We start from the raw sequence: 144,179 nt of genomic DNA on the forward strand, positions 1-144,179 counted from the left end.
ATCTAAATACCACAGCTTCAAAAATTCAAAGAAGTATATACATTTTAACATCTAACTTTTCTTCTACCTTGATGCTGCCCCCCAGACAGTTGTGGACCTTCTAGGAATATGCTCCCAAAAAGACTCAGGAGTATTAAACCTTGTGGTTGTAATGAGAACCTTTGAATGCAGGGATGAGAAAAGGAAAGGAACACTTAAAAATTATTTTCTGATGTTCTTTTTGTAATGATTTTTTGATTGACTAAGTTTTAATCCTTCCCAAGCTGAATTATTCTGTGCATTTCTCCATCAGCTTCATTCTTCAAAGCATAATTAGCATATGAATATTTAGTAATTTCTTTCCTTTTAGGAAGTAGTTCAGAGCAATGAATTAATGCTTGTGAGCACCTTTTCCAAACCAATAAAACACAGAATGAACATATGGTGCCTGGCAACAGGTCTGTCCCTAACTTGCTGCTTTTGCAGCCTGTGGAAGTTTTCTCTGTATGCTTAGTGATCCAGCATATGTGCACACAACAGTGTTTCTGTTAATGGTACCCTGACAAATACAGCAGTTTTGAATGTCCTGATGCATGTGTACAAAAATAACTTCTACTGAGCCACCTAATGCTGCTATAGGAGTGCAGAGAAAGGTGAGGCAGTAAGGTTCTAATGCTGGCACAATTTGGCACCATGAGGACACTTTTTGTTCCAAGTGCTCTGTTGGGATGGTTGTCCGTTTTGTTTAACATGTTATATATATTATCTCTATAAAACCATTGTCACATTAGAAAAGTTTCAGTGATGCTCTTAGTGAGGTGCAACATTTCAGCAGTCCTTTTTGTACAGCAGGGTGTCTTGGTACATGCTTTGCATGTGTGTGTTCTCACAGATAAGTTGGCCATGTAACACTGGACAGTCATTTCTTCTGAGCAGAAGAAAAAGGTCTGACCTTGCTTACCAGGGCAGGGGACCAGTGTAGGGATCAATGACTTTGAGAGAGAGAGAAGGTGGCGGGAGGTTGGTAAGCTTGAGTGCTGGACAAAATCAGAACACCAAGATGTATGCGGGGGTATGTGCTAGAGGTGGGTCAAGGTAAGGGAGCAGAGCTCTGGGTAGGTCCCCAGGGGATTGGTGTGAGAATAAGACCCCTGTGCAGTTAAGGATGAGGAATGCAGACAGATCTGGTGGGAAAGGGAGCCCAGGACCTTGCAGTGGGTGTTGGCCATGCCTCAGTACTGAATTAGTGATGTAGCTTTGGATCCGCAGATGGATTCTAACCAATGTGCTTTCAACTGTGTTAAAAACTGAAGGTTCAGGATTTTTCAGCTACAGTTTATAGTTTGGAGTTTGTTCTTGAGTGTTTCTCACTGAGGAGCTGTGGTTTATTACTTGATTTTGTGGGGCTAGTTATTTACGAGTCAGGGTTTGCAGTTTCCTCATTTACTGATCAGGGCACGGGATTTCAAATCTAACCTTATCCATAAACTTCAAATCCCCAATGACCATTTGGGTTCCAAGGTTTACAGTTTACCACTTTGGGGCTCAGGGTTGATGACTTACTGTTAAATGGAAAGGTCCAAATCCTTAGGTAATAAACTCTAAGCCCTAAACAGTACACTGGGAACCCTTCTTTGGGATTTGAAACCATAGTTCACTGGACATAATTTTGTGATCCCTGTAAGAAAGGCCCTCAGACTATGTAATGTATTGATTAGAATTCCATTTATTGAAGCTAACACCAGAAGGAAGAAGAGGATGGTATAGATAATCTTATGTCCTTCAGATGCTGGGGACCCTGAGTGGTATGTCCAGAGGGACCTCTGATCATGCCACAGCATGTGGTGCAGTTCCCACCTGTGGAGAGGTTCCACTGACAACTTGGATCTTTTGAGCTCTTCTAGTATCAATTTTGGAAACAGGCTGTGCAGTCAATGAGAATGATGAGATGTTAGATCTCTGCAACACCACAGATCCCCAGTGCTGTTGTGCCTGTGAACAGGCTGCACGGGGAAGGTGAAGACCAGCAAGAGTTTTCAGGCCTGGCACCTTCCTTGTGGAAGAACTACCTGGATGTTTTCAATTAGGAAATAGGCTATACAGAGAATGACAGAGAGTGACAAGATGTTTAGATGTGAGGAAAGAAAGGAGGCCCAAATGGAGAATGTCCAGGGAGTTTGAAGTAAATACCTCTAAGTCAAGGTTAGTGAATTCAAGGTTGTAAACATGCTGTTGAATAACCAATCGCTCAAATACTGGCTCCCCCATCATGTCACGTGTACTTCCATGTCACTGTTCTATCATTCCTATCAAATTGGGAGGGTTGCTGTAGGTTCAATGCCCCCCACAACCACTCCCAAAGAGAATAAATCACATTTCTATTTGCCTGTGCCCCTTTTAAGCATTGAGTCACCATTGGATATTGGGAAATTGCTCCAAGATGCATCAGTGGTACCTTGTCCCTTCCTTGGTCTCACCCTTGCAGTAGCCATTCTCCTAATTTTTCCCCAGGCTTAGTATGGGATCACCGAATGGTTTGTGTTGGAAGGAACCCTCAAAGATCCAAACCTCCTTCCTCTCCTTCCCCTCCATGGGAAGGGACATCTTTCACTAGATCAGGTTGCTCAAAGCCCAGTCCAACCTGACCTTGAACACTTTCAATTATGGGGCATCCACAAGTTCTCTGGGAAACCTGTCCCAGTGTCTCATCACCCTCATCATAAAGTTTTTTCCTTATGTCTAATCTAAATTTACCCTCTTTCAATTCATAATCATTGCCCCTTGTCCTGTCACAATGGGCCACGGTAAAAAGTCTTTCTCAGTTTTTCTTATAAGCCCTCTTTATATATTGAAAGGCCACAAGGTGTCCCAGAGCCTTCTCTTCTCTGGATGGACCAATGCCACCTCTTCTTCATGGGAGAGGTGTTCCAGCCCTCTGATTGTTTTCATGGCCCTCCTCTGGACCCATTCTAAAAGGTCCATGTCTTCCTTGTTCTGGGGACCCCAGAGCTGGTTGCAGTAGTCCAGGTGGGGTCTCATGAGAGTGGAATAGAGGGAGAGAATCACCTCCCTTGACCTGCTGGCCACACTTCTTTTTATGCAGCCCAGGACATGACTGGCTTTCTGGGCTGCAAGCGCACATTGCCAGCTCATGTCCAACTTGTCACCTACCAGTATCCCCAGGTCCTTCTCTGCAGGGCTGCTCTCAATCCATTCATCCCCCAGCCTGTATTGCTACTGGGCATTGCCCTGACCTAGTGTTCTGATTTTGGCTGGGATAGAGTTAATTTTCTTTCTAGTAGCTGGTATAGTGTTATGTTTTGGATTTAGTATGAGAATAATGTTGATATAACACACTGATGTGTTCAGTTGTTGCTAAGTAGTGTTTATATTAAGTCAAGGACATTTCAGCTTCTCATGCCCAGCCAGCAAGAAGGCTGGAGGGACACAAGTAGTTGGGAGATGACACAGCCAGGACAGCTAACCCCAACTGGCCAAAGGAATATTCCATACCATGTGATGTCATGCCCACCCAGTACATAAACTGGGAGGAGTTGGCTAGGGGAGCGGATCGCTGCTCTGGAACTAACTGGCATTGGTCAGCAAGTGGTGAGCACTTGCACTATGCATCACCTGGTTTGTATATTCCAACTCTTTTATTATTATTATTATATTTTATTATTATCATTATTATTATTTTCTTTTCTGTCCTATTAAACTGTCTTTATCTCATCCCACAAGTTTTATTTTTTGCTGATTCACTCCCCCATCCCACTGGGTGGGGGGGGAGTGAGCGAGTGGCTGCATGGTGCTTAGCTGCTGGCTGGGGTTAAACCATGACTCCTAGGTGCGGGACCTTGCACTTGGTCTTGTTGAACTTCATGAACTGTGGGTGGGGCCACTTCTCATGCCTGTCAAAATGCCTCTGGATGGCATCCCATCCTGCTAATATATCAGCTGCACCGCTCAGCTTAGTGTCATTGCAAATTTGCTGAGGGTGCACTCAATCCTACCATATGTCATTGATGAAGATATTAAACAGTGTGGTCCCAGTACAGACTCTTGAGGGACACCCCTCTTTACCGGTTTCCACTTGGACATTGAGGCATTGACTGGATGCAGCCAAACAGTCAATTCCTTATCCATCTAACAGTCCATCCATCAAACCCATCTCCCTGCAATTTAGAGGAAAGAATTTTGTCAGGGGTCTGTATCAAAGGTCTTACACAAGTCCAAGTAGTTCTTTCTGTGTTAACTGATTCAATCACTCCATCATCAAAGGCCACTATGTTAGTCAGACGTGATTTGCCCCTGGTGAAACCATATTGTCTCTCTCTAATCACCTCCCTGTCTTCCATATGTTTCGACATGTCTTCCAAGAGGATCTGTTCCATGAGCTTACTGGGCATGGAGATGAGGCTGACCGTTTAGTAGTTCCCAGGGTCCTTCTTATTACTCTTTCTAAAAATGGGTGTGATGTTTCCCTTTTTCCAGTCACTGGGGCCTTCACCTGACTGCCATGGCTTTTCAACTATGTTTGAGAGTGGCTTGGCAATTACATCAGCCAATTCCCTCAGAACCTTGGGATACATCTCTGTGGGTCCCACAGACTTATGCATGTTCAAGTTCCTCAGGTGGTCTCAAATCTCATCTTCTGCTATAATGGGAGAGACTTCATTTCCCCCAGTCCCTGCCTTGAGGCACAGGGCCTTGAGAGCGATGGGAAGAGAGGTTACCATTGAAAACTGAAGCAAAAAAAATTGTTGAGTACCTCAGCCTTCTCCATGTCAGTTCTGACCAGTTCTCCTGTCCTCTTTGTCTTATTTATTTACTTTGATCTTCCTTCTCTGGCCAACATACCTGTAGAAGCCTTGTTATTCTTCACACCCCTTGCCAAATGCTACTTCAACTGTGCCTTGGCTTTCCTGATCCCATGCCTACACTCCCAGGCAGCCTCCCAGGATACACATCCCTGGTTCTACTGCTTGTGCCTTTCCCTTTTAAATTTTAGTTTTGCACTTGTGACCAGGAGGTCCTTCTTGAGCCACGCCAGTCTCCTGCCTTCCTTGCCTGATTTCTTACATGTCAGAATTGAGAGCTCTTGCACTCCAAGAAACATGTCCTTAAAGAGCTGCCAGCTCTGTTCAGCACTTTTATCCCTGAGGGCAGTTCCCCAGGCAGACCACTAATTCCTTAAAAAACTGAAAGTTTGCTCTCCTGCAATTCAGGGTCCTGACTTTACTCTTCACCTGGCCCATATCCCTCAAGATTGTGAATTCCACCATGGCATGATCACTGCAGCCCAGGCTGCCACCAGTCTTAACATCTCTAACTAGTTCATCTATGTGGAGAAGAAACAGGTCTAGCAGCACTTCTCCTCTGGTTGGGTTGTCTATCACCTGGATGAGGAATTATTCTCAACGCACTCCAATAGCCTTCTGGACTGCTTACAGTTTGCTGTGCTGCTTTTCCAGCAGATGTCAGGGTGACTGAAGTCCCTTAGCAGGATCAGAGCCTGAGAGCGTGATGCTTCTGGTACTTCATATAAGAATGCTTCATCAACAGGCTCCCCCCTGTTGCGGAGGATCCACAGGGGAAATCACGCACAGACCAATGTGATCAAGTGAAGTCCATTTACTACAACTTTTAGCACAGTTATATACCTTATGTGCTTGTGCACGCGCCTTATACAATACTCTAATTGGTACAATACCCCGGTTTACGCGACACTATCTTATCCTCTATTGGCTGTGCAAGCTTCTTCATGAGGTGTCCAGCAGTTACTTATCTCATTCTTCGGCATCCAGGAGTTGCTTGTCAGGCTATTCTTATCTTCCTTTTTCCCAGCGTACAAGGGCACAGTGTCCTTGTCTGCTCCAACACTTTGTAAACTTATGCTTCGTTCCCACCTAACGGCTGGATTGCTCACATGCCCTCGCCCAGCCAAGAAATCCTCAACACCCCCTGATCAGGCAGCCTGTAGTAAATACCAGCCATGAGGTTTCCTGTGTTGGCTTGGCCCCTCATTTTTACCCATAGCCTCCCAATCTATTCATCTCTGGTTTTCAAGGACAGCTCTGTGCAGTCAATCCATTCTTTTACACAGAGGGCAACTGCCCCCCACCCCTCCTTCCTTGCCTGTAATTTCTAAACATTTTATAGCATCGATTGCAGCCCTCCAGTCATGTGATTCATCCCACCACATTTCAGTGATAGTGATAAGATCACAGCTTTCTAGCTGCACAGTGGCTTCCAGCTCCTCCTGTTTCTTATTCATACTGTGTGCATTGGTATACAGGCACTTCAGCTGGGCTATCGACCTTGTCACCTTTTTAGAGGAACGTGTCCTAATTCCTCTGAGGCATTTCAAAGGTGTTTCCCTGTTGGTTCCTGATAAATCCGCAGCCCCTGTCTCTTCTCTGTTCCTCAAAACTCCATCCCCTTTCCCCACTAAATCTATTTTAAAGCTCTCCATGTAAGTCTGGCCAGCTTGTTGGCAAAGACCCTCTTGCCCCACTTGGTTAGGTGAATCCCATCAGCTCCCAAAAGACCTGTCTTCTTAAAGGTAGATCCATGATCACAGAAGCCAAAACCTTGAGCGTGCCACCAGCCATGCAGCCAAGCATTCACCTCCTGTCTTCTCCTTCCTAAACCCCTTCCTCTCACTGGAAGGCTAAAGGAGAACACTATCTGTGCTCCGGATCCTTTTAACATTGCTTCAAGGGACATATAGTGTCTTTTGATGGTTCTAAGTTGCCTTGTCACAGTATCATTACACTCTATGTGGAACAGTGGGAGTGGATGATGATCTATAGGGGTCACTACACCTGGTGGCCTCTCAGTGATGTCACAAATGCAAGCTCCTGGTAGGCAGAAAACTTCTCTGTAGAAATTGTCTGGATGGCAAATGGGTGCTTTGGTGCCTTCAGTAAGGAATCTCCAGTTACTAATATTTTACATGCTTTTCTGATGGCACTAGTTCTAATGTGGGTGGGTGGTTTGATCAACTTTGCATGGTAGACTTCTCCTGGATCCTGTCCGTTACTCACGTGTTCTTCATTCTCTAACCCCAGAGTGTCATATCTGTTATGTAGGTGCACTTTAGGGGAAGTGGGAAAAGTCTTTCTTCTGCCCTGAGCAGAGACAAGGGTCCTGTCTCCTTCATCTCATCAGTTACTTGTGCCAGTCAGCTCGAGGCTGAATTCAGGCTTACCTTCCCCTTGCTCAGCCTTAAGGCAGGGCTGTTGCTCAGACTGGGACAGTTCCTAAGATCACATTCCTGGATACTGTGCTGCCTGTTGAGTTCCTCTTTTGAAGAGTTCTTCTAGCTGGGCACAGTGGCAGTTATGACCTCCACTGCTGCCTTCAGATGCTAGGGAGACTACCAGGTGCCAGAGCTTCATGCAACCTAAGGTCTGGACAGCTATTTCAGTCCTTAGGAGGCCTGTTTGGCTGGAGACATCAGCATACATAGGCTGTAGTGCTTCTGTTTGTTTGGGTTTCAGCCTCACCTTTGCAGTTGTGGCAGGCTGGCACCATTTTCTTTCAGCAGGTCAGTCTCCTTGTAGTCCTCACAAAAAATGGCCCACTTACTTATAAAATGGTAGTTCTTTGGAAAGATGTCGCACTTCTAATTCTAATTCCTTGGAGACCTCAAGCTTCTGGGTAGGCTTGCACAGCCACCAGCTTGCCAGAGCAACCATCAGGGTTGCAGCCTAAGCTTGCAGGTCAGCAGAGCAGGCAGCAGCTGGACAACTGGGAGAGCACGACACCCTTCTCACACGCCCTTCCACACAAACTACCAATGCCGTGCCCTCCTCACAGTGTTCCTAGCTGCTAGCACTTCCTAGGGGCCAGTTATATGCAGCTTCCCATGGTTTGAACTGGCCATGGGGACCACTGGCACTGCCCAACTCTCACCTGTCCCTCTCGTGGGACCTGTTGCCTGCTGGCTGGTGCCTCCACACACACAGCCCAATGGTGCTTAGGGCCCAGAAACCTCCTCAGACACCCCCAGGGACCTCCTGAGCCTTGCACTCCTCTCAGCATATGGCAATGACTGCTGCTGCTGCTGCTGCCAGTGCCAGCTTCCTGTGGTTTGAACTGCAGATACAAGTCTGCCACATTCTACACTGATATTATGTGCAGCAGCACACCAGGAGATGATTTTGCTTTGTTAACAACCAAAGGGCATGCAGGGATCACTCTACCATTTTTGTCCCCAGACCCTTCAGTCCATTGCTTGGTAGAGGAATCCCAGCTGACTCCATCCTAATATTCACTGGGCTAAGTAAGTACATGACTCCTATGACTCCATTGCCCAGTACAGACACTATGCCTTAACTCCCTAACTGTGCATACTTGGATCTCCAGCATGTCCCCCTGTACTTGGGCTTCCAGTTTACCCCAGCTCAAGTGGTTCTTTGAACTTTCCAGTTTTGCTTGCAATTGTCTTGTTCTCTTTTGGTCATTTTCTAGGGCATCCAGTTGTGCTCACAATTCCCTTGTTTTCTTTAGCTCACTTTCTAAGGTCTCCCCCTGTATCTGGGCTTCCAATTTATCCAAGTGTAATTGGGTCTTCAAATGTTCCAGTGGTGCTTATAATTCTCCTGTTTTCTTTCATCCACTTTCTGTGGTCTCCCCCTGTTGCTGGAGGCAAGTTAAAAATAACCAAATACTACTTCAATCTCATTGCCGTCTACATCATCCTACTCCTTGCTTCTCTAAACATTGCTTAATATCCTCAGGGGTGAGGCACTGGGGTAATTCCTTCTCAGATTCCCAAAACACTGCAGGGAGGTGTGTGGGGAGGTGTCACCTTGTATAAACACTGTGTGACTGTCTCCCACAACTGTGTGCGGGGCCACCCTGCAACTCATCTCACCTTCTCCTGCTCTCTGCTATCCCTTGTCCAAAATGGCATTTCCTATTGGAGGCCTATGGGTTGTACAGTCAGGCAGTAGGAGGCCCTGGGATGCATAAGTACATAAGTACTTGGAGCCCCCAGGTGTAGAACAGAAAGGCACTCAGAGGCCAGTGTTGCACCCAGAAACACACTTGGAAGTCCCTGGGCTGCACAGAAAGGCACTCTGAACAAAAAAGCTCTCAGAGGCCCCTGTTGCACATAAAGTCACTCAGAGGCCCCCAGACAGCATGAAGGCCCTGAGAACAGACTGAAAAGGTCTACACACAAAAGCAATCAGAGCCAAGGATCTGTACAGAAAAGCACTTGTAGGCCCCTAGGCAGCACAGAAAGACACACAGAAGCATGTTGGCTAAACAGAAAGGCATCCAAAGACTCCTTGGGTTCAACCAAAAGGCACTCGGAGGCCTCTGGGGCACACAGAAAGGCAATGGAAGGACCCCTTGGGACAAAGAAAAACATTAGAAGGTTGCATAGAAAAGCATTTAGAGGCCCCTTGGTCAAACAGAAAGGCACTGAGAGACCCATGTCTCTAACAGAATGGAATAAAGAGGCACCTGGGAGACAGAAAATCACATGGAGGCCTCTGGATTGGACAGAAAGACACATGGAGGTCTCTGGGCCATACAGAAGGGAACTCAGAGGACCCTGCATCTAATAGAAAAACACACAGAGGTTGCTGGGCAGCACAGAAAAGCTCACAGAGGCCCTTGGTTCAAATAGGAAGGCACTCAGATGCCCCAGAGCCACACAAAAAGGCAATCTGAGGCCCCTGGGTTGAACAGAAAGTTCAGGCCAGTGTCCTCCCAGTCTCTTTCTCTGTTGTCCAGGGAGTTCTGAATGCCCTGTTTGAGCCTGGGTCTTCTGAGTGTCTTTGTGTTTGACCAAATGGTCTCTGGGTGCCTTTCTCTGCACTCCAGAGGCTTCCAAGTGCCTTTGTGTAAGGCCCAGGGGACTCCATGTGCTTTTGTGCTTGACCAAGGGGCCTCTTGAGTGCCTTTCTGTGCAGACCTGGTACCTCCAAGTGCCTTTCCATGCAGCCTAATGGCCCAAGAGGCCTCCAGGTGCCTTTCTGTGCCATCTCTCAGGTCTCTGAGTACGTTTCCCTTCCTACATAAGGGCCTATGAGTGCCTTTTCATGCACCCCAGAGACCTCTGAGTGGCTTTCTTGGCTTCCCAGTGGCCTTTGAGTGCCTTTTTCTGTGGCCTGGGCCTTTGTGTTCATCTTTCACCCCTCAGTGTCCCTTTCTCTGTGGCAGCCAAGTGCCATCCTGTACACCTGAGGTCCTCTGAGTGCCCTTCTTCACACCCCAGGGACTTCCATGTACACTTCTGTTCACTTTTCACCCCTCGGTATCACTTTCTGTGCAGCCCCAGAGCCTCCAAATGCCTCTTGGTGAGATCCATGGGCATCCTTGGGTCTTTCTATGCACGCCAGGGTCTCCATGTGCTTTTCTGGGTGGCCTTGGGAATTTCTTGTGCATTTGTGTGCATCTGTAAGGCCTCCAATTGCCTTTCTGTGTGACACAGGGCTCTCCCAGAGCATTTCTCTGTGTCCCTGGACTTTCTAAATGCCTTTGTGTGTTGTCCTGGAGCGTCTGACTGCCCTTCTGTGCAACCCTGGACCTCTAAACGCCCTTTTGTTCACACCAGGGATCTCCGAGTGCCTTTTTGCTCATGTCAGGGATCTCTGAGTGCCCTTCTGTGTGCCTGTCCTGGGTTCAGCTGGGATAGAGTTAATTTTTACAGGAACCTGGGAGGTGGGGGCATAGCTGGGGCAGCTGACCTGAACTAGGCAAGGAGCTATTCCATACCATGTGACATCATGCTCAGTACATAAATGGGGAGTGGGCCGGGGGGTGGTCTCTGTTTTCGGTGGGAGAAGTGGCAGAGTGTCGGGTCCCGGGTGGTGAGCAGTTGCACTGTGCATCACTCTTTTTGTATACTTTTTCATTAGTGCCGTTGTTGTTGTTGTAATTTCTTTGTGTTTGTCCCAGTAAACTGCCTTTATCTCAACCCTCAAGGTTCCAGTTTCTTTTTCTTTTCTTTCCTCCGTCTCCTCCCCATCCCACCGGAGGGGGGCGGAGGAGTGAGCGAGTGGCTACGTGGTCCTTTGTTACCGGCTGGGCTAAAACCACGACAGTGCCCCAGTGGTCTCTGAGTTCCTTTCTGTGTGTCCAGAGGGACACAGCCTGCTTTTCTCTGCAGGCCAGGTGCCTCCAAGTAGCTTTCCATGCAACCTAATAGCCACCAGGTGCCTTCTTGTGTGGCCCCAGGTTCTTTAGTTGCCTTTCAGCGTGGACCAAGGGCATCCATGTGACTTTCTTTGCTCCCCAGTGGCAATGGTATATTTTTCTGTGCACCCCAAAGGCCTTCAAATGCCTCTCTTTGTCTCTGGGGTGTGGAATGATTTCTGGAGGTGACTTATTGATATGACACCCCCCCTCCTCAAAGGAGGGTGAACCTCCAGGGTGGAATACAGTGGACATGTAAAGAATTGGTTCCATGGTAGTTCCCTAAGCAACTTAACCTGCAACTTCAGATGTTAGCAACACCAGGGGAGCTTGGTGTGCTGACTTTGAAAAGTAACACGGAGGGTGGAGTGGAATGGAGACGCCGCAGCCAGGCTGTGTGTTTGCAGGGATAGGGAACTGGAATGAACAAAAACAGTTGGTCCCTGCATTGATTCCACTGGAAGCAAGGAGGTAAAATAGTGGGGGTTCTGTTGATCTAATGCCGTACTTCTGATTTATATCACATTTGCCCAGTTCTGGGGTACTGACATGTAACACCATGTCCTTTGGGTGAACTTTGCTCATTATAATATCATTATAATCCAAATCACACCTCCATCCCAAATGTTACCCACCTCCAATGTGCAACCACCCCCCATGAAGCATGCTCTCTGAATTTTTTTCTAGCATATATCTTTAAAAGCAAAGCAAGATAACTTTGTACCAATCAAAGTAAAGATATGTATGACTAGAGTCACTCAAGCTCTACCTAAAAGGAAGAATAGTATAAAAAGACCCCAAAAGAGGAAGTCTATTAGGGAAGATAGAATCATAGACAAGTTGGGAGGACATTGCTGACTTCTGGGATTAGTCAACGGGCTGACCCTCTCTTCCCCCCCATAGGGATGCCTATTGGGTGAGATTCGAACACTCAGCTGTACTGAGTGCTTCGCCAGGAAACTTAGAATTCTTTAGAGCTCTTTTGTTTCATAATTTTATGAGCTTGTAGTCGACTGTATTACCATTTGCACGTGCTTTGCAGACAGTGTATTTATCACCGGCAATCCAAAAGAACCTGTACTGTTGCTTTAATAAACTGCCCTGCTCATTAATCTAGCTGTGATAGCTCGTTAACGCAAGCAAACTCCCTGAATCTCATAATTCTTGTGCATTGAACATGGCCAAGCCAAGAGTGCAGCATGCTATAAGTGCATCCATCATTGTGCGACCGGACTTATAGCACTGAATTGGACGTTACTCAGAAACTAAACTTAGCGGCCCCCAGCCCTTCTGACATCTGAGGAGAAGCTGGAATGCAAGAGGGTTTATTTTCTGCCAAATTTCTTTACCCTTTAATGCAACATGGAGGCCTCCAGAGCTTTCTGTGTGGCCTAGAGCCCTTCAAGAGCCTTTCTGGTCACCTCTGCCCCTCAGTGGCACCTTCTGTGCAGCCCTAGGGGCCTCCTGATGTCCAGGGACCACATTATGCTTTTCTGTGCATCCCAGGGACCTCGAAGTATGTTTTGGTACATCCCCGAGGCCTCCAAGTGCCTTTCTTTGTCATTCAGGGGTCTCCAAATGCCTTTCAGTTAGACATGTGAGCCTCCTTGGGCCTTTCTGTGTGCTCCAGGGGCCACTGTGTGCATCTCAGTGAGACCTTTAGGCCTCTAAGTGCCTTCTGGTGCATGTCAGGAACATCCCAGGGCCATTCTTTGCTTCCCAGCAGCCTCTAAGTGCCATTCTGTGCAGCCTTGGGGCCTCTCTGAGTGCCCTTTTTGCACCCCCGTAGACCCCTGAATGCCTTTCTGTGCTCCTCCACATGACTGTTGGTGCACCCCAGGGCCTCTAAGCAAGTGCTTTTCTGTGCACCACAGGGTCTCTGAGTTCCTTTCTGTGTGACCCAGGATCCTCACTCAGCATTTCCTACGACAACATTGTTGAATAGAAAGCACCAAGAGTTTGGGATGCTTGTGAAGATGTGCCAGGCATGCAGCAAATAAATTACAATGGCTTGAGACTGCCACAAGAGCTGGCTGTACTGGATTGCTTCACATGCCAGTCTTGCTCTTCCCTTTTTTAAAGCTTGCCAGGTTTTGTCTTTAACCTGTGGGATCTTTCTGTGTTATAGTCAACTTTGTTCACCTAAAGTGAACTAAATATTTCTGGGAACACTTAAGTACTTCCAGGAAGTAGATAACTAACCAACCCCTATAGTCCATAAGCACACCTTAGCTTAATAAGTCATCAGTTACAAGAGATTCTTGCACAATTTTGTGCCTTTGGTGCTGAGTCTGCATGTCACACAGCAACTTGTTCTGTATCTCAGACTGTGTTACTTCTTATCCCTGTACCTTAAAAATACATATTTTTGTGAAAATGATTTCTGAATCTTAACTGGTGGTGGCATCTAGCAGAGAAGAGTATTTCAAATACCAGACATGCACCAAAAATACACATTCTTTGACTCTTTCTGTCTCACTTGTCACTCCCATTAGTGGGGTTGGTGGTCTTGGAAGTTGAACCCCAGGTCCCATTCTCTCTGACTGTGGAACAATCTAGACTGAAAAACCTAAAAGCAGATTTTAGTAAAAAAATCACTGCTGAAAGTAGTTGTTGGAGCACTGATAAAGTTCAGCACTGTCATTTAGATGGAAAGCCTGAAAATCTTAAAAGTGGGAAGTTCAAATATGGTATTTTGTATTAATGCTGCTCTTGGTGTTACACATTACACAGTATGTTAAGGACTTGGTGTCCTCTCCAGCAGCTATCAAAATGGAGGTCCATCTTTAAGCACATGAACACTGTCACAGAATGCACATGTAAATAGTTTAAGTGCTTTGCTGGATTGGAGCCAGTTACTCAACACCTCCCTCTCTTGGGAAGAGGGAGGATCTGCAACTGACTTTGGTTCTGTTCTTGGTAGGAAGCCATCCTTACAAATGGTAAGGGCCTGCCCCAAAAGTCAGACAGGACTGCGTTTATTTAAATGTAACCAGGATGCAGGTGCGGTAAGTACGACTAGTAATTTTACTGAAATGCTGCAGATTCTTTAGGCTGTATCTGCACTGTAAGCTATAGCCTAGAAGAGCATGGATGGGCTTGAATGAGCTACTTGGAATAGTCAAGGCAATCAGGTGTTAGAGGCAGGATCTCAGCAAGCTAAATTAGCAGTCTTGCAGTGTGGGTGTAAATCTGTAGCTTCTTCAGCCAGCAAGCCAATGCCTTTCACAGAGCACATCACGTGAAAAGTTCACCCTAGGCTCCCAGGCATTGCCACACTGTGCCTATAGCCAAGAGAAATAAGTGAACTGGGTTGGATTTCAAAGGAGGCTCCATCAAAGTGCATATATTTCTTGGGAAGCCCTGTCATTTTAATGAAGCCAAAATGAGTCACTGCAACTTTCTTGCTTCATTAAGGTAAAATATTTTGTTTTGAAGTTAATGTTTTGTATCACTTCCTTTTCAAATTAAATGTTCCATTGTTCCAGTTGCTATATAGATACAACACAGATTATAGTCAGAGGATCATATTTGTAGCTCTAGCTCCCACAGCCTAACACTTCACTCACATTGGAAGAAATGGGGCTAACTGTACAATACTGTGGTCATCAGTGGGAGCAGGCAGGCAGGATTTGGCCATAAATAGACATCACTGGACCAACTTATTTGTGGAGGAATCCGTCTCAATCTTAGGTGTCTAAGAGTTAATTATGTAAGTGTAAGATAGTGTTGCAGGCTCCTTTCTTAGCCTTGGAGAGTGATGGCAATGCCTGTGGGCTGTGCTCCAGCTGCCTGGGAGAGGATGTGTTGCCACTGCTCACAGAGGGACCTGGGATCAGACTTAGTGAACTAAGTATCAGAGAGCCACCATGAGGTAAGACAAACTCTGTCTTGATGCAGATTTAGTTGGGTCAACTGCCTGGATGATGGAAAATATTCATTAAGCTGGGTTGCTGGGCCTAAAAAACACCTTGGGTTTATGTGCCCTTCTTTTTATTATAAGGCTTCCCATTTTAGCCTCCTGAATAAACTGTGTTTTCTACTTCCATGGCAGAAATCATAAACTCCCCATGTACATGAAATCATCAGTGCCCTGCCTAACCAGTGAAGACTAGGGTCTGAGGCCATGCAAAACCCTCTGCCACCCTGGAGAGCCCCTGAGAGCTGGAGGACCACCAATGATGCTTTCTCTAGTAATTTTACCAACCAAGCATGTTGCTTGGTTTTCTTTTTCTTTTGACTTGTGTGAACAACTTGAGCAATTGTTAAACCACTTCCACCATGTCTGGTTGGTATTTGGTGGGATTCTGCTGAAAAAGATGTAATTGAGCCACACTGTTTCACCTTGCTGTCAGCAGGCTGGACCATAAACACCAGAGTAGGTGATAGTGTCCTAGTGCCAGTATTTACAGAAAGAGAAATAAATAAGTTGCTAAACCTCAAACCATATATCTTGTCCAGTTCAAGAGTCCATTTTGGACGAAGGTGCCAAGTGTTTTTGTGCCTGTGGCCTTCTTTTGAAAGGACAGGCTGTTTGAGAAAGACTCCCTCCCTCTGTTTGTCCCCATCATTTGTTTTTAAAGGCAGACTCAAAGGTCTCCACTGTCTCTTGACTGCAGCAAGAATGTCTGGGAGGCAGGGGCAGGAATGGAGAACACACCTAAGTATTCCCAGTAAAGTCAGGTCATATACCTGATATTTACCCTACACACACATTGTACCATATACATACCACATGTGCACCTGCACATGCCATATGCATTACTTAACATGCCTGGTTCAGGTAAGGAGTGCAGACAATTGATGGCAACCTACACAGAAAACTCCAGACAAGGACATCTTTGGTGAGTAATGGCCCTCCATGCAATGCTGGCATCTCATTACATTTAGAGGGTGACATTTCCATTTGAAGGCTGCAGGTACAATGTGCGAAGGTCAGTCATGAGCTCACACTAATGTTACCAGTTTAATCACAAGGTATTAGAGGAGGACTATGAAGGTATGCACCCCATGAAAAAAAAGCAGAGATAGTGCAAGTTCATCTGTGTTGCGTTATTATTGTAGCTGATGAAAAGTAATGATGGATACAGCCAGGAGCACCTTTACAAAAGCTAGTGATGAAAAGGGGTGAATCACATTAGCTAACCTCCAAACAGTCCAATCATATTTGCATCAATATTCATGCATTTTGCACATTTTCACAGGCAGCCCAGCAAAACTACACACTTTTCTCTTTGGAAGTCATGTCCAGCTCAAATACTATGAGAGAGGTGAGAACTGTAGGTATCTGTGAGGAGCCTGCAATGTGTGGGACTTTCTATGAAGATAAAAATGAAAAAACAAGAAAAAGCCTTAAACTTTCAAAGGGGTTTAATAGAAGTATATTCTGAAAAAGTATGAGATCAGAGTAACTCTGCAATTAGCTAATTTCTCAAATGCAGTAATCAAAAGGTATTTAAACACATTTCATGCTGGGTTTTTAAGAATAACATTGACCTCCATGCAAGTAATCCTATGCTCCTGAGAAAATTTTGAAATAGCAAAAGATCAGTCATGAAAATTATAGAATGAAAAAATGAATCCATCACTTCATTCCTGTCTCCAAACAGAAGAGCTAAAACACCTCCTCAGATTTAGAAGAGCCCAGAAATAGTTGGACAATGTAAGATTGGGTCATCTCATCAACTGCTGGGGTATGACAAGTCACATCTGCTTCAAAGGCAAGAAGAGAAACTTTCAGAATGAGAAAAATGCGCAATCCATGCTTTGTGAGTGTCTGTTCCTAGTAGTTGTGTTGGATTAAATCCCGAAGCATAAATTTTCCAGAGCCTCTTTTTTATTTTAGCAATAGCCACACGAGGGCAGTAAACCCTATTTTCTGCTGAAGGAAGTAATTTTTTTCCCTCATGTTTAGAACATGTTGCACAAAGTGCTTGTTCAATAACACATGCAGCTGATATTTGCACACTAAGGACCTAATGTGAAACAGGGCAGTACCTCACCAAGTTTTTACAGTGAAGATCACTTCAAATCCTGAATCAAATTCAGGATTCATGAAAAGAAGGACATTTATTAAGGACCTATTATTATGGCTGTTTTAAAATGGCATTATTGTAAAGCCTGTAATGTTCCCACGTGTATTCGTTCTACAAAGTAATTTTCATTTATTTGTTTCTAAACCCAAAATCTGCTTGCATCAAGTTCATGATTCAAATCATACTAGCTTCCTAGAAAAGCCATGTAAAATCATCACTGGCAAAGTCATTAACACTGCTACAAATATTAGGCCTGCGTTAAGGTACACTAAGAAACACTGTTCTACTGTTTTCATGGGCTTTGGTAGAAAGCAGTCTTCCCTTGCATTCTGTGATGTTTCACAATATTGCTTTTCTCCACTATTTTTCTTGTTAAATCATTCAGAAAAGTCTTTGAAGGAGAGGTGCAATTTCTCTTCTCTGACGTTCTGACCCTTCTCTGACGAATTCAATTTCTTATATATTGTCATATAGAATAACACTGAGACTTCTTGGCCCTATATGCTTTTAATAATTCTACATACTGATGCCTTTCTTATCTTAGCCATTTTTCCCTTGATCCTTCTGTTCCTTCATTAAACTGCAGGAACATATTTATGTGGTGGTATTCTAGACATCCAGCAGGTCATTTTCGTAATTCTTAAATTTATTAGCTTCCCAGTCACAAATGCAAACTAGACTTATTCCCATGGATGATGAGAGTGTAAAGCTCGAGCGGGCAGAACATGAGGCTTTGTAATAGTCATTCCCTGGCCAACAGTATTTTGAAAAGCAGCTTGGCAGATATGGCTTATCTAGGAAGCTGACTTGCCTACAGGTTAGTAAATAGCACACGGAGTCATGTATATTATATTTCTTCAGGTCCTGGAAAACTTGTTTGTGAAATATGTTGATGATCTGTGCTTCCAGTCACCTTTTCTTATCTGTTCTCAGCTCTTTATGTCGTTCGACCTGTGTTTTAGATACATATGGGTAGAATTTGTGGTTGGTGTACAACCACAAAACTGAGCAGAACTACTCTGAATTGAACTATTCAGTCACAAATATGGACAAAGTCCTCTGGATGCTTATGTCACTTCAAAGAGTCAGCCAAACAACGCAAAAGTACTGCTTCGTTTACTTTCTGCTGCCCATCTTGATAGGAGTTGAAGTTAATGTTGGTAAATAGGTTAGTCAAACATTTTGCTTTCTGTAACAATTTTTATTACTCATTAGGATGGTTTGATAAACACGAGGTCGTTAAACATGACTAAATACTTCAGTTTGACCAGAAACTGAAAAATAGTATGGTGCTTTTCTTAGCTGCTTACCCACAGAGCCAATCTTACAGCTGCTTACATTTAGGTGAAGAGTACCACAAACTTCACTGCCTCCTGCACCAAGTGCAAACCACTTTTTCCAGACTCACTTTGCTTTTGTATATATAGATACATCAATGTGCTCAGGAAACATTAAATTATAGCAATATAAAGCCAACACATTTTGCCAATTGAGAAAGAAAGACCAACATGACAAATTGTTTGCTCTGGAAGGGGCTTGCTCACACATGGAGGAGAATGAATACAAACAGCAGAACAGAAGACTACAGAATAAAACAAACCCCAAACTAGCTTTTGAACCTGGCAAATTTCCAGCCTTTAAACAATTTTCCTCTAGCAAGGCCTCAGTGGTAAAAACTAGCCATTGACTTTGTTCGTGGTGTTGTCAGTTGCTGATGGGGGAAAAAAGGAAAAAAAATCTTTCTTGATGTCAGACATTTCATGGCAGAGTAATGAAGATTTGGGCTTCTAATTTAAACATTTATGAACGTTAACCAAGATCCTAGTTTCTCAGCTTCAGCTTTGAGCATTATAGTTGGGATCCATCTGTAACACTGTATTTAAAGCACATTATTGGTCAGTCTGCTAACTAGTTCATCACACTACACTGCTTCCCTCTTGGAGAACTAGGGCTGGTATCAGAATGTTTCCACTGCTTCATAGCTCTCTTAGGCAGTTATGAAATCTCAGCATAACTGTGGGTACTGCCTATTTTGGGTACTATTTGTGAGTATCTGGCACTGCTTTGACAGCTGTGCTGCCCTTCACCCCCATAATGTTCCTAGACACAACTTGAGAATTTATGGCAATGTTTGCTTGCCTTTTAAATGCATGTTTCCTCTTTTCACAGTAAGGATGCAATAAGATTCAAAGTGTCATCAGGGCCAGCAAATGCAACTGGGCACAACAGGAGCTGAAAGGGAGAAAAATGAGTGCTAGAATCCTGCAACAGAATTCATACAGGCAGTGAGGAACTAAAATACCTTTTTATGCAAGGGTTAGCACCATGAGTCCACAAAAAAGCTGTGATATTTTCTGCCACAACAAGCATACGAGCATACCAGAGTGTGTGATGAGGAAGATGATCGGGTGCTGAGGGCCAACAGTCATGGCAAGGAAAACACACAGAGCCATGCTGGATGCCATGCTGGACCTACCCCCAACAGCAGCCTACACACCACTGCTGCAGGTGAGGAGCTGCATCAGTAACCTGGATGTGCAGTATAACTATGCAGGGAGATTTTTAAACTGCTTTTCTTCCAGTGCCCATTGTCCATGCCCAAGCTGCCTTGCACTTGCTTTCTCATGTCCTCCTCCAATTTCTGGAGGATTTTTCCCTCTACTTACCCACTCAGCACTCTGCTTTGCTTGTGTTGGTTGTACTCTAGAAGTTAAGGGAAACAAATTGCAAATAAATTACGCTTTATTATGGCTGCAGATATAGAAAGCTAAGGAAATTCAACAGAAAAGGTAGAAAGGTAGATTTTAATTGTATATGTGCACTCAGCTTTTACTGAAGAAGATACTTGCATATGCTGCAAATCTACAGGGCCTTAAAATCTCTTGCTTATGCATTATACATCTGAAACAAAGTCTATGGAATTGAGCTCATTTTGCAATCTGTTTATGGAAATCTACTGGTGCAATAAGGCAGCAACTACAACACAGATAGTTTTTACTTTGGCATGAACATCATAATGAAAATGAACCCTTTTTCAGGACTTTGCATAGTTAGAATATGATTTTCTTTCCTGAAACAGTGGTTGGGGAACAGTCTTTGTACAGAGTAGCACTGTGGATCTTAGCTTGATTGCTGTGATTGTGGTGAGTAGTACCCAATCAGTACTGGATACTTTATCTGGCTTAGTTTGGAAATAGCTCTGGCACTATTAGATGCCAAGAGAAACTTGATGGGGGTAGTGTTGATCTGATCCAAATTTGCTGTATTTTCTGGGAGGTATTCTGAAATGTAGAACAAGAAAACCACAAAGCACCAGGCAGAATGGAAGAATATGTCCTCACACAGCTGTGCTTATTACAAAAAAAGGCATACTTGAGTGAGCATGACAATTAATAAGGAAAATGCCATAATGAAGTATGGATGTGATTCGGTCACCTATGGATTAACTTCTGGCATTTGAAGGGAAAAAGACTACACTGACACAGCAACACTACATAACTGACAGCAGTCCTAGTGAGTGTTGTCATGCTTTGGGGGTTTATTTTATTTGTTCAAAAGCTTTCAAAAAAGTGGAAGGAGAATCTTTTAATCTAATCATCTTGAAGCATGTAATCTTATGCTGTGTATTTTTCATTCTATCTAAAATGGCAAAATCATGTGAAATAAAGGGGAGTTTCTCCTCCTTACTCCCCACCTGCACAGATGAGGTTTTGCATGGCCTTCCCACGTGCTCTGCTTATCTTGAACTATGAGCGCCATTGAGGAACTCAGTTGATATGTTTTGTCCCTAAAGTAGAGCAGCAAGGAGTTGAACTCACTTCCTTCATTTTAGGCTTGGTCTCTAAACAGCAGTTCCATCTCCTTCAATTTCTGGATACAGTCTGAAAATTACTGTAAGGCACATAATTGGTATACTAAAAATCAAGCCAATAGTCACAAATAGTTAATACCATTGTGCTTGCGGACCTATGTGGGTACCAAACAGTTCTGCTTCCATCCAGTAGAATGCAGTAGGAAATAGTACATACAGTATCTGTTGCCCAATGAGCAAAAAAGTCTGCAGTATGAACCCCTTTAGTTATGCCTCACATTTGAAACTGTTAAGGAAAACTATGCTATCAATTTGTGAGTGACTGTCAGTCTGAGTGACAGATGTTCTATTGACAGTGGATTATTTTCAATATTTTACAAGTGGACATAACAGTGTCTTCCCAAAAGTATCTGCCAGATCCTTCAGTCTGAACAAACAAACCTTTAAATAACCTTCCAAATAATCTCTAAATAAACCTCTACTCTTTGCTAGAAATGATGGTGTGTATTTTCAGGTCAGAGAGTTTTCTTTCTCAAAGTTTTGCAGAGTTTAGGGAGTGTTACAAACACAACTACTGTTAGGTTGCAACATTAACTGTGGCTTTTTCTAAGATACAGTGACCTTTAGTATTGTGGGTTTGACTTTTTCCCTTACCTTAGAAAACTTCCAAGTACATACTTTCCTTTCAAAGCTTGGCCAGGCTCCATTTTGCTACTGTTAACATAACCTTAGGCACATGCTGTGGGGCTTATAAGTAATAATGTCCTTCACACCTGGGATATCATCCATCTTCTCACATCCAGGATGGTATCAGGAGATCCATATTCCTCACCCAATGTGACTGTGAAGGACAAAACCAGGAGTCATAAATATGCAAAGTAAGAGAAAAGAAATGAAACATCAAAAGGGGAGAAATGAAAACCAGGAGATCTAAAAATCGGGGGGAGGGAGGGGTGCAGATCTGTCCCTTGCTGTGGGAGTTCCTACCAAATAGCCTCTTGATCTATTTTTCTGAGTGAAGGATTCCCTATAAGCTTGCCCAGAAGAGCTATCTCATCTGTATGCCATGGCAGTACTATTCATTTTGCTCTTACTTGTCAATATGTATTAAAAATAACTTGATAGTTAATTGCTTGGAACATGGTGGTTTAAGTATGCAGATGTCACTTAATTTCATTTGGACTCTTCTGCCAAAGATGCTCAGGCACTTTTAGAAAATCTCAATGGGATCTACCCATTGTTACTTGATTATGAATTTAACCTTTCCTGAAAAACTTAGGTACCTGCTAAGTTTACGGAAGTTTTGGTCAGCAGCGTATTAGACCTATACCTATCCACTTCTCAATGGATACTGATTAGTGCTCATGTTCACCTGGTCCCCTGGTTATCTTTTTGGAGGTAATGTTACAATAGGTAAGACTATCTCAGGTGTGCAAAATAGTAATACCAGACACTGGGAGCATAACCCTAGCCATGGAGAATTCTTGGATCAGATCTGGGGAAGTTAGGTGAGTTTTCATGACCTGAAAAGTTGTTATTGTGTCATTTCTAAAGCAATAACAGATTACTTACTGGTTAAATGGCATCTACAAGTGTTCACTTTCCAAGGAGACTGTAAAGTCTAGCTAGTTTGACAGAGTGCTGGAAATGTATGCTTGTTTTGGTTCATAAAATCTAAGCAAAACCTGTGACATGTTCTGAGTGATCATTTTGCAATTCCTTAATCAATTAATTAAAAAAAAAAATGCTTGTCCCACTCAAGAAAAATTAATACACTAAAAGTGAATAATCAGTTCTAAAAATGATATTGTTTAGGAGAAGAGGGGCATATTTATTTTCCAAAAACATCTTTCTGCTGTTGCAATCACAGATGCACACCATATGTTCTCTGCTAGGTCTGACTGCCACAGGATAGGCTGATAACCTGAATTGACAACTCAGTCAAGTGAGATTAGCAGTGTCCATTTTATCTGGTTAAAAAAAGCAGGGCAAAACATGGCAACTCACTCTGTTCTATTTAAATATCTGTTGAATTGCTACCATATCTTCATGAGAAAGTATTTAAGAATGGACAAAGATCAAACCAGATCAAAGTCTGAGACATTACTGTGCTGGCAAAGCTTGGTGTTACTCAGTATAACAACAGTGGCTGAGATGGTTGACTCATAGCAATAAGGGCTTGGGAGACAGGAGTGGTCTGGAACATGTAAGAAAAGGAGGATGTGGCAAGGCATGGGCTTATTCGCAGTATGTGAAATTACTTGGTGATTTTCACTGATCAGTAACGTACACTACACAGTTTTGCAACATTTTGTTCTTGTCAAAAAATCCTATACCCTTTTGGACACTGCATTTGGTAAGGACCTTCACTGTTCCTGCATCTTCTCACGGAATGGTAAATGTGGCCATTACATGAGTCTGCGCACATGTATATGTGTACACTGTCAGGGCCCTGAGGATATCCTCCCTCTACACCTCCTGGGCTTTTGGTTGCCAGAACTCTGAGCCTGCTTAGACACAGAGTGCAGGTGTCCAGCCTTGAAATGGGCTGTTGCAGGAAGCTGTGTTGTAAGGCCCCAGTGGGGCTCCCTGCTTTGCTTGGGAGTAGCTTTTAAGCTGAGGCTGTCATCCTCAGTGCCCTCCTGCAGCTGCCTTGCTCCTGGCCATGCTCCCTGTTGATCTGGACCCTAATCCTGACTCAGTTTTCCAGCTTGACAACCTTGGACTTGACTCATCACTGAAGACCTGTCTAACGATCTGGCCGACCCTGTTCGCTGTCACAGGACCTGTCCTGCTCACCTTGCGCAGGTGCCATGGGAAGGTGCCCTCATCAGGGAGGGCACTGCCCTGCCTGCTTTGCTGTCGCCCTCGGTTCCCTGGCATAGAAACATGCATACAATTACCTATCTACAAAAAGTTACATTTTGGAGCTGTTCTTCAGTTCACATACTACCAATTTGTTTTGCCACTCAGGCCATCAGTGGTAAGTTGCTGTAGGACACTGACTTACCTGTGCCTACATCCTAACTATGAGGTGGAAACCTTAATTTTCAGGTATCATGGAGATAACATGAAGGAAGAGAACAAATGGACTTGGTCCTGTTTAAAATGAAACTGCAGTGGTGTTTTGACTAGCAAGCAAACTGGGAAAACATCTGCTCAAGCAACTGAGACTGCACCCAATGAATTTGTGCTCTGAAGGTCTTGAATAATTCAATTCCAATAAGAAGAATAATTCTGTTTCAAGACAACAAAGAGAATCACTTGTCTGTATTAAAACTATTTGAATTAAGCAACTTGAGAACCTGAATGAATTCAAATAAATATGCCAAAACAGAACAACACAAAATTACACTGGAGACAGCCAGGTGTCCAGACCAGATCCAGGTTTAAGGTATATTGCTTTGCCATCATTAAAATCTGTTAAAAAATAGATGAAAGTAAAAATAATGAAACATAGGTGTACGCAATAAGAAAAGCTGCTACAAAAGCCATGTTGCATGTACAGAAGCCAGGAAGTCTTGAAGGGTTAGGGTAAGGATAACAAAATGTATTTAATTCAAGAGCTACATATCCATCGTGGTAAGCTGAAATTATTTCAGTCTGCTGAGGCACAGATAAATGTGATGTGTCATTGATTATTTTGATTTCTTTGGATTACAAGGATCAGAATCAATTACAAGGGAGGTCTTACAGCACATGTGGTCTGTGCTGATGATACTCATAATTTTTTAGAAATTAAAAATATTTCAATTACACGGAAAAAAATGACTTACCTTTGCTGAGCAGTGAAACGTTGCTACAGAAGTACAGGCTACACTGTAGGCCTGCAGATGACTACAGCTGCAGCCATGAGAGGCAGAATCACCTTATGCCCTTAGCTGAAGAAACACGGTTAGCAGAGGGGATAGAGCACTTCAGCAGTGCATGTTACCACAATAAAAGACGCACAGTGTTCTGATTAGGACCATCTTACAGAAGTATCTAACTTGCTCCTTGTGAGTTAATGGGTTAATAGAGCCTGACCTAGGAGTCAGTGTCAGGACCACAGGGAACTACTCACAGGATTATCTGTAAGGTTTACATTTACCAGCTAAACAGAGCCGAGTCAGGTTTGGCTAAGTTGCAATCATTGCAGCCTTGTGTAATGCAATACATTTCATGTCTTTACTAAGGTTAGCTGCAGGGGGCTTAGAGTCACATTGAAGTAAGCACTGTATCTTGGTGCTCCCTAATTCATGACAGCTTGCACAATTATTTGGAGAATAAAATAATTAACACCAACATCTGTTCCCAGCTGACTGCTCCCTCCTGATTTCATGCGTAGATGAAAATGTTGCCTGGGGACTAAGATGTGTACAAAACTCTTGCTACAATGAGCTAAAGCAGACTTGGTTTATTATTTTTTTTAATATTTCAAAGGTCAAAGGCACCTGGAAGATAAAAAAAAAGACCTAACAAGACACTTTAGGTTGCTTTTGTGCATAATGAAAAACATACAGATGATTTTTTTCTTTTTAAGCTATTAATTACCTTCTTGTAACTGTCCAAATTACATTCCTATCTTCTGTGGCTAAAGATATATAGATATGAATGCTGGTGAATCTGGGGATGTAGCTGGGTTTGCAGTGTTCCATTCTTCTGTTTTCTTTCTCCCTCTGGTAATAGTAATAGATCTAAAGCCCTCTTCTTTTTCTCCTCCTCCCCTTGATTTCTTCTAGGCTTTATGTCTTCTTCTGAAAGAATAACATCTTAAAATTTCATCATTAGGCACAGAACACTAGAAGCAAAAATTCTGACCAGAAGTGGTTTTTATTTTCATTGACATTGCATTATCTTAAGGGTAAGGGAGAGGCTTAGTCTGTAGTGTCCATGCTTCTGGATTTGGTTGTATGTTTGTGTGCTCTGGAGCCTTCAGCCACAACCTTGAAATTGCAGCTGGCAGGAGTGTGTGGCTGGGTGGGTCTGCCCACCAGGGAAAAATGTATGAATCCCAACTTGTACTAGTTCAAAGCAGACTCCATACTGATACCACTGCAGTCTGATAGGCCATGACCTCCTTTTGGGACCGAGCAGTCTTCCTGCTGTTATCATACTGAAATCAAACAGAGCATCAGATATTCAAGCTCTAAGCTCTTGAAAGTGACCAGCCCATTACAAATTTAAAAAGAACTTATTTCAAATTGAGTGCCATTCTGCCCTGAGACTGACACATAGGCTTTTGTTTGGATTAGGTTCATGATTCTGCATTTTTTAAAGAATTAATTTTCTTCTGCTGAGATGTCTTGAGTGTACTTATTTCCTTCAAATCCCAGTATTTGCTGGAGCAGAGTGGGCTGGCTGGTCCTTGCCAGGGAGGCCATCTTGGGTCCATGGCTGCACCCCAAACCTCCAGCTTAGGGCTCCCACAAGGAAGGTGCCAGGACAGAGTGCTGTTTCTGGCCCTCACCTTCCCTTTGCAGCCTATTCAGAGGCACAACAGCACTGGGGATCTATGCTTTCACAGAGACCTAATATCTCAAGACGCTTGTCCTCGGCAGAGCCTGATTCTGAAAATGCAAACGTCCGGCTCCTTCTCCCACAAGGAATATGCCAGCCCCGAAAGCTGTTGCTGCTCTTCACGTTCCCTGTGCAACCTATTCACAGGCACAGCAGTACTGGGGATGTGTGCTTTCCCAGAGACCTAACATCACTCTCATTTTCTGCACTGCCTGTTTTTGAAATGGCAAACATCCAGCTAGTTCTCCCAAAAGGAACGTGCTGTTGCTCCCTGAAACCTGTTGCTGCTCTTCACCTTCCCTTGGAAACCCCTTCACAGCCCCACCAATGGTGCTGTCCTGCACTTGCTCTAACACCTAACCGTCAAGCTTGCCAGAGTCCAGGAACCTAAAGGACAGCCATTGCCTAGGGCTCCCACACAGAAAGGGCCAGGACAGAAAGCTCTTTGTAGATCTCAATTTTCCTTGGCAGTCCCTTCACAGCACCACCAAACAGGTCGTCCACGCGCCTTGCTTCCCCAGGGTACACCTTTTCCCCCACACTTTTACACCCCTGGGGCCTCTCCTTGCAGCCCCTGGAGCTTCCTTCCCCGCGACGGCTGCGAGACCATACCACCGTGTTTCGCTGTGCCTCCGTCAGTCAGCCTGCCGCAACCCCAGGCTCCCGCCCACTTTCCCATCACGTCCCGTAGGGCCTCCCTTTGGCCCGGCCCCGGCCGACCCGCTAATCACACAGCCCAGCCCGCCCCACCCCGCCCCCGCCTACCAGTGCCCACCTCCCTTCCCGCCTCCGCTCCGTCTACACGGAGGTGCCGCGCCCTGCACCTCCCCCCCTGCCCCGTCCCGGTCCCGCCCCCCCTGCCGCCGGCAGCCAATGGGGGAGCGGGCGGTGAGCCCGGCTCTCGCAGGGTGTGTGCTTGAGTGGTTGTCCTTTCGCTCGCGCCGCCGCTCGCTCTAGCCCAGCCCAGCGCGGCCTGACCCGCTGGAGCGCCGGTAACCGCCATTCTCTCAGTAGGTGAGGGGAGGGGGGGCTGTCGCCGGCAGCGGGCCCTGGGCAGAGATGGGGTACAGGTCCTCGATCGCCGGCTTTCCTGGCGCGGCTCGGCTTAGCTCTGCTGCCTGCGGGCGGTGAGCTCCGGCGGTCCCAGGGGAAGGGGGTACGGGGCAGCGACGGGCCGTGTTCCCCTGTGCCCGGCGGATTCACTGCGGGCTGCCGCTCCACCCCTCCCTCCCTCCCCCCTCCTCCCCAGCCGGGGCGCGCCCGCAGTGCGCCGCCGTCCGCGTCGGGGCTGAGGGAGGACGAGACCGGGGTCAGGCGGGCGGGCTCGGTTGGTTTGGTTTTAGCCTAATTATTATTTTCATTAGGGCGAGCACGAAGTTCTGTGGTAAATGTGCGAGTGCGCCGCGTGCTGTTTCTTGAGCGGGGCTTATCTGTGCTGGAGGAAGGGGTGAAAACGCGGGGAGGGTTGTGGGAGCGGGGCTGCTCCTCGGCGGGCGCGGGAGTGCACTGGAAAGGCAAGGTGTCCTTGACATCCTGCTCGGGTGTCCCCTTGGCGTGGGGCTTAGTGCGTTACTGCCGCAGATGAGGGAGCGGCGGGGGGAGCGGTGTTACGGAGTTACATGGGGAGATTCACGAAATCTGCGCCGCGTGAACGCAGACGACGTTGGTGACCCGCAGCCTTCCGCGTTAGAGGAGCTGCTTTGACCCGTTAGCAGGACAAGTTTCAGCTCTGTAGAAGTGTGCACGCAGCTTGGTATCAGTGGTGGGGTTTCAAGTGTGCGTAAACTAAATACCGAAGAAGTGTGTGTGAGAGACTCGTCCATATGCTCGTGTGATTGCAGGGTGTGAAACCTATAAACCGCAGCCACTGCAAACTGCTTTTGAGATACAGACAGAAAATGTTGTATTTTGTTCATGGCATGGCAGGTTTACTGGATGAGAATGCCAATTAAACTTGTTGCCAAAAGTAGATTTAAGATTTTTGCAGCATCTTGGAACTCCATTTTCTCACTTCATTTTCACACAACTTTAATGTTTTGCACTATCTTTTCTGGTTTAAACTGAAAAATCAACCTAAAATATGACTCCTGTTACAACCCAGTTCTAACAGATCTATACTAGTATTGATGGAACTGTAACAGGAAGCACCTTTTTCTTTGAAAGAGAAGAGTGCAAAGTAGGATCAAGACAAATATCTCATTCTTCCTTTTATCTGGCAATTTGTCAGCACTTAGATGACAATCGTATTTAAACTCTGCAGTCTAGAGGAGACTACTGTACAGAAAACTACCCTCTTCCTTATCACGTTTGTAAGAGTGTAGCACTGAGAAGATCTAATAATGCCTTCATTCTCCTCTCCTTAAATAATCGTGTTTTCCCAAGTGTCTGACCTCTTCAATTTCAAGATCTACAAGCTCTTTTATGTGTTTTCTGATCATTGTGAATGGATGTTATATAAAAAAAAGTATTGTAGTCTTTAGTGGTAATGAGCAGGTTCTTTTCCTGTTATAAGCATAGCAATATACTGATATAAGCTAATAATTACCAGTTTATAATAGCACAGGTGATATTGTAGGTAAGTATGATGTGGAAGTCCATTTGTTCAGGAAATGTAACTTTACATGATTACATAGGTATTGGGCTCTGTCATAGCTGTGACTTTGAAAGATTAGTTGATCCGAGGGCTCTTTAAAATTTTGGGGCGTTACAGCCTTGATTCAAGAGCTTCTTCCAGGAAGAAAACACTATTCTTGCTTAAAGAAAACTGTAACATCAAGCAACTGAAGCTTTTTAGCACTGAGGACCAGAAGGGAAGCTTTGAAGTTGCACAAGGGAAGCACACCCTTTTTTTTCTCCAGGCTTTGAGATATACTTGTCTTTCTCCATCGCTTGCCGTCCTTCTCATGGGAAGCTGTTGTCTGCCGTTGGCAGTGCCTTCATGGCCCGCCTGGAAAAGCGGTTGGGGGTGCCGGTGGCCCGACTGTCGTGTCCCCGCCCCCGTTGGCCTGCGCGGCGCTGCGGCGGCGCGACCTTTCACCCACTTCTCGGGAGTGGTCACGTGAGCAGGCGCGGGGCGGGGCGCCTGGGGCGGGGCCGCGCCCCGCAGAGGCCGCCCGCCCCCCCGTCGAGCGAGAGCTGGCCCGCCAACTCCCCGCGTCCCGTGGTGGAAATCGGGGCGAGAGGATCCGGAGCAAATAAAACCAAACACAAGTTCTGGAGCGATCGTGCGGTTGCTCGGCTGGGCGGATGTTTCTGTTCGCAGGGGTAGTTGGAATGTTGAATCCTGAACATGACTGGTTTTGGAAAATCTTGGGTAAAAGGTGGCTTAAGTGAATGCTTTTATTTAAAAACAAAAAAAACCAAACTGCAAAACAAACACCCGGCCAACCCCAAAACTGTGTATTTTTTTTTGATATTCCAAAACCACTGTCTTTGTCCTGCAGCATGCTGTATCATAGTCCTGAACTCCACATGTTCAGAAAAAGAAGATCTAAATGACTGAAAAGCACCCCTCTTTTTTCAATTTTGGATTAACTTTAATAGAATGGTCAATTTAAATATTTGTAAAATGTTTGGAGCTGGTTCTTCATTCAGTCTTTGAGCCTTATACAGGCTGAAAGACCTAACTCGGGTCTTTCAACCTTGTACAGTAAATGATCATGGAACTACTGTGAAAGCAATCCATTCAATTTGCCTTTGGTCACCAATCATTGCTGTCCATCTTCCAGGATCTCTGAAGTCCTAAAATGTGACTTCTTACATATCTTGTAAAAGTCCCGCCATTCCAGAAATATTTGTTGTTATAGAGAAGATAATAATTCTTCTTTACTGCATGAGCATAGAAGCTCATTAGTGCAAAGGGAGAGAGAAGGGATAAAACTCATATAATCTAAATGCCAAGGTGTGTCCTTTATAGCAGTATTAAAAAGAAATATCCAGATCTAGAGCCTAGGTTTTGGGGTGGGGTGGGGGAGGTTTCTGCATGATATAACTGTGCAGTGTTTTAGTTTTGTATGCATATCTCTCACTCCGCAAGTTTATTCTGGATTTCTAGAATGTCAGGGGAGGTAGCTTGCTGGATGTGTACAATATAACATGTATTGCAATAGAGACTAGAATAATCTAAAAGGTCTAGGAACAGTATAGTATATCCTACTCTGTATAGGGGAAAAAATGTAAATAATATGACAATTGTAAAAGTTTCTGTTTTGATTACAGTTGTGGAGCATGTCTGTTTTGGTTTTGGGTTGGGGTTGGGTTTGTGGGGTTTTTTGTTTGTTTTGGTTGAACTGTACAGTTTGGAACCATCTTTTACAGGATCATGCTATTTGGGAAGAAGAGAGAGGCCATATGATCCAGAAACTGTAGGGATTAATATTCCTTAGTGTTAGCCTTGTAATTAGCACATTGTCTGCTATAGCACATTGTCTGCTATTGTATTCTACTTCTTTGCCTGACTGTCTCCAGTTTGATCAGGTGAGAATACAATTTACTATCTGTGGCTTTTCTCCTGGAAGTGCCAGTGAAAACGATCTGTTCTGTGAGCATCTCTCCAAGAAGTCTTGATGGTATCTGTGTTGACTGTAACGGGAGTTTAAAGCCTACGGGCAAATGCTTGAAAAGCTGAAACTAACATTGGAGTCTAGCCCCTGAGATCACCTTGCTTATGGCATTAGCTAGTGATCACTAATTTGAGCCCTCAGAAATGACTGGCTGCGTAGCAGATGAACTTTATTTCACTCCACAATTCCTCACCATCTCAGACCTGTTAAATGAAGACAGATCGATCAGATAATACATTCATCCAGTGTAATGGAGAACAGTGTTTCAGAACTCGTGCTTGTGACTCTTCTCTCCGTTTCCATCACTTTTTCTAAAATGGTTCTAGTCTGATTCAGTCCTTCTGAGGGGTTGAAAGCTGTGTGTGAATCAAAGCTCAAACTGTTTTTCTTGACTTCCTATTTCAGAGCTACAACTGACTGTTTGCCATTGCTGTAGCCTAATGTCTATTAGGAGACAGCAGCATTGGAATGAATCTGCCTCTCAGTGTGTCCTAACCTATTCAAGATCTCAGCTGCAGTGAGCTTGCAGGACAGAAGATTTCTGTGTGACAAATAGATCTCAAGTCCACTTTTAAGGAAGACAGCTGTTCAGGTATGCTTACGTTTCATTCATTGGTCTGTTATTATCTCTTCCCTTCCATATATGCCCATTGCTCCAGTTTACCACTTGGGAAGGGAATAAAGAAATTGGCCCAAGATTCCAAAGGAGATGCCTGCAGAAGCTAGCTAATATTCACCCACAGGTGATCTTGGAAAACTGCTGAGGGTGGGACACAACCTGATAGGTTTGTCAGTGGGACAGCAAGTTACTGCAAACTCCTTAGCTGTTCTGATTTCAAACTGTCTGCTGTGGGTAAGGTTTGCAGCATTGCCGTACCTTGGCAAATACATGTATTCAGTTCTCCATCTTAGCTTGAACCACAGCATTTGTTCATTTTTTAGATGTGAGAAATCCTTTAAGATATTTGCAATTCCAAGGGGCCACAGCTGTCAGCTGTAGGTGAGGTGGAAAGGATTGGAGGCAATCATTAGCAATAACCAAAGATGAGAACTTGAAATTTACATGTCAGATGATGGTGGTTGGAGAAGTCTCTTTCTAAGTCACTTTAGCCACTTCAGTCATGGCACAGTAATTTTAATTTGGAGACCCTATGAGAGAGAACTGCTGCATAAACAGCAGATTCAGCTTTAAGGAGGCTTAAACTGGTTTTAGCATGTATCAGTCAGAACTAAAGTGGCATGAGAGAACCTGTCAGTTTAACTTTGTTTTTGTCAGATCAAATGATAATTGATTGAATGCTATGTTAATTCAAGTTTTAAAGCAGAATGATTCTTTGATTTCGGTTTCATTTCTATGCCATAGTCATTAGGTTCACCTGAGAAGCCCTGTTGAGTGAATTTAATCCACATGACTATTGCACAGAAATTATTTGGCTTCACTCCTCAGATTTCTTTTAATGATATTGTGTCTATAGAATATGATTGATCATTGTAAGGTGGGTGAGTTATTGGTAAGACTTGAGAGCAGCAAGTACCAGTGTCTTTTTATATGCTGAAGCATGGTTAGGTATTATTGAAGGCTAGTATGTAAGGAAGCTATTTAGAAATAGATATTCTCAAGTGAGTAACAGTATCTGATTAATCTTTATAGTAAGTTCAGAAGTCAGCGCCAATCACACAAACTATGAATAAGCTCTCTACTCTTTCTTAGGCTTTGGTATCTTGTTACCTTTTTGCAGAAGCATAGTATACACTGCAAGAAAGTGGTGTTAGCTGATAGAATATCCAATAAACAGATACAAAAGAGACCAGACCATCTTTTTTGTCATATGTTTAAATGTTTGATCTGTATATTTTATATTGTTTACTGAAGATTTTATAGGTCAAAACCTGAATTTCCTTTGAAAGGCATAAAGCCCTAGACAACTTTCATCTTTGGATTTCTGTTAAACTGCTTTTTGTTTAGCTTTAGTTTTAACTTTGTTCAGCTGTGCATCAAAGGAGCACCAGATGCACGTGAGTAAAAGCATTTTTGGCATCCTTCTGGCATTCTCTGGTTTGCTGCCTTACTTAATCGACCCTCTGGCATTAGGGCAGAATTTTCATATTTATGTCAGATAGTGGCAGGGAGGCAGTTACTCACATAGGAGCAGATGGGACCTTGAGTTACTGAGTCAGTGCTGGATGCTGCTATACAGGATATACTTTAGTGTCTGAAACTACTGCATTTACAGCAAACTTCGTGAAAACACTTTACTGAAGTCACATGGTTTTTAGTATTGATAATACAGGCTTTTTTTACCTGATAGGAACAGTCAATGTTTCCTGTAGGTAGGTATTTACATGTAACATTAAATTCCAAGGGTTTATTTTTCATTAGAACTTTGTACTGTTTCCCACTGTATCACTGCAGTATACATGACACTTAAGGTCAGCTGCAGAAATCTACCTGCTGTCTTAAGACTAGCAGACTCTTACTGGACAATATAGTGGTGTTTAAAATCCCAACATACATTTAAAAACCTTTTATAATGACACACTGGTGCTTTTCAGTGAGGGCAAAGTTACTGGAATTATGTTGAAAAATTCAGATGAATCATTGTCTTAAAAGTTCATGCAAAATCTCTGTAAAAATTCTACTGCAAAATCCAGCCTCTTTTATCCTCCAAACTAATAGTACATTTTTGTCAGTTGCAGAAAACTCTCTGTTTTTGAATGTTTGACTGTTACTACCAATTTGACTTCCAAGGTTTGCTGTTCCTTTAAAGCAATTGAAGCACAGGATTTCCTGTTCAGGCCTTAAGTGTTCTAAAGTAAGTTTATTTTTTGAAGCAGATTTATTATGAACTCCTGCATTAAATTTCATAAAGCATCTCTGCTAGCTATACAGTTTACACTGTATGAAAAAAATAGGATTGATGCTTCAAGCCCTTAATCCTCTTAGTGGCTTTCACTGGACTCCCTCCAGTAGTTTCATTTCTCCCTTTCCCTGGGGAGCCCAGAACTGGACACGGTATTCAAGATGGGGCCTCACCAATGCTGAGTAGAAGGGAAGAGCCACTTCCCTCAAACTGGTGGCAACACTCCTCCTAATGCACCCCAGGATTCTGTTAGCTGCCTTTGCTGCAAAGGCACCTTGCTGGCTTCTGTGCAACTTGCTGCAAAGTTACTTTCCAGCCAGTTGGTCTCCAGCGTGTACTAGTGTATGGAGTTACTCCTCCCTAGGTGCAGGACTTTGCACCTCTCTGTTGAATGTGTTAAGGTTTCAGCCTGCCCACTTCTCCAGCCTGTTGAGGTCCATCTGGATGGCAGTGAAATCCCCTGGTCTATCAGCTGCTACTCCCAGTTTCAGTCCCTGTACTTGTAAATCTACATACAGTTTGGTTCCTTTTTTCCTTTGTGTTTTGCTGTCTTCAATCATTTAAATAGGGTTTGACAGCTACTACTTTTGCATGAAACATCTGGAAGGGTGTCAAACTGATAGACTTCAGAACCTCTGCAGAATTCAGACAGGTGAAGACATACTTGATGAATGTTACAAAGACAACTACACTTACAGAAAATTTTGGGGAAGACTCTAGCCCTTTACATTTGTCTAAAAGAGATCCTGCTGCTTGATATAAGTATTTGATACACTTTTTGGTGTTTGCATGAGGCTTTTCCAACAAAACCAAAAAGCTTAAGCAGCCCTGATTATCTGTAGATTGCATCCATTTCTGAGATGGCTGTATAGATCAATGTTGCCATTAAGCCGTAGTTGGTGGCAAAGTGTGGAAGTAAACTAACATGGTAGCAAGTTATTTTAGGATGTTGGCACTGGCTTTGTTGTGCTTCACTACATATCATTTCATTGCAAGCACGCTATATAGGCAAAGTCAGCTGCCATAGGGCAGTCTGAATTATGTTGTGTAGGTGGTACTAAAGGCTTTGGACTGACACGAGCATCAGTAACAGAAATCGGAAAAGAAATTTGGAATAATGCATGAGGAGACTTGGATGGGCATCTTGGTGTTTGGAATTCTCTTGCTTTTAGTTTAGTATCTGGTATGAAATCAACAGATTTGAGCATAAACAATTATTCATTGATTTGTGTAAAACAAAATGCATTCATAGTTTTGGCTTTCTAGGAGAGCAGAAAATGCAAATTTCTATAGTAATAGCTTAAACAGGTGAGAGAAAATACTTGATCACTGTCTCAGCACAAACACAGCGCAGGTGTTCTGTGTTTTAATACTGGCTCTGATTTCCTCAAGTCTGTCCTCAGTGATCTATCCTAAAGTGTCAAAATACGTTAACAAATGAACATAGAAATGAAACTTCTTGGATGTCTGTTTTCTTCCAAGAGCTGTAGCAAGCTCATTTCCTGAAGGGAGATCTGATGTGTGGACAATAAAATACTGAATAAAACTTCTTCAATGTTTTCAATATTTAAACAAGTTTCAGAGTTGAAGTCTTTTAAGAGAACTTGTGAGAGCTCCAGAATTTTTTTCCTGTTTTGTATGGCTGCTTGTAACATTCAAACAGTAACTTATTCCTTTGCATGTTGATAGAAATGGAATTCCTTCCTCCTGCCTTTTCTTTTTGAAATAAACTGTTTGGGGGACAAAGACATGGGGGCATTTGCTTGGTTTCCCAAGACCTTCTGAGTTCAAGGTGTCTAGTTTCAAATGGAAATCTTAATATAGTTCTGTTTCCTAATTAAAATTGGGTATAGTGTACTTTCAATTAATACCTCTCTCCACTTCCCATCTTGAAAACTTCCTTAAATGATGTAATTGTAAATGATGTAGTATCACTCTTTTCTCCTCACCAGTCTCTATTATTCCTATTTGAAACTTGAGTGCTAAGCTAAATTTTGAAGCTGTAAGTTTATTTTAAGAAAGGAGTGAAAAATTCTTCAAGGTCAGGTTTCTGGGTTTGAGGTGGTTGGTTTTTTGGTTTTTTGGGTTTTTTGTTTTTTTTTTACTTTTAAGCTTGCTAGTAGGAACTTGGCAGGAGTCAGAAGACACTACCTGTGTGATAAGATGCGTCTCGTTGTTTTATTGGTAGTACCTTGCATCTGTGTGAAATTATGAGGGCTTCTAGGTGCTTCTGAATTCAGAACTGCCATCATACTTCAAGACGCAGCATATTTTAGCTCTTAGCACAGGGACAATGTAAATCTGCCCACCATCTTTGAACAGCCTGTGGTTTGGGTGCCAAAGATGTCTATGTGATAACAGTATGAAACCTGTGGGAGGTGGTATGTAGCAGTGTTCTTGGAGAAATTGTATGCAGCAGTCACTGCTTTTCTAAGAAAACTGTCAACCTTCGATCATCAAAGTAGAATAATTGGAGATAATTGTTTTATGAGCTTAGTTTGGTTACTACACAGGTGTGTGCCCTGTAACTAAAAGCTAATCTTTAAATAAGTGTCAAAAATCTGTGAGGAGAGCCTCACGCTAAATTGTTGAGGTAGCTTGCAAGTAAGAGTCATAGAATTAAGTCTCTCAGCAAGGTTTTAGCTATTCTGGGTCATGTGAATAAGGCTTCTCTCCAGTTTTCCTCTGCATTTGTTAACTTGCTTCCCTTGCAGGAAAAGGGGCTATAGATGTGAAAACTACATTTAAATATTATGTCTCTTTCCAGTGGATGTTTGGACTGCTGCCAGGGAGAAATGGCAGGGTTTTCTCTATTCCAAGAGGAATAGGAAATGGGGAAAAAAATGGATTGCATGAGCCAAGCAATGTCTGGGAAGCAAGTAGCTAAGATGAGCTCTGAGATAAGAGGTGACGTGGATATCCCTTAAAGCAGGGGAGTTGCTTTTTTTGAGGTAGAGGTGGTGACTTTATTTTTTTTAGCACTGTCATTTTATCCATATAAAGCTTCTGAAATCTACAGAAGCATTTCCAAATGTAACTGCTTCAGGAATTAATACCTTGTTTTGTGCAATGTAGTGTAATACATTTAACTTTAGTATTGTGGCTTGGTGCTTTTTAAGAGGCACATGGTAATTCTTTCACTGTCTTTTAGACACTGTGTTCTGTGTTATGTGCTTCATATAGACATTACCAACCGCAAGTGACTTCTTGCGTGCATGACTAAATGGAAGCATCCTGCACATGGGATCTCTTTTAGCTTCAGATTTTCCAGAGCTGAGGCTGTCATCTCCTTCTGTGGCTGTAGGAAGGTGTAAGCTGTCATACAGAGTTGACTGTTCAGCATCTGCAACCTGAAGTCATAAGGTCTGTGTGCTGAACCTCCATCTTTGTAGTGTAAATATCCTGAAAATGCAAAAAGAGCGGTCTGAGGAGGCTTTGTGCATAGTAGGCATAGCAGCATAGACCTGATGGTCTGAAAAACTATCAGAGCTTAGGTTTTCTGGTGTGTTTTCTTCATTTGAAAGTGACATCCAACCTAGCAGTACTTGTTTATAACAATGGGGAAAAAAACCTGTGGTTAAGTTTTGATTGGCTTAAGCAGAGATCTGAAAAGGGAAGAGGAGAAACATCTGCAGCTGCTGCAGCATGTTTGAATTGAAGTAAAACCAGAAAAGAGCAAGGAACATGCAGCTTTCTCCTTTAAAGGGGAAAAAAAAAAAAAAGGAAACCAAGCTTTAAGGGGCAAGTGTGGTTTTTAAGATACATTAATATTATGAAAGAACATTGAAAGGAATGAAAAAAGCCATTTCAGATTACTTTTAGAAATTATTATGCTCTTTTTTTTTTCCCCCTTTAACTAAGACCTGGCCAAACCACTAAGAAAGTGGTTTTGTTTATGAGCTTTTGTTTATGGCTCTCTTTTGGGAAAGAGTTTAATTAGTATATGCTGTACAGAAATATTTTGCTGACCAAAATGCCTGAAGTTAGAAGAAGTTACTGTTTCAGTGTTAGTTAGGCGATTGATGTGGGTGCTGCCTTGCTCACGTTGGCAAGTCAAGTTTATAAGTCTAACTCGTGCTCCTCTGGTCTGTGCCCTTTTACCTACTTTGCTAGCAGGCACGTGACAGCAGAGGAATGCAAAGGAGGGGAAGTGTACAGCAGCTTATGATTAGATTTGGCTTTAAGGAGGAAAATAAGTGTTCAAAGAAAGGAACTTCAGGAAGTCTTTGGTGTTCAGCTATCATAATTCAGAACAGTCTTAAAGGCTTACATTTTTCTTAACTAAAGGAAAAGGATATGAAAAGAAACAAGCCATTTGATTGTTTTACATCTTAGGGTCAAGTAATACAGTCCAAGAACTAGACTTGTCTTTGTTTTCAGGGCTTGTTTACTTGATTCAGGGTTAATTCTTGCTGAAATAATATTTCTTTGGCAATAAGGAATATTTTCCTTATTGAAGCTTATTTAATTTTATGATCATGCTAAGTTTTAATTCATTAAAATATCAGTTTGACTGTTTATGATTAATGCTATTTATAATCTTTTTCTGCCTTGGACAGTAGAAATGCATATGCCTAAAAAGGGAAGGGTTCCTGAAATTCTTCCTCTTCAAGAACAGAGAGGAAGATAGTTATAAATTCCCAGGCTGAGAAGTCACAAGGGAGTTGAGGGGTAATAGAAACTAGTTGATCTGGTACTTAAGGCACTGGCATTCCAGAATACAAAGTTCCATGAGTGAACTGGAGAACCTGTTGGCCCTTCTTGAGACAAATCCAGGTGCCTGATTCTCTGTATGGGGGTATGGTTGGTTTTGTTGTGGGATTTTTTTCCATCCTAGTCTTAGTAGTACTGCTAAACATATGATGAATTCTTAACTTTGAGTACTTTCCCCTTTTGCAAACCATGTTGAGTCCAGGGTATACCATGTATTACTGCTGCCTGTCTTCTTTTATTGCTGTCTTGCAGTTTTGGTCTCAATGTTGAACTGGTGATGCACAATTTAAATGAATGAATGGACAGATGACTTTGGCTTCCTGATACTTGCCTGCAGCAAGTCCCCTTTGAATAAGCAGTTGTTAGTGATATAGTCATTAAGTACTACAAATTGCAGTTGTTACTAGGGAATACGGGGCTTGTCTTAAAGGTTTTGAAACTGGTGTTCAAAGCTGATTTGGTTTCTTTGTTGTCCTAATCAGACACGGTACATGCATAGATCAAATTGCATGCTATCTGTGATATTGTGAGCTTTAGCTACCCTTTTGGAAGCCCAGAAGCCTGGTTCACCCAGGACTCAGCCTCTAGAACTTGAGCGGTGGCTGATGGATTTTGAAGATCTGTGAATTACCATCAGCCACTGTAGCAGTAGTTGTATTGCAGAGGTTGATCATTGCAGGCTGGTCTGGGGATAGGCCCTTTAAATATTTCAAACAGCCACTACCTACTGGTCAGCAACCTTACTAAATGCTGCGCAATGGCACTTATCTTGTTCATCTCTGCCTAGTGCTCCTTCTCCTTCTATACTGTGTATTTATTTCCTAAGCCTACTATTACTGCAGCATTCCCAATACTTACATTCCCTGGTTGTCTGCTCATATACCTTTGCACTCCTTCTCTGTGCTCCAGATGACTTTGACATAGTAGAATATTTACAGACTAGAGGAGGAGCACTAGAGTCATAATAAAATGCTTTTGAAGTGCTCAGCTAAACTGCAGTGGTTAGTTAACCCTCAAATGCTGTTCAACAAGGGATAAATGTCTACCAGAATTTAAGTTTAATTATAAAGTCTAAGCTTCAGGTTTGCAAAAGAAATGTAAATTTCAGCCTTTAGGGTTCAAAAGGCATGAAGTAGTTGTACTTTCTCTTGGTTTTGCTTAAATAGAAATGCCAGTGCCACCTTAAAACACTTGGTATTGATAATATTGTGTTTTGTACCAGTAAAAATGTGAAATTAAAACTTGCCCTTGAATCCTGACCTACAGGTGGGGCTATGGATTCTTCTGCCTTTTTGCCATTCTTCTAAGAGGAAGTTGTTTTTAGGATTATGCACAGAAGTTTTGGTAAGCTAATAAAAGAACGTGGACAAAACACTTGGAATCACGATGGTCTCCTCAGGAATATGTAGTTTGCCCCACTTCAGTGTTATACCTAGAGCCTGTCTGCAAAAATCTATGTTCTTATTCTAAGTGCTTGAACAACATTAGTCTGAATTAATGATAAGTAGGGGTAATTTCCAGGATATAAATATACTTGTTACAGAAGGAAAGAAGCTATGAAGATGAGCTGATAAATAAGAGCATACAGTTCAATTTGAATTGGCTGTATCCTCAGAGAGAGTTGAGACATAAATAGGTAGACAGAATCACAGTTGTATTTCTGTTTTAACTTCCAGTGGTTTTTATTTGAGCCTGTCATGCCTGCCCATTATTATGGTCTTTTGTCAATATTAGCACTGTTGTTGATATTTGTTTGTGTAGTTAAACTGAGCTGCAGTTCAATTAAATTTCCTCTTAATTTCAGATTTGTTTATGTGAAGGTAATTTTTCTGACAGTTGTGATTTGGTTTCCTCAACTCTGCATAGTTTTGATTTTGCCATTATTTGCCAGCCAGAACTCAGAGCTGCAGGGGCTGTAGTGTCTTATTGCTGTGACTAATCAGCTTGAAATTAAGATATGAAAAAAATTTCAGAGGAAGATACAGCCAGAAGCAGCTTTGTTTTGCTAGTTGAGGTGAAGGCTTTAAATACCTTTTGTTTTAAAATGATGAAAAAAAAACATTTTCTGAATCTCCTTTATCATTATAGCGTTAGATGCTATGTACCCACAATGCGCTTTTTATAAATATTATGGCTGTAATATTCTGCTCTGCTCTGAATTTTTGTATATTGCATGTATTCACAATATTCACCTTGCTGCAATCCTGCCAAAAGGCCTAAGTTACATGAGAGTGTTTTGCTTCCATTTTCAGCTGTTGTGGCTAGAAGAGGTACCTTAATTAACATACTGGACGCTCAGACTGAAGTGCAAGGATAGCCTGTAAGGAAGAGGCAACTACTGTATGTAAGTTTGGCATACTTTGAAATATATCCCAAAATTACTGTGTAGAAGATATCTTGCTCGAAATGGACTAGCTCCTAGTTCCTTTGAACAAAAAGGAAATAATTTTTTAACTTTGCTTTTTGACAGAACTCTTTCTGAAAATGGCAGAAGCTCATCAAGCAGTAGCTTTTCAATTTACAGTAACTCCAGATGGGATTGACCTGCGAATGAGCCATGAGGCACTCAAACAAATTTACCTATCTGGTGTTCATTCATGGAAGAAAAAGTTCATCAGATTCAAGGTATTTTAAATTTGTCATGTCCACCAAGCTTGAGGGTTATTTAACGTTTTATAGATTTATTGAAGTTTTGTTTAGGCAAAACTTAATTTTTTTGCCTTTGTGCAAATAAAGCTCCTTATTGTGAAAGGCTTGTATGGATTTTAGTTAAGACAAGGGATACTGAGGAAGGTAGCACTGGGTGATGCTGCGAAGACTGGAAGGTACTACTTCTTGATTTATTCTATGGAAGCAAGATGAAACAGATGTAGAAATTAACAATAGCTTTAATTTACTTCATTCTCTTCATAATACATCATGTAATTATGTAATTTTTTAGCACATCAGGAATATAACTAGTTGTACCTCTAAGTGATATGACACTAAAAATTACAAGACTACGCTCTTGATTTTACGTATTCTTTGCCAGAATTAAGTTTTCAAATTAAGGACAATGTTTGCTGTTTTCAAAAAGTTACCTGAATACCTATCTTGTACAAGTTATGCTAAGTAGTAATGTTTCTGATGAGGTATTTGTTATAGATTGTTGTGAATTTATTGTTTTGTTCATTGGATCATAAATGGTATCTATTTTATTAGTACCAAACTAGATAAGCTACAGGCTATCTTCAACATCTCTTTTAAAACATTTTTTTAACAGTAGTCTTAAAATCTTCTCATAAAGCTATGAGAAGGACATTTTAAATGATATTAAAAGAAACTTGATTCTGGTTTCCAGTGTCTTGTTCAGTGAAATATTTTTGCCATGTATTCTTTTAGAGAGGCCTAACTCAGTGTAAGTGGAAATTCTTGAAGAGTCATTTTTTCCAAAGTTGTTTTCTCCTTTCAGTATTTTTGTAAGACTTGCAGCAGCAGCAGTGTTGTCTACAAAAGAACTTTAAAAGTTCCTTTAATTCTTGATATCATTGTGACAATTCTCTGTAGCAGTCAAACTTAAACTAAATCCATTCCCTACTCCTGAGTTAAGCATACATAAGAAAATGTTGCATAACTACTTTTTTAAAACTAAATGACTTAAAAGTGTTCTTTTTCGTTGCTTTTCATGGTATGAAGTCAACCACTTTAGTATGAAAAAATTATGTGAAGGCTTTTCTTTCCAGAATGGAATTATCACTGGCGTTTATCCTGCTAGCCCATCTAGCTGGCTTATTGTTGTTGTGGGTGTGATGTCAACAATGTATGCCAAAATTGATCCTTCTTTAGGAATAATAGCTAAAATCAACCGAACACTTGATACAACGTAAGTAGACTGAAAAGTTACTGTTCCTCTAAAGGAAATCAGTTTTATTTGTAGCTACTCTTAAAGCTAATCCTGTTAAAGTGTATTAGTTTTTGAACAGTATTTTTGTGACAGAGTAAGCCCCATAAGCAGATGTATGAGGGTATGAAATAGGTAAGTTGCTATACCGGTATTACTACATTGTTGTCTGAGTATTTGGGAAGCACATTTGGCAACTTCTGTGGCCTTTGATCTTGCTGCATGAAAGGGTGTTTGGAAAGGAGTTTATGAAAAAGGGCTAAAGAGGCATGAAGCTTGTGTAATGCTTGCCTGTAATACCATTAGACTTAGGTTTGCAATATTAGGTTCTGTTTAGAACTTAAACTGACGTTAACTTACACATGCTGGCTTTTGTTTTAAATAGTGGCTATATGTCAAACCAAACACAGAACATCGTTAGTGGAATACTTTTTGGCACAGGGCTTTGGGTTGCCCTTATCGTCACAATGCGCTACTCTCTAAAAATGCTGCTTTCCTATCACGGTTGGATGTTCGCTGAACATGGCAAACTTTCTGCAGGCACCAAGTTTTGGATGGTAAGGATATATTGTCTTCCTGTTTCATCTTGTCTTCTATCTGATCTGTATTCAAAGCCCTAAAAGAGAAAATTTTGCAGGTTTTTCCTTGCTTGTCTTTTCTGTGTCATGGGACAGGAGGCTGTTAGGTAGATATTTCTACTAATTACTGTCATCCTTCTGATGCTATAATTAAACTATTCAGGATGGCCTTGTAGAAGGAAGAGTAAATGCTTCAAGAATAAGTTCTAAATTTGCCAATGCCTTGGTACTGTGTAACTCGAATACCTACTTTTTCTTGATGTGCAAGTACAGCTTAAAGAACTTGGGCTGCAACACCAAAGAATCTTGTACTCCCCAGAAAGTGCTACTCTAATTCTTTTGGTGAAATGTTAAGACTTCTGGTCATCCATTCTAAAATTAATCTTAAGCTTGAAGAAAATAATATTGAATGTCCTTTCCATTTGATTTATTGGTATGCCTCCAAAATGAGTTGGAGAAAAAGCATAAGGTAGGTTGCCTGTTATGCAGTTTTTACATAAGGGTAAGATGAGAGCGATCTGGCACCTGTTGATCATTGTGGTGCTTTGGAAAAGGATCCTTAAAGGATGTGGTAGGTATAAAGTGAGTAAATCTACGTATAGGTGCTCTAAGAGATGAAGTGGGGTTTTGTTACTTGGACTGGTTTGTTTCAACTCACTTTTGCCAGTATTGTATAAATAACTTAAGTGCCCTACTATGATAAAATTAGTCTCTGCAGCCTCAAAATTAACTGATGTGTGTTAGACTAACAACGTGTCATGATTTATTATGAAATATGTTCAAGAACAGGTATTCAGAATGGTACACTAAAATAGAATTTAATGTTCATCTGTTACAAATGAAATTTCTAATTGATAGTTTCTACTGGAAGCGGTGTCAGGAGCCTCATGACTCGAATTTGTACAGTACAGGCTCTGAATGGTAAGGTTTTCTGTCAATTGCTTGAAGCTGTAGCTGTCTGGGTTTTCAGCATGTCCTACCAAATAGATATTTTAAGACTGTTAATATTGCCTCATCAACCATAAACAGTATGAACTGTAATGCTACTTACCATGCTTTGTTGTGTATTGTATTTATAAAATTTTGTCTGTTATATATGTTGCATATGTATTTTGTTGTGTATTATATTTTGTTGTGTATTATATGTTTTAAAATACATTCTGACTATAGAGGTGTATGCCCAACAGTATCATCTATACTTAATATGAAGCTCTATTTTAATACCTTATTCCTTCTTTAGGTAGTCCCAACAAAAGAGAAGACTGGTTTCCCTAGTGAAACAGTACTGACTACCTTAGCTTTCTAGATTTTTTAAAATCTTTTAATATTGTATTATTTTCTGGAGGGGTTTTCCTGTTGGGGTTGTTTTGGTGGTTTTTTTCCCCTTAGCTGTTTTTCATGCTGATTAGCAGCATGAAAAATGCTATTGTGAATATACTATCTTCTGTTCAAATAGTCGTGCCTATGAAAAACCTGAGCTCTGATTTCAGTCACAGTACAGTGATTTTCAGGCTGGTTGGAAGGTGGCACTTTTAATGAACATACTTCATCTTCTAAAGTCAAATTTCCTGTACCAAGATTAGGGGAAAAATCCAAGTAGTAGTTGCAGGTTTAAAAAATAAGTTAAAAAATAATAATAATCTGTGAACAGATGCAACACATGCTAGAATGAAATTATTTGCTGTGTCTACATATGAAATCAGATATAATTAAGTATGCATGTCTATCAGATCACTTTAATGGTCTTAAAATGTTAAATTCTCTACTACAAGTTTACTTAAGAGATAAACACTGTCAAATGTGTTTGCTGTTTTTGTCAGTTGAGCAGGTACTCTCTGAAGATAATTTCAACCTTTCCTGGCTAAAGAGTTCTGGAATAAAATTGTTTCCAAGTATGGAATCAGATTTTCTTATGAAAAGCTGAGCTTTTTTTTCTCATCAGGCTTCAAATTTTTCTTGTCATGAAGCACAACTATATTTCATTGGGCTGATCACTGTGGTGCATCCATGCACATCTGACAGCTCTTTGATACAGATCCATTTGCAGGGAGGTCTTTGTTGCTGGTAATTCTCTGCAATTCTTAATAGTTTTGTGCTGCCTAAAACAACCTCCTCTAGATGTGCTGACCAAGGAAATTGAGAGGGTGGAAAAACTCTACATTTTAACAAATAGTTTTGTCAGTTGGGGGAGGGGTAGGAGGGAGAAGTTCTGGGAATTTAGTAGGGAAATGACATCTGTTTTCTTCTGTCTTTAGTCTATTGGCCTATATACAATATATGGTACAGTACATTGGACCAAGATTAAACTTTGACAATAAAGGTTCCACTGGATTGTCGGTGTAATACTTGACCTTACTTTCATGCTGAAATAGGGTGATAATGTCAAAATTCTTTCATGTGTAGCCTAGAAGTTGCATGGTCTAGACTTTCAGCCTAGTGCATGTCACAGCTGAGAAGCAGTCGTAGACAGAAATCCTGCTTCTGTCTTCAGTCTCCCACAGAAAACGGGATATCTGAAGCTAAGATCGGAATTGTCATCTCTGGCTCTTTTGTTTTGTTGTTGGTTTTTTGTAACACAAGCACTGAGTATAACACTGGCATGCTTGCACAATTTGATGTGTTCAAATCGCGCAGTAGACTAAGACAGACTCATGCTTGAAGAAACTCCCTGTAACATTAATACTATTATTGATGTTGAGCTATAACTTTGGAACATATTAAACCATGATTCCAGAGCATAATTATTATTTTTAAAGGTGGCTATAGTTATCTGGGATCCTTAGCAGAGTGATGGGCTTGATAGTGATTGCTGTTTTGAAGCACAATATAAATATTTTTGTAGTATCTACTATATAGTAAGAGATCAACTGGTAGACTTGCTTTTTTAATCTTTACAGAGGTAAACTTTTGAAGAAAAGAAATGCTAAGTAACTTTGTCTTTATTTTCTGTTGAGATCAAGGAAGTACCTTTCATAAACTACAATATTGCCTAATGACTGGAAGATTGTCTGGGAAGTCAGGAATGACTATGAACATCTTTCTCTTCCACTGACATGTTTAACCTTTAGGAAATTAGTTATGTCAGTGCCTTTTCGATTTGTGGAACAGTGGTAAATAGGATATTTTGCTAAATTTAGTACAGTATAATTTACCAGTAAAAAGAACTATGAGTTACGTTACACTTTATTATTCTGCCATTTTTCTTTTGTTGAACCTAATAATTTGAGGTGTGTATTTTGTTTTTGGTTTTTTTCAGGCACTTGTAAAACTCTTCTCAGGACGTAAACCCATGTTATACAGTTTCCAGACGTCTTTACCACGTTTGCCAGTTCCAGCCGTTAAAGACACAGTCAATAGGGTGTGTACATTCATTAATTCATTTTCTTCAGTAACACTAAATCCATATTTAGGTGCCCTTGTGGGTTTTTTGCCATGTCCTATAAAAGTATTGCATGGTGGTATTAATATGGCGTAATGGATTAAAACCTCTGCATAGAAATTAAAATAAAGGTAATGGCAAACCACTGAAACTGGTGATAATTTGAAGCTGGCATAATTCATATTGGATGATATGATGTCTATTGATATAAGACTATGCAACGAAGTGTGATTTCCAGGGCTTTTGAAACATACCGGGTTTTTTATCTTTCACAGCTTGAACATATAAATGTGTGTTTTATGACACAAAGCCTTATAGCAAAGTGTGTAAGTAGGACAGTATGTCACAGAAACTGAAAGCTTGGTTTTTAGAGATGAAAAAATCTCTCTGCCTGATACTGAAGAAACAGTATGTCTTCCCCTTTTGAGTGGAAAATGTGTCTTTAGAAAAGTAACCTCTTCCACTTGTGATTTGCTGACAAATGTCTGGAAAAAGATCTCATTTTTGTAGTTTGCAGGCAGATGTTTAGAAGAGGATATACTCTTATTTTAACAACATAGTATTTGCAGCCTTATGAATTGAGTTTGGATAATCTTTGTCTACTGTTCAAATGCTTTGTGTAGGAATGGCAAGAAGCTACGTATTAGTTACAATACTGATGCTGATTCTTTTCCTTTATTCTAGTATCTGGAATCAGTCCGGCCACTTATGGATGATGAAGAGTTCAGAAGAATGGAGGGTCTTGCCAAAGATTTTGCATTTAATTTGGGACCAAGGCTTCAATGGTATTTGAAACTAAAATCCTGGTGGGCCACAAACTATGTGAGTAGATAAATAGGAGGCTCAATTATGCAAATGACATAATTTAATTTGTTCCCTGTTGCCTTTTTTTGGCTTAACTTTCATTATTTCTTAAATGTAAAAGGCAGCAATTGCAACTGCCTAATATTTTTGTAAAGTGCATTGGAGACCACCTGATTTGCACAGAAATAATTTGTGTGATTTGGTAAACAGTGTGGTGAATGGAACTTGAAAGAATGAATCCTCATTTTGTGTTTGTTATTCTGGAGCAGGTGATTTAGCTTTTGCTGTTGTGATTGCTTTTGAGGTCTGTTTATCTACTTCTTAAACTTGATAACTGAACAATGGGCCTGGCTACCCAGGTAGTTTAGAAGAGTGATTTAGGGCAATTTTTTTATAGAGAGCAGCTAAAGCATATAGAAGAGAAATAAAGAATTGTAACAATAGGTTTGGGGTTTTTTATCAAAAGGAAAACCCAAACCCCAACGTCATAGTGAGAACTGTAATATAATCCCTTCCTGATACATTATCTAACATCTAGCTGTAGCCGGTAGCCTAAGCTGTCCTGGCAAAGGCTGCAAAATGTTTAGGAGATCTGATACATCTTAAATATTATCTGAAGATCATGACTTCTTCAGAAGCTTATCAGAGAGCTACATTTGAATTTATATTCATTCTCTTGCCCCTTTTTTGCTGTTTTCCCTAAAGCTTAATGCAAATTAGGTATTTTGTGTTTGTCTTTTTTAAGTAGGGAGGCAAGCTAGCAGTTTCCTTCCTGCTTCTCTATGGAATGTTGTGTTGTGGAATCCTTAACATAGAAGACAAACTGTGGACATTATGAGATTTTACTGCTTTTGTTTTTCTTCCTGCTATAGGTTAGTGATTGGTGGGAAGAATATATCTACCTTAGAGGACGTGGACCAATTATGGTTAATAGTAACTATTTTGCAATGGTAGGTAAATACTATAAACACATGTGTCAAAGCAGCACTGTAAAATTTCTGCCAGGTATCTTAGTCATGATAACTTTCTGTTTAGAAATCCATTGCCACTGATATGTGACCTTTACTTTTCTTTCTTCTAGTATAACCTGTAGCCAATGTCTTCAAGTTCAGTGCTATCTTAATAATAAACTTAGGACATCTGCCACTTGGGCAAACTTATGTAGTAATGTTTTATACAGTTTTGTGCTTACTGCAGCAAGTCATCTTTCAAAAGCTCCATGTAAAACTTCATGGGTAACACAGTTCAACAAGGCGTGTGCTCATATTCTCAAATGTCTGTATGCGAAGTAAAATTGTAAAAGACCCTAAAATTAAAAGCAAGAAGAGGTAATATGGTAATACAAGTTTTAAGTAGCACTGTCTTTTCTACTAGGATGATTAACAGCTAACATGTATGTTTTAGGACTGATGATGTTTAAGGAGATTGTGACTTAAAGAAATTTAAGTTTCAAGTCATCAACTTACTGCACTGGTGCACTTGCTATGTTTTAAAGCCTTTTCTATATTGACCAGAAGAAGCTTTAAGAATGTGGATGAGAAGTACTATCAGTATTTTTTTTTTTTTAAATGTAGGCTGGTAATCATTAACTTATGATTCTTATGTACTTTACAGGACTTCCTTTATTTATCTCCCACAACCCTGCAGGCAGCTAGAGCTGGTAATGTTATCCATGCCATCCTGCTCTATCGGAAAAAACTGGACAGACAAGAAATCAAGCCAGTATGTATATCGGTTTAAATGGCTTTTGATCTTTTTTCAGCACAGTTGGTAAGAAGTTAATCAGTTTTCAGAATGGGAGAGGAGAAGAATGTCTTATTGTCAGAACTACATGTAAGATGTAACTAAACTTTTGGTCCCAAACATCTTGGCTATCACCTGAATTGCACATGGGCAGAAATTACCAACTATGAAAAATACAGGATTCTGTCATGCCAACTAATAGCCGTATTTGAAATTAACATATGTGTTTGTCCAAAAGACAAACAGAGGTTTGTACTTGCATATGTTAAGTATTCCATATAACAGATGTTATTCATATGTGCTAGGCATGTAATGGTACTTTTGAGTCACTGAAGCCTGAAAAGTCTGTGGTATCATGTAGTGTGAGCACAAAGGGTGTTTGGGACAAAGGACTGAACCTTGAGGTCAAGAGCGGGCCAGTGGCAGCCTAAGTATAGATGATAATAAAATCCTGTGTTACATTAATTTCTGGGTAGCAAAGATAGGCAAGGTAAATCCCATTCTGAATTTCTGTTCTGTCCAGTGGCTGTGTGTTGCAGCGAACAAATCTTGTGGAAACAATTAACCAGTTTTGCCGAAGGTCATGGCAGGGATGTGATTAGTTGTATGTAACCACAAATCTGAGAAATGTGAAGTTTTGTTCCTACACAGCCAGAAGTAGCTTTAAAAGAAGAAATTAAGGGGTAATGCATGCTGCATGCATAAGTTCTGCATCCGGACCAGCCATTGAGAGAGCTTTTTGGACTTCAGATGCTAGCTAGCTTCAGTCATCCCTCCTGAAGGGTGAGCTTTTGGTAGGAGTGAAAAAAATACAGCTACTGGAATGTCAGTGGAGTCTTCCACATGTAGTTCAAGGAAAGACAATGAATGGGGTGGGGGTGTCACTGAGTTGATGTATTATAAATCTTAGTGTTTTGCCTGTCTTTAACCAGATCCTGTTTTTTCTTTCCTTTTTAATTTGCTAATTGTGTATGGAAAAATACATTTTAATGTACATTCGTGGCACAGATTCTTCTGATGGGATCTACTGTTCCACTCTGCTCAGCTCAGTGGGAACGAATGTTTAATACCTCACGTATCCCAGGAGAGGAATCAGGTAAGCAGGGCCGGCCAAGGAGAATAAAGATCTAAATGGAATTCAGGTTTTGGGGTATTTTCTGCTAAAATCCTGTTTTTGCAGGTAAGGATTTGACAAGACACAAGGACACATCAATACTGTGTTCCAATACTCAGGAAGTAACGAATTGCTATAGAGTGCATATATGTTTCTCCTTTAAGGGTGATTTTGAAACTTCTGCAGTGTTTTTTGTCTCTTCCTTTACTTAAATTTAAAACTAACTTCAAGAAACTGTTGTCTGCCCTGTGTTTTTAATTTATAAATAACCTTTACTTTTCTGCTCTTTCAGTATCCTTTGATGTCCATGTTTTTATCTTTGTAGAAGTTGTGTTCTCTTATCTGAACCATTTTAAACTCTTTTGCTTGCTTGACTTTCCCTTTTTCCTTTCAGCTTATGATTCACAACATCCCAATGTATTCTTCTCAGTATGAACACATGTTCAACGCTAATTGTTTACCTGATTTAGAGGCAGGTACAGTCTTAGTCCTGTCAAGGTTTTCAATGCCACTGTTACCTTGACCTTTTGTATGCACTGTAAGACATCAGCTAAGTGAAATCACCTGTAATAAGGACTGTGTCCAAAACTTTCACTGTAACACATTAAGAAAGTGTATATACTCTGGGTTTTGTTACTTCCTGCCCTGCCCAAACTCCCAGCAATGGGCTGGTTATCCTAAGCTATGAGTAACCAAGTCAACTAAGTCCTCACATTTTAATGTTGAGGAGCATACCTGTTGACTTACAGCAGCGTCATTTCCACCTGAGTGTGTTCCTGCAAGTTCTGCATATTGTGGGAGACTAAGGATATGTTTACAGGGTCACAAGCAATCATGTTAGCTCACTCAAATAAAAAAAAAAAAAAAATTGTATCCATAAGTGACACTTCATATACAGTTTCTCACGGTCGGTGTACCTATGCATGCATCCATTAACACTGTCTATAAACATAAAAGCATGTCACATAGTCAATGGCAAACCTTCGATAAATTGTTTATTGTTGTATCTCAACATAAAAATATAATATTTTTTTGATGGTCAATACATCATCCAAGATCTTGAGGCTGATTCTTTTCCATATGGTTTTAGTTTTCTAAAGGTAACATATCCCTAAAGGTTCATCATGGGTTTTTCCCCAAGGTAGCCTCCAAAGATCTCCATCATCTTATCCTAAATTTTCCAGGCTAAAGCTGGTTTTTATGATCTTAATATTTAAGTGGCGCTTTTTTTTTTCCCCTGAGTTTCATCACTGTAAAAGGAGGCAGGTTGCATCTAGAAATACTGACGTTGTAGTCAACAGGTGGAAGAAAACATTGTTACTAATTTTCTCATTCTTTGAGAAACAAACTAATAATTTCACAGCAGATTTAAGTGGAGACTTCTGTTGTTATTGTGCTTTCTACAAAAGCTTGAGCTATATCTGTGTTTTTCTGATATGGTTATATGCTGAAGAGCTTCTCAGAACTGAGTTCACATGTTTATCCAACACTGCATCATTGTGGCAGCATCAGAATGAAATGCAGCATTTGGCAGATCTATCCTGACAGTCATTATTAGTGCAGAGGACAATCAGTAGGAGCTTGGAATGCAAGCAGTTATTGGTTAGTCACCTCTGTTGGGAATGTACGTATGGGCTGTGACTTGAAGATAGGATCTATTTTTTAACTTTCTTTGAGATCTGTAACTCACTCTTATGTTTCAAGCTGCCTTTGAGCATATTAGTCCCACTCAGCTACAGAATAAAAAACATAAAAGAGTTTCTAAAGAGACACAGGGATGTGCCCGCTCTTCCCTGCTGGACGTCTGACATTTGCTACATTGTATGAAGTTGGATAAGGGGGAAGAAGTGGCATTGGCTAGTGGATAAAGCAGTAGGTACATGTGTCAGATAAGGATTTTACTCTCAGTTCTGCTGCTGGCCTTTGGTAGATTATTGAGGATTATTTCCCAGCTATGCCTCAGCTTCCTTTATCTGCAAAATGGAGAAAAACATACCCCTGATGTGATTACTCCCTGATCGTGAAGTAGTAGCTTAATTAAACTAGCAAGTTTTAAAAGCTCTGTTGGACAACTAGTGTATTAGCCATTGTTATTTAGAATACTTCAAGTACTGAAAGGGCTACTGTTGCCCCTTCCCTGTCCTCAATAATATAAAAGGTATGAACTGTTTGCATTTAGCTTTGGATTTGGTGTTCTCTTAGTCTGAAATGAGTTTTGCACAGAAGTGTAAAAGTGACCCATTCTAACTGTAACACCTGTTTGAAATACGTCCTGTATATCTTAATGGTTCTCCTCAGTTTCTCCTACTTAGTCTTTCAAGTTAAAGTACAGTCAGCATCATAAAATTACCTTATTTTCCTCCAAAGCACTTCACGTTTCCTATTCTACTTTTTTCAGTTTTTCATTGGTTTTATTTTCCTAAAAGAAAGACAACTTTTGTCATTCTGTATGTGGATAAGTGAGTTATAAAGACAATTTTTCCAGATTCTCATGAGTAGCTTGATTTCTTGCCCCCTGATTTCAATTATATTTTAAGTATCTTATATGTGTTACAGTTCATAAAGGAGCAGCATATTTAAAAAAGAAAAAAATTCTGTGGCATGTCTTGTTAGTTGGTGGTAAAATCTTAACATTGTATCCTGTCACTTGAGCAATTGTTTAATTTTCATGTCTTTTAACAAAACACACTATGGAGTGAACCCCTTCTTTTAAGCGGGGAAGAGCCATTATGTCTTTCCATTCCCTTTTTTTTTTTGTTTGTTTTTTTTAATAGGAAACCCATGCAGCATGTTACATGTATCTTCAGATGTACATAAATGACACTTGGACTGGCAAGGAAAAGGAAGGGATTTTTTTTTGAATTACAACAAATCTGTATTCCAGGTGCATAAATCTGTATTTAGGCCCATAAGTAAGGTGTCTGAAAGGTAATTGCTAGGGCTCAACAGCTCTTGTGAAGTCAGTTGTTGACTGTACTGGTGGCTAATGATCTCACTTTTGCTTTTTGTACTCAAGGTTGTCTTTTTTTTGTATGGGCACCTTGTGTACATAAGACAGATAGTTGAGGTGTCCTGACTCAGGTTGGGATTTTAGAAAAAGTTACCACACTAGCTGATCGCTTTGCCTCTTCTTTTCCCCCTCTGTAGTGTTTCTCCTCAATTCACAATCCTTGTATTAATGTACTTGACAGCTGGATGGATGCATCTGCCAATCCTAGCACTTTTATCACAGGCATCCTATCTTTGGCAGAAATGCAAATTGGATAGCCAAAGGCATGATTAGCATAAAACTTCTGATTGGTAGATGGAGCATACCTACCAAAACTTTATGAATAGCTGAGAGCACCCAAAGTATAGAACTCTTTCCTGGTACAGTGTTTCTTAGAATCATGGCTTTTAGGCTTAGCCCTCATTTTTGACATAATCTTTCTTCACCATCTCAATAATAGGGCTTTTCAGATTCACAGAAATATAACAGTTCTTTGGGGTAGTGAAGGAATTCAATTAACAGTTTTCATCAATTGAGGGCTTTTCCCGGCTGCTGTAGAAACCTTCATCTGTGGTTTGATACAATGCCTTCATGACTAAGTTCAGCCATATAAGTAATAAAGTGAGGAAAAAATTGTGGCCTAGGTTTCTGCCTCACTGACTTCCATAACACTACACTTTCTGGCCATATATGGAGTATTCACTCTGCATCTGCCAAGATAAATGTGAACAAAAGCTTATGGTACTAAATTTTGGCTCTCTTAAGACTTCCCACAGATTGTACTATGAGTTGTCTAGCACTTGAATGCAGATGATTTAAAAGTACCTTTGCTCAGACTCACCTAGCATGTTCTTTTGCTGACCGCTTAATCAGACTACACTACTAGTGCTCACTTTTCAGATGCAGAAATACAGATTTAGTTGCTTAATATTGGCTTTTACTGTGGAAACTGGAGATGCTATATATGCAAATGATTATCAAATCTAGGTATTGGACTGTTTCATGCAGGAATCTTTGTGCTGAAATAACATGGGGAGTGGTTTATTCCACACTGTTTATTACTTTGTTAAAATAAATAAACTGTGGCTAACCGGTAGTGCATGCAGTAGGTATTTGACATTTAGTGCATTAGTGTTTTGAGACTTCAGCTTTGTTTTCACGTAAGTGATTGCAATTCTAGATACTCTCCAGCACGTGAAAGACAGCAAACACATTGTTGTGTATCATAAGGGACGTTACTTCAAAGTGTGGCTGTACCATGATGGTAGACTATTGAAACCCCGAGAAATTGAACAGCAGATGCAGAGAATTCTTGATGATGATTCAGAGCCTCAGGCTGGCGAAGAGAAACTAGCAGCTCTTACTGCAGGAGATAGGTATGGTGGTTATTAATTTTTAAATTCATTTTAGTATTTAGAAATTATTGTATAACATACTAATAGAATACTGGCTTTGGAATTTTAAAATAGTCTGCAGTCAGTTATTATACTTCAGTCACTGATTTTGTATATTGCTAACATGTAACAGCTCTTCAGTCTTTTATAGCTACATGGAGTTAAAAGTAATTTTGCAGTGGCAACCCTGTATACAGATTAGCTATAGTTAGCTGGAGAAGTTTGGTTTAATCATAGTTATCATAAGAGTGGTAATAGGAAGCTTTACAGATTTAATTTCGCATATTGAACTACTTGAATTTTATATTTACTGTGGGGCTCACTGGCATTTTAAAGAATATCTTAAAAATTAAGATTGTGAATTCAGTAACTTACTCCATATTCATGACTTGCACCTACAAAATAAAGCAGTATGTACTCGGTTCTAAATGCAAGATCACTGAATTCAATTAAATTGTGACAAACTTAGTTCAATCTGTAGTAGTTTCTGGACAACGAAGGACTACATTATAACGTGTATTTTCAGAATTTTTTACTGCTGATATAATTTAAATGCAACGCAAGTAGTTGCTTCAAATTTGATAAAAGTAGGAGGAATGTCTCATAGTAATCTTAAGGGTGATAAAATATTGACAAATTCACATAATCTGGCTATAAACCAAATTCTTTTTGCAGAGTACCATGGGCTAAAGCTCGACAGGCTTATTTTAGCCGTGGGAAGAACAAACAGTCCTTAGATGCTGTTGAAAAAGCAGCATTTTTTGTGACATTGGATGACATCGAACAAGGGTACAGGAAAGAAGATCCAGTGAGGTCACTGGATGCATATGCAAAATCCTTAATACATGGCAGATGTTATGACAGGTACAGTATTGACTCTGTGGGAAACGCCTTCTCTTTTTTAGAATTTCACTAATTCACGTGGCTAATACATATGAATTAGTGACTTATAAGCTGATAAATTTCATAGAATCATGGAATGGTTTGGGTTGGAAGGAACCTTCAAAGGTCATCTAGTCTACCCACCTTGCCATGGGCAGATACATCTTTCACTGGATCAGGTTGCTTGAAGCCCTGCCCAATGTTATTTTGAACACTTCCAATGATGGGGCTTCCACAACTTCTCTGGGAAACCTGTTCAGTGTCTTACCACCCTCATCATAAAAAAATTTCTCCTTTATGACGAATCTAAATCTACCCTCTTTCAGTTTATAACCGTTGCCCCTTGTCCTGTCACTATGGGCTGTGCTAAAAAGTCTTTCTCAGTTTTTCTTATAAGCCCTCTTTATATATTGAAAGGCCACAAGGTGTCCCAGAGCCTTCTCTGCTCTGGATGGAACGATGCCAACACCCAGCCTCTCTTCATGGGAGAGGTGTTCCAGCCCTGTGACCATTTTCATGGCCCTCTCCTGAACCTGCTCTAACAGGTCCATGTCTATCTCGTACTGGGAACCCCAGAGCTGGATGCAGTACTCCAGGTGGGGTCTCCTGAGAGTGGAGTAGAGGGTGAGAATCACCTCCCCTCGACTTGCCAGCCATGCTGCTGCTTATGCAGCCCAGGATGTGATTGGATTTCTGGGCTGCAAGCACACATTGCCAGCTCATGTCGAACTTTTCATCCACCAGTACCTCAAGTCCTTCTCTGCAGGGCTGCTCAATCTATTCATCCCCCAGTCTGTTGATACTGGGTATTGCCCTGATCCAGGTGCAGGACCTTGCACTTGGCCTTGTCAAACTTCATGAGGTTCAAATCTATGTCTATTTATTTAAATAAAGTATTATTAAAAAAAAAAAAAGCCAAGAACTACTGCATTTGAATGTGAATTTTTGAGAGATGAAGTTACAGTACAAAAATGGTTTTGAAAGGTATAAAACCATAAAGAAATCTTAATTTCTTTTGTAGGTGGTTTGATAAAACATTCACTCTTATAGTATTCAAAAATGGCAGAATGGGTCTGAATGCAGAGCACTCTTGGGCAGATGCTCCTATTGTTGGACACCTGTGGGAGGTAGGTGTTTAGTACAAAAAGTTAATGCAGCAGATAATGCGATATGGTCGGTGCAACAGTCCTGAAGATCAGCAATTACTTTTTAATCCCTTGCATTCATGCTGTTGATGAGTGATTATGGGCCTGTGTCTACAGCAACTGTAGAACTTAAAAGGAAAAGACCTTGCTTAAAAGAAAAGCTTGCTGTCCTTCAACTTAAAGGTCTTTATTGCATTTTAATGAGCATAGATGTCTTCACAGAAAAGTGATACAGCTCCCCATCTAACTTGTTTATAATATTTTAAATCAATAGATTGTTGCCTTTTTGATATGGCGTTGTATTTTGCATATATACATGCTCCTGAAGCACCTACTCTTTCTTGTGCTATAAAAATCCCAGACTTGCTTTCAAAATTTAAAGAAATGGTACAGAGTTTAACTTTTCCTCTAAGGTACTGTTTGATGTGCTGCAGATTGATATGCTGTTTAAATTATGTCTTGTATTTATTTGCAGTGAATGGAGTAAATGCCCTTTTTGTTAGGTCTGTTCATCATGAGTTTAGTTTATTACTTGAAATCCTATTTTATTTTTTTTTATTTTTCTTTTTGAAGCTTAAACCCATAAACAGTTACATGACTCAATCAGTCAAAACTATTTCATAAACATTAGTCAATTCTGGTTTTCATTATGTATGCAAATGGGTCTCAGGTCTGACTGGTGCCCCAGTTAATTTCCTAATTTTATTATATGAATGTTCCCATGTGTGTAAGAACAAAAAATCCTCATTGTATTCCCTAACCAGGGAAGAAAGAAGGCCAAACTGATTTGAGATTGACTTGACAGTGCAGTTTAGCTCAATGGAAAAGAGTTACTTTGTTTTCTTTTAATGAATGATGTTATATGCTTTGGCTCATATTTCTGTACTTACTGTTAGTTGGTTCATTTTCTACTAAGAATTAAGATGACTAAAATAAACTAAGTAGGATTTAATTTCATAAAATGTTATTTGTTGTTAGCTCTTTTGTAGATTGTCTATTTTTAGGGTAGAATGGATTAAGCTTTATTTCCTAGTTGGCGTGTTCTGACCACTGAGAAAAATAAATTAAAAGAAGAGATTTAAAATATATGTGCTGAACATGCAATACATTTTTGTCAAGCTGTTTCTTTCCAAATTGTCTAGTGGGTTTTGGTTTGGGTTGGGTTTTTTGGGGGTTGGTGTTTGTTTGTTTGTTTACATTGAGGATGTTGTTTGAAATCTTGTAAAACAGACCCTTTTTTGTCTGTTCAGGTTGTATTGTTCATCTTGGAAACATTCTACTTCCCTACCCAAAAGCTCTAGTGCACATATAAAATAAGCTGCAATTTTGAGTGGGATGCAAATCTTAAAAATGATTAAAATCTTGTAGGGATATGCACCTAGTCTGAAAAAAACTGTTTCCTGATGAACAAGTTTTGACAGATAACAAACTTGCAGAAATACTCTAGAATCTAAATTTAACAAAGGTTGTGAAATCCAAGACTATGACTGATTTTTTTTTTTTTTTTTTTTTTTTTTTACTACTAGTAAGTTTGAGGTGGGTTTTTAATTGAAACATTTTGATGGATTCAATAGCATCTAGCACAAAGTACCAGTGTAACTGAACAGGTGTTTGTGCATATCTGGTATTCTTCCCACTCAGAACACAGATTAAAATGCCTTAAAATAAGAGGTAAAACAGAGAGCTTCACTTGCAGCTGTTTTCAGTATTTGGAAATGGATTGTATATTGTATTTCACCATGTGCTGAAAATGGGTTATATTGATTTCACAATGAAATCCTAATGTTGCAATTCTGAAGAAGTATTGTTCTTTGCAGAATGTAATGGCAACTGAGTATCTTGAACTGGGCTATTCAGAAGATGGGCATTGCAAAGGAGATACCAATCAAAATATTCCTATTCCTACCAAACTACAGTGGGAAATTCCAGAAGAAGTAAGTACAGAATAGCTAGTGGTTTGATGAAGAAGCTTCTCTTTTCCTGAGTAATCAAATAATTCAAGTAATTACTAATAAACCCTGTAAGTCAGCTTTAAATTCCTTTTGAGTCCTGTAAGATGTGTATTTCATGTGTGGGCACTACTCAGTTTGCTTAAAAAGATATCAGAGGTTTTTAATATCTCTCTTTAAAAATTCTGGCCAGGAAATGCCAACTTTTTACTAGAAACTTTCTTGGTTGGCACTATGTCAAAAATAAGTGGCCACCTATTTTAAATAGTAACTGTATTAAAATGATGTTTAAGTTGCTGAGATTTCAAAACTATTGTCACAACAAATGCCCATGTAATAGTTCCTTGAGATTAGCTATCTTTTTTTCTGTCCAAAATTCTGTATACATGTCTAATAAGGTTTGATTCTTTTTTTTTTGCCTGAGTTCAAGACAAACTGCCACCACCTGTTTGGATTTTAATTTTGAATAAAAAGGTCATCACTGGTGATATGTTTAATTAAGCATGTATGTTAGATTGGAAGCCACACAACTATTGCCATTCTATCTCTGTGGGTCATTCTTTTATGTTCTAGTGATCTGAACAGTCTTAATGCTGATGTTTTTTAAAGTGTAATTTTTGGACTTCAGATGTGTATTGGCTTAAAACTGACTTATTAGTGGTTTGAATTTTAACTTTGCCAGAAAGATAGCTTCTCCCCTTTCTCTAAAGTTAGATTATTTAGATAATGGTGTTCCTGGCATGCATAAAAGCAGCATTTCTTACTTATCAATTAAAAATGCTTACACTTTTTCAGCAGTTCTCTCAAATGCATGTATATGCATGTATGTGCATTTATTTATTTATTCATTTATTTTAGTGTCAAGAAGTGATTGAGAGGTCTCTGAGCACTGCCGTTGCTCTGGCAGATGATGTGGACTTCAATTCATTTTTCTTTGATGCTTTTGGGAAGGGACTAATAAAGAAAGCAAAAACCAGCCCTGATGCCTTCGTGCAACTTGCCCTGCAGCTTGCTCACTATCGGGTAAGAAGAACAGACTTTCTGGCTCACAGAATCTCATTAAATAGGGTATAGCATGTTTGTGATTAAAAAGTGTGACTGTGTAAAGTACTTTAGAGTAATCTTGCACTGCTTGTGTAAGGTTATTAAAGACATTCAATGGACATTGGTACAAACCCTAAACAGATTACTAAGCTGGAAATTAATAGTCCAAAGGTTGGCACATTGACACTCGTGCAGATTTTTCTCTTCTGCTTAGTTGGTCTATCCCTAGGCATTTTGGACTTGAAAGAAGTGGATATAAAACTTCTAGTAGCTGTGTTTATAATCTAAATGATGTTGTTATCTAAGCAATATTAAACTTACCTTTCAGTTTGGAGTCACCCTTAATTCAGTAGTCATGAACACTCCCTAACAGAATTAACAGAAATGCCTGCCTATGTTTTCTTCTTCACCTTTTTTATGACGTGCTTTCAGAAAACACCAGTGTAGCAACATGCATGTTTTTCATTTTGCTTTCTAGTTGTTACTGTTTGAGGTACTGTTCTACTTTTTTTTTTTTTTTTTTTTAAAAGTAATACCAAATGGTTTTGCAAAGCATCCAGATTTCCTGGCTACTATCACCACTTACACCTTTGGTTAGGGTAGTTACACGGCAAATAGTTTGATTACCCATCCTCTTAATCTAAAACTGAACAGTCTGTCACTGTCTCTTCTGATGTATATTTTAGACAGGTATAGTTCCTAATGTGTTAGATAAACTTCTATCATTTGGCAACTTTTAATCTGTAGATTGTGCACATCTACAGGAAATATGGAGGCCACACTTCCTGGGTTTTGCAGACACTTTTCAGTTCTCACATTCTTGAAATTCCCCATACTGGCATGCATCTCCATGCTGTTAAACTTTTAACTGAAAATACTTTTAAGGATGTTACAGTTTGCTTTATTACTTACTACATCTGTGTTAATTAGGAAGGCACTGAACTTTCAAATAATTTTTTTGATAGCCTTTAAATCAACTTCTGTTATAAACTGAAGAAGACTGAATATAAAACACAGAGGGTAGTCCTTCCTAGTTTGGTTGTTCTATTAGCTCTTTTCAAATCCTACTGCTAATCTTCTTTTTTTCCTTTATTATCTTTAGGTAAGACTGCTAGTGGTGGGCTACTAAAAAATTAATGTTGAGTTTAATTTCTGGAGTGCTTACCTTGAACTGTTGATTAGGAAAGAGGGGCTAAGTCTGGCTAAAACTTTAAGTTCTTATTTTTCCCTTTTCAAGGACATGGGAAAGTTTTCTTTAACGTATGAAGCTTCTATGACACGCTTGTTCAGAGAAGGCAGGACCGAAACTGTTCGTTCATGTACTGTTGAATCATGCAATTTTGTTCGAACCATGGAAGACCTAACTGAAAGTGTAAGTTCATGATGTTGTTGCCTTATACAATCCATAAAGCACATGAGTTATCACTAGATATCCATAGAAGTTCTGAAATAGTTTTTAAACACTTAAAGTGATGCCTTTGTTTTTTAGGAAGGAAGTGCAGCATAAGGTAATTGTCCACATTTTCTATCAATATGGCAGATATTCAAGGCTGTACTGAAAGAGAATGGCAGTAACATAGCCAAATATGCCATTTCTTACTGTTCCTGAACTCCAGAAAACTGAGTTGACTTGTGAAATTTTTGCGACTTGTAACTCAAACATAGGTTTGTAAAACAAGTACTCTCATATCATTTAGGCTTTCCTTTCTGATAGGGAAGCAAGTATTATTCACAGGAAATAAGTAGTTCCTCTTACATGTTGATTTCAGTGGGCTCTTTAATCTTTCTTGTGATGTTCTGATTAGCAAACAAAGCAAACATGGTCTAGGGGAAAACTTCTTGGTTTGGAAAACTTGGACAATACTGGTTAAAATGTTTGCTATCAAAACGGAAGGGTGGAGGACAGTCATCTTGAGGGCTGTCTGTTCTTTAATCCACTCCTAGTCACAATTTTCACAGATACAGTTGATGAAATAGAATCATAGAATCATTTAAGTTGGAAAAGACCTTCAAGATCATTGAATCCAACCATCAACCATGCCCACTAAACCATGTCCTGAAGTGCCTTGTCTAAGTGCTTTTTGAATATCTCCAAGGATGGTGACTCAACCCCTTCCCTGGGCAGCCTATTCCAATGTGTGACAACCCTTTCAGTAAAGAAATCTTTCCTAATATCTAAACCTCCCCTGCTGCAACTTGAGGCCACTTCCTCTCGTCCTATCACCAGCCACCTGACAGAAGAGACTGACACCCACCTCACTACAACCTCCTTTCAGGTAGTTGTAGAGAGTGATAAGGTCTCCCCTCAGCCTCCTTTTCCTCCAGACTAAACAACCCCAGTTCCCTCAGCCGCTCCTCCTAAGAATTGTGCTCCAGGCCCCTCACCAACTCAATTGCCCTTCTCTGGACATGCTCCAGCACCTCAATGTCTTTCCTGTAGTGAGGGGCCCAAAACTGAACATAGTACTCAAGATGCAGCCTAACCAGTGCCGAGTACAGGGGAACAATCACCTCCCTGCTCCTGCTGGCCACACTATTTCTGATACAGGCCAGGATACCATTGGTCGTCTTGGCCACCTGGGCATACTGCTGGCTCATATTCAGCTGGCTGTCAGCCAGCACCCCCAGGTCTTTTTCTGCCAGGCAGCTTTCCAGCCACTCTTCCCCAAGCCTGTAGCACTGCATGGAGTTGTTGTGACCCACGTGCAGGACCCGGCACTTGGCCTTGTTGAACCTCATACAATTGGCCTCGGCCCATCGATCCAGCCTGTCCAAATCCCTCTGTAGAGCCTTCCTACCCTCCACCAGATGAAGCCTCCCACCCAGCTTGGTGTCATCCACAAACTTACTGAGGGTACGCTCAATCCCCTCGTCCAGATCACTGATAAAGCTATTAAAGAGAACTGGCCCCAGTACTGAGCCCTGGGGAACACCACTTGTGACCCACTGCCAACTGGATTTAAAATTCACCACACCCTTTGGGCTCGTCCAGCCAGCCAGTTTTTTACCCAGGGAAGAGTACACTTACCTAAGCCATGAGCTGCCAGCTTCTCAAGGAGTATGCGGTGAGAAACAGTGTCAAAGGCCTTACCGAAGTCCAGGTAGACAATAATTCATTATATTTGCAGTTTTGCTAAGCTGAAGGGGATTTCCAGTTCTTCAGTGTCAATAAAAATTTGACCAGAAAAAGAGGATTTTGTTAAGTAGGAATGTACTCAAGGTATTGCATCCAGGCCTGAGTAACAGCTGCATGGGTAGAAGTTCTAATGAAAAAGACCTAGGATTGTAATAATCAGTAACTGAATACTAACATAACACATTCGGTGCTATGCCATTGGGAAAAATGGAGCCCTCAGTTAGTCTTGCCCTTTATTTTTAGTAGTCTTTTGTCTCTGCGCTTTTTTTCTAGTACGGCATTAGCTGGGGTGGTGTGTCCAGTTTTGGACACTACACTTGATGTATGTATGGATTGGAGACAGTCTAAAGGAGAGCAAGAAGGATGGTTAGAAACCTCTGAAGATGATCTGTGAGGAGAGTTTGAACTTAATTATTCTTGCCTAGTCTAAAGAAGAGAGAACACTGTGGAAGAGGTGGGGAGCCAGGTTGTGCTCAAGATGATGGGCTTATGCAGAGATGATAGGAACAATCTGTTCTCTGTCCCAGGAAGTAATGGACTTAAATTTCAGAAACACATTAGGGAAACATTTTCTGCTGGTGAGGATAATGAGTAAGGAGGGAAATAGTAAGAAGCCTGAAACAGATTACCTGGGGAGGTTGTGTTTTCACTTTGAAAAATCTTTAAAAGTAAGTTACATAATGGTCCTTCAGGACAGAGTTTTAGTTGATCATATCTTAGGGCAGAGAAGTCTAAGCAGATGAGCAGGTTAGCTTTCTTTAGAAAGAACCCCATGATTCTGTGAATAAATGTTGCTGCAAGAAGAGAGTTGCCCAGAGAAAGAGAAACTTTCTTCTCCCTCCTCTTTCTGGAAGTTCTATGTAGATAAAATTCCCCTGGCTTTATCAATATGCCGTGCTGGGAGCTGTGATCAGACCAGTGCAAGTCTGGAAATCCAGCCATGTCAACATGTCATACATAACTGTATGGCACAGCTACTGTACAACTACCCTGTGTATAGAAAGTAATTTTGACATAATCCTAATGTCAGAATTAACTGCTATTACATCTCTGCAGTTAACATCTGCATTTTTGTTAAAGGCATAAGGTAGCCCTATACATGGCAAGATCATATATATGGCAGACTTCATTCTGCTTACTTCTTTATTTTTCCAATGGTTACTACAAACATGTTTCTTTTTCAGACTTGTTGATTCATTACTGCCCTTCACCTGGAATGATCAGCCACAGAGAACAGGAACCCTGCCTTCATAATGCAATTTTTAGTTTTTATGTGTTATGAAGATTATATTATATGCATTTGTATATTATTTTAAAAAGAGTTGTCTGCCTTTACTGCTTGCTTCTACTTTTCTCTGGGTTTTTCCTTAGAATTTTTCCTGAGCACTTGTATCCTCCATGGACTATCCACAAACCTTTGCTCCTGAATGCCAATGGTAGGCATGCCTAGTATGACTACAAGTGATTTATTAGTTTATCATGCTGGCAGCCAATAGGCTGCTCACTGTGTCCCAAAATAAGTGGTGTAAAATGCAGTGATGCTGGAGATAAGAAGTGACAGTTTGCCATATACTTAGTGTGTTGCATTCCACATTATAAAATCTTAATAGAATGGGTGTCTAAGTGTTTTACACAGACACTTTCTTTCAGCCCTTGCAACATTCATGCAGTGTTTGTAGAATCATAGACTATCTCTAATTGGAAGGGACCCATAAGGATCATTGAGTCCCACTCCCTGCTCCTCCTGGGAATACCTAAAACTAAACCATATGATTAAGAGTATTGTCCAGATGTTCCTTGAACTCAGACAGGCTTGGTGCTGTGACCACTTCCCCAGGGAGCCTGTTCCAGTGACCAACCACCATCTCAGTGAAGAACCTTTTCCTAATGCCCAATCTGAACTTCCCCAATGCAGCTTCATTCCATTTCCTCATGTCCTATTGCTGGTCACCAGAGAGAAGAGATCTGCACCTCCCTCTCCACTTGAGGAAGTTGTAGACTGCAGTGAGGTCACCTCTCAGCCTTCTCCAAGCTGAACAAACCTAGTGACCTCAGCTGCTCCTCATAAGTCTTGCCCTCGAGACCTTTCACCATCTTGGTTGCCCTCCTGTGGACACACTCTGATAATCTGATGACTTTATATTGAGGTGCCCAAAACTGCACACAGTACTTGAGGTGGGGCCACACCAGTGCAGTGTAGAGTGGGACAGTCACCACCCTCAACCAGCTAGCTATGCTGTGCTTCATGCACCCCAGGATACGGTTGGCCCTTTTGGCTGCCAGTGCACACTGTTGACTCGTATTCAACTTACCATTGACCCAAACTCCCAGATCTCTTTCTGCGGGGCTGCTCTCCAGCCTCTCATCCGCCATTTTATACGTATAACCAGGACTACCCTGGCCCCGGTGCAGAATCTGGAACTTGTTAAATTTTGTACGGTTGGCGATTGCCCAGTTCTCTAGTCTATTCAGAGCTCTCCGTAAGGCCTCTCTACCCTTGAGGGAGTCCACAGCTTCTCCTAATTTAGTATCATTGGCAAACTTACTTAATGTACATTCAAGTCCTGTGTCCAGATTCATTATAAAAGCATTGAAGAGCACTGGCCCTAAAATTGAGCCCTGGGGACCCCCACTGGTGACTGGCCACCTGCCTGATGTAACCCCATTTATTATAACTCTTTGAGCCTGACCCATGAGCCAATTGTTCACCCAATGTATTATGGACTTGTCTAGCTGTATGCTAGACATTTTGTCTAGAAGGATGCTATGAGAGACAGTTATCAAAATCTTTGCTAAAATCCAAACCATCCCACGTCTACTGGCTTCCCTTGGCCAGCTAGGTGGGTGACTGTGTCGTAAAAGGAAATTAAGTTACTTAAACAGGACTTTCCCTTCGCAAACCTGTGTTAGCTGTGACCAATAGCTACATTGTCTCTCAATTGTTTTTCAATAACTCCCAGAATGACAGTCTCCGTAATTTTACCAGGCACTGAATTGAGACTGACAGCCTGTAATTATCAGGGTCTTGCTTCTTGCCCTTCTTGAAAACTGGGACAACGTTTGCCAGCTTCCAGTTGACAGGGACTTCTCCGTATTCCCAAGACCATTGAAAACTAATGGAGAGAGGTCCCGCGGTAACGTCGGCCAGCTCTTTTAGTAGGCTTGGATGAATCCCACTGGGCCCCATATGCTTATGTGCCTCCAGCAGGAGCAGCAAGTTTTGAACAAGTTCAGAGTTGGCTGGGAGTTTATCATCCTTCCCCAGTCACAGTCTTGCAACACAGGGCTCTGGGGGTCCCAGGGCCCATCATTGGTGTTAAAGACAGAGGTGAAGAAGGCACTAAACATCTCTGCCTTGTCTATGGCTCTCTTTGTGAGGAGCCCTTTTTGTTGTCCTTCACAGTACTAGCCAGCTTGAAGTCTAATAAAGCTTTGGCCACACGAATTTTCTCCCTGCAGTGGCAAACAGCATCCCTGTAGTCCTCCCGTGTTGCCTGTCCTTGCTTCCAAGGTCCATATACTTTCCTTTTCAACCTAAGTTCTAGAAGAAGGTCCCTGCTCAGCCAAGCAGGCCTTCTACCCCTCTTGCTTGACTTCTGACACTTTGGAATTGCCTGCCCCTGAGCTCTTAAGAGAAGGCTTTTAAAAAAAAGACCAGTATTCAGGGACTCCTATACCTTCAATGTTGTCAGTTTGCCTTCTAAAGTGGATGTTGCAGTTCTAGCTTGCCTTAAATCATGCTGAAGTTTGCTCTTCTGTAACTTTTTAAGACTAGGGTCTCCAGAAACTAAATGTACAATAATGTAGTAAACTTGACTTATAATCATGTTTGATTCTGGTTTAGATCACACTTAAAATACAAGTTTGTTTTCACTATGCATTGTTTACAGCAGGTAATGGTTGACACTTGCTAATACCTGAAATTGAATGCATGAGGTTGAAAAGTCAGAGGATACTAGTATTTGGTGTTAGTTGCACGCATCATTTTATACTTTTGCCATGAAGTGCTCTAGGCTTGAGAGCCATCACTGTAACTTAGTTTCTGCACCTCCATCCTCAACCCAGTTCACTTAACTGATTTTTCTTCATCTTTTTTTTTTGTTGTTAGAATGAAAATAAGCTTAAGTTCTTCCGGCTTGCTGCTGCCAAACATCAGCATTTATATCGTCTTGCCATGACTGGTGCTGGCATTGACCGCCATCTGTTCTGCCTTTATGTCGTGTCCAAGTACCTTGCTGTAGATTCTCCTTTCCTTAAGGAAGTAAGTGACTTTTGATAACTATTAATTACAGTAAATAATCCTTTGCTTAGTTAGTGTTTTGTGGTATCTGCTTACATACTTGTAGAACTCTGGTTTTCCTAAGAAAAAAGGTAAGAGTTTAGCTAGCATTGCTTAACATCTGCTGGTAGATTTACAAGTTAGTTTCATTTTGCTTTATGTATACACTTATTAATAGATCTGTAGTAATGCTTTCTGTGAGGTTTGTAGTGTAATACATACTATCAAGGATTGCGAGAAAGGTATAGTCAGTATTGCAAAAATACTTCTGGGTTTTACATATTTTCAAGGCAGCATAACAGAGGCTGTGTTTTCTCTCAAGAATTTTCTTTTGGAACTATGACAAAATCACTGTCTTTTAAGTTACTTTGAGTTAAAGGAGCTGTATATTGTGGGTTTTGTTGTGGGTTTTTTTAATGCACAACATGAATGTTACTGTTTATTACCATGACAAATACTTCATTATTTAAACTAGATTTTAAGGTTGGGTTTTATAAAAGTAATTAGATTACTCTTATCATGTTTCTGGTTAATAAAAAATGTGTTCCAGCTTGCCTCCAAATTAAACCACTCACATTTGTCTGCTTGCCCTCCTAAATGTGAGTCGTGGCTAACTCAAGAATAGAACAACTTTCTACAGCTTCCACAGACTTTTGAGATACATGTGTATTGCTAGAGATTTTTACAAGCTTTTAACTTGATGTAGTATTTTACCAGGATTTGAATATTGCTATTAATTATCTTGTTGTTAACAAGACCTGTTATGCAGAATTTACCAGGCTATAGACCAGATTAATCTGTTTTGAAATAGCATTTCTATTGAAAGAACTTTTTTTCTCTTTAATATATGATATCATGATGTCGGTTTCTCAATGGTTTGCATATCAGGTCAAGTTTAGCTGTTTCTTTTAACCTTCTTAATTGTTCATTCCATTGAAATGGGAACTGGAGTTATCATTAATATTGCTTTATTGAGTGCTTTCTAGCTTATCTTGACTAGTTTTTGAGAAAGTTGCATGTTCTTAAATAGTGTGTTATACTTGTTTGCATCTCTTTCATATCTAATAAAGGTTTTGTCAGAGCCTTGGAGGCTCTCAACAAGTCAGACACCACAGCAGCACATTGATCTAAAGAAGAACCCTGAGATGTTATCCTGTGGTGGAGGATTTGGACCGGTATGTTTGCTAAATACAAGTACCCCTTTAAAAATAGTTTTATTTTTAATATACCAGTCTAAAAATTTCAGATCTGCAATACCTTAATGTTGCACATCAAAGGTGCAACACATGCTTTTAAATGCATGTGTTTAATGCTTTCCCATGATGTGGATTGCTCTGAAAAGTCTGCATCACCTTTTTCTCATCTCCCACTACAAGAATAGATTATTCTTAAGGAAATACATAGTTGTCAAATGAGGTACAGGGTTCCATGGCAGAGAGATCTGATGAAGTGGGGAATTTTATTACTTACGGTACTTACGGTAATGGTCCTGCACATGGTTGGGGCAATCCCAAGCACAGATACAGGTTGGGCTATGAGTGGATTAAGAGCAGCCCTGCAGAGAAGGACTCGGGGGTGCTGGTTGATGAGAAGCTCAACAAGACCCAGCAATGTGCATTAGCAGCCCAGAAAGCCAGCTGTATCCTGGGCTGCATCAAAAGTAGTGTGGCCAGCAGGTCGAGGGAGGTGATTCTCCCCCTCCACTCTGCTCTCGTGAGACCCCACCTGCAGTACTGTGTTCAGCTCTGGGGTCTGCAATATGAGGGACATGGACCTGTTGGAGTGGGTCCAGAGGAGGGCCACAAAAATGACCAGAGGGCTGGAGCACCTCTCCCTTGAAGACAGGCCAAGAGAGTTGGGGTTGTCCAGCCTGGAGAAGAGAAGGCTCTGGTGAGACCTTATAGCAGCCTTCAAGTACCTAAAAGGGGCCTGCAAGAAAGTTGGGGGGGGACTGTTCACAAGGGCATGTAGTGATAGGACAAGGGGTAATGGCTTTGAACTGAAAGAGGGTAGATTTACATTAGATATGAGGAAGAAATTCTTCACTGTCAGGATAGTGAGGCACTGGAACACGTTGCCCAGAGAGGTTGTGGATGCCCCATCCCTGGAAGAGTTCAAGGCCAGGTTGGATGGGGCTTTGAGCAACCTGGTTTAGTGGAAGGTGTCCCTGCCCATGGCAGGGTGGTTTGGAACAAGATGATCTTTAAGGTCCCTTCCAACCCAAACCATCCTATGATTCTATGACCAGAGCTACTGTACATCAGGCAATTATTACCATGACAAATGCTTTATTACTTAAACTAGATTTTAAAGTTGGGTTTTATAGAAGTAATTTTATTGCTCTTGTCCATGTTTTCTGATTAATAAAAAATGTGTTCCAGCTTGCCTCCGAATTAAGCTACTCACATTTGTCTGCTTGCCCTTCTAAATGTGAGTAGTGGCTAAGTCAAGAATGAAACAACTTTCTACAGCTTCCGCAGACTTTTGAGATACATGTGTATTGTTAGAGATTTTACAAGCTTTTAACTTGATGTAGTATTTTACTGGAATTTGAACATGGCCATTGATGATGATACTGTTCTTAACAAGATCTGTTAAGCAGAGTTTATTGGGGCTATAGACTAGATTAACCTGTTTTCAAAAAGCATTTCTATTAAAAGAACAATGAGAGGGATCACAGGACTGTTCTTTGCCACACAGAAATTGGGATGACAAATACAGTGTATTTTGGCTTGTTTGTTAAGCTGGAAGTTGGTTTTTGTGTGGGTTTTTTTAAATTTATTTATTCATGTTTCTGATACAGCTTTCAGTAGTTCTTGAAGTTAGAATGAGTTTAAATTGCAGTATCAAGGAAACCTAGCTATTGCAATGCTGCTCATTTAATGAGAAACTGGCTTGCTCCAGCAGATTATAAAGTCAGTATTTAGAATCCCCAAAAAGGTGTGGTCTGGCAATAAAATAGCTTTTTGGCTGCAGGAATTTCTAACACTTTTTTTCCTTTTGTGTTTGCTAATGCTAATGCTACATTAACTGCTCTATTTTATTATTTCTTCATTCCTTTAATTTCCTTCCTTCAGTTGTCTGCCTTTCCAAATAACCCTGCTTACATTTCCCTTCATCATTTCTTGTATCCTTGCAAAAACTGCTTTGGTTTGCTGAAGGGGCCGAGAGATTCAGTACATCATGCTTTACGTGCGTGTTGTGTATGTTGGTTTTGGGGTTGGTTTTTTTCAGTATTCTGTAGAATATAGCCCTGTAGCACTAATGGTTGGAAGACTATCGGGCTGCTTGGCAGAAGTGGCAGCAAAGAGCTTGAAGGTTGTGATCCTTTGAGTTAAGAAAGAGAGGAAAGAGGGTGGAAGCAGGATAGTCGTGGCTTACTAGGCATACTTTAAATATTGCATCAGACTGAAACTTGGGACAGTTAATGCTGCTAATGTTGAAATGGGACCAGAGTTCTGTTCATGGTATGCGTGTTCAGAAACATATCTTTGCTGTAGAGTTGGATGACTTCGCCTTTGGGCAAGTTTTCATACTATGAGGCTTGTATACTCTGTATTTATATACTGTATTTGTTTATATCTGCAGAGTGATCCCATGAAACAGGATGTTTAGATATACAGCTGAACTATTTTATTCCTTTCTGCTTAAACACGGAAGCTGTATAGCTGCTTAGGACCAGACCTTGATAGAAGGTCTTTGAACAAGTATTCTATTTCAAAATACTAAAACTGAGAAATATTAGAGACATGTATTCAGATAATGTTAATTCTGTGCACTTCAGATGAGACTAGAACCATTTCCTTAAGTGGAATAAATCTTCAGAAGTGGTGCATTAAATGTAGAAGCTTAATTTTTGCTTGAGGAGAAATTGCAACTGATTTTTAAAACTGCACAGTAAGAATTGTGTAATTATGTATAAGATAATTTAGGAATGGAAGAAAAAAAAGTTTAGAACTAGTTTTTTCTCTTCTTTCTTCCCCTAGGTGGCTGATGATGGTTATGGTGTTTCTTATATTATCTTGGATGAAAATTCCATCCATTTCCATGTCTCCAGCAAAATATCTTGTTCTGAGACGGTAAGAGTCAGTCCTTTCCTATGGTTTAATAAATCTGTTCTGATATCTGCTTATAAAACTGTTCTACTCATTGTCCAAAAAAATTTAGTAGGACTTGCAACATACAGTTATAACGCGTTTTTTCTTTCTCAACACATGCTGTTTTGTTGGGGTGGTTTTTTGTCTCCACCTCCATAAATTTGATAGCTTTATGAACCAAGGAAACCATATTCTATTTCACTTATGCTTTCAAGCATAAAGAAAGCACGTGGCCCACAGTCATCTTTACACATGTGTAGTTCCCTGGAACTTGTGAAAAATGACTCATATCTGTCCCATAAACAGGAAGATGGGTGTCTCCTGTTTTTTGTTGTTATAGTTTTGCTTTGATTTGTCTCTGTCTGCAGTTGTAAAGGCAGAGCAAAATGTATGCTCCCTATTCTTTAAATCTTGGTTTAAATAATACTGAAAGAAGCTGGCTCATAAGTTGTAGTCTGTGCTTGAGAAACATAATTAATAAAAAATTTATGAGAATAAGACCCCTTATTAGAATGCAGTAGATGTCATCTATTCACTATCCTGCTGTTGCAGAGGCCTGCTTTGGGTGAGCTTCAATTCATCCTTCCCTTTAGATTTTTATGACCATAATAAACCTGCTGAGTTTGCTCAAGATTACATACCTGACCTAGTTTTCCTCTTTTGACCTTAACTTGTCCAAGAGATCTTGGTGCCTTTGGTTAATCATTAAAGATTAGGAAATACAACTTTTTTTTTTTTCATAGTTCAAATTGTTCTTCAGATGTCTGTTAGCTTGTACTTTAAATTTCTCTGTATTTTTTACTTACTAGTCAAGTCAAAGGTCCACATAAAAAAGGCAGCATTTCATGTGCATGGCCGTGATGTTAGTAGGGTCTTTGTAGTAGGTCCTGTAATGTAGCTAATAATTTATATTTGTAATCTTAATTTTTTCCTTGTACCATTCATCTGACACTTAGAATAAACAGAACAAGTTCATAGCTTGTTTACACTTAGATAATTGTGATTTTCATTTTCAACACTTTATGCAATTTTTAATGGCAAATGATTCAGGATTCTGATAGGAACTCAAATACAAAATGTCTTTCTGCTCTTTCAGTACTTCTAGGTCATTAGTCATACATTTTCTGAACATTCTTTTGTTTTCTGAAAATTAGCTTTTGCAAAATCTTGTATAAAAAAATACCAAACCCCAGATATTTTAAAGTAACAGAAAGCTATAGATGCATCTGATTTCAAAAAGAGATGATCTCAGTTCTGTCTGTAGGAAAGTAAAAGCACAATGAAGAACTCATTAGTCAGTAATATCATAAACCTGGATTAATTTGTATAGCATTAAAATTCTTGTGGTTTAAATTCCCCATTTTATGGTAAAATACATGCCCTAATTCTCTAAGCTCCAAAATTACAAAATATTAAAAGGTTCCATCTTTTGCCTAAAACATAACTGTTGATTGACAGTACAAGTCTTTGGGTTTGTTTTTTGTTTGTTTGTTTTTAAAGGATTCTCATCGTTTTGGAAAAAACATCCAAAAAGCAATGGTTGACATCATGGGTTTATTTAACCTTAGTAAAAACTGTACCAAGTGATTGCCTTATTGGTGCCAACCAATCTCCTGTTGTTGGGATGAGAACTCTTCTGCACAGTGAATAAGAGCAAGGTTTCTCAAACAGCTGATGAAGAAACTGAATCAACATCTTCTTGATCACCTATGAAAACCTTAGCAGTGTATCAAAAGTTTCTTTTTTTTTTTTTCTTTTTTTTTCAGTAGTTTGGAAGAGTTTTTATTTCCACAAAGGATGACTTTTGAAATCTTGTACATTTCTAGGGATGAAGTATATTATCACTGCATGAAGTCATGTATATTCTTAACTCCTGCAGTTTTCTCTTAATTTGTATACACTTGCTCTATTTTTACTTAAAATTAGTCTACTTGTATTCCAGAATCAAAGGGATAAAACACACCGTCTTAAACTCAAATACTAAGTTGGATTTGCTATGTATTAATAGCAGAATGTTCTTCAGTGTATCTGTTGCTTTATGTCAATGAATGACAGAACTTGTGGCTGTTTACTTTCATTGTTTTGGGGGGCAAGGTTTAAGGTAATTTCTGTAAAACATACAAAAAAAAAATCCCTTATATTACCCACTGTAACATATCAAGTTGTAGAAATTTTGGGGGTTTTGGAAAAGAAAAAACATTGGGTAGTGCTACTTTGGGTAGTAAAATGTGTCACCTAATTGGCAGGTATCACATTTTTCTTATTGCTCACAAGCATATTTGCCACACCATTGATTTTATTTCTGTATAAATAATTGAACCTGTGTGCTTGTTCATGTGTGTGCCTTAGAAAAAGAAAGATCCTAAACCCAGGAAAAAAGCTTATGCTGGGAGTTGGTTTTACACTGTCTTAGTGGTGAAGGAGGTGAAGTAGTAGTAATACAGATCTAGTTTTCAAATTATAAGATGGGTTGATGCGGCATAAGTAGATGTGAATATGTTGCCATATGGTGCAGTTAGGCTTAAAGCTGTAATGAAATGCTCCCATCTTAAATAGCAAAGATCGGTCCCTATGAAATGCAGGAATAATGTGTTTCAGAGCTACAGTTACTCATATGTTTATTTTGGTGAATGGTATTGGCAGTCGTTTGAGATAAGAGTTTCTGGGTCCCAGGGAATGTCAATTTAGTTAAATGCAACCTATTGGATAGTCTGTGAAGCAATGCTGCCTGTAGAGGCTGATAATTGCAGTTTGCCTGCTTTCAGCTTGGAAGGACCACTACTGCATTGGCAACCATCTGCATGAGAAGGTCAAACTATTAAAGCTGTGGAAAATAGCTCCAGAATGGGAAAATCCTGGCCTTCTCAAACCCCTCCTGGGAGATGCTCTTGGTCAAGCACAGTTTCTGAAAGAAACAAGGAAGGAGGGGAAAGCTATTTCACTCAAAAAGAAGCATAATGTTTCCAAGTCCAAAAATAAAATCGCTACTAAATAATGAAGTAACTTTGTGTGAGATGCTTCTCTTCCCCAGGCTTTATAGGTGTGGTTACTTTTTATATCCTGCAGTGCAGTAAAGTGTACCTGTTAGCGTAACAATTTTATGTTGTTTGGTTTTTTTTTAACTGTAAGGTACATGATATTTAGTAGTACAGTGAATGCTGCTCCAGAGCTATGCTGATTTTAAAAGGCCTTTTGCGTTGATATAAAACTTCTCATTAGACTTTGAATGTTTTCTGGCCAGTATTTCTAACTTTCCATGCCTCTTCATGGTTTGTTTTTTTTACTCTAATGTAACTATTGAAACACCTGTGTATGTATGTTTGAGGTGGGAAGCCTCATCCCAGATGCATCCTTAAACAAATGCATGCTTACATAAATGTAGGAACCCTCACAGGAATTGGCCAACTACACTCATCGTTTGATTAGGGTACAGTGTGTGGGAAAGGACACTTTGAAATAAGCCTTACCGCAGCTGGCAGGCCTGGCATTTATCAAACTACTGCAACAATTTTGTAGTGATCTATTCTTTTGGAGCTGCAGACATAATGCACAGGTTTTCTGTTGGTTTGGTTTTGTTTTTTTAATTGACCAGTGACCAGTCTGTGCTTGAATTAACATTAGGGCATATCAGCTTGTAGGATTTTCTTTAAAAAAAAGAAAAAGAAAAAAAAAGTTTAGATTTGACTCTCGGGTTTTAAATGTTTCAAGTCTAATTGTAGTTAGTGCAGTTATCAATGCAATTTTACATTCTTAGAGAGTAAGTATAATTGGCACAGAAAGCTGGTTTTTATTGTAAATGTTTTAAACATTTTGTCATGTTAAATGTGTCTTTTTTTAATTTGGGATAGGTCATAATTCCTAAACAGATAAGATTTTATTTCATTTTCTTTAAAATGTCAACAGCATGTAAATAAAATAAACTTTTTGGATGTAAATCTTAGAAATCCACAGTGAATGTAGGTTATTAATAAATAACTAATTTAAATCTTGATGTTCAATATTGTGTACATACAGTAGAACTGCTTGCTTTTTTGCTCAAAAGCCATAGGAATGTAACTGATATTACCTAGATTTGAATGAACCTTCTAGTACAGTGTACTTTATAATAAAGTAAAATGTTCATATTCCAGAAAAACTATAAATTTGTTACTAAAACCTTGAATCACTTATTCTCAATTAGTGAGATATTAGTGATTTAAGAGCTCAAGTTAGGGTTGAGTAGGTGGGTTGGATGATAATAAATTGACTTGTTTATTAAATAGCAGCATGGAATTGGTGGAATACCTCAAATGTGCATTTTCCAAATTTCTTATTTCAGCTATTTCATGCCAGAGTTTAGGAGAGCATTAAAAGTGCATTTAGAGGCTACCATTGTACAGGATTAATACTATTCCAAACTAAATATTCTTTTAAGGGTGGGGGTTTTTGAGAAACTGAGGAAGTGTGTGTCTGACCTTGAAAATCATGGTTCCAATTCAGCCTTTGTACCAATTGTTTTTCTCATATAAAATATATTAATTTAAGCTAAGGGTTTTTTTTTTAATCTTGTTCAATTACTCTGCATCTATGGTTTGGTTATTTACATCCAGCACTCTGTCCCTATTTTCTACCCTCTTCTGGAACTTAAAAAAAATAAAATAAAATTTCACAATTACCACTACTTAGTACCATGTTTAATATCTTTTGTATCTTCTTCCAAGCTCCCTTGCTGCTGTTTCTGGACTTGTGAAATCATTGATGTTAAATCAAGTTAGGAATGATAGTAGCAGACTATTCAGTTTATTTTAGCAGTGATTTATATATGTCTTGCTAGTTAATAGGGAATGCGTTCATGACCAATTTTTCTTTTTCAGGTTCAGTAGTGTGCTGGTTTTGGCTGGGATAGTTAATTTTCTTCACAGTAGCTTGTATGGGACTGTATTTTGGATTTGTGCTGAAAACAGTGTTGATAACACAGGGGTGTTCTCATTACTGCTGAGCAGTGCTTACACAGACTCTTGGCTTTTTGAGCGAGCAGGCTAGGGGACACAAGAATTTGGGAGGGGACACAGCTGGGACAGCTGACCCCAACTGACCCAAGGGATATTCCAGACCACATGACGTCATGCTCAGCTTTTAAAGCTGGTGTGAAGAAGGAGGAAGGGGGGATGTTCAGAGTCATGGCGTTTGTCTTCCCAAGTCATTCTTAGGTGTGAAGGAGCCCTGCTTTCCTGGAGATGGCTGAACACCTGCCTGCCCACGGAAAGTGGTGAATGAATTCCTTGTTTTGCTTTGCTTGTGTGAGCGGCTCACTTTACTTACTAAACTGTCTTTATCTCAACCCACAAGTTTTCTCACTTTTACCCTTCTGATTCTACTTCCCCATCCCACTGGGGCAGAGTGAACGAGCAGCTGCGTAGGGCTTTGTTGCCAGCTGGGGTTAAACCACAGGTAGAAAGAAGAAACAACCTAGGTCTTACTTTAGATGAGCTTTTTTCATTAGATCCAAATAACTGCTGAAATGTTTCTGTGAAACAGTCTGCCTGCCAAGCTAGTGGATACCAGTGGTTTGATCTTTACAGTGAATAATCCATAGAATATGAATGGTAAGGCAGTGGAGAACTAGTTCAGGCACAGAAATTTAACATTTTAACAATGTTATTTGCTTTATCTGAAGATTCCCAGCACCTGAAAACTCCTTTGAAATTGCATTAAAACTGGGGACTTCTTTGAGACAGTTAAAGATATTTTTTTTACCCTTTAAAGGTTCATGTTCTGTTTTTTTAATTGCTGTTTAATTAAAAAAGAAAACAAAACCACCAAACAACAAATCTCCCCCTCTCCCCCTGCCAAACCCCACCAAAGAGTTTTGTGTGATAGACTACTTTCACAGTTGTTTAACTCACTGCTTTTCTGGATGTTGCAGCCTTTGCTACATGAAAGAACAGAGTGATTTCAATTTCACTCTTCATCTCTTAGATACTGTTATTTCCTGGTTTATTTCAAACATCTCCACCAGGGCTCTGGATGCTGAAGCTGTAAATTGGTATGTTCAATCTGAACAGACATTCTATATGGAAACTCTAGGCACAGAAAATACTGATGTATTGGTTTGGGGTATTTTCCTTCTTCCCTTTGCCTGTGTTTAAGGATGGCAAGCATAAGATGCATCTTATGCTCCGAAAATGTTGCTGTAGTTGTACATGATGCATGGGATTAATCAGCTCTGGCTGAGACTAATGAACTCCTGTTGGGAAGTACTAGAATAAAAAAGCTGTTAGATGAAACCTTTGAGAGGAGAGGAGAAAGTGTGAGGTTTCTTTGTTTTGTTTTGTTATGTTTTTCCCTAACTTTAATGGCTGCAGACCTGGGGCCAACAGGGTGGAAGTTTGTAACCACAAGCATAAGGAAAAAATTTATTTTATTTTATTTTTTTTTATTAATTGCATGGCACCTTATAAATGGAAGGTAGCTTGAAATTGCTTTGGGTGGTTTTAGTTGCTGTGTTGTTTTCTTTAACACACAAAATTCCCTGAAAATGAAGACATTAATATCCAAAATTAAAAGTTCAGGTTCAATATCTGCTTTCAAGGAAACCATCCTTTAGCTTAAATGGCCATAGATAGTGGCCTGGCAAGTTTGGAGTGTTTTCTAAACTCGGTGCCATAAAGATTTCAGAGGTGACAATTCCAAGATTTACATGGTGAGCTGTAGAAAGGGCTCTTAAGAGCAGAAGCTGGAAGCCAGCTATTTCACAGAATCACAGAATGGTTGAGGTTGGAAGGGACCTCTGGAGGTCTTCCTGACCAGATCTGGTCATGTCCAGGTGGCTTTTTGAGCATCTCCGAGGACGGAGACTCCACAGCCTCCCTGGGCAACCTGTGCCAGGGCTCAGTCACCCTCACAGTGAGAAGGGGTTTCCTGATGTTCCGAGGGAACCTCCTGTGTTTCAGTTTGTGCCCACTGCCTCTGGTCCTGTCACTGGGCACCAATGGAAAAAAGCCTGGCTCCATCTTCTTTGCACCCTCCCTTCCTTTTTGTATTTCTGGGCTGAACAGTCCCAGCTCTCTCAGCCTTTCGTCATAGGAGAGATGCTCCAGTCCCTTATTCATCTTCATTGCCTGTTGCTGGACCCTCACCAAGTGTGTCCATCTCTCTCTCAGACTGGGGAACGTGGAACTGGACTCAGCGCTCCAGCTAGGGCCTTACCAGTGCTGAGTAGCACTCTTCTACATGCGTGATCACAAGTAACCTCTCAGTCAGAACCAGGGTCCTGGTTAATCTTTCACACCCTGTAATGTGAGATAATTTCCAAGGGAAATTATACTTTAAATACAAAACAAATTAAAAAATCCCCCCCAAACACCCAAGCTAATTCGCAGGCCGTGGCTGTGCTCGTGCCTGCCTGTGAGGAGCGCGAGACCCGCCGGCCCTGGCGGGGAGCGGCGGCTCTCTGGCGCGTGCCCTGCCGCCATAACGGTCTGGGGACTGAGGGGCGGGCGGCTGCTGCGGGGGAAGGTGAATTGCCTGAGGGAAGGGGCAGGGACAGGCACTCTGCTGAGGGCCCGGAGTGGAGGTGGGGCCTCTCCCTTTCCTCTCTGCCCCGGAAACCAGCGTGATGAAGTGGGGTGGGGTGGGAGGGCAGCCGGAGCTCCTGGGCAGGGCTGGTCTCCTAGCCCGCTCCGCCCCAGAGCTGGCAGCGGCCGATGCATATGGGTCAGAGACACTTGAGCCTTCAGAGGGTTGGTATATTCCGGTGCCATCAGGGGGACATGGGTAGCTTGACCCTCCCCATATTGCCGTGGTCTAAATCCAGAAATATTAGTGATGACAGTGCAGGTGGATCTTGGGCTGTATCTTTTTAATGGTGGCCTTGTGATACTCTGGGCAGAGGTGCTTTGGCTTGCGTTGTCAGTAACTGGCAGTAGTGACATGGAGACTACAGACAAGGTTTTGTCTTAACACGCTACTTACTGACACAAAACAGTGTAATTATAGCTAAGTACTACATCAAATTTGATTGATTTTTTTTTTGCTTTTTTAACTACTAAAGCCAAGTAGCAAAATTCTGATTCAATTCTGAATGCTGTTAATGTGTTTAAAAGTTAGAAAGAATGTGTTCCTGTGGTAAAAGCAGCTTGTTTGTGTTGGCATGGTGGCCTGTATTTTCTGAGAGCTAGATTCAGAACCCCAACAACCTCTTCCAGCATTATGTTTTTAAGTTTCACAGTTACATGTTAATTGGATTAATCTTCAGTATTCTATATACGTGTTGTTTGGTTAAGACTATTTCATTCACTTCTAGATAGAAAAACTAGTCAGAAGAATACTGAAATAGAAAGTATAATTATCTTCAATGAAAAAAATAAATATGAAACAGTTGACAGTCTGTCCATGACTATGGAGAATCAGATATTGCTTGATATAAGATCAGTAATAGACAGTGGACTTGTAACTGAAATATTTACTCAAAATAATCCTGTTAGTTCTGAAAACTTTGATCTGGAAACTGCAGTAATTAATAATCCCATTGAAGAAGGATTGCTATCTAGCCAAGACAATCATTTATGCACTGTAAATGTGGGAGAGACCTTGTTAGATCACTTCAAGTATCCACTTACCATTGAAAATCAAAATACAATAGTAAAAGTTGAAATACATCCACATGGAAACAACAGCTGTGATGATGAAGATCTTGAAAAATACAAGGAATTAAATCTTCCAGAAGAAGCTGAACGTATGCATTCACCTTATCTGCCTTCAAATGGTGTCCACTTTCTTTCTTCTGTAGCAATGCAGCATAAAAACTGTAGTGTTCCAACTTCAAGCATTTTCTCTCCAGAAGGAACAGTCAATCAAAATGTCAGAATGATGCCAGTAAGATTAAGTGAAATAGGATTTTTTTTATATATTCATGCTTGTTTGTGACTTAAATGTGGAGAACTGCCACATGAAAACTTAGATGGGATCCACATAATATTTACAGTTATGTCATAAATTTTATACTAGAACAAACTTAGTAGTAAATACAGAAAAAAATTTCTGGTTTATGTTACCGGAAACAGCATGCAGTGTGAACATATGGTTCTGACTGCTTTTCTTTTTTGTCCATGTTATGAACCATATTTTAAAATGTCTGGGTAGTTATTTTGGCTATTAAAAAAAACTTACCATGTCACAAGTATGCCCGCTTTGCTTTTATATATTACCATCTGTATTAGCAACTATTAGATAATTATACAAAGTACAAACTTTTGTTGTTTAGTTCCACAGGTGACACACTTGTCATCTTAAAATTTATAGTCCAAATGAGTTAAAAAGTAATTTATTTGCAGCAGTAAACTGTAGCCTGTATTGTTAAATCTCCATGTGGAAAGTATTTTTGTAAGAGAGAGGGGTTTCCCATTGCTTACCATGTATAGCAGTTTTTCTGTATAGTTTGAAGTTACATTTTCTATGTTGGATCAATTACTATCTAGAAAGGTATGCAGCATAAAACTTCTTGTGGTGCTCACAGGATCAAATCCGTCTGCTTAATGCAGGCTATTCATATGTAGAATACTTACGTGTATCTTTGTTTATGGCTGTAAAATATCATCTGAAGAAATCTCCAAATCTTAAGTTTGCACTGTGGCTGCTTCTAGAGGGGCACTGAGGTTTCCTTTGAGAAGCTATATTGAAATAATTAAGCATACCAGTTGACATTTTTTTCCATCTAAGTATTTTGACAAACAGTGCTGTTTTCACATTCAAAAATCAAAAGCATTTAAAAAAAAACCCAAATCACAAAAATCACTTGGTTGAAAAAGAGGTCTGGTTTTCCCTTGCAGTATTCCACCAAGGTGCCAGGCTGAAGCCAGCTGGCAGCTGCGGGGCTGTCTGTGCAGGAAACCTCCTATCACAGAAATCATTGCTGACGCTACCCAGCCCAGTGTGTTTCCCAGTGGTGTCCTGAGATGCTTGAGGTCTACTGTGACATTTGCCTTACGCGTTTTGGTTTTCTTTCTGATTTCAGGTTATGGTTATAGTTTTAAGTATCTCTGGCTTGGAAGGTTGTTTACACACATGCTCAATATTATCAGTAGTTCTTTAATAACCAAGACCTTCAATCTTTTGAACCATTAATAAGATTCAAAAGACTGGTGGAAGCTTCTAGAAAATACAGGTGTGATTAATGCTTAACAGTTGCTTTCTTCAAATTCGAGTTGAAGATAATGAAAATTTGTTCGTCTCTGTACAAGGAGATAAAAATGACATTTAGAAAATATCTTTCTGACCAGCTGTCTTCCTAGTATCATTACAGTTTATCACACTAAATCTGCATGTTTTCTTAATCTGCCTTGTTTCTTGAAGGTATTAGAACAAAATTCTAATCAGGTTATAAATAATTTTATTGAAATAAAGAAAGCTGATTAATTTCTACACTGCTTGCTTACCCTCCTGAACTGCTGTCTATAGTAGAAGGAAGCGCAGCACACACAGATAGAGAACAAATTGTCTACTTCAAAAAAATCTCAATTCTAATTTGAAACTAGAAAATAATTGGTTTCTGTCTTTGTTCTATTTTCAATTCATTTGGTTTGGTTTTGAAAATACAAATGTAGGCATTAAGTATGATGCTATTACAGTTGTAAATGCATTAGATCTGAACCATAACTATATGTTGAGCAGAAAAAGCAGAGATAATATTCAAGGTATATAATGGTATCTGGTAATCCTGAATAGGCCACAGCATTTATGTGCTTGATTATGTCATGAAAATGTAAATAACTTCCAATTTCCAAGGCCTCTTTAAGTAATTTTTTTTGTTTATTCATTTGGCTTTTTAAAACTTAATCATTTAATGCATGAAATATAAATAAAACATTCTTTTCTTCAGGTGTTCAGATCATTTATACCTCCAGTTGCAGGTGAGAATAAATGTTTTTGTATGACCAATTTAAAGGAATCCAAAACAGTACTATGCAGTTACAAAACTTGACCAATTGCTTAAGTGGTAAGTGCCCTAAGTGATTGAGGGGGATTTTTAAAATTATTTTTATTTTTCTCCTCTTATAAGTTTAGGGGAGCATTTAAATGGCTAAATAAATTAATTTCTGGATTTGGCAAAGTGCAATATGACCCTTTTTGGATAATGTTAATATAACTAGGAATGTTTGAAAGGAGAGTGGACCACTGTTCATTCATGTATGATCATGTTGCTTCAACCACGTACTTCAGTCTTTTGATTTTCCCTTCCTCTCATACCACCTCCTCGTTCCTTCAGGGGACTGCAAAGAAGATATTCCTTCTTGCAGCACAATTTTCTTTTTTTTCTTTGAGTTGAACAATGTTTTTATTTCCCTCTCAAGTTTGCCCACCAGTTACGGAAGTTAGGTGGTTTGCACTGATGCTGCTGCTGATGGTAACCTTGTGATCAGTTGTTTGATGTGTTCTGCCCATAACCTGTTCACAATCCTGCTCAGGGTTAAACTGACTGCTAGATTTGATCTTACAAGGTAGTTTATCCTGAAGCTAAATGAATTTGTGCCAAATGGGCACAATAAACCTTTTAAAGACATCAAAAAGACACAGAGTGAAGTCTGTTTTTCCCAGCAAGGCTGTTACAAAAGAATATTAAATATTTCTTTCACAAGAATGTCGTGCTGTAGTGACATCAAATCTCTTTCACTGATGCTATAAAGGAGTTCTTGGTATAAAACACTGATCTTTTTGTAAACAAAACATGCTTTATTTTATGTACTAGAATCTTCCAGTGATATCTGTGGCTTACCTCAGACTAGTGCTTCTGTCTATGATGAAATAGTAAGTATGCATGCAAGATTTTATTATTATTGGAAGAATCTGTCCAAGTGTTGAATATCTAAAATGGGATTTATTCTAAGTGTCAGAGGGTAAAAGGTTCTTTCAAACACTGTGCTAGCTGATCTGTTCACAAAAGAGAGTAAAAGAAAAATGTTGCTGCATAGATTTCTACACTGCTACATTGTGGAGGAAGGGAGAACAGCATCTGGGTTTTTCTCCTGTTTCAGTTCCTGTTGGCTCAAGTCTAGTTTGCTCCTGTCTGCCACTTGCACATTCTGGTTCCCGTTCAGGCCACTTAGGGAGTGGGCTTCTCCTAAGGCCTCCTGAACACAAACTGCCTGGTGGGGCTCTGTCAAATACTCTTGGGGAGCTGATTAGTATTTGAGCCTTTATCACATGTGCAGTGTATATAAAGGAACAGAGCTGGGGATGAAAATCTGGCTTTAACATTAACATTCACTGCCTATGGAGAGATGTTCTTTGCAACTTAATTATTCTCTTAAAATGCTTGAATTTTTCAAATATAATTTCCTAGATCTGTGCAAGACAAACTATAGAAATACAGATATTTAATGAAAGGGAGATTTCTGAAATTTACTGGAATTTTGTAGCCAGGTTTTTCAAGACTGTCCATTCAGTTTTTTTAAAGTGTGTACTGAGAGGGGCAAGGCCTCATCTGGAAGTGTGACTTTTGTGAAGATGACACTGTAATAAGGTAATGGATCAGCAAGAAGGTGATAAATTGGTTTTCAACAAATGCAAGTGGCACCATATCTATGATGGAATGCCATGACACACAGTAGTTGATCACCATAACAAAAGTTAATTTTGGAACAATCTAATTTATAGGTATAACTGAATTTGCATTCCAGTCTCCCATGATTACTTCTTACTTAGACTAAATCCCAATAATCCCCAGTCAAGTTGTATAATTCAAGATTAATTCTTGTTTTGTATAATTTGCTGTGACTATTGCCTAACTTTTCCAGGGCACTTTAGAAATCAGTTGATGCTTCATGATTTTGGGGACACTGAACGCCATTGTTACTGTAAAGTATGTTACTGTTCATTGTTACTCTTCAGGAATATTTTTACTTGAAACATGAGCAAAAATCATTCTGCCATTGACAAATAAATTAACTATTCTCAGTATTACATTTGAGTACAATCCTTGCTTTAAAATATATGATTTATGCAGATAAATTTTTAAATTTCTTGTATTTGCTTGGAATTTAAAGTAGATTTTAAATCATGCCTGTTAAGTTTTAAAACATTGTATTTCAGGCTGAGGTAAGAGAAGCAGTTAGTACTGTTATCAAGAATCACCAAGACAGCGCAATTTTTCAGAGTTCAAATATTGACGAGTCTGGCTGCAAGTTGTTAGCATTACACAGTGTAGCAGAGGAATCCAGATGTTCACACAGAAATGATTCCAACCCCGTGGTAATTATATCCTGTAATCGATAGCAAAATCATATTGTAGAGAAAATTAACTTATTTGTTCCATGCTAGCATCAAGAAGTCCCACTTAGTAAGTGCTGTATCAAGAATAATAAGGCAGTCCCTTCCTTGGACTCATAGTCTAAATTTTATCTAGTTACAGTGCTACTTTATATAAACAGCTGGAAACCAAAAAAAAACAAATGAGAAGATTTTAAAATCCCGGCTAAATAAATGAAATGAAACATGAACAATTACAATGGCATGTTCTGGTTAGGGAACTGAATCTGAAGCCAGCAGACTAGTAAATAGCTAGAATATGCTCTCCAAAGCCCCATGGAGCAATTTGGAGAACCAGGAATCCATATGACCTAGGTTGAGGAGCTACAGTGGTAGATCTCAATAGCTGCTTCCAAAAATAAATTAAGGGTCGAACCCCAAACATCTTAATGCATAATGATCCCATTTGAGAGATTCCAGTCTGTGATTAGGAAGCTTTATAAGACAGGTGGTACTCTTAGGAAAACTTTTATATTTATATGCTTAGAATTACAGTTTCTTAGGTGAAACCTAATTATTAGTTATTCATTCCAGGTTATTTGTCAGTTGGAAGGAGGTACTCCAATACTCTGTATAAATGGTTGTGGCACACAAGGACTAAAACCAGTTCACCTAATTCCTGAGTATCATGACCAACATAATTATCTTCAATCAGGTACAATAAAAATGAAAATTATCTCTAGCCTGTCAGATGGTATATCATAGATAGATTTTTAATATGCAAATGCATGTGTTTATGTTCTTAAGCAGCAACAGTGGGAGATGAGCCAAAGCTAGTCTAGCTATCACCAGTTATTATTTTACTTGATTTTATAATTAAAAAATTGCTACGTGCTTCAGTGTCGTAAGAATGATGTAATGGATATGTTGAATTTATTGAAAGTTTTTAATATGCAGATTATTTTCCATATAAAGCACATTTAGCATAAACAGCTGCATACGTTTGCATTTACCCTAGCCTGCCACCAAGTGTCACTGTTTGTCTATAAATGAAGAGCAGCGTTGAGGGCTATGAGTATACTTTCGCCTTGGGGTTCAGAATGTCTCACTAATATTTACATAATTATGTGAACTTGAAATGCTGTCAGTTTTTAATGAAAGTAATTTCTGAGGTCCTAAAGTTAATGCTGTTTAGATGGAATAACACATTTTCATCTGAGCAGTAACAAAGTATTTGAGTATAGTTTAGTTTTAATTTAAATAAATATTTCTTTACCTACATATAGCTTCCTCAAAAACATTATTGTCATGGTTTATTTCATTATTTATTATTATAATTTTATTTCAGTGGTGCATTTTGATGGCATTGTGAAAACAAAGCCTTTTAATATTAGACACTATACAAGCACAGATATTGTTCATCAATAGATGCTGAGTGTGGGCATCTCTCATCAGATGCTCCAGGTATGGGGCCTGTTTACTTACATGTCAGAAGCCATCAGAAGAGTAAACCAGGTACATTCATGTTAAAGGTCATGTTCCTTCAAACTCTCTTTCATTTGCTGTAATGGTAGGGAAGAAAAAGCTGAGGAGTGCACTGGCATATGTTTTTTTAGTTTTTATTTGCTTGACTTTTCTTCTGTTTTGCTCATCTTCATATCAAGTAAAAGAATTGAGTACAGCAATTATATCTAAAAGTGTCTAGGGACTAATTTCTTCAACTTTTGAATTAAGCTGTCCTTTGGCTTCCATTTATTTTTCTTTCTTTAGATGGGAAGAAAGTAAGTAGAGGTATAAGGTTCATCTTGTAATCTTACTATGACTGATGCTTGCTTTTTTCTGCACAGGCCAGGATGCTCACTTAATGCAGTTCTTCACCAGGACTTACACAAAGACTTACTCTTACAGCTATGGTTTTCTCCATGGGTTTTTAGTAATTTTTTTCATAAGCTAAAGACCTATATTCCAAATGCTCTCTCAGAACTCTGGAATTTTGTAAAATATGAGCTCAAGATAAATATATTTAATCATTTCTGATATTTTTCTTATTTTATCAAAATACTTTAAGTCTATGGCATTTGAATTTAAATGTACTTGGTGTCATAGAGTAAAATCTTATGCTCAAATTCCTAGCTAACAAATTGATGGTGGGTTCTTCTGTCAGGTGTATTTTTGTGTGGTCAGGTTTTTATACTTGTTTTTTTTCAATGAGAAAAATATTTCTGGAGAACAACTTCTAAGTCCTTCATAGACTCTATTTATTGTAGAGTAAGTTTGGATTCGAAACTAAGTTGTAGGAGAAAGTGCTAACAGGGGACAGACAGCCTCAGATAATTTTTTTTATTAACAAAAGAAGTTGAAGATACCAATTTACCTGTATGCTTAATTAAAAAAATATTTATGCATAAATGAAACTTTATATACTGTGAGTAGTTCTGCTGTCTTCAGGTAAATGTCTTCTTTTCAGGTGTGGACAACCCTGTGACAGGTGTACTGGGGCAGGTTTTGCCTGTTCCAGGTAAACTGTTTCTGAATGAACAAGAGGTAAATAAGCTTTATCCTTTAAACTTGTTAAGTACAACATACACTATTCTCCCTTTTCTTAAAATGGGTTGTGAAGTCTATGTTCGGAAGTAACAATTATATACATTTTCTATAGACAGTTTAGCTGGTTTGGACAGATTAGTTCTGCATGCAGTATTCTTTCTGCATATAAAGATTTCTGATTTCAACATATTCTAGAAGTAATACCAGAATTAAAAATACAGTTTTCCATAAGAAAATTAAATTTATTCCAGTTTTGAAACCTTGAATTTGGTATTATATAGATTATGTTATTTCTGAGAACCATTTTAAGACTCTTTTGGGGTGAAGGAAAGAACACTGACTTTTGCCAGAAGAAGGGGAATATTTTCTTCCAGTAGGATTTTTACACTCTTTGTTCTTGATTAGGATTTAACAGTCATTAAGTCTTTACAATTTTTGTTGATTATCTTTTTTGTTGATGAAAATTGAACAGAAGACTAAAAATCTTTTCAGATGTTTGGCTTCTCACGTGTTACTTCCAACACAGGTGGCAGCAAAAATCACTTCAAATTTTTAATTGTTAACTTTTGATTTGTGAAGTGAATATGTGATGTCGATACAAACACAGGAAGTGGTTTGTGGATAGCAGCCACTATGATAAAAGAGGGAAGAAAAAACCCAAGGGTCAGATTGAACATTGACCTAGGGAGTCTTTCATCTCTAAAGGTGGTATATCTGCAAATTAGTTCCTAAACATTCTGGAGCAGTGGTGTAGACAGGCTTGTAATTCTTCTCTAACTTTATCCCAAATTAGTTGTTTCCTAGATTTTTTCCCTTCCTTTAAATACATTAGTTTTCCTCTTCTTTATGGCCAGCTAATTAATTACCTGTTAAAATAACAGTGATTTACAATTATTCACTGTCCCTCCATTACCAGTAATAACAGCGTAATCCTAATTGTTCTTACCTTGTCTGTCTCCACAACCAGGCCCTTATTAATTGTATGTCTGAAGATACAACAGTGTGTTTTCTTGGCCTGTGAGCTGATTATTTTTTTAAATTTTGCTTAGTTTTCAACCAGTTAGATGTCATATTGCAGCTGAACATAACATAAATCATCAAGTCACTAGCCAGTTTCAACTGATTACTGGAATTAAAAGCAACTGAACCTAGAATTACCAGTAAATTGAAAATAGTGCACCAACACTGTGGCACTGAAAGCTGTTCTTGGTTCTTTGCATTGGGAGAAATGGGATTCTTGACATACTGAATAGTTTTCAAGAGGAGATGCATGCAGTTTTCATGACTCTACTTCCATGAGTTTTTATCAGTAACTTTGGTGATCAAATTATCCCAGAAACATTTTCTTTGTGTTACTTTTCTCTGTTAACTTATAAGAGTATTTTTTAAAGTTAACATAAACAGGATATATGCATTTTATCTTGAACAGTTTGAAAATGGGCCCTTACAACCAGTAGCTAGCTCTGCCACATTCCATCTAGAACCAAATCTCGGGCCAGTGAAAATGACCTCAGAGGGGTAAGATCCTTGAAACATCTTACATCCATGATGACTTTTGAATTTTAAACTGGCAATGACATCTAGACATTTTCATGTTCCATAGCTGCTACTTTCTCTTAACAAAAATGCAAATCTGTAAGAGTGCTTTGTGTATATATGTCAGTAGTCATGATGCCAGTTGCTGGCAGTCAAGACTATATAGCATGGTTTCAGGTTTTCTTAGGATCAGTGCAATTGTGCTGTCCATTTGCCTGAAAAACATTTAATTTTCTAAGTTAATTTATATGTTTCCAAATCTAATTAGCACGTGTTTAGCCTGTATTTCTAACACTAATGGAATTATTTTAATAATATTTAATTGCAGATCATTTTTAAATAAGAGGCAGCTGCAACCCCAGTGTGAAAGGTGAGAGAGAGCTTTGCAGTTGCACAACCATTACCAGTTTGTAGGAATAAGGGCAGACCTGTCCCAAGTAGTGGCAGCTAGAGGATAGAGGGAGATTACAGGTTGCTTATTCTCTTTTTCTCATGTATTCTGTGAGGCCACACTTGTTAAGTAGCACCAATATTGGTGTAAAAAATAAAATCAGTATTTATTGTTTCAAAACTATAGAATAATTAGTTTTCATTGTAGTTGTATTTGTGTATTTTTTTCTAATTTTTTTCCTTTTTCAACTTGTATAGCCTATCTTTTGGTTCAGGGGTTACAAAGTCTAAGAAACCATGTAACTGCACAAAATCTCAGTGTCTTAAATTGTAAGTAACAGTTTTTCAACATTTAATAAATGCTAATAATAGTGTATAGATTGTCGTGGTTTAACTCCAGCCAGCAACTAAGTACCACACAGCCGCTCACTCACTTCCCCCATCCAGTGGGATGGGGGAGGAAATCGGGAAAAGAGGTAAAACTTCTGGGTTGAGATAAGAACGGTTTAATAGAGCAGAAAAGAAGAAACTATAATGATAATGATAACACTAATAAAATGACAACAGTAGTAATAAAAGGATTGGAATGTACAAATGATGCACAGGGCAATAGCTCACCACCCACCGACCGACACCCCACCAGTCCCCAAGCAGCAATTCCCTGCCCCCCCCCCCCCCCCCCCCCACTTCCCAGTTCCTAAACTAGATGGGACGTCCCATGGTATGGAATACACCGTTGGCCAGTTTGGGTCAGGTGCCTTGGTTGTGTCCTGTGCCAACTTCTTGTGCCCTGGCTGGCCATGAGAAGCTGAAAAATCCTTGACTATAGTCTAAACAATACTGAGCAACAACTGAAAACATCAGTGTTATCAACATTCTTCACATGCTGAACTCAAAACATAGCACTGTACCAGCTACTAGGAAGACAGTTAACTCTATCCCAGCTGAAACCAGGACAAGATGAAAGGATAAACATACAAGAAATATGTGCTTTCAAATGAACAGTACATACGTGTCAAAAATTACTCATCTGATATTGAGTTAGAAAGATCCACAGCTGACATAAACTAGTGTCACACAAGCTTGCTGCAGAGGTGTAGATGACTGCATATAATCCAAAGTATGAAAAATAAAAAGAGAAGCTAGAAGAATTGCTCAGAGCATATCTGGAAAATCTTATGTAGAATGTAAATTCTGTATACTAAAATACATTTTCTCTGTCTTGCTGCTGCTTTCTTTCATAAATAATATGCACAGAGGTGTATACACAAAATTAATGTTTGATTTGTTGATGGACTGGGTGTATTTTACAAAATGCAAAACTGAAAGAGAGAGAAGCTCTTTGTCTAGGTTTGAATGTGATTAAGTTACAGAGGAAGGAACATTTTTCATGAGAAGAAACTAAACATTCTGCATAGAAGAAGAATTTAAATTTAAAAATTTGCACTTAAACCAGTTAATCTTTTCATTTGTTATGTTATTTTACATTTTAATCATAGATATTGTGATTGTTTTGCCAATGGTGATTTTTGCAACAACTGCAACTGCAATAATTGTTACAACAATCAACTTCATGAAACTGAGCGATTTAAAGCCATTAAGGTAAAAGCAAAAATACAATACACATTGGTATCAGCTTCTTGTGTGAAAAATATAGCAGTATTGTTTTTTCCACTAGTTACAGCATTTGAAATATGATATTTTTAACATAAATGAAGTTATGTGTTGCCTCTGTATTAGTCTTACATAAAGAAATTTAGGGATTTATTTCCTTCCTTTCATAGAACTTCTGATACTTTGGGTTAAAACTAGTGATGTGTTAACTGAATGATAATTTTTATTCTTGGAAGGAAGTATTCAACCCCAAATTTAATTTCAGAAAATTTTTTCATGTGAAGGAAAATTTATTGTATCCCAAAGTCAGACAGTAGTTAAAGGAAAACAAATTATTACTATCCGAATTATTATTCTCATTGACAGATCTTCTGCAGTTGTCTGTGTTAGTCTTACTGGTTGACCCATGCAGCAATGCAAAGTTGGCTTTCCTGGCAGCGACACTGAACCCTGCACTAGTGAGAAGCAGGTTGCTTCTACATTTGGAGATTGATTTTACTAGTGGAATAAAGAATAATATGTGGGATAATTTTTGCATGTATGTTGAACTGCACAATCTGGGCAATAATTTAATCTAATATGTATGTTATGTTTTGTAAGTTTTAAAGTGATAATGAAAAGTCTTACTCTACTACAGATGCTCTAAGGATATATTAATGGCTTTGTGCTTCTTGTATGCAATTCTCCAGAACAATCTTCGTATCATTCACATCATTTCTGGATTGTACAAGACACTGATCTAATTAGAGTTAGACCACATCCAACCAGTCAAAGCCACAGCAGTTTTTGCTGTCAGTATATAACAACTAGGTTTTAAATCAGATGCTCGTCTGTAGTTCAGCTGATGGGGTTGTTGGTATCTAAGCACTCCTCTCACTGCTGTAGATGGCATCTTGTAAAGCATAATAGATCTTGTCTGTCACTGACAAAAGCATACCTGTGCCATCCATAAATATTGTACATAAAGGGCATATAACCTCTTTAACCTGACTTTAAGTAGTCCATGGTATTGCGAGGTCTTGGGACCTAATAAAAACCTGCTGTTCCAATCCAATGCTGATTTCAGTGAATGGTCTTTGTATTGGGCCATTAATAAAAAAAGATATGTTTAAAACTTCTGAGATGTACGTAACTATGTATGCAAGGGTTCTTTCTTCACTGAGAACTTTTTATTTCTGGTGAAAGCAGTGTCAGCACTGAAAGGAAAACAGCCCCAAGAGAAGAGTAGATGGGTCATTTACGTTATTCCATAAAAACATTGTATGTTGCCTCCCGTGATAGAGCCAACTTGGCTTAGTGTTTCAGAATCTTTGAATTCCTGCTCCCATATGCCATGGAAGACTCCTTTATCCATGGGCTTCATATCACCAATGATGTGAATGGAAAGAAGGGACTTCTTTATTAAACGTTGGATCACAGTCATTCCAGTGTTTAAAAACATTTCTTTAATTTCTCATAATCTAGCCATTTTTGTTTTAGGCCTGTCTTGATAGAAACCCAGAAGCTTTCTTACCGAAGATTGGGAAAAGCAAACTAGGAGAAATTAAACCTCACCATAACAAAGGATGTAATTGCAAGCGCTCGGGATGCCTCAAGAATTATTGTGAGTGCTTTGAGGTGAGTCAGGTGAACTTTCCTCTCATCACTTACTTCCTTAACATTGACTATATTCTGTAACTAGTAGCTGCAAAAAAGAATCACTTCTCTTCTTTCTTTGCATTTTTCATCATAAAAGCTTTTGAACAGAGGAAGCACAGTCTCTTTCTTGTCATGTCTTTAAAGAACTGAATCTTGCTGAAGTTGGTCAGCTAAAATTTTCGGTATCAGGACCTCTCAGCCCATGACTTGCTCCAGAAGAAGTGAGGAATGGTTTTCTGCTAATCCCGGTAGTTTCTATCTGTGGTATTTTGTTATCTTGTAAAGTTATCCACAAATTGAGGGGAGGAGTGATTTGTCCATGTACAGAACATCAGTCTCCACAGAGAATCCATGGCAAAAACCTGTCTTGCTTCCTTACTTTATTGATACTGATGGTTTCGCTCTGGTAGTATCCCAGACCAGCACATCTAAAATAAGTCCCTGGTGGTATAGCTCCAATGGTTGCTCAAATGTATGTTTTATTTAAGATTTATACAATTTTTATTCTAAATATTCTATATTTGCCAGGCTAAAATTATGTGTTCCTCTATTTGCAAATGCATTGGTTGCAAAAATTATGAAGAAAGTCCAGATGGAAAAAAACAGTTCAATGTGCTAAACTATGTGGACATTGGAAATGATGAAGGAAACAGCCCAGTTTTAACATCAACTTTTGAAGAGTTACCAAAATTGAAGACAGACAGGTGAATGCTTGGATATAGCACTGCATAATCCATTGGTTTGACTTTATTATTTTTTTGTGTAACCATTATCATAATTATCTAAGAAATAGTGATGAAAATGACAGATGGCTTATATACAAGGAATCACTTCACATAGTATATGCCATCTTGCTTCTATAAATAAAAAAATATCTAAAGGAGAGGCTATAACTATCCTTTAAGAATATAGTGTACGGACTTCAGGGATATATGTATTAGTTCTGCTTACAAAACAGCAGTTATTTATGTACCGAGCACATATTTCATTCTCTTGACTTTTTTCCCCCCTTAGCTACTTTATGTTTTTCCTTCAGTTTCTCTGTTCTTAAATTTTTCTATGTTCAAGCATTCATTTCTAACAAAACCTTGACCAAAGAAGTACTAAGAAAATTATGTTATTAACATGTTTGTGATGTTCAATTAATAAGCAAGTTTATATCACTGCTTCTTTGCCATCTCTCCAATTTCTTTGGTCCATCTCCTGTCAATTTTATTTGTGTTGGCAATTTGGATTGTAAAATATCCTAATGTTGTTATGCTTTCTAACACAGTTGTAGCCTAATCTCTATTTTTAGTTGGTTTATAGTCATTTGGCTAATAAATAGAAATACCTATTAAAAATAATTAAAATTAATTAAACCACATCTTAATGGATTTTAGGGAGCTTTACTCCAGGCTCTAAAATTTTCAGTTTGCATATATAATTTTCTTGGCTTCTTTGCATCAAACATTACTTTGAAATTCTTATCTTAATTCCATTTTTAAAATACTTTCTGATGATATATTTTAAAAATATTTTATCAATTTCTGCTCTTGGTAGTATATTGATGGGGTAGATGGTGCCAAGTCATGCCTTTGCTTGAATCACACATTAGGATGAGTTACGTTATTAATGTAGCAGAATGAGTTATGATGTTAATGACTGGTATTTTCAAGAGTTTATTCAAAGCAAGACTGCTAAGGTGTCATTCAGGGAATCCTTAAGGGGCTTGGTGCTGTTTCCTTTAGCAGCAATAGACTGAATTTACATTTAGTACCTCCTAGACCCTGACTAAGCCTTTTTAACACGTTTCCTTGTACATAAGGCAGGATCTGATTATTGTATGCAGATGGAGGAAGAGGCTTGTATAAGCTTTCCCTGTCTGCACCTGTTGGGCAGCGTTTGCGTAGATTTGTTATGTAGTGTGAACACAGTCTTCCATGTGATAAATTAGAAAAACTCAGAAGCAATCTGTCAGAAGCTGAAGCTATTCAGTGTAGAACAGTGAAATTCCTACGAGGATGTATCTTACAGTAACAGTGCAGCTACTCTGATTCACCTCTGTGCATTCCAACTCTTAACTGAGTTTTGCAGTTTGTCTTTTAAATTATTTTGTGTATTTAAAATTGAGACATTTCATACTAGTTTCTTTTCCTCTGTCAGGCAACCAGCTGTATGTATATCTTGGGAAGAAGTGAAAGCAGTATGTGCTTGTCTCCTGATGCAAGCTGAGGAGGCAGAAAAAAGAGGTTACTCTGTTTGTCTAGCTGAGCGGATGATCATGGAGGAATTTGGGAGATGTTTATCTCAGATCCTACATGCATAATTAAAATCTAAAGGACTGAAAGTTGAATAATGTTCAATGTATTATAAAGCAAATAAGTATTAATGTTTATATGTTGCCATAGTCGCAACAATTTTGGTACTTAATGATCTTACTTTGATCTTTCATAGGAATAATTTTATTGACTTCAGTTGAATTCTTTCTGAATTATGCTGGTGTAAGTGAAACCAGCACCCCATCCAGCATTTTTCTGAGTAACTTAATACTGTAGAAAGCTTTTTACATTTTGTACTAAAACAGATTTTCTCTGTAGTTAGGGCTTTATGAGCCCATTCTTCAGTCTTTACCTAGACTCTTATTAAAAGCAAGTTTAACTTAAAATTACTTTATTGGATGTTTATGTGAGTGGAGATGCAGTAAAAACTGAGTAAGCATTTGCTATCTTAGTTTGATAATTTTATGATTTGTGAAAAAATTCCGTTTCCAGTGGTAGTAGGCAAATCTACTAAGTCTAGCTTTGGGTCTTCTCTGTTTTGGCAACTTACTTCTGCTATCTGTAGATGTACTATTTTTGGAAAACAGTGCAATGTTGTGAGTAGGTTTGGTATTTACTGTTGGGAAGAAAACCCATGCTAGACTTTGTTCAACATTAGATTTGTTAGACAGATTAGCCGCATAAAGAATAATTTACTCCTATTATAAAGTACAATAGTTTATGATGAGAAAATCTTTTATGTACATAGCATTTAGGATTGAAATTTGTGGAATCCTACATTTGCAATCCAGTTTCCCTTAAAGCTTGGAATAGCTTTTATTTAATTACTCATTTTTCTTATTCTCTGTGACATTTCTTCCTCTTCTCATTCTTACTGTTGGGATAATAGTAGATTTTATTTTCTCTAACAGGACTAAGCTATTTGCTGCCGTGTTTCTGGAAAAGAAAAAAAATTAAAAATTGTCATCTAAATGAATTGACAGATATATAAATATTAATGCTTTTCGGTTTTAGACATTTTATGCTAAGTTGATAATATATGCTTAGATGTTTTTGGCATTTATGCTTAAAAGAATAAAGATATTCTCCATGTCATGTGGATTCATGAAAAATTCTTGCCAGGACAGCAGATGAGACTGCATGCTATCTTAAAATTTTGTTTAATAAGAGGAAGGGTTTTTTTATTGGTGGTGGTTGATATATGAATGGATTGCATTTTATATCTTTGCTTTTAACAACTGCTGCTGGAGATTGCTGAATGTCATAGGAGAAAATGGATTCTAAACTGCTCCATAAGTGATATGGCATCACCTGTATGCTTCACCCCTTCCTGGGCCCTTCAATTCCTAAGATGATTTCTCTTGATTTTGGAGTTAATACCTACATAAAGGCATCATCTTAAAAAGTATTTGTCCCTAGATAGAGTTACTATGAGGCCATAAATCAGAAGAGCATAGAAGGGCTGTAGAGTCAATAGACACTCCATAAGGAAGCAAAGCTTGAAGAAAAAGAAGAAACCAGCCTGTATTGCTAAATCATACCTTGAAATCAAACCTCAGAAATCAGCTCATTAAAATTCCCAATGGAGGTGAGGTTCAGTAGGATTAACACTAGTAAACAAGAAACTAGGGTTAGGACTAGTGATGTAAGTATGGATTAAAAATAGCAATTAGAAATAGAAATGCAAAATAAAATTAAAAATTATTGTAAGGAGTAGAAAAGATAAATACATTGTAAGAGGAACTGTTAGAATCCTTGAAAAACTGAATTTAATGTAATAATACAGTCTCATCTTCAGTTGCATCTTAATTTGAATAAACACAGCAGAAGACAATGCCACAATATAAAATGGCAAGTTATTAAGCCCAAAGGAGAGATGAGCTCAAAAGACGAGGAGAAAAGAGTTAGGAAAAAAAATCATAAGAGTTTGACTAGTCAAGAGGTTGAAAAATAATAAAGAAAGAGGAAAAAATCACAGGGAAAATTAAAAAAAAAAAAAAAAAAAGAATTAAAAATGGAACTAGATTGGAAAAGGTAAGAAAATTCTACCTCCAAAAGTAAAGGGTAGGAGTGCAGGGGAGAGATACAAATAGTATAGTAAGGGAAATGAATGAAGAAGGCACGAGCTACAGCTTTGAGCAACATCTCTAGGCTCTCATCTCTGGTAAACATGATATCATATACATAATGCAGAGACTTTCACCCAGGGTGCCAGCTAAGAAGCCTTAAGGGAAGGTTTCTGAATTTTCAGCATAACTGTTCTAGGCAATATTAGAAAAGATATTTTTAGTAGAGAGAGGAAAATGTATTATTTTATAAAATGCTGCTAAATCTTCCTTTGGAATACTGTGTACAGTTCTGGTCATCTGTGCTCAAGAAAGACAAACAATTTGGAACAGATGCAGTTCTTAGGCTCCTGTGACAAATGAGAGAATGGAATATCTGGTTTTAGTTGGAAAGAACAAAGGAGTTTGATTTAGTCTAGACAAATAAAGGCTGAGAGGAGATATGATTCCTCTTTATAAATAAATTCAGGGGATAAACATCAAAGAGGGATAGAAGCTGTTAAAGTATACATATCACTTAAATTTGGAATGAAAAGTAAGTTTCCCTAACTATTAAAAAATAAGGTTCTGAAATGGCCTTGCAGATAGGATAGTATGAGCCAGGAACCTAAAATATTTTTAAAAGGAACTTCAAAAATTGCATAATTAAATCACATTTCCTGGAGACAATAAATTATGTCTGTAGTACAAGGCTTTCAGTGTCTGTATGTTGGCATATTCAAAGGATTTTGAAAGGAAAGACAGTAGATTATGCCATATTTCCTTTCATTAATCTCATACTTCAGGGCTTTTGCTAGTCACCTAAGGCACCTGAAAAAATTTCTTCTCCTTGATAAGTCATTCTTAGAACCCTTAAGTACTGAACACTAACAGATGCTGAGGCAAAATGCAGGCAGTGTGTGTTCACCTTCCTAGAGATATTAAATTTCCCTGTTTAAATGCTCAAGCTTGAATTGATCAAACTTACTTTGGGATCATGAAAGAATTTTCAACATGAGACTGGGAATTTTTTTAGGATCTTCTACGAGAATAATCTATGTTTCTTAATGTTCTGCCAGTTCAAAGATTTGCTTGATGTTGATGCTCTCAGTTTCTGATTCTTTCTATAGCACAGGATTGTTTTGCATCTCTTGATTCATGTGTGAAATATACAAGAAAGTGCTGGGAAGTGTTTGGGGAATGTGAGGTAGATGTTCTGTGATCCCTTCTAAATCGGACACAGATGTTGCTTATCGTCAACAAGGGACTGAGTTTGAAGAACCAACCCTGCATGCCTAAATTCCACACCAACAAAGTGCATGGTACCTGAGCAAGAAGAGCTCTGGTTATTGTAATAAGATCAGCCTGCAGTCTGCTTGTTGCCAGACAAGTCCACAGTGATGAGGTAAATACGATGTCAAACCAGGAATTAAAACCAATGAGTGAGGATCAGCAGGGCATGTAACCAGGTATAGATAGATCTATGAAGTAGCTCAGGAAGGAGCAATGCCTGAGCTTAAATGCAGCTCCTGAGTGAAAGGGTAAGGTCCCCAAAAAGGCTTCTCGCAGCTCTTTCTCACCCAAGTCTGATCCAAGGCTACAGCTGTGCCATATCAGAGCTGGCCTGCAGCACAGACAGCCAAACCCCTAGGAGGGGAGGAAGAGATTGCAGTCTGTTGGTGCGTGGGGGTCCTGAGAGTATGGTCAGAACAACAGGTTTATTGTGCTGCTCCAGGTTCTGTGATTAGGCAGAGACCTGTAAAGCAGGTATCCCTTTTTCTCCCCCTCAAATAAACAGCTTGTCCCCATTGTACAATTTTACCATTTTTCCCAGTTTTATTAAGGTTTGGGGTTTGTTTTTTTGTTGGGCTGGGGGGGGGTGCATCCTTGTGTGGTAGTTTCAGCCTTTGTCAGTGACCCCAGTAAGTCAACACATGCCTTTTCACCATCTTTTCAGGCTTCACCCAAAGGGAGTTCTGGATAATCCCTTTTCAGTATTTTATATCTCAAAATTTCTCCTTTTACTGTCCTATTAATTTAACCCCACATTAAGTTTGGCCAGCTGATTTTTCCCCTTCCATTGTCTGCAGTATCTGGCAATTTCTCACACCCTGTTGGGTTAACCCTGGCCAGGTCTGGCCTTCTGTATGCATACCTTAACAATTAATGGGTATTACTGAAAGTGATGAACTTTGTACTGATATAAAATTATTATATTCATTGCATTCTATTTTACTGCACCAATAGTGGTAGCAGTCATTTCTTATTGGATGATAAAGCTCTAGTGTCATCATTTAATCCCTGTGTTTAGGTGATTTTGGTTTATATTTTTCAGTTGCAGGAATTAAAAAAAAGAAAAAAAGAATTACTATAGCTGTTGTAGTGACAGTTCTATGTATGTTTGGTACTTTGGGCATGTCTGTATTTCTGCTTCTGAGGTAAAGCTCAGAAGTCAGCTCATTTTGTAGAGCTACTTGTAATCAATTAATAGAGCACATGGGCAACTGTACACAAATGGTCTTCATTCCAGTGTTGCAGTGTGGCAACCTACTGTGGCATACTTTATGTTGCTTATTCATTATAGGTCTTTTTTACAATCATAGTCAATAACTAATTAAACCATGTCAGACAGGTCTTTTGAGAGGTGCTAACAGTTAACAAATTTACTAATTAATTGCATACCACAGAGCTCTGTTTACAGAAATTATGTGGTTTATGGCTAAGGAGCTAAAGAGGGACTTTGGAGACCTGAGTTCACTTCTTATGTCTGCTACATGCTTCCTGGCTGGTCTTGAGAGATCCACTGCATTTCCATGCCTTGATTCAGGAAAATATTTGAGTGAATGCTGAATAATAAAGTCAAGCATATTGTCAAGGACCTTCTTGAATTAGGACTCTTGGAAGTGGGTTGACAGGCCTGTCCCTCCTCCTTGTTTTCTTTTAGTCTGCCAGATATTTAGGGCTCAGTCCATAAGCCATCCAAGGTCTCTCTGTTTACTTCAGCAAGCTCTGAGTCAGGCCTTTAGAAAGAATAAGAAATATCAGACCCTGAGCAGGTACCTAACGGAATGGGGCTCTGATCCTAGCTGGGGCCTCTACTATAACATAAATTACAGAAGTACTGCTAATATGTTTGGGAAAAGAAGAGGTGTATAGCAAATTTGCAAAACCCAGTAGCTATCCTATAACCATACCCCAAAATAATGCTGTCATAAATCTTCATCACAGTGTGGATATTTGCCATTCAGTATTACCCGCCTCAGAGGCCAAATGTGACTCATTATTAAATTACTTCAATCTCTGCTGATGTAGAAGCACCCCTGACACATATCTTTGTGAGCAATTTCTTCAGAGTAATTGCATTAGTAATAGCCGATTACACAGCAATCTTATGTTCCTACAAAATTAAGGTAATTACTGTAGCTAGAAACACATCTCTCTGTATTCTGTCCTAGCAAGGAAGCTGGTAAAAGGCAATACTTTGTAACAAGAGAAACATTAAGGTATAATTATATTATTGATGTGGCGTAGGAGAAGTTTTCATATCTGAAAAGAGCATGGAAACAAAATCATAGTTTGAAGCTACAAATTCCTAGTCCCTGCAAAGGAAAAAAAAATCTTTTGCATTTAGGTTCCTTAACAATTATGGAGGAAATGTATTTGAAATACATGAATGAGTTTGTGTTCTGTAGTTTGAAAGTACTAGATGTCTGTCTTTGAAGTAGATTTGTTATGCAAAAGGTGCATTTTTCTTTGAGCTGGATTGTCCAGAGAAGCTGGTGTGGATTTATTTTTATACTGAAGTAAAAAGGTATTAATCTGTTCATATGGCAAGCCTCCTGAATGCTAGGGTCAGCTTCTAATTAGTCCAAATGCTATAGAATTTAATTTGTGTTTAAATTTTCACCTTTCTTTGTGTCTTTGAGGGAAACCTGACATTTCACATTTTCTTTAATACAATATTAGATGTTTAATATAACAGCTGAGGAAGAACAGACAGGCCATTCTGTGTAAACTTAACTAAGTAATTCAATCCTAAATAGTCTAGAAGGGATAGTGAAAAGCCAATCTCTTCACAGGTATTATGAAGTGTCAAAATCCATAGACAGAAGGTGCCACTAGGTCATTAGAGAGTGGTAGTTTGAAAGTGTGTTGCATGATGTAAGTACTCCTTGCAGGTTTTACTTTCTGTTGCATTAATGTGCCATGTTAGAATTGCTGAGTGCAAGCTGATGGCCCTGGAGTAGAAAAGAAATGTTCACTTGTGGAATATTTCTTGCAATATATGATATGCAGAACTTTTAAGAATAGCATAGTGCTCAAAATTGCTTTGATTACAAAGGTAAAGCCCAGGAACTGAGTATGGATTGTTTAATTAACATAGCAGAATATGAGAAAGTCAAGTGTTAGGTTAAGCTAAATTCCTTTGATGCAAGGATCTTAGCAAATGCTGTGTATAGTTGCCATTTATTAATAATATTTATGGTGAATGAAGTGTCTCCTTTAAAATGTCTACAAATGAGAAACCTTATGGGATCAGAGTACAACTTTAAAAAGATCTTTTTTTGCAAGAAGAGAAATTAGGGAAGAAAATACTGTATTTTTCTCTTACATACCAACAGGACTGGGGACAATGGAAAGCAAGTTCAGTAGGAAGCTGTCTAAATTTACAATTTTTCACATTTTCATATAATTAATCCAGCCTTATTTCATTGCATGTCTTTTCTCTTGTGTATTGTTAAGAAGCATGTTAAGAGGTACATGCTGTCAAAAGCAGTAACAGGCAGTCCTCAAGAGAGATTCTGACTGCAATGTGTATAGTGACAATAATAATAATCATCAAAGATTGCTGCAGGTCTGCCATGATTTGGAAGCTGTCAATGCTAGTGCAGATATAATTATGGAAAAGGGGTAAGTGATACATTGTCAGAGTGTGGGTAATCATATCTGAATTGTTAACAGAGCTTGGTTAGGCACTGCTATTTGAAAAATTAGAAGAATAGCAACAAACACATCAGTATTGAAGTTTATGTTTTGTTTGCTTACTTGTTTGTTTTTAATCAAGTGGAATGCAGTACTGCTCCTCTGTCTCTGGGAGTAAGTTTGTGTTATTCATAATTTCTATTGTTTGTTCCAGTCACAGTAGTGTTTAAGTAATAGTGCACATCAAAATTGGGACCATTGTACTAATGCAGCAAGAGAAAAATCTTGTAAAGAGCACAGTCTAGTTCACTGGTGTAAATTGAAAGTATATGGGAAGTAAGTGAGAACAAATGTTATGAGATCTATTTTTTCAGACTGGGAAGTTTTTAAGTTTCAAGCAACTTTTCAATTTAGAGCAATAAGTATCAGACTATGTGTAGCTTCACAGAGTGACCCTGAGAAACCCAGTTTTGCAGTTTTCTATATGCACTTACTAAGTACTGAGAAAATTTGAGATAAGCAGGTGAATACAGAATAGACTTCTTCCCTGGAAGTGAATATGTGTGTATACACACATCACTTTTTTTTTTTTTTCTTCAGTAGAAATGGGTAGGCATTCATCTTTTTTTTTTTTTTGTCTCTACTATGTTTTAACATTTTTGCTTCATTTGCTTTCATTTCACTTTTTTTGGAGCTTCACACTGTTTTGCTGAGAATCTGTCTTGTCTTGTAGAATTGCTTTCTTTGGTTTTATAAAATACAAATCCCTTTTCTTTGCTTGAAGATGATATGAGCACATGTAACAGCTGTGCTCTTTATTGGAACAAGAGATATGGAGCACTGAAAAAATTTCCTCCTTGGGAGCTGTCCTTGCAATTGGAGCTGCTAGTGGGATTTGTATAGCCAAATGGGGCATCTTGAATATGTTTTCTTCTGCATTATAGTACTGGGACAGACAACAAGGGAAGATTTGCCTTTCTGATGCAGGGGCAGGATTGACCAGTCAGTGAAACCAGCAGAAATCTTTCCCTTGACTTCAGTCAGTTAAGAAAGGCAGTAGTCTGGACTTGTCTATAACCTGCTTTGTGCCTTCACATCTCACCCACGCATAGCTCTGTGTCTTTTGGTGATAAAAGCTTGTATTTGTGCAGTATCATTCACTGTTTACTTTAGCTCTGCTAAAAGAAATAGTTAAAAATCAAGTCCAGTAATTTTTCCTGCTTTGCTAGAGCACAGAAGATAAAATTTCTGATGTTTCTCAGAAGCAACTGAAGAACTAGGGATTATGCTGAAGCTTCCCATATCTCTTTGCTAGGACTACTCCAAATTCAGTTTTGCCCCCATTAAAATAGTAGGAATGTAATCTGAGTGGCCCCACTCCAGAAAAAGTAGGATCTTCAGATTGTGCTGTTGCATTGTGAGACAGTGGTGCTGTATCTCCCAACAGCTACTTTCCAACAGTATAACTCTGCTTTGTACTCACAGAGAGGGACTGTAGTGTCATAAGCACCGAAGAAATTCTACTTGCCATAACACTGAAATGGCTCTTTCTTTCTGCCACCTGGCATCATCTCATGCTGTCTGTATGCAGTACTTGCACTACTTCACTGCATCCTTCTCTTGTCAGGGCTGCTCCTGTTCCCTGCTGTCATCCTGTTGCAGACACAGCTCTTTTGGGTATGGGAAATGCACTAAACTGCTGCTGGCCTTTTCTCAACTCGAAATACACAGAAATATCATCAAACTTCTGATGTGTGTGTGTGTGGGGGGGGTTCCAATAAATAATTGAATTCTTAAAATACCACTGGTTTTGGAGGGAGGGCAGTGCTGTGTGCTTGGTTAGTTCTGGTCTTAGAGAATTCAAATTGTCACAGGCAGCAGAGACAGAATAATTTTGAACCACTTTGAAAAATCCTGGCCTCCATCTATTTTCCCTTAGATTTCAGTAGGTGTACCAAACAAAGGAATGGATCATCTGTAGCTTAAATAATATGTGGAGTTAGAACTACTTACAACAGCAAAAAAGGATTTTGCTTTTAATATAATAAAAAGCAACAGATATTTATCTGTAGCTAGTATAATGGTAAATGATGTTTGGGGTTTTTAAAAAAAAAAAAACTTTCTAAAAATGCACTAAAGTCCTCCAGGCTAAGCTTATTTACTGGCTATTGTTGTCAGAGGCATATCTCCTGCCATCTAGTAAAAATGAGAGAAAAAAATCGGGAAAACCATTCCATCAACACAGCATCCAGTTTAAGGCAACAGGTATTAGTGTACTGTGTGTATAAGAGGGAGACTGGATCTGGGCAGAGGAATAGCAGTGCAGCTTCTTGCTACAGAATGTCAAAGCTTTAAAAGGCAAGGCTCTGACCCTGGCTCTGCTAACCTCAAGGTTATTGCAGTAACCCTGAGTTGAGATTTGCATTGCCCAGGCAATTCTTAGATGAAATAGTTCAAATTCCTCATGTAGTGTTTTCAACAAAGAAATTACATGGCCCCTGGGTTCTACTTATCACTATGGGTCAAAAGATACTGTAGTCTTGTACAGCTTCTTGTGCCCCTAGATTGAGATTCAGCCCACCTGACTTTAGGCATGTCTACAGTCGGACATTTACATTAAGCTAGTTGCACAGGGTCTTTCCACCGTCAATGAAGAAGGAGAGCAATAGGAAGAGAGAGAGGACTCCAAAGACAATTAAGTGATTTCTGGACGTATTTCTCTCTCTCTCTCTTCATTGATGGTTTGATCGCATCTCAGGATGGGATACATCATCTTCTGGAGGTGCTTCTTTTCCTCTGCCTGGAGAGGAAAATTGGACAAGCAGCTTAGACTAGATAACTGACTTCTATTTAGCTGAACTTAGGCAAGATTCATTCCAGCCCTGCCTCAACTCTGCTATCTCAGAATTACAGTTAAATAACACCCTTTCTAGGCTTTGTGATGGAATTACTTAAGCCATGTGTGTGGACCTTTTGGAGGGTGAAAAGTGCATAGCACAGGTCAAAGGAGGATATTTCATATAAAACATCACATGTCTCAGTTTCTCTGTATAAAATAGCCAAGTCATGATACCCTGCACTTTTCAAACATCTTCACATTCTGTACTGTGGCTATAAAATCATAGATACAGGTAAGGAAGAATCTGAGAACTCTGAAAAAAACCAGTTCTGGGAGCTTGAAGTCAGCTTCATGGTTTGGTGTGATTAGAACTAGCAGATGGCTGTCTTATGTTTTGGAATTTCTTGCCCTTGAGGTGCCACATTCAGTTGTATATGACAGTAGAGGTATAACCCAGAATATATCTCCCCAAATCATAAAATGAGCAACAATTACAACATCCACCACAATTACTTATTCCCAGTGCCTTTTCATCTTCAACATATGATAGTTCAGATCACTTCTTTGGTGTGTTTTGGAGAAGAGTCTTGGTTTTCAGACAGTATTTAGAATGGAGATGAGGTCAAGGTTACTATTTGTATGAGGTTATCTTATGACTAATGTAGGTTGGGAAAGGAATCACATGCTTGTGGTACTTAGCTATGAGTAGTCACATGCTTTTGCTCTGATTTTATTCCTCTGAGTTGACAAACAAAACTTGTGGCCAAATGTCTTCTCTTGTATAATCACTGTCTGTAGATTAATTTGTAAATATAGCCTATTTACTGGGGCTCTTTGATTGTAGAAAAAAGGTATGGTTCTTCAGAAATATCCCATGATCTTAGATGGCACAAAAAGATGCGGATAAGATTGTTGGCCTGCATCTGAAATATTTAATTCTTTGCAATTTTTGAAGCACTAACACACATTTGGCTTAGAGAATTTTTAATTATTTATTTTTTTTAATATTACAACAACATTCTCCTTAGTTGTTCTGTTTTTTTAACTGCTGATCCCTATTTTCAAACTCCAATTCTATATGGAAACTTTTCAGAGGAACATGAAAAAAACTTACTGAAGTAATAACAAACTCGAAGACTGTCGCTGTGGTGTGCTTGGTAAATTTAGAACCCTAACAGAAATAGGTTTTGTAGTAGTGCTAATACTGCTGGAGAAGTCCATATGGTGGTACTTCTTCAAGCATGGTCCTTTTTATCCAAGATGTCAGTGTGACAAGGTGTTACATTAGGGTCTTCACTGTTTTATTTCAGTGGGCCCAATGCTGGCGTTCAGCTGCCAATCTAATGCAAACTAGATGTACTAGGAAAGCAAAAGTAGTTTTTAATGCATCTCCTTATTCCTTTGATTATGGACTACCTGCTGCTGGCCTGCACTAGTTTTCTGCCAGCACAGATTCAAAAGCGTGGAGAAGATATAATTTGCTGCAATTCCATAAAGCTACTCTGACACCTGGAGTAAAACTGGAAGAATCATTTGCTGCTTTTCTTGACTTTCACTGTTCCAGTGAGAGAGAGGCAACTAGAATACAGCATTAATGACATCTCAATGCTCTCTGAAGATTATCCTACTCTGAAGAATAATCCTGTGCCTGGTTAAATTCAACTTGGGCCTGTTGTGTATGCACCTCCAAAATAGTTTGATTTCAAGTTGAACACCTCCAAGATCGTTCTAGTAATGTCTCAACCTACAATAAAACTTTTTAGGCAAGGATGACTTCAGAAATTAGATACCCGGGGGCATATAACATTATAACAATGACTCCTGGGTCACTCTTTTAAATTGTTCCTGAGATATTGTACACAAATCCTTAAAGTCAAGAGTAGGTCAGATGTAGTCCACAATCTCTAGAGCAAATGCCACCTGAATAATATCTGAAGATAACGAGTACGTGTCTTTTTCTCTGTTCTTTAAGTGCCTTCTTAATTCAAATATCTTGTTTTCAAAGATATTTGTAGAGGGGCTGCATACTCCGTGACATTCAGTTGTCAAACAGAAGGAAAATTCACATTCCACTTAATCATTACTCACAAGCACCTGTCTTTTTGCAGTTATGTAAAATAATAAAATGATTGTATACCATGTAGATTCCTCTAAGTATCAGCAAAAAGTAAACCACCTATTTACTAACTAACCTTAAAAATCATGAAAACTGGAGTTTAAAACCCTGCAATAAAATGCATAGTTCAGTGTTCAGGTAGAAGAGCAGGTCATTATGTTTGTTTATTTTTGAAAGCTTGAATACAAGCAGAAATATAAGATAAAAGGTATGTTTTAGCCATGTCCCATCAAACTACCACATGAATTAAGAATCTTGTAATTCTGCAAATACTGCTGGACAGTTTCTCCATGAAAGACACATGTAAAATAAATATGTATTGGAATAAGGTATTGTGGCATAAACATACAAAAATTTGTGCTACAGACAATTTGTACGTAATACAAATATGCTTACAAGAACTTTCTTCTGGTAATTTTCTAATAGAATACATAGATTTGCATAATTTAATTTAGCACAGCTGTCATATCATAAACACTTTGATTAACATGCTTTGATTTTCTGTAATAGTTTAAATATCTATTAATGTTTTTAACGTCTTAGTCCAAATAAGCATATATCTTCATTGTTCACAGGATAAGTTTTTGAATATAACTTACTTTAATATAACTTACAGTGTCCTTTGAGGTATAGCATTGATTGTGGGCCACAGCTTCTCAGTATGGCTTCACTCTGCAAGTTACAGAAAGTGAGTAGGTATTATTTCACCACAAATGAACCCTTTCATATGAAAAAGACATTTTTAACACAGTGTTTACCTTGGAGCACACCCAGTTTCAACTATCAGAAAAACCATGAAGATGGCACAGGCACAAAGCACAGCAGTTTTAGTTTTCTGAAAGAAAATAACAATAATTTTTTTTTTTTTTTTTCCCCTGATGCAGTTAGCAAAAAGGCGTGGTGAGTATGATAAACAGCTGTATGCATACACTGTAATCTTACCATTCTATTACATCTGCTGTCACTCCCTTCTATCATCCAAATACTCTCAAAGATTTGCTTTGCAACTCTTTCACCTGTAATGAGCTACTGAAGATCATAAAATATACAAATCTCAGTTCAGTTGGTCATGGTCCTTTCCAGCTGTCTGTCTTAGAGGCAACAATGTTTGCACACAGATTAGTTTGTGAGAATTAGGTATAAAGTATTTACGTTCTTTTGTGATTAAAACTATAAAATTATGTGTCAGACTTTTTTATATCAGCATAGTTAATGATAGCTGACCCCAGGAGATCTGGAAACAACCTGTACCTGAAAGAAAAAAACCCACAACATGGAAGTTGACTAAATGTCAAGCATTCTTAGTAGGTGGTGCATATATGTGATCCTCATCTTCAGTCCTGCCTTCTACTACAACAAACAACTGAAGATTTAAAAAAGGTCTCCTTTCTTAACTGATTCCATTTATTATGTGTGCATTTTTCTGTCACATTCTTATTTTCAGTTTTTGTAAGTTATGCAGTGTCATAGCATTCATGTGTCTTTAAAGATTTTATTTTACTTTCAAAAAAGCGATGATTGTATACATTTAAGTGACTATTATAATGGCAGGTTTCATTAGAAAAGCAGCTTGTTCCTGTTAAAAGTGGCCCCATTGATCACATAGGATCAATAATGGTAACTGTACTGTGATTGTTATGATTTTGAGATTTAATAATGGTGAGATGAAAAAAAGCAAAAAGTTACTTAACATCTTATTCTTACAGAACTCTCCAAAATTAAAATGTGTTTCAACCACAAAAGAAAGGTTGTTTTTTTAATATACCAATATATGAAAATGAAGCTAAGGGTTCTAGCAAAATGTTTTGCCCAGAGTAAAATAAAACTAAGCCACAAGGAAGTTATAGTGTGGAGGACCTTGGCTGGACTGAGGGGCCTGGGGAGGATATTGACCTTGACAAGATTTACAGTGTTCCCGTGAGAGAACAAGAAAGGATGAGAAGCACGCCTGGGAAACTAAGTTTAAGGAATGTGTTGACCGTTTGCAGTTGTGATAAGGAACCTGAAAAAGTTACCGAATGAGGGGTGAGAAAAACAACTTCTGACACCTTTTTGACCAATAAGGGACAGACATATGTACAAGGTAACAAGTATAATGGCTACAAATTTGCTGGCTTGTAGTAATAAAAAAACCTTCTTTGCTTGTACTATAAGAATGTGTACTTGTCATTTGTCTGTCTCGACCACGACATTATAGTATCTCCAAGCACAGCCTGAAAGAATGACATTTGGTTATCACTGCATGAACGCATTTTTCTCTCTAGCTCTCCAGCTGTTAAACACCATTGCCTATGTCTCATTTGCAGAAAGGCCACTTCTTACTTTTCTGACATTACAAAGGTTTCCCAATGGATGTATGTTTTAGTTTCCTCTTTTTAAGTTTTTGGATGCCAGAATGGTTTGAAGACCTGTTTTTATTATAAGATGAAGAATATAGAATCTGATTTTGTATTTCTTTTCTCACTTGAAAGTTCCTGTTGTAGTTAAATGGAATTTAGGAAAGGCCTGAAACATTAAAGGGAAGACAGGCCAATTTTTGCTCTAAATTTTAACTTGCACAGTATTGAATTAACCAGTTTTATACCTTGTGGAAACCAACACTGAAATAGAGCCCTAGGATCTCAGAAGCTGTGTTACCAAGCTCATCAACCAGTCAACATAGAGATTCACTGTATTTGTGACTACATACAGATAGAGAAATTATGTGAAGTCTCAATGTGCATGGTATTTAGGCATTTTTATGCTCAGAGCTGCCTTGGATACTGTAGGGTCAATTATATGGAACTTAGTTACTGGGCCTGAAAGTAGCTCATGGTCGCAAGAGCATTCCAGACGCCTTTAGAAGGCCTTGAACAGAATAAACAAGAAGATAGAAAAAGAAAGATCCCAATTAGAAACACACAGGTGTGCATTCCACGATAAAGGGAACTTGGCACAAGCAACCTCAATTCAGGGGCTTATCTTGGCCAATTGGACTGAGACAAGTTTCGCATGCTCTAGTTAATATAGCCAATTATGTCCTGTGTTTATGTGCGTGTACAGAGTGAGTAAAACTAACTGTATCTTATGTTTATATGCATGGACAGTATCGATATAACCAATCACATTTTATGTTTGTGCGCATGGACACCAAATGCTTGCATGCAGCAGCCAATCAAAGCTTCTAAGCAACTTAGAGTATTGTATAAGAATGATCAGCTAGGCTCAATAAACTGGTGACTTTAATCATCATATTGGTGTTCTATCGTCCAGACCCTGCATGGAAGAACCCTAAACCCTACAGGATACCATTAGTCAGAATGATGAGGGAGAGAGAGATGAGGTTGAGCATGTTCAGCAAGTAGAGTTCCACTGCAGTTGAATGCAGAGATGGGACAACCCAAAAGCTTCATTAGCACCTGTGCCCCTACTCTGCAGCTGGATCAGTGGCTTTTGTGTCCACATGACCTGTCTAGAACTCAGAAAACTACCCCAGAGTTTGTGTTTATCAATCAACAGCGTTCTTGACCCCCTGCATAGAGACTCTCTTGTAATGTGGAGTTAAGCTAGCTGTCTCTTCCTCCTCTTTTCCTGGCTTCCTCATCTATTCTCCAGGTCCAGAAAACACAGGCAGATGCATCCCTATGGAGCAGAAACCTAGTTTAAATATAATTTCTTGTGGTGAGGCAGGGGGGTGTTATTTTCAAATCTGTATCTGTTCAAAGACTAAATCTATCAATATATGTGTTCATTCTTTCTCAAAGTGGTAATATTTTAACAAATTGTAGCTGATGTTATTTTTGTGTACAAGTAATTAAAGTGCTTTTTAGGCTTTAACCAAATTATTTTCTTTATTATGTGTGTTCAGTTACAGCGTCAGAGAGTTATTATCCACCCTGTGATAAATAACTTACTGAAACTGTTCCAAGACAAATGTGTGCAGTTTTACAACTATTTACCACTTCAAACCAATGATTTAATTTGAAAAGATCTAATTGCTTTATGGCTTCACCACTTGCCTTAATATTTTAAAGACATGTAGATTAAGGCATTTTTCTTTCCAGTTATGAGCACTACTTTAAATATATGCAAATTGCTGAACTTAAATCTAAGCTTCTCTTATATTTCATGCAAAACCTTGACTCTTGTGTTTTCAGGGCAGCAATTCTGAGTCATCTTGCACACGATCCCATATTTTACAATGGCTAGTCGCAGATATTTTAGGAAAACTGTGCAAGGAAAAAAAACATTTATGGAAGGAGACTTCCCTCTATCCTCTAAGCCTCAGGAGATCACCAGAGTTAAAGAATGCATCTAGATAAGCACGTTAACTAATCCCTGATGGAGTCTGTCGAATTATATTGTAATCTGCTTATACATTTGTTGCAGTCTCTTGTGGTAATGAGTTCTGCAGTGTGCTGTGTGATATTTTTTTCTCCATTACCTTGATTCTAACTTGCCCTTCCTAGCTTTTACATTATGAGAAATGTGTAAGTGTTATTTCCTATTCAACTTTTCTGCCCCATGTGTGATTTTGTAGACCTGTGTCCAATTCTAATAATCTACCTTTCTTCTAAACAGAAGACATATATTCAATTTCATTTCTCCTTTTAATGTAATCTATTCCATACTTGGCCTTCTCAGTACCTGTTCTACCTCCACTGTTTCCTTCATTAGATGAGGTGACAAGACCTGCATAGTGTTAAGCAGCGATAAGCACATCGGAGATGACCACAGTGCCACAGAGGGTTTTTTTGTCTCCTCCCTCTCCATTCTTTCCAAATAATGATTCACAAAGGTTTTAAGAACAAAACAGTTTAAATCTGCATATTAATATGTCCTTAGAGCATCAATTGCCAGTGAAAGGCAAAGCTTACATTTCAAGGAACACTATTGATTTGAGTAGGTAGATACAGATTAAAGGATCTTGGTTTCAGAGGACAAAAGCTCATCAAGTTCAGAAATTCATTCCCTGGGGCTTCACAAACTTCTTTTTGAAAGTTAAGTCTACAGGTGAGTGTTTGTTATGTGTATATTACCAAAGCAAGGGATTGTCTTAACTTTTAAAAAAGCTGACAAGGGAATTGGGTCATTTTGCTTTATTTTCAGCTTTCAGATAGAGAAAAATATTGAAATCTGCAGATCATCACTGCAGAAAGCTTGAGGTCTGATTTTTCACATTTAACAATGTAAAAACCTTTGTTTTGTCCACTACTTGTAACTAGAAATAAGTAAATAAGTAAGCACTTTGAAAATCAAGGTTTTTGGTTTTTTTTGTTTTGGTTTTTTTTTTTCCCCCTCCATCAGTCTGCTCAGGCTGTGAGATCTTTTCTGTTCCTTGTCTGGACTGTGTGCATTAGCTATGTTTTCTTCAGTTATAACAGACTTTGAGAGGCACCACTTTTAATAATTTGTCTGTCTCACTCCATTGATTTATGTGACATATGTTGTTAGACAAAAATACCATACAGTGGTTTTAATGTTCAATAGTTCTTTGCACAAATTTGTATTGTTTACTGAGAATAAGATCATGGACATTATGTTTAATATTCTATTCAGAAGGTTACTCTTTGTTTGAGGGGAGAAGTCAAAAGTTTCATTTTAGGCCATAGCTGAGATAACTCATTGCAAGAGATATGGGGTCACACATGTAAGCATGCTACTCCTAGGCTCCTAAATATTGCACTTGTTATGTAGATTAGAGGGGTACCTTTGCCTGAAGCAGTTAGCTTGAGCTATCCATTTGCTTTATTTACAGAAACCTGTGCTGCACTAATGTGAATCATATTGACAGTGCAGTGTAATTACCTGTTCTCCCATGTGTTTCAGGGATTATGTACAAAGTGTCACTGTGTGCAGTGATACAAAAACTGCACACAAAATACAGAAAAGATACAAAAAGATACAAAAAGAGTGAAAACTGGATCACTTTCTGTGTCTTAACTGCTACATGTGAATTTCAGTGTAGCTCACATTTTTATTTCTCTGCTAGCAGACGTGCTAACAGAGAAAAGGCAGCAAAGATAAAGTTGAGGGGAATACAGGAAAATCTTCCTCCCAAAATTGCCACAAAACTGTTGTCTAGCTGAAGTTCTGAAAAAGAACTTATTTTTCCAAAGTTTCTCTTCCCATGCTTAGTGGCAACATGAATTCAGAAAATTTGTAAGAGAAAAATCATATCCCTGAGGGAAACTTTGGTTCATTTTAACTAACTAGAATGATTTACAAAGTTCCAGGAGCTGGGGTAGAGATAATAAACATAAACAGACTGCCTGAGTTCTATTGTGTAGAAGATAATTGTGGCTGCTGAGCAGTTCATTCTTTATTGAACAAACCTGGGATGATATTTCATGAACCAGTCCTTGAAGAGATAAAGTCTGGCCTCTGACAAGTCTTTCCTGTGTTGCGGGTGGTAAAATGAAGATTTGCAGGTGGCTTTTCAAGCACTCAGCTGTTTCTTAAGGGACAAATAATGTCAGTTTGGAAGCAGCTGTTACTTATGTTACATGGTGATGTGACAGCCAGAAACACAGGAGGATATTCTGCATAAATCTACTGTGAGTTGAATCATTAAAACTACAGTCAATTTACAGCTATGGAGATTTTTAACTCTCTAGTAACCCAAATAGCTTTCTCAAATCAATGAAATACTTCAACTGTCCATGTTCTGCTTTGTTCTGCTTTGCTAAAAGTTGAATCAAAGCTAGGAAAATCAGCTTTCCTCTTCATCCTAGCCAGGCTCAGACCCCACTGGATTCAGTAAGTTTTTCACGGGCCTCAGTTTTGATCTGATCTACAAACAGTATTGGTCTTGCCAGCTTTCATAATTTTTCTTGAAGTCATGTCTACTGGAAGCATCTGATTGGGGAAAATCTTTTGATATATATTTTTGAAGTGAGCTTTTAACTTTCATGGTTGTGGAGATGATAAAAAACGTAACTCAGCGTGTTGTCTCAAGAATAACTTTTGATTAGGATAGACAATGGATCATGGGTTTTTTGATTTCTAGGCTGGCAAATCCTGGGAGGTAGGATATAGCCCGTGGTTCACTCTGCATTAGCTGTCTCTTCCATTTAGCCATGCACTATATTTTGTCATTCTCTGTAAACACAGAAATACCTTCTCTTTTTGTCTCCCCTGGTTTTTGCTAGTTGTGAACTCTTTTTCACTGGTGTAATAATTGTCTCTACATGCTGGTGTTATTTATCTGTAGTTGGCCTTTTCCTTGCTTCTTGAACAATTCATTTTAAGTAGCAAGAATAGTCTTTTGCTGTGTGAATATCTTTCCCTTGTCTTGGGGTAATTTGCCCTTGAGTATTAAATGCAGTGTCTATTGCTGCTTGCTTGCTACCTTAATGCTCTTTTTGCCTTAGATAATATTCGCAAGTAACTCCACTTGCCAGATCCCAAGGATTGCTGAAGTCCAGTATCATTACTCTGCTTGGTCTTCAACTTCCTTTCATTAGAAGAGTGAACTGTGTGATTGTTTTTACCCTTATTATATTCTAACAGTTCGTCTCCAGCTGTACAAATCTGAGCCACCTGTTACCCAAATAATTCCCCCCCCCCCCCCCCCCCTTTTGAAATTAAAGATGTCCTCAGTACACTCTAGCCTTTTGATGGGTTGTCATGCTGTTTTCCCATGTATGGATGGTGTGACAAGTCTGACAAATCATAGTTAATGTCTCAAACATTCATTAAAGAACTTTGGTGGAGAAGATGGCCTCTGTAAAAGTGCTGGAGATGTGTGAACAGGAAAATGTGGCTGGAGGAGAGGGAAAATGTACTCGCACTTGAACATTATCAAACAGGCTGGATTACAGTGTGGTTTGGGAATTCCTACTATGTGCCCCAGGCAAATCTTTGAATATACCACACCACCTTTTCGAAGGAAAAAACCGAGAACTTGATGACCCAAGTACCTGGGGACAGAAGGTATTGTTAGAGTTAGAAGCATTCTTTGTGCCATCTGGGTATATTATTTGGCACCAATGGGTGCTAGAAAACCTAACCTGGCAAGTATATTTATTAAGTAATTGGACTGGGTATGGTTTTGGAGAATTAAAATTACAAGTTCAATAAGTGTCCAAGATGACCCTACAAAACAGGCTGGCTTTAGATACGTTATTGTTAAAAGAACAAGGTGTGTGTGGTATGTTAAACTTGACTGAATTCTAATGTTGTATTACCATTCATAATGCCACAACCTCCATTGAAGAAGCACGAGCCAAGATGCCATGCAATGCAACCAGCTGACTGGTTTGATGGCTGGAGTCCAAACTCATGGCTACATTCCATTTTGAGATGCTTGGGACAGATGGGATGGGGAAAATGGCTGTTAAATATTGGGCTTATGATATTAATTGGATTTATATGTTTAATAGCAGGCCTTGCCATAGTAAGATGTATGATTAGCTCGCTCTCTCTCCCACCCCCCACCCCCCACCCCCCTCCACGGTCTGCTATATTAAAACCACCACAAAGATGAATCAAAGTCCAGTGACTGTTTGAGCCATGGGATGGTGTGACAGTCTGACAAATTATAGTCAATGTCTCAAACATTCATTAAAGAACTTTGATGGAGAAGACAGCCTCTGTAAAAGCGCTGGAGATGTATGAACAGGAAAATGTGGCTGGAGGAGAGGGCCCCACAGAGGGTGGGACCGTGCTTCTCCAAAGCCACAATTCCTTATCTTAAGTGACCGTGAGAAGCAGCACAGTGTATGTGCCTGGAGGAGGGAGCCCCATGGGGGATGGGACTGCACTTCTATCTATCTTAAGTGGTCATGCCAGCAGGGAGAGAGAGGCAACACCCCAGTGACACCCCCAAGTCCACCAACCAATTCCAGAGAACCCCGGGAATGTGAACTGCGCATGTCGAGACCACCAACTATAAAAGAAGGGAGAACAAATTCTCAGTGTGTGCCCTCCAGAACTGGATCTCTAGGCTGGTTGGACCAACACTGGACCCAGGACTGGTGAAACCCTTTTCTTCTCTCTTTCTTCACCTCCCCCTCTCTCTCTTTCTCTCTCTCTCTCTTTTCCACAGTCCCTACACCTCATCCTTTTAAACATAAACCGTTGACCAAGTCTGGGACTAGGAATGGATCTAGCTACCCCTGGGATCCTCTTTGAGAAGGAGTCCAGAAAGCAAGAGGGTCTGCTCCAAAACTTGTGACTTAATGGGAGGGCTCTCCGACACAATTTCATGTTCCTTTTTCCACTTCTTTTTCTACACCTCCCTTCTCTTTTCAAACACTGGCTTAATGGTATAATGCAAGGTTCATATTAATAAGTTCGCTTATACTTGGGCAAGGTTAGCTTGGTTGAATAAATATTGATTTTTGTTTGAACTCCCCTGGTGTCATTTCACCTTAATTCTGACAAAGGAAATCCATGAACCTGAGTCACTCCAACCTTGGGATGCAACAGATGGGTACAGGCCTCACTGCTATAGTGTTCAATTCTTTAAATGCTTCAGTGTGTGTTTTGGGTCTCCATGGCAAGTTTTTTGGGTGGCAGGGGAGGCAGCAGAGGTGGCTTCTGTGAAAAGACACCAGAGGATGCCTCCATGTCAGACAGAGCCAGTTCCATCTGGATTCAAGTCAGACCCATTGCTGGCCAAAGCTGAGACGATCAGCAACAACGGTAGCACTTCTAGAATCATAGAATATCTCGAGTTGGAAGGGATCCATAAGGATCATTGAGTTCCACTCCCTGCTTCCTGGGACTGCCTAAATCTAAACCATATGACTATGTCATCCAGATGTTTCTTGAACTCAGACAGGCCTGGTGCTGTGACCACTTCCCCAGGGAGCCTGTTCCAGTGACTGACCATCATCTCAGTGAAGAACCTTTTGCTAATGTCCAAACTGAACTTCCCCTGATGCAGCTTCATTCCATTTCCTCATGTCCTATCGCTGGTCACCAGAGAGAAGAGATCTGCACCTCCCTCTCCACTTAAGGAAGTTGTAGACTGTGGTGAGGTCACCCCTCAGCCTTCTCTTCTCCAAGCTGAACAAACCTAGTGACCTCAGCTGCTCCTCATATGTCTTGCCCTCTGCAGGGCTGCTCTCCAGCCTCTCATACCCCAGGTTGTATGTATAACCAACACTACCCCATCCCAGGTGCAGAATCCGGAACTTACTCTTGTTAAATTTCATATGGTTGGTGATAGTGCAGCTCTCTAGTTTATCCAGGCCTCTCTGTCCTCGAGGGAGTCCACAGCTCCTCCTAATTTAGTATCATTGGCAAACTTACTTAATATACTGTGATAACATGTTTAAGAAAGGGTAAAAAATGCTGCACAACAGCCACTTGGAGAGAGGAGTGAGAAAATGTAAGAGAAACAACCCTGCAGACAGCAAAGTCAGTGCAGAAGGAGGAGGTGCTCCAGGTTCTGGAGCCGAGATTCCCCCTTCACCACCCCATGTGGTGAAGGCTATGGTGATGCAGGTTGTCGCCTGCAGTGCGTGGAGGTCCATGGTGAAGCAGATATCTACCCTGCAGCCCATGGAAGAACCCGTGCCAGAGAGGGTAGCTGTGCCCTGAAGAAAGCTGCAGCCTGTGGAGACCCCTCGCTGGAGCAGGCTTCTGGCAGGAACAGTGAGCCCGGGGGAGACCCATGATGGAGCAGTCCATTCCTGAAGGATTGCACCCCATGGAAAAGCCCCATGCTGATGAGCGTGAGGAGGAGGAACAGCAGAGACAAAGCATTATGAATTGTCTGCAACCCCCACTCCCCATTCACCTGCACTGCTGGTGGGGGGAGGAGGTAGAAGAGTTGAGAGTGAAGTAGACTCAGGGAAGAAGGGAGGGGTGGGGGGAAGGTGTTTTTAGATTTGTTCTTATTTCTCATTATCCTACTCTGATTAATTGGCAATAAATTAAATTACTTTCTCTATGTTAATTCTGTTTTGTCTGTAATGGTAACTGATAAATGATGTGCCTGTCTTTATCTCGACCCACAAGCTTTTCATCCTGTTTTTCTCCCCCTGTGGTATGAGAAGGGGAAGGACAGAGCAGCTTGGTGGGCACCTGTGGACACATATTTAGGTAATGGTCGCAGGAGTGTTTCAGATGCCTTTAGAAGACCTTGAACAGAATAAACAAGAAGACAAAAAAAGAAAGATGCCAATTAGAAGAACACAGGTGCGCATTCCACGATGAAGGGAACTTGGCACAAAGAACCTCAATTCGGCAGTTTATCTTGACCAATTAGACTGAGACAAGTTTCGCATGTTTTAGTTGGTATAACCAATTATGTCCTATGTTTATGCACATGTACAGAGTTGATATAACCAATCATATTTTATGCTTGTGCACGTGTACAGTGACTTTGCAGAATATGGGATTATAAATATGTGTGTGTTTTAGCAATAAACATCGTCTGCTTTCAACTTTACAGGTATCTCTTTATTTCTACCTCCTGCAGACACCTGGCAGCCAGCCAAGGTCAACCCACCACAGTGTGGTACTGCAGAAAGCCCCCTCTCCCTAAGCAAGAGTTTTTGAATAGGTATCCTGTTATATCACTGCTCCCTTTATCTTCCTGTGCATGTTTTAAACAAGTTTTCTACTCACCTCCTCCTGAGTTTCAGGATGGAATAGATACACTTGTTACAAGCAGTCCAAAAACTCTTCCTTCCTCTCTTTTCCATCTTTTCCTAAGCAAACTGTAGCAACCTGCAACAATTTGCCCAAGCAAGGGCCTGTAATGTCATATCAGCCATAACTTTCATAATTTATTAAAAATTTAATCCCATTCACATCCACCTCAAGCACTAATACTAACCTAATTGTTAAATGGAATTGGCAAGATATTCCCTAGTACCCACTCATAAGTTCTTTTCTGCCTTGTTCAGTTTAGTCCTCTTTTGATACTCTTCATGCTGGATTGAAAGGCTTTTGATTATCTTTCTATGATGAATACAAAAGGAACATCAGATGAATTATGACAAAGGAAGATGTAACTTTTTAGCTAGCTATTTCAGAACATCTGTATTGTTATGACCACTCAGGACAATAAGAACTCTAATAGTATAATGTAACACAATACCAAATGTATTCACTGTGCAGAGGAAAGATGTGGCATTTGCCTATGCAGCAAGCCTATGCTTTTATAAGGAAAGAGCTGAGGGCACCCACATCCCCTTTAATCTCTGTTGGAAATGTCACGTCTTGAAAGAACTCTGCAGAGCTGTTGTTTGATTTAACCTTTTCCAGGTAGTCTATCTGGGGTATGTATAGCTATAGTGAGGAATAATATGTAGGCAGCTCTGTCCATTTATGCTCTGCATTCATCTATGCACACCACTGATTCCTGGGGGCATAGCTAATTGTACTTATTGCTCCTTAGCATGTTGAAATCCTTGGGCTGAGAAGCAGGGCCAATCTACCTGTGAGGAACGGATGGCTCTGTACAGCACTTCATTGTATAGTGCAGACAAACCTGTAGCACAACAGGAGGTCAAGACCTTCAAGTGTCAGGGCTCAGAGTGCACATCCCCCACCCCTCCTGTGGTTTTGGCTGTTTGGGCTGAAGGCAACTTAAACATGGTGCAAGTACTCTTTGCTCAGGAGTAGCTTTTCAGCTGAGGCTCTCATACAAGGCTGTTGCCTAAACTGTGTTTGAGCTGTTCCTGTGCCTGGCTGATGCAGACCCTGACTTCGACACATGGTCTTGACTTCCTGGCTTGATCCCAGACCTGCTTTACTGCTCTAAGCTTGTCTGGCAATGATGGCGACTGTTGGCTGAACCTGGTTACCAGCACTGTACCTGCTCTGCCCTTCTTGCTCAGGTACTGTGGGACTGTACCCTTTTCAGTGTGGGCACTGCCTCTGTCTGCCTTACTGTCACCCTCAGGTCCCAACTGGTTTCCCCTGAGGCTTAGCCTGCCCTTTCTGCTTCCTGTCACAGAACTATTGGAAGGTGAATAGTTGTGCAACAAAACAAACTGAAGATTTTACCTACACTGACAGTGTTATCAATTAATACATATAATATGATTGAAATAACCAGGGAACTGCTAAAGTCGTATATACAGCCCCTATCAGTTAATATTTAACATAGGAAAACTAGACATAATTTAGGGTTTAGGAACTAACTGTTAGACAATGGGGCTTTATGTTTATGTCAGAAAAGGTAATGGATTGTGGTCTGATCAACAAACCTTGAAGAACTGCTTGGAACTGCCAAGACAGAGTAAAAAGTAGGTAAAAGGTAATTCCTACAGGGGGAGATCACAACAACCAACTCATTGACCCCTTACTCAAAAGAAGACAATGAAGGAAGAAGACAGTGTCTGTGCACTAATTTACATGAGAGGTGAAGGAGAAAGAACCAATCATTAAGGGAAATAATAATGAATATGTATTACTTAAGTATATAAATGTGGGAATTTTTGAGACAAAGGTCTTGAGACAGGCAGCCATTCATGTGCGTCAATAAAATGAATTTGAAACTACCTCGACTCTGTGTGTTATTGGCTTGCATACTGGATAAATGAACCCTGTTTGAGGGTTTGTCTCCATGTGCCAGGAAAAAAATCCATCCTATTAACAAGCATCTGATACTTTGCAATGTAGGAAAGCGTTTATATAAAGTGGTTGCCAACAATAGCAAAGGACTGAACTTGGTGGGCCAACAGGTTTGTGTTTTCTACCATCCCTGAAAGTAAATCCTTTAACCTTGCTGTGAAATTCTGTATGCTTATTGCCCAGTACTAATCTCTGACTCACTCTGCTTTGGCCTATCTAAAGACTGTTTTTTCTTGCTGTGACTGGGTCTGGTGAGAACTAGAGGCTGTTGTTCTCAGAATCAGGCATGGACTTCAAATCCAAGTGTTAGGCACCCCATATGTAATCTCATTTCTCCCTGTTCACCTGCTTAAAGGACACTGCATTTTTACTTCTTTTACAGGAAGAAAGCCTTGTGAAAAAGTAGACTAGCTGCTCTCCTGTTATATGCTTAGGTGAGAATCTCTTTGTATCAAGACAATAGGAAATTGCTGTGGGGCAAAGTAGTGTAATTTTTTATTATTTTTTTTTCCACTGACCTGCTACCTTCTGAAGAGATGACAAGCATCAAAAATCACATCATTACATAGTCTGTTTCTTCAGACTGAAGTGAACTCCCACATGAATAGGGAGTGATTTATGAGCTGAGTCCTTATAGTGAAGAGTGCATGAAGAGCACTCATTAACCATGAATTAGATAGCTAGAAGATGGGTGAGCTTCTATTCACATGATTCAATCATCTAATTGTCACAGACAATTGGTACAATCATTCTACTTCATTTGGTTAAGGATAAAAGGCCTGATTCTGATACTTTTAGTGGAGGTAGCCTCTAATTGTGCAAATAGTGCCTTGACTTTACAGGGGCTGATTTCCAAGTCTGGACTCAGAGATGATGAATGATTCACTCTAGTAAAATTTAAATTCATAATTTTCTCTTTGTTTCACACAGAACAGCCTATGTAGAACACTGGATGCTGTAAAGTCTCCCATGGCAAGCAGTGTTTGAGTGAAATGGGAGAATTACAGATCTAAATTCCCACATGGTTGCTTCCATTGATCAGAAATAAATTTTAAATTGATACTGTTTTTCAAGTATCAGCATATAGTCAATAAAACCTAGTGATAAAAGTTTTTCCCCACATAATAATAGCTAAGCTGCATGATTAGAAATGAAATGTCACTTTGTATGTGTCATAGCCTTTATTCTGCATGAATGGAACAGACCTCCATGTTCTGGGAATTCCTTTTTTCCATGCAGCTTTAACATCAATGTGTTCTTTGGAGTCCACAGACATACACAATGTTTTAGAAACACGTTTCTGCTGATTTATCTGAATGATCAGACAACTGACTTATTCCTGGGAATGATACAGTCTCCAAACCCAAGTATCCAAATTTATGACTCTCTAAATTAATATATTGGCCTTAAAATAAAAAATATACATATTCGAATTCTTTCTAGTGCTTTTGAGCACTGAATGTATGCTCTTTTTTTCCTTGTGACCACTAAGATAACACGAGTTTAGTATTTTGTATTATTAAAGGATGAAATTCTCACATTGTCATATGACTTCAGGACCCAGAACTTTAAACAGATCTCTAGAGACAACAAAACTAATGGTAGCATCCCAAAGATTTGGAAGAACTGGTGTCCACTCAAGATATGGCAATACAGTTCCAAAGAGTGACTATTTATTCAGAATTAAATGACTGCTCAGGCTTTGCTTTCCTTTGCCCTTTCATTTGGCAGGTGACATAAGCAGCCTTAAATCAAAGGCTGCTACTTAATATTACCTTGCTAGGATAGGTAATGTAGTAATGCCAGGTTCAGTTGGGACAGAACTTCAGTGCGGGAGTCTGCAGGGACATCACATATGTCCTATCGCCCTATTTCATTATACATCAGTCCTGCTCCTAAACTCCTAACTCTCCAGAGCAATACAAGTCAAGACTGTCCATACTGGGATATCCTCTTGCAGACAGCCCTGGTTTTTATACCTTCAAAAACCACATTCTTGTTTTATTTTATTTAGCTCAGCATGCTTTGAACATTGCTATACTAATTCCCTTTTGAAATCTATCCCCACCCCAAATCTTCTTGCAGATCAGTGGTTACCAGCGAGTGGTATGTGCAAACTGAGTCCCTGGAACTGAAGCCTTTTATTGCAAACACAGCTTTGAACTTTTGTCAGTGTCTGTGGTGTTAGTCCACAAAAGTAAATCTGGGAATCCTTAGTGTGGAGAAGAGTAAGTCACAGAATCCAGAGAACAAGTGCCAAAGGTATGACTGTCGTAAACAGTTATGCCAAAATCCAGAGGTTCTCTGCCTCATCCAAATCACCAACCCCGCATTCTACTGCTGATAGACTGTGCTGTTCAGATGCAGCTTGGGATTGTTGGCTGTGCTCACAGTGTTTTCAGAAAGAGAGGTACCTTAGAGCTCTTCAGATGAGTAGGCACAGTAGTGTATAGGGTGCTGTTTGCCTCTAAATAAGGTTTGGTTGCAGGTAGCTGACCAAGTCATGAGAAACACAGAAGCAGATAGCAGCTGCATGTTTTCACTTTCCCTCCAGGCAATGTTCACTGATCACTTTGGGGGGTTGTGACTGCTCTCTGCCATGTACTACAGTTTTTGGGGTTTTTTTGGTTTTGGTTTTTTTCATGAAATACAAATACATTTTCAGTGTTGGAATTTCTCTGTTGAAATCTTGCTTCAGCACAGTCCTGGGAGTTGCATACCCCTGAGCAGGTATTTCTTCCCTCGTAGCATCTGTGACTGATGCCCAAACCTCCATATGTAAGATTTTACACTGGCCTTTCAAAGAAGCCCAACTCTAAACATGCAATTGCCTCCAAAGTGATATTGGCATTTACAGCTCCAGGCTGTTGCAACCATCTCAACATTAATAATGACCACAATTACTTAGGGTGACACTTTTCAAATCCAGAAGAGGAATAATTTTTATTTTCTCTATGTAATTTCTTTTTCTGTATTTAAGCTGATGCTCTGACTAGCAAGATATTATAACTCCCTCAAATAACTAAAATAAAGGAAATATTCTCATGCAGTCACTTGATGACAGATTTACAAGAGAGCTTATTTGCACTGACAAAAATATATACTTCAGAAGCTGCCCTATTATTTCTTGACAAGATTGTTTTCCAAAGAGGGGACTATACTGTAATCTTCCTTGTTCATAGCGTAAAACTTATGTGAGTTTTTCCCCGTTATTTCTCACTAAAACATTGGTAAAGCATCAAGACAACCACTGCACAAGACTCTTTTGGGTTTTATTACCTGACTTTACTCTAGTGATGTTCTTAATTTTTGTCATGCTAATACAAGGACATTTTTAAAATAACAGTTTACAGTAGGTATGTATTACTTAGCCACTGCATTTCTCTCTGTTAGGCAGCACACAGTGTTTTCTTAGTTGTTTTCACTTCCTCATTTCTGAAGGCACTACTGTTCTTTGTAATTACAGTTCTAGGTAAATCAGACGTTTGTACTGATTTAAACCAGTTCTGTTAAACACGCTTGAGCTTTTTCATATAGAGCACTATTACCACCTTGTGGCCATTTAGCCCATCTATTATTATGCTCAGAACTGCAGTATTCTGCATATACGGCAGTATTCTAAATTGCTAACCTTCTCTGCTTTATAGTTGTCCTTTTCTTTTACCTGGATGCACAAAAATTAGAGACATAAAGCATTAAAACCAAAAACCCCTAATATGTTCTGCATGTTATTTTAAAATTATTCTTTAAAAGAAAAAAAAGCTATAAACCTTGATCCTGCAAATACTTGAACCTTTTCTTCTGGAAACCCTTACTGTGTTTTCCTCAAAGTTTAGCAAGTTGTGGTTGATTACCTTTAGGAAAAGAATCCAAAAGCATTGTGAGAGAGGGCATAGTAACTGCCTTGAAACATACTGCTTTAGTAACAGCAAAGGGAAAAATTATTCCCATGTCCATGGTCAATAAAATAAATACTTGGTAGAAAAGGCCGAAAGAAAATTCCAGTTCTATATCAGGAAATGCTTTCTAATAGTAGAGGACACTGAAGCACTCACTGACTGGTTTGTTGGGGGGATTGTGGAGACTTTAACACCGGAGGTCTTAAAAAAACCCATTCTTCAGATGTGGTTTACAAGCCCCAGATCTTGCTGTGACCTACAGAATTATTTCGATGCCCTCTTGCATTTCTTTCCTGTCCAACAACTTTATAAGCTTAAGAATTACTGGGCTTGCAAGTGGGAAAAGAAGTGTTTATGAGGAATTCTTGGCATTTCCTTGGTAGATTGGTTGGTTTGATTGCTTATTTGTTTATGTTAAGAAAGAATACAATGACAATAATTTCTTGTCATGTAAGAACTGGCTTCTGAATAAAAAAAGTTTTGTCTAGAATTTCTCCATAGGTTTCTTCTGTCTTTTTTCTTGTATAAATTAATAAAGCTGCAGCTACTGAAGCTATGAGAAAGAGTTACCAGTGGCCATCTTCCTGCTTGTGTTAGAGCCTTTTGACACAACTTTAGTAGCTGCGCTATATATCTCATACAGTCCACCAACTATTATATGCTGCTTTTGTTCCACGTGGGCACCAGTGATACAGCCAGCAGTGGTCTGAGGAGTATCAAGAAGGATTACAGAGCCCTGGGAGCGGTGGTAAGGGACTCTGGAACACAGGTAGTTTTTTCATCAATCCTCCCAGTCAAAGGGAAGGGGTTTGAAAGGGCCAGTCAAATCTGGTGAACCAACAAATGGTTACAGGACTGGTGCCACAGCCAGAAATTCGGCTACTTGGACCACGGGACTCACTTTGAGAAACCTGGTCTACTGGGGGCTGATGGGGTCCATCTGTCAGAGAAGGGGAAGAGCATCTTTCTTCGGTCATAGGCTTGCAATGCTGGTGAAGACGGCTTTAAACTACAGTTGACAGGGGAGGAGAACCTCAACCCATCCCAATTCCACCAGTTTGATGCCAGTGCCAGCAACAGATGCCCAGAGCCTGGAGAGGGATCACAGGTCAGCAGGAGAGCACCTGAAGAGCAGCACAAAGGTATTCCAGCCAGTAAGTCAGCTTCATTGGGGGCCCAATGTAACTGCCTCTATGCAAACACATGTAGCATGGGGTATAAACAAGAGGAATTAGAGGCACGCACACGCCTGCAGGGCTATGATGTTATTAGCATCTCGGAGACATGGTGAGATAGCTCCTATGACTGGAGTGTTGGAATGGAAGGATACAGACTCTTTAGGAAGGACAGGCAGGGGAGATGAGGATGGGGTGTCACCCTCTATGTCAATGACCAGCAGGATTGCATGGAGCTCTGCCTGGGGATGGATGAGGAGCTGATGGAGAGCTTATGGGTCACGACTAAAGGGAGGGCAGGGACAGGTGAGATAGTGGGGGTCTGCTACACGCCACCTGACCAGGAAGACTGAGCAGATAAGGCCCACTGTAGACAGATAGTAGCAGCCTCACATTCCCAAGCCCTGGTCCTCAAGGGGGACTTCAACCACTCTGATATCTGTTGGAGGGACAACACAGCAGGGCACAAACAATCCAGGAGGTTCCCAGAATGCGTTGATGACAACTTCCTTCTCCAAATGATGGAGGAGCCAACTAGGAGATGTGCTATGCTGGACCTTGTTCTCACCATCAAGGAGGGGCTGGTCGGGAGTGTGAAGCTGTTGTGGTTTCAGCCCAGCCGGTAACAAAGGACCACGCAGCCGCTCGCACACTCCTCTCTCCCCCCTCTGGTGGGATGGGAAGCAGAATCAGAAAGGAGAAAAGAAAAAAAACCTGGAACCTTTTGAGGACAATTTACTGGGACAACACAAGAAGTTACAACAATAACAACGGTACTAATAAAAGAATATACAAAATGAGTGATGCACAGTGCAACTGCTCACCACCCAGAACCCAACGCTCTGCCACTTCCCCCACTGAAAGGCAAGAGAGCTCCCCCCAGCCGCTCCCCATTTATATACTGAGCATGATGTCACATGGTATGGAATAGCTCCTGGGCTAGTTCAGGTCAGCTGTCCCGGCTGTGGACCCCCACCCAGGTTCTTGTGAAAATTAACTCTATTCCAGCTGAACCCTGGACAGAAGCTCAAGGGCAGCCTTGGTTGCAGTGACCATGAAATGGTGGAGTTCAAGATCCTTAGGGCAGTGAGAAGACCACACAGCAAGCTTGCTACCCCAGACTTCAGGAGAGGAGACTTTGGCCTCTTCAGGGATCTGCTTGGTAGAGTACCATGGGATAAAGCACTGGAGAGAAGAGGTATCACAAAATGGAGTGGTTTGGACCACTAAAAGAATCACCTCCAACGGTACTAGCAAAAAGTTATTTAATAGGAATTTATATAAATGCACAACTTCACAGAATTTGATGGCAAGTTTCACTCTAATATTGAGGTCATGTGACGAGGTTTTGGCAGTGGGGGGAGCTACAGGGGTGGCTTCTGTAAGAAGCTGCTAGAAGCTTCCCCTGTGTCCCATGGAGCCAATGCCATCCAGCTCCAAGGCAGACCTGCCGCTGGCTGAGGCAAAGCCCATCAGCGACAGTGGTAGTGCCTCTGGGAGAATGTATTTAAGAAGGGGAAAAAAAAGTTGCTGCCCAACAGAAACTGCATCCAGAGAGAGGAGTGAGAACATGTGAGAGAAACAACTCTGAAGACCCCAAGGTCCGTGAAGAAGGAGGAGGAGGAGGTGCTTCATGCACCAGAGCAGAGATTCCCCTGCAGCCCATGGGGAAGACCATGGTGAGGCAGGCTGTCCTCCTGCAGCCCATGGAGGTCCACGGTGGAGCAGATATCTGCCTGAAGCCTGTGGAGGACCCCATGCCAGAGCAGGTGGGTGCCAAAAGGAGACTGTGACCCCCTGAGAAGCCTGTGGTAGAGCAGGCTCCTGGCAGGACCTGTGGACCCTTGAAGAGAGGAACCCACGCTGGAGCAGGTTTTCTGGCAGGACTTGTGACCCTGGGAAGGACCCACGCTGGAGCAGTCTGTGCCTGAAGGACTGTCTCCCATGGGAGGGGCCCCATGCTGGAGCAGGGGAAGAGTGAGGAGTCCTGCCCCTGAGAAGGAACGAGCAGCAGACAACGTGTGATGAACTGACCGCAACCCCTGTTCCCCGCCCCCCTGTGCTGCTGACTGGGAGGAGGGAGAGAAAATTGGGAGTAAAATTAAGCCCAGGAAGAAGGGAGGGGTGGTGTGAAAGCGTTTCAAGATTTGGTTTTATTTGTCATTATCTTACTCTGATCTGATTGGCAATAAATTAAATTAATCCTCCAAGTCAAGTCTGTTTTGCCCGTGACAGTAATTGGCTGAGTGATTTCTCCCTGTCCTTATCTTGACCCACAAGCCCTTTGTTATATTTTCTGTCCCCTGTCCAGCTAAGGGGAGGAGGTGATAGAGAGGCTTTGGTGGGTACCTGGCCTCCAGCCAGGGTCAACCCACCACAATTTAATATATGGATGAAATGTACACAGGAAAATTAAGTGAGAATCAAACTAAAACTATGAAACCCACAATGCAAAAGGTTGAGAGAAGCATACAAAGGAAAATTGGTCTGGAATTGATTTATCATGATTGGTACAGAGATCAGGAATGTAAAAAGGCAGGAGAGACCCTCCCACTGAGTCATGAGGTTCAGAGAAGACCCCCTTGCTTTCTAAACTCCTGATGGAGTCTAGGTGCAGCTGGATCAACTCCTAGTCCTAGACTCGGGCAACAGTTTTTATCTAAATGGATTATGAGTGTAATAGTAGCCTATTCATTCACAGTTGAATGAAGTTCACAACAGTAACTTATGTATAGATTTGAAAAGCAATATCTATAATATACTTGCTATAAAATATTCAGGTTAGTGCACACACATGCATAAAGACAGTAAAAGATATACATATGAGCGAGTCAAAGAGGTATACCTGTTAAAAATTCCCCTCAAGTTCAGTGAAAATATTCATGTCAAATGCTTTGGCATCTTTCTCAACAAGCGAAGGATTGAGCCTTAAGGAGCAGAAAGTATCAGCCCAAGTCTTGTTGGCTTTCAGTGACAGACCTCCGATCTTTGCAAACTGAAGAGTTTGTGAGCTCTGAGAGGCATCCCACTCAGGGGGGAGATGCTGGTTGCAACCCACTGTCATCCAGAAGACCTCAAAGGGTCTCATTTAGTACCACTGTTTATAGGTTTGGGAGATGCTTGGCTTTAGTCATCAGCAAATTACTAGGATTCCAGTAGCACTGGTACCGTTTCACATGAGTTATGATTCAGATAAGGAAGGCTCCAAGGCTGTCAGACTATGACTTAAGATTCAGATACAAGATGTTCCAAGGCTGTCAGGAGAGGACTGAGATGTCCCAAGGTTGTCAGGAAATGACTAGTTATCCCTACTCCTGTCCCCAGCCTCCACCAGGCAACAAGAGACCTTGGTACATTCAGTGCAGCTCCCCATCTTAGCCATGCAAGAGTTTTGACTGGTACAGTCAAGGGATGCTTAACCGCCCAAATCATTACACTTATGCTAAGGCCTAGCGAGACTTCCCGAGTTTATAGATTGGCCCAGAGAGAGGGGGAAATGCACTACCACAATAGGGGCCCAAGAAAGCTGGATAATATTCAAGGATCACCTCCTCCAAGCTCAGGAACAATGCATCCCAACAAAGAGGAACTCAGGCAAAAACACCAGGAGACCTGCATGGATGAACAAGGAGCTCCTGGACAAACTCAAAACCAAAAAGGAAGCCTACAGAGGGTGGAAGCAAGGACAGGTAGCCTGGGACGAATGCAGAGAAATTGTCTGAGCAGCCAGGGATCAGGTTAGCAAAGCAAAAGCCCCGATAGAATTAAATATGGCCGGGGACATCAAGGGCAACAGGAAAAGCTTGTATAGGTACCTCAGTGATAAAAGGAAGACTAGAGAAAATGTGCACCCTCTCTGGAAGGAAACAGGAGACCTGGTTACCTGGGACATGGAGAAGGCTGAGGTACTCAACAACATTTTTGTCTCACTCTTCACTGGCAAGTGCTCCAGCCACAGCACCCAAGTCACAGATGGCAAAGGCAGGGACTAGGAGAATGAAGAATAACCCACTGTAGAAGAAGATGAGGTTCAAGACCATCTAAGGAACCTGAAGGTGCACAAGTCCATGGACCTGACGAGATGCATCCACAGGTCCTGACAGAGCTGGCGGATGAAGTGGCTAAGCCAGTATCCATCATATTTGAGAAGTTGTGGCAGTCTGGGAAGTTCCCACTGACTGGGAAAGGGCAACATAACACCCATCATTAAAAATGGGAAAAAGGAAGACCCAGGGAACTGCAGGCCAGTCAGTCTCACCTCTGTGCCTGGCAAGATTATGGAGTGGATCCTTCTGTAAACTATGCTAGGGCACATGGAAAATAAGGAGGTGATTAGTGACAGCCAACATGGCTTCACTAAGGGAAAATTGTACCTGACAAATTTGGTGGCCTTCTACGATGGGGTTACAGTATTGGTGGATAAGGGAAGAGCAACTGATGTCATCTACCTGGACCTGTGCAAAGTATTTGGCACTATCTGACACGACAACCTTGTCTCTAAATTGGAGAGACATGGATTTGAGAGATGGACCATTCTGTGGATAAGAAATTAGCTGGATGGTCACACTCAAAAAAGTTGCAACTAATCACCACACAGCTGCTCACTCACTCCCCCCACACCCAGTGGGATGGGGGAGAAAATCAGGAAAAGAAGTAAAACTCATGGGTTGAGATAAGAACAGTTTAATAGAACAGAAAAGAAGAAACTAATAATGATAATGATAACACTAATAAAATGAAAATAGTAATCTAAAAGGATTGGAATGTACAAGTGATGCACAATGCAATCGCTTGCCACCTGTCGACTGATGCCCAGTTAGTCCCCAAGCAGTGATACCCCCACCCCCACTCCCCCTAGTTTATATACTAGATGTGATGTCATGTGGTATGGAATACCCCTTTGGCCAGTTTGGGTCAGCTGTCCTGGCTGTGTCCCCTCCCAACTTCTTGTGTCCCTCCAGCCTTCTTGCTGGCTGGGCATTGATAGCATATGTCCATACATTTCATGTGGTTTGTTCAAACTTTTATGGTTTTAATATTTCGTACCTTCTATGAAAACTAGTTTGCTGCTAGGTGACTGTGCAAGTGAGATTTGATAAATGATCATATATTAACATTATGGTTGAAACAATAGACAAAAGGTAACCAGGGAGATAATTACAAAGTCTAGTCAAGTGATTAACTAGTAATTATTCATAAGTTTTGCAGTTCTTTGCTCTTATGACTAGATGTTCCTGTACACTAGATGAGAACAATGTTGAAACTGACCACATGTGATTGAAATTGCATTAAGTTTCAAGATCAAAGAACAAGAACAAGAATAAAGAGTTTAAGGACAGCCAGCAAGAACTTCAAATGGGTCGGTGGTAGCAAAACCAGCCCTTCAACTCAAATGGATCCTTCATTGCGCATGATCGGATGTAGGCAGTAGTAAGATAATCAGTTGCAATCATTTTTATGTATATGTATACTAATCTGATTAATATGCAATTAGTTATTCTATATAACCTGTTTTGTGCTAAAGCTGTAGTATGCACGCTAGGTGGAATTATATCCTCCGTGCATCCAGCACTGCAATAAAGAATGCCTGTTTTCTGAAACTCCAAAACAAGTCTTAGAGAGTTTCTTCGACCGGCTTTTCGGTATCAGCATCAGAAGCTGAAAAATCCTTGACTTAGTCTAGACACTACTTGGCAACAACTGAAAACATCAGTATTGTCAATGTTCTTCTCATACCTAACTCAGAAACACAGCACTGTACCAGCTACTAGGAAGACAATTAACTCTAACCCAGCTGAAATCAGGACAATGCGTAATACCTACTACAGATCATAGAAGGAAAAAAAGTGTTACATCTGCTTCCCCTTCCCCAGCCAAGAATATCTGGCTTGTCAACACTGTCATGAATGTGAGTTATTGGTAATTACTGTTTCATGCTAATAGATAGCTAAAGTGGGGAGAAGAATACCAAAATAATGATTAACACAACAAAACTACTATGTTTAATTAATCAACCTGGGTTTTGGAAACAGATGTTTGAGGGTTGTGGTGAGAGATAAAATACTGTATACAATGTGCACTGAAAAAAAGAGTTCAAACAGAATTGGATGAAAAGGCAGAGAAAAATTTAAATATTGGGGGAAAAAAAGTGTTTGGACTACATAAAATGAATTAAGATTTCACAGACGTGAGGATGTTTCTAAATAATACACAGACACATTATCATTTCTTTAATGGCTAGAATCAGTAAATGGTTCTGAAGGCCCAAAGTGACAGAAGGATTTAATGAACAATATACTTTGCAGCAGGTGGGAAGAAGGAGTATTGTTCATGGAATAAGCTTTTATTTCTGAAATTATATTCAGCATAAGATCTGATATTTATTAAAATGAGATTTTTTTTATAATGTTGCTCCACTGGATAAGGTCAGACCTTAACTGATGTAAATAAACCTACTTTCAAGGTCATCAGTACCACTATACTGAGTTTCATAGGTCAGGATTTGTATCTCATATGTTGTCTTTGAAGAGCTGTATTTTTAAACAGTGACTAACTAGGTAACCAGCATGAAAGCCAAGGAGGCACAATTTGCAAAGCTGTGTTTTGAAAAGTCATGCAAAAATGTAACACTTGGCTGTAAAAACATGGTTATTTTTCCGGTCTGCTCCTACTGGTTCTCTAAGTCTTAGGGCCCTGGGTTCACTTTGCTTGATTTGAAGCAGCAAACCAAAATGCCTAATTTAAAAGGTTATTCTAGATTCAGAGCCAGGGCTCACTCTCTAGATAGCAGAGAGCAGAAGGTGATTCGGATCTTCACCTAGCAGAGCTTCCCCTCTTTAGCTCAAGTGCCTAAAGTTTCTGTGAAGAGTCCTGGTAGTTGTTACCCAATATATGTGTCCCCAAACACTGATTTGCAGAAGAGGTGCACATGAATTGACAAATCCCCTATGCTCTATGTATTAAAAATCTTAGCAACAGACATTTGTATACCCAGCTACTGAATCTAAGGGGTAGCGAGATTTGTGAGTTGCAGTTTTCTACGGTTGGTTCATGTCATGCTCAGTCCTCACAAAATTAATTATCATCAGAATTATTATTTCCATTTATTCAAAAATAAATCATAGAACACAAAATAGTGACAGAAGTACTGTGGTTTCTTAATGTACTTTGTTAATTGGTGAAGAATCATTCGTTCTGCTAATAACACTCAGCTCTAAATTTTCTTTTAAACCTCATACCTGCCTTAGAAATCTCCTGAGGTAATTTATGTCCTGGGCAAGGTATTTCCAGGTGTCCATTTCTAACTTGTTGCTTTTTCATATCATGTATTCTGAAAGAATGTAAAAATACTTTCATCATTATTTCAGTGACTTATTAATGTGTTGCTTCACATACTGTCTCATATCACATCTCATCATCTTGCTTGAAAGGCAAAAGAACAGGTAAGAAATTGTCAGAATCTTCTGTAAACTCACTCACACCAAGCTTCTCTATTATCTTAGGAAGTTAGTGTGCTAGTCAGGCAAAAAGAGCTGTAGCTTGGTTTTAACCATGGCAAAATTAAACTTGAAAGCAGTATTATGTCAACCCCAGTATCAAGCTCCCTCAAACACCCTCAGTATTCTGAGTCCTGTCTAATTTTTCTATGCTAATTTTGCAGTCTGACCTTTACATGAGCAGACAGGCACGAAAATACATGTATCCTGTTAGCTGCCTAATGACTTCCTAATCTGAATAGACTGGTTTATGTCAGCTGTGCCACCAGAAATTCCCTCTTTTACACTGAACTGATCTGCATTTAAACAAGTCTTAGTGAGACTACCTGGCAGGTGAAGCACTGTATAAAATTATACCTTTTTGATTATAGGTAGTATTCATTTCTGCGGAATTTTTAGCCAAAAATGTGTAATTTCCAAGTTTCTTTTGTAAACTGGCATCAGATGCTGGACAGATGAAGAAGCCCTGTGTAATTAATCCCTGAATTACAGATCATGTTCTAAGGATTGTTTTATAGTTCTGCACACACGTGACTGTAATGTGTTCAGAGACAATTTAATTTGACTTTTGGAGGTAGCGGTTTCATATGGACCTTGAAGGACTTTTCTTCCATGAATGTAACTATCTCCTTTCAGGAGCTATGGCGACCACTATGTGCCATGCCTGTCAGTGCCACGACTTCATCGTGACCTGTGTGGAAAAGGATTTCTTTTTCTGGGGGTGAGGTTTAAAAATGTTACTTTGTCGTTTTATCAGGTGATCATTAAATCCTGTGTTACAAGAAGTGACTTCACTAAGCACTTTTACTACAACATTTAAGACTCTGTCATCTCTATCCTTACTAGTCTCTTTCTGTAGCTAAAGTCACAATCTAGTTAGGCTCTCTGTGTTGTTCCTTGTTGCTGAAGATATTTATCACTTTTCTCTATAGCTTTTCTGGTTCTACAGTGTGGGTTTTTTTGTTGGTTTTTTTTTTTTTTTTTTTTTTTTCAATGGGCTAACCAGAACTGTAGCTGGTGTCAAAGTTAGGAATGGTGGCATAATGATGTTTTCTGGTTTGGTTTTGGCTATTTTCATTATAATACCTAACATTACATTTGCCTTTCTAATTGCTGCTGAGGTTTAAAATGACATTTTTTTAGAGGACAGCAGACAATGAGTCTAAGCTATTTTTCCAGAGATAATTTAGACCATCATTATGTATATGCAAAATTAGAGTTGTTTTTCTCTGTGTATATTACTTTGCCTGCATCATCATTTAATTTCATGTGCCATTTTATTGTCCAGTCATTCAGCATCATGCAAGCCTTCTGTTCATTGTCAGAGTTAAGTCTGCATGCTGGGTAATTTCCTATCACTGGCAAACATTACAAGACAGTTTTACTCATTTTTTTAGACTTTGGCTTTTGTCTTTAATGCAGATGTGCACTAAAGGATGATCTAATCCTACACAAATGTGTGATACAATGTATGCAAATGAGCAAATAAATAAAATGGGGAGGAAATGGTTAGGGATTATTTTTATTTTCTATTGAAACTTGTCACATCTTTTTATTGTCTTTTTGCCCTGTTGAAACTATTGCTTTCAAATTGTGGTTTAAAGGCCATCTTATATCAGGTGTTTGTCTGAGAAGCTGATTATGGAGGTGTCATTCCAAATATTTGCAGAACTTAGGTCTGAGACATAGTGATATAAGACATGTTTTAAATAAAATAAATGTTAATAAAATAATGTTACTGAACGTGGTCCAGAAGAATGCCCCTTTACTGGTTTTTTTGCTCCTTTGTTTTTGAAAGATAGGAGCTGTAGAGGATGGAGAAACAGTCTGAAAATTTTACCTCTCTCTGTATTTTGGGATATTACCAGTATATGTTTGAATGCAGTAATTATTAAGTGAAAGCATGTGGACTGCTTTTAGTAATTAGATTATAATGATCGTTTGTGTTTTTTATAATATATGCATGTAGCAGTGCAGCACAATGAGTAAGACCTTGTTGGCTTCCTTGCTTAGACAGTGATGTAAATCTTCCAGGGACCTTGATGCTATGAGTTTTCAGTATTTCAAATAATCTCAAATTTCAGAATTTCAAATAAACATTCTAACAAAACCATTCCAACTTTAATGAGCTGACAGTATGCTAATTTGATTTGTAATAACTTTTCTAATTTTAAATTAAATTTCTTATCCTATTTCAAAAAAAAAGAAATTCAATGCTAAAATTGTGATCTTTTTATGTGATCACAGATTCAGCTGCTCTGCCATAGAAAGATGGCTTGTTACCGAGTTCTGCAAATGGATACTGGTTCTTAGCAGTCAATGAACCAAAGTCCATGGAAGTCAATGAAAAGTATGCTTCTTGATTTTAGTGAGCTCTGCTTCAAGTTTATGATGGGAAATGTGGACATTACTACTGAAAATGAGAGTTTGGAATTACTGAACTAGACTAATGTAGAGAAATTAATTTTCACTCTTTTTTTTTTTCGCATTTTTGGAAGCCCACAAATTTACCAAATAGTGTTGAACTAGCAGCATGTATACTAGCAGTGTATACTTTTCTATTACTTTTTCAAAAATAATAAAATAGTAAAACGTTGTGTGAAGGTCTGGCTCAGAAGCTCATTGGATCTGATATAAATTGTAGTTTGTACACTTTGGAAAGTGACATCAGACTTTAGATCAGAGGCTGAGTGATTATCAGAGGAAGAGCACATGCTGATTGACAAGGTGAAATAATCTTGTAGGTTCAAATTAGACACTAGCAACTTGGCATCTAGAATGTATTCTATGCTAATATGCTATGCTAAAAGTGAAAAACACATTATGTAATAATGTTCTGCAAAATTTCTCATAGTCTGTGCACTCTAGTGTGCACTCGGAATGTGAAAAAGCTTTCTAAGATTCTGTATCCTCTCAAACCTTTCCTCATTCTTGATATGACATTTATTGTGTATGGGCATAGCATTCTAGTCCTGGTACATCAAAGCTCTTTTGTAGAGATTAAGCATGTATTCAAGGGCTTTGCTGGACTCAGACTAAAGTATCTCATAATTTTTATTTTTTTTAAATCTTGGAGTGGATGGGAGAGTTTCTTCATTAAAGAATACAGATCCAGTATTCTTGACAACATAGGAATAAGAATCCTATACATAGGATTTCTGTAAATCTGTTACCTATATAGAACAGTTAATTTTGTATTGTGTGAAGGTATGCTTTGGTCAATGGGCTGGTGTAGTACAGCCAAATAATATGAAATTTAAAATGAACATGAGTTTATTTCATAGCTATGAAAATATGATCAGGAAGGAGGCTTCCATGAAGTGTAGAAGTACAGACAGATCTGTGACCTAAAAAGAGTCTATGGCAGCAGTCTGAAGTCACTCTTCCTCTTTTTCTCAGTTAGCTAACGTACCCAATATGTAGTACTTATGTTTTATTTTACTGTAATTTGCAGAGTATAGATGTAGTATAATCTTACAGCTTAACTTGGGCTTTGTATATGAAGTATTGTATGCTGGTATGTATTTAATTTTAAAATGAAGCAGTGTAGTTGCTCTTTGTTTTTATTTTATCATTTGCCTACAGAAAAATTTTACCAAGGCAAAATTTTACACTAAACATCACAGGAGAGGAAAAAAAAGAAACCCAATCCCCAAAAACCCAAACAAACAAACAAAACAGAGGGTAGAATGCTGTTTACCATTTATCAGATTAATGCAAACAATACTTCTCATCTTCAGCTTATTTGGATCTTTTGTTTAGAATTCAATCTAAATCTACACTACAACACAATAAAAATGCATTATTCTTCAAGACTGGTTTGTTTCCTCTGGAGAAGGTAGTTTGTCAAGTGCTCCCATCTCTACAAAAAGGAAAAAAAAAAAAAACAAAAAAAACCACATATGTAAGTATGCATATTAATCTTAGCAATTAAATAATGAAATCCAATTTGAGTAGTATACATTTTTAAATTTTTCTTCTCTCAACTATAAGAGCAAATCCTTGAACTTTTCATATTTTAATTTATAAACTATTGGTTTTTTTCTTTTGAATGTTAGTAATATCTTCCTGATGTAATTTCACCTTTTTAGAAACAGCAGTGACAGAATTACAATGGAATTATATCAATTTTATTATGTCAATTGATATTGCTAGATCCCAGCATCTCAGAAGTTTTAATATTATCCAGCTGGAGGGAGCAATTTTCAAGAGAAAGAGCTGAAGGGCACTTCTAGTTATTGCCAAGATACTTCTTAGCAGTTAATATTTCAACTTTATCTTGCAGATCAAAATGTATGCCTAATCTGCATAACCATTCCCTGAATCTGAATCCCATGAGTGGGAGTTTTCTCCCTCCCCGCAAAGGAACATATCTAAACCAATATATTTAATGTAGTAAAGTTTCATTTCAGCAAAAAAGTTGAAGCGTCTCTACCATAATGAAGTATGTTTTTCGCCTCCTAAATCTACAGTTCTGATTTTGTGTAAGAGTTTGTACTAGGTCTTGCCAATAAATATTGTTAAGGGATAATATGGTAACATTCTGTGTCTTTTGAAACCTGGGAATACAAGAACTATCTCGGGGAAAAGCCATTTTATATGATCTGGAGATTCCCATTTTTTATGAGGACAGATAATAATACCATCATTTCTGAAAAAAAAACCAGCTGTTTGTCATCACTATCCTAATCAAGGAATAGTTATCTAGAGGGGCAATACAGCCTTTTTTGCTCATTCTTCCCAGGGAAGGAGTAATTTATATTTCTATGAGATGCATTCAATTTTCTTGCCCAACTTAGCAGCTCTTACCCTACTCATCAGAGAGTGCATGCTTGACCTCAACATGTTTCACACCCTTTCTGTTGTGTCCAGTTACTGGCTTTACTTCCTAGGCTCACACAGCAGAGTAAAGGAGTGTTTAGGGCTCCTTCTTTTTCACAGTGGCACAACAAACAAGCTACTACTTTGTCCACAGTAAATATACATGCAAATAATCTACTTTAAATATATATACATTAATTATCTCAGGCCCTTAGTACTAACCATAAAGAGTTTTTGTTTCAAATGCAAAGTTGATTCAATAAGGACTTTAGTTGATATTTTCAGTAGTGAGGGTAATTTTGCTTGGGTGGATACAAATCATTTAGAAAATGGTGTCAGAGAGGTCTAGAATTTTGTTTCCTATATATGCAGAAAATGAACAGATCTCTTGAAAGTCTCTTTTAATAAAGAATTTAAAATACAAATGTAACACACAGTTCTTTGTTATCATTCTACAGCATACACTTGCTACAAAATTGTTTATAATTTGCTAGTATTCATTATGGTTTTGTAGACAGTTTTAGAAGGGCTGAAGAGGTTTTCAAAGGCTCAGAATTGTGTTGTTTTTCTTAAAAAAGCAAAACTAATGAAAACTCAGAAGCAGCCAGATTTCTTCTTCATCTAATGCTATAATAAAATTACCATTCTTATAGAATCAGTTGTAAGCTCAGTTTTATATTTCTTGTCGCAGATTTGAGACTCCACAGAGTTTTTACTAGCAGCATTTTGACCTGTTTGCCAACATTGAGCTTAGTGTTGTTGCAATTTTATGATGTGACTTTATTGTAGAATACATGAAGAAAGGGAGATGTATTTCTTTCATCACAACTAACTGGTTTTGACATTAAACTGAGGTCTTATTTAATTAGTTATTGAATTGTTTTATACTAACTCCCATGTAATCAGACTGCATTTAGTCTGTTTTCAACTGTTCTAAAAGTTGGGTCCCTACAATTTTAGTAGTAGCTGTTATTATTTTCATGGTGCCCAGAGTAATCAAATGGTATTAGAACCTGGTTATGTCGGATATTCATTGACCTGCAGTTTAGCAGTACTACCTGCACTCTCTCCATCAGGCCTACTCCTAAGTGCACTAAAATGGAATTGATAGTTTCTCCCCCCCACCAGAGATGCTGTTCAAGGTCTTGCACACTCAAACCTGTAGCAGACATTCAAGGACAGTCCTATCTTCTCAGTAAGTTTCACACCAGAAGGTGTGAAAGATTAAAAAGGTATTCACTAACCTTTAAGATGCAAATAAGCCAAAAATTCAATTACTGTGCGCACAATGTTTTCATCAGCCAGCAGTCTTCCAAGATTCCCTATAAAACAAGTTGGTTGTTACTTAATGTTAACATGGTATGAAGATCTATTGTATGTGACATTGTGGCTAGGTTTATGAGTAATCTGAAAAAAAAATATCTAAAGTTTCTTTTTCCTTAAATTCCTCAACCTCATGGTTGAGGAAAACCTCATTTAATGGAAGAGCAAAGCCACATTAAAGTAGGTAACTGCAATTCTCAGAATCAAAATTGCCCAGCTTTGTATGCTATTCCTGCATAGGAGCTGCTTTGGCACCTTAATGGTCATGGTCTTTAAGGCTTTACAAGTTCTGCTGCAGAAGAGAGTTAGCCTCTGTTATCAACTCTCTCCTTTGTGTCCACCAGCCTGAGATTGAAGGAAAAGGTGAATTTAGTAAACACATTCATCAGCTTTGCAAAACAGTTAAAAATTCTTCATGTCATCTGATTTTGTTCCCAATAAGCCATTCGAGTGATAGAGAAGTGATTTGTAGCCCAAAAGCTAGGCCTGGGACTTTACTAAAAGCTCAGAAAGGTATGGTTTTGCATATGTATCTAATACAATATACTCTTTGTTCTTGTGGAAGTAGGCCTTTTGATGCTTTTTAAATGGCCCAATTTATCAAGCTCCCTGGGAGCTTGTTACTGCACTTTGGGAGGTTGAGAAGTAAACTTTCTGTGTCTATTAAAAAAAAAAAGGGGGCGGGGGGGGAGGGGGGAGAAGACATCTTGCTTTTTATCAACAGGATGGAGACTTGTTCTATATTAGAGAACAAATGATAGGTAATTTCCCTAAGATTTTTAGTTCTCTGCACACAGGCAGATGGGTACCACTATCTGACTGACTATCCATTAGTGTATCACTGAAAAGACTGTCCCTTGATGTTATCCTAGGGGATGTGTTTTATCTCAGAAAATAGTCTGAAAGACTGACTTGCAGCAGGTGAATGTTGGGGGAAGCTCTTCCATGATGGAAGAGAAGTGACATACAGCTCAGAAGGCCGACTGAGCTCTGTAGCACAAATAAAAAATATTGATGGGCAGTTGTAAGGGACACAAAGGTTCCTGGTATATAGCCAGTCAGCATTTAAGAAATTTGCATCTAAGAGTCTTGTCTTCCAGTCTTTGAACTCACAGAGATGTTATTATTCATATTAATAATACTTGTATTATTTGAAGTTTTCCTTAATTTATTTTTTTATACTCACCTAACCTGATACAGGTTTTTGTTATGATTAATTATTATTATATTAGTAGCTTATTGACCCCAATTTTGTTACCAATGTGATATTTATTGGATAAGTATTTTTCTTTAGTGACTTGAGCATATTGTACATGTGTGTTTCTATATACTCTGCTATTGACCTTAATTCTGTGTAGCCTATTACTTGCAGACTCTAGTAAAGAAATAGTTATGCTCTTGGAATGTAACGATTATCCTAGTTATGCTCATAGATTTTTTTAAATCCTCCCCTGACCTAGTGTTAAGTAAATAATACAATTTACAAGTTCTTCTAGGTTATCTGGAGAGCTTGTGAATTTTGCAGTATTCCTTCAAGGAGAGAGAGGAGTCCTTTGCATTAATTCTTTTACAGTAATAGTGTCTAGGTATATTGCCATTTTAAGATACTTTGTAAATAATCAGCAGAATTTAATTTAAAAAATCCTTCATTTTCAATTAAAATAAGAATTCTGACTACCTTATGCATTTTTTTTATATTTATATCTCCTTTGAATAGGAACTCTATCATAAACTTCAGCTTCAAAGAAAACTTTTGATGAGAGAACAACATCTAAAATGAGGCTCATAACAGAGGCTGTTATATAATTTTCAGGTCCCATCCAGACAAGTTTGGTTGAGTTTACTTGTAATTGTGGAGGTGCAGCAGTACCTGGCAGAAGAGTAAATCTTAAAGATCATATTCCTGTAAAGGAGCTGGTAGCATATCCACAAATGGCAACATGTTGCAATGTTCCAAACGCCTACCTTTCACATTGTTTCTGACTACTAAAATATTATGATTACACCAGTGTTTGAGGAAGTAGGTTCTTCCTTTTTCTTTTTCTTTTTTTTTCTTTTTTCTTAAAAACAAAACTCCAAACCAACCAACAAAACCAAAAAAATCAACCCACAAAACAACCACTCCCAATCAAAAACCACCACATGCACAAAACCCCACAATGTAACTGTACCAGAACTAAACAGGCAGTCATTCTGAGAATGTAACAACTAAGAAATGTGTTAATGTTACTTTTATATTTGGAATTATGTCTATGAAATTGTAATTAAGCACATTGCCTTTATTTATGAACTTCTTTAGTGTTAGCTACATTTGCATTGTGCAGGGTGGATTTAAAATAGCCTGTGAGAGCTCTGGGGCTGGGACTGTGTCCTCCCCCATCAGTGCAGTCCTGAATGCAAAAGTACTCAAGTAAGTACCGCTTGCTTTGGTTGCAGTAAGGACAGATCACCCTCTGACAGCCTAAAGACGAGATTCATCCTAGGTGACTTTAGACGTCTGCAGCAGATTTAGTTTCTCCTCAGGAGAAAGAAACAGTTTTTTCTAGACGTTTCTACATCTTATCCTGAAGTAGGGTTCAAAATAAATGCTAAAAGTGCCAGCTTCTCTTTATAAAGGGAGTCTAGACATCTATTGTAGAGGCTCAGCCTTGGATGACAAATCCAGAACAAGGCTGCATCCTTTTCATTGCTGCTTATTAAACTCCGATACATGCAACCTCAAAAAAATATGTTAACTTGACTTCAGTTTTGACCAGGTTCTCAATCTTTTAATGAAGTTAGTCCATCTTGCTTAAACATAGGAAATATTATGAGACTTAACATGAAATTATTTTTTTTAAAATAGTGAAGACTCTTACGACATAAACAGTGCCATACAGTTCTGAGGTCTAGTTTTAGCTCTGGAGCATCAGAATAAAATAAAAAATAAATAAATAAAAGCCAGTTTCTATAGCTTTCCCTACTGAAAGATTCCTTTATGGGCTTGCTTCTTTGCTGAAAAAAATTTAACTCTTGAGTGTATAGGGTGACATTTGAACTACTTATTTGAACATATGAAAAGAAAAAGCTAGGTTTATTCAAAGTAATATGACCTGTTATACTTTAAAAGCAACGTAATTATGGCACTTTTCCCTGGGCACCAAGATGTTTTAAACTATGAACATGTACAAAAAGCACACTGAATGGCCAAATTTCATTTTTCTTCCTTTCATATGTTTATTAGGATTTTTGTTAGAGTGCAGGCATAGCCTTGTATCTAGGTAGGTAGTTAACTCAATAACATTAAATTACTAAACATAAAAAAACAAAATCAACAATACTGGCTTTCAGAATTTCATTACCTGCTTTAATATCCTCATCAGGCTGTATTTCACGTTTACCAGTGAAACCATGTTTGTCATTAAAAGATCTGTGGTTATCTACTGCATCTGATAAATAAATTAAAAATCAGAGGAATTAATTGACATAGCAACAACCTTTGCTGTATTGTTTGTTTTTCATGGATTTCAAAGAAGAGATCATGATGGGCACTTTTGATGTACAGAATGACAAAGAAGCAATTAATGTGTCACTAAATGAAATAACCGGTCTTCTGACTTTGTGCTTATGATTTATATCATATACAAACCTAGTCCTGTACTACATAGCTGCTGAAGCTATTGCTGAATTCAGAGGAAGTTGTAAAGAAAATGTAAGTTTGTACATTCACGTGTAATTTGGGAAGTTGTTTTTGCTACTCTTTCCTCTATTTTTAGAAAATAATGCCAATGAGTTTGCTTAAAAGAAAACTGCAGATAGTTTACATTAATAACCTTCAAAAACTATCTTACATGCCCCTGGTGCCTCGTCTCTTCCCCTTGCTTAGATAAATGGCACTTTGACAAGTACATTTCCCCACAGTATCTTTGCCAATTTGGTTAGATCTGCTTTGGGGCTAATACACTTCCACACATTTACAGAACCAGTTAATACGTTTGAGATGCATTAATCTTTTTTTTAGGTATCCTTAAGGTTAGTTAAAAATAATGAAGAGAGTCACAGTAAGTATCTGTAGTATTTGTTATGTACTGCTAAGACAGAAAACATAGAAACATTGGTAGTGAGTGTTATTACATTAACAAGAAATAAGGGTAAAAGGACAGATATTTGAGACAGTTTAGCACTGCATTTCACATAATCTTCATTTGTGATTCTCCATCTTTGTAAACCAATGTGTGCCTGTATTTTAAACACCTTCTACATTAAATATTTTTCACATAGTGAACTGTTAATATTTATAGTCATGAGTTTGCATGTTATTGTTTTAAATTGTTTTGCTTTAATTGAGGAAAAAAATTTAGTAGTATAATAAAGCCAGGTAGCAAAGCCATTTTCAAATAGATTTAAAGGTGAAATCTGAAACACATTGAAAAGTGCCAAAATGTCACATTTTGTCATTCATCCCTTGACATCTAAGATGCTATAAAATGTTGTAACACTTCGGGGGAGGGGTGGGGTAGCATTTGTCATATGAAAATTACAGTTCAGAAGAGCAAAGAGCAAGCAGATGTGCTTCAGGATACAAAGTTTCACAGCACCACTCTGCTTTAAAAAAGAACAGTTATTGTCTAAGACAAGTCAACTCTATAACAGGCATGTAACATATCTAAACAAGTATTCTCCCAAATGAGTTTCTTCAGTCTTGCAAGTTTAGACAAAATTACTGTATTCATCAGAAGAGTAGCACACTACAGCAAACTGGTTCACAAGAAAAAAAACTTCTGCATTTTGAAATAATGCAAAAAGAGAGTGCTTAACTTACGTGGCCCAAGCAGGTAACCAGCACTATTCAAAGTCCAGCCCCTTTTTTCTCTTGCCTTAAAGAAAAAAGTGAAGGTATGTTATGAACTACACAGTGCTTTCTGAAGACAAAGGAAACAGCACCCAAACGGGCATTCTCTTAGCAGAAAGTGTCTTCTGAAGGCTTGAGATCAGGAATATTGTAAAAAGTAAAAGCAAATAATATTAAGGAAAAAAAATGGTGAACTCTTGGCCCTTCCCCCCCCACCCCCCATCTAAGTCAGTAGTTTTGCTATTGACATCCATGCGAAGTGAAGATTTCACCCCATATAAGAGAAACTGCAAGTCACACTTTGGAGGCAGAAATTTTTACTTTATACTGCAAGTTTATATTACCACCTGATAATCACCTTAACAAACAGCAATTTTTTCTTTTAATCGTTTGGATTTACATGACAGCCTCTTTATAAGAGGTCCACATGCACACCACCTATTTCTGAGTCAGGTGGGACACCTGTTCAATTTTGAGCTGTAAACCAGACACTCTCTTTCCCTTTCTTTAGTCCTGTTACTTGTTACAAGGGAGCTAGTATTAAAGAACCGCAAATTCTTAACTAAAAACCTGTTTACGGCCCAAAGTGGTTTTGAGTGCTGCATCTCGCCCAGCCCCTGTATCTAAATGCAGTGTGTATCACCGCAAGGTTTAGTGTTACTTGCCAGCTGAGACACAGACGCTGCCCAATGGATATAGGGCTTCCAACAGTGAAATTAGTACTTACTGAGAAAACCAGTCCAAGTGTTTCTGACAGGGTGGCACAAAGGATTAAAGACACAAACAGGAAACTAGTGCACCTCTGCATCTGGAAAGAAACCGTTCTGGGGTAAGTGCTCCGAGTTACCGCTTTGCCTTCCAGTTACGGATCCCACAGAGCACGGGAGCATCCCCGCCACGGGTGGGAAGGGGGGGGGCTGAGCCTTCTTCCCGTGGGGCAGGGCGGCTGCGGC

General features: G+C 39.4%; 3 protein-coding genes across 16 annotated transcripts in view; 2 read left to right on the plus strand and 1 right to left on the minus strand.

Moving 5' to 3' along the window:
* Window positions 1–27,382: 27,382 nt before the first annotated feature.
* Window positions 27,383–75,690, plus strand: CPT1A (carnitine palmitoyltransferase 1A). Of its 14 annotated transcripts, none has more exons than XM_049820598.1 (23): window positions 27,384–27,491; window positions 31,449–31,635; window positions 37,056–37,267; window positions 39,884–39,961; window positions 40,870–40,961; window positions 41,088–41,242; window positions 42,340–42,479; window positions 42,883–43,054; window positions 46,332–46,433; window positions 47,139–47,276; window positions 48,131–48,208; window positions 48,873–48,980; window positions 50,010–50,097; window positions 54,270–54,480; window positions 55,174–55,362; window positions 56,402–56,507; window positions 58,343–58,459; window positions 59,333–59,497; window positions 60,756–60,890; window positions 66,763–66,915; window positions 68,004–68,108; window positions 70,920–71,012; window positions 72,531–75,690. In XM_049820598.1, the coding sequence occupies exons 6-23, from the start codon at window positions 41,102–41,104 to the stop codon at window positions 72,615–72,617; spliced, it is 2,328 nt and encodes a 775-aa protein (XP_049676555.1). In that variant the 5' UTR covers window positions 27,384–27,491; window positions 31,449–31,635; window positions 37,056–37,267; window positions 39,884–39,961; window positions 40,870–40,961; window positions 41,088–41,101; the 3' UTR covers window positions 72,618–75,690. The 14 variants fall into 14 exon arrangements, with proteins under 14 accessions (XP_049676554.1, XP_049676555.1, XP_049676558.1 ...); XM_049820601.1 differs by having other exon boundaries at window positions 37,088–37,267; XM_049820602.1 differs by lacking the exons at window positions 37,056–37,267; window positions 39,884–39,961 and adding an exon at window positions 33,735–33,856.
* Window positions 75,691–81,971: 6,281 nt separating this feature from the next.
* TESMIN (testis expressed metallothionein like protein) lies at window positions 81,972–94,317 on the plus strand. Its single transcript, XM_049820692.1, is given in 12 exon segments — window positions 81,972–82,005; window positions 82,756–82,814; window positions 84,099–84,257; window positions 84,849–84,969; window positions 86,722–86,798; window positions 88,231–88,319; window positions 88,666–88,707; window positions 88,986–89,057; window positions 90,227–90,329; window positions 91,821–91,958; window positions 92,508–92,683; window positions 94,125–94,317. Coding segments are annotated over 12 exon segments (1,263 nt in total).
* A 41,743-nt stretch (window positions 94,318–136,060) lies between these two features.
* GAL (galanin and GMAP prepropeptide) overlaps window positions 136,061–144,179 on the minus strand; it is an 8,239-nt gene continuing 120 nt past the window's right edge. The window contains exons 2-6 of the mRNA XM_049820625.1: window positions 143,954–144,034; window positions 143,197–143,251; window positions 141,737–141,823; window positions 138,317–138,394; window positions 136,061–136,113 (exon numbers count right to left, since the gene is read on the minus strand). Of these exons, the coding sequence (XP_049676582.1) occupies window positions 136,061–136,113; window positions 138,317–138,394; window positions 141,737–141,823; window positions 143,197–143,251; window positions 143,954–144,034 (354 nt within the window). The remainder of the gene's footprint in view (window positions 136,114–138,316; window positions 138,395–141,736; window positions 141,824–143,196; window positions 143,252–143,953; window positions 144,035–144,179) is intronic.

Source organism: Accipiter gentilis, chromosome 17, assembly GCF_929443795.1.
Source record: "Accipiter gentilis chromosome 17, bAccGen1.1, whole genome shotgun sequence".
Taxonomy (NCBI): domain Eukaryota; kingdom Metazoa; phylum Chordata; class Aves; order Accipitriformes; family Accipitridae; genus Astur; species Astur gentilis.

What these genes read in the sequence shown, in the direction of transcription:
- CPT1A (XM_049820597.1), top strand. Translation starts at nt 41,102, where the DNA reads ATGGCAGAAGCTCATCAAGCAGTAGCTTTTCAATTTACAGTAACTCCA. An exon ending in AAAAGTTCATCAGATTCAAG is followed by an intron (nt 41,243 to 42,339) that starts GTATTTTAAATT and finishes TTTTCTTTCCAG; the next exon opens with AATGGAATTATCACTGGCGT. An exon ending in AAATATCTTGTTCTGAGACG is followed by an intron (nt 71,013 to 72,530) that starts GTAAGAGTCAGT and finishes TTGTTTTTAAAG; the next exon opens with GATTCTCATCGTTTTGGAAA.